A 144,179-nucleotide genomic window follows, 5' to 3' on the forward strand; every position below is an offset into this window, starting at 1 on the left:
ACAAAGTTGTGCCTTAATAAAATGCCAAAATTTTTTGTTTGAATAATTTTTTTGCAAAATGAATAGTTTATATAAATTCAATTTCTGTCTAAAAAGATCTACGCTTTTGTGATTTTTTTAATACACTTCTTGGAAAAAAGTGAAAGATAATTTTAGGTAGGATTTTGCAGTCAGTTTCTGTCTTAAAGATGCAGTTTTCGAAGAAATTATTCCAACATAAAATGTGTTACCTTTTAAATAAGGAATAATTTTCTAAATTTAAGTTTTCTTCTATCTCTTATCGGTAATAAAGTTGGATTTATCAATACTCCGTGAGGTTGGTAAAACGAATTATAGAATTTCCGTTTCATTGGCTACATTTTTGAAAATACCGACCAGGCTACGTTGACTAATCATGTTCAGTAAGATATAAATCGATGAGGACCTACTCAATAGTGCTGACTGATCAAAAAACGCAGCCAATATAAGCTCACGGTCTATAACATAAAAACTTTTATCTATAAGTTCTTATAGTATAGATAATAATCCTGGCCGATAGTGGAAAAATTGGGAACAGCACCGATTTTAATAATACTTTTTGTAACGAGATTATAGGATCCTAAGGGAAATTCAGCCAACTTAACCTAGTTAAATGGGGGCATCCGTAGCCCAAAATTTTTGTCAAAATTGTTTATTTTGGCTAAAAATTGTCATTTAGTAAGTATGTTTGGTCGTTTGGTTATAAATCCGATGTCAGATTACACGGATTCTGTCCCGTATCCCGAAAATCGTGCCATTTTTGCCCGGAAATTTGGCACAAAAACGACTAACTAAGTATTTACAGTCCAAACTATGCTCTAAAAGAGATTTTTTGTCGCTGGCTACGAATCCCATGTCAGATAAGACGGATTCAGTCACGTTTTCCGAAAATTGTGCCATTTTTAGCCAAGAATTTAACTTTTTTGGCACAAAAACGGCAAACTAAGTATTTATCGTTCATACTGTGCTCTAAGGGGCATTTTTGGTGACTGTCTATAAGCATTTAAAAAAAATTTGGGCTACATATGCCCTACGCTGGAGCTCGATGCCCTCCTACGACTAGGTTAAGTTGATTGAATATTCCTTGGGGTCCTATTAACACGTTACTAAAAATTTCATTAAAATCGGTATTTCTGTATTATTAATAATTCTAATATAATAATATCATACGTCGAGGATGGCGTGAAATCCAAGTCCAGAGAAATTTTAATGCTTGGTAAAGATGTTTACTGAACACTTCACTCAAAGTACGCGGTCTCCATCTTGAAATTTAAAGTCAATAATCTCGGTAAATGTTGTTTAAACGTCAAAAATAATCGTGATAAAAGTTGATAAGAACAATATTTTTAACAACTTTAGCTTGAAACGTTTCTCTAAATTTTGCATAATTCTAAAAGTACACACTTTCCGAAATTCTAGGCAAGCGTGGAATGTGTTTTTTAGTTTTATGACTAGAATTCTTTTTACGAGTCTGATGAGCGATTATGACGTAAAATCGAAAATTTTATCATATAAAGCTGTCAATTTTCAAACTTTTTATATATTCAAAATTTAAAAAAAAGGTTAAACAGAGATAATTGACTTCAGTTCTATTCATTCAAGGATTCAATTCAAGGATACCGAAGACTATTTTTGGAAACTTGTTCTGATTTCGATTTAACGCAAATCAAGCCATTTTTATACCATGCATATATGAAATATACATAGTATATTAAGTTTAGTCCCAAGTTTGTAACGCTTAAAAATAATGATGCTAGGAAAAAAATTTTGTCATAGGTGTTCATAAAATCACCTAATTAGTCCATTTCCGGTTGTCCGTCCGTCCGTCCGTCCGGCCGTCCGTCTGTGGTCACGATAACTCAAAAACGAAAAAAGATATCGAGCTGAAATTTTTACAGCGTACTCAGGACGTAAAAAGTGAGGTCAAGTTCGTAAATGAGCATTATAGGTCAATTCGGTCTTGGGTCCGTAGGACCCATCTTGTAAACCGTTAGAGATAGATCAAAAGTTTAAATGTAAAAAATGTTCCTTATAAAAAAATAAAAAACTTTTGTTTGAAACATTTTTTTGTAAACATCACTGTTTACCCACGAGAGCGTTAATTAGGTGCAAATTTTATAGTATGTATTAATATAGGAATTGTGTGTTGCCTATTTAAAAGTGAATATCTTTTGTTATTTACGTGACGTCAAAAAACAAACAATTGCGCATCAACACTGTCTATATATTTTTGTATGTGTTATGTGATAAAGAAATCAACACTGACTATGCATGGTATTTCAACAATTAACTCAGTCAATATTATCCTTATGCTACAGTCAAATTTTACTAGGGCAACTATAAATCTTCTGTGTGCGAAAGTGAAAATTATCAGTATTATTTACTAGCAATTCATGCAATTTGATATCCATTCACTTTTTCATCAATTTAGAATAGCCTCAACTATCTATCTCCTCTCATGTTAGCTAGAATATTCGGGTTTTTGTTCGAAAAAATGAAACAAAGAGCACAAATTACAAAACAAACAAATGAACCAAAAGTATTTAAAGATAAAAGAATGCAAATTAGACCAATAAAAACTTGCAAAAACAAAAAATTATCTTAACAATTTTGGAAGAATAAATTGTCATTCTAGACCAAGAACCCAACCGACGTGACACTGAGCGGAAAAATGGTACTGGTCTCAAGTATCTTAAAGGAAAAAAATGATGATCAATTAATTATTATTTTTAGCTGATAATTTCTAATCAGTTTTAGTTATAGAGTACTTCCCGCATCGACAGTTTTCGTTTAATAGATGTCACAGTCAATTAGCTTAAAGTAGTCCGGCTGGTCCTATTTTTTTTATTTTTTTTTTTTTTGCGGTAAATGATAGTTCAAAGTCCCTTGATCACAATAAACACAGTTTTGGGGCCTCTTGCGGGACAAAATTTTGAATTATTTCATTTTAAAATTGTATTTTTTAACACAGTATCTTATGGAGGAACTCACAATAATGTTAATTGTACAAAATCATTACTTCAGAGCTTCAAAAAGTTTTCATCATGAAGAAAATTTATCATAGATTCTGTTTATGCAAAAAAGAACTTTACCTTCCGGCGCTTTCCAAAAAGAAAACATAAAAAACTTTGGTTTTTGACGCTTTTACGATATTTTTAGAGCATTTTATTACACTTACGTCATGCAAATAGTTGGCTAATCATGTGACGGCCGTTACTTTACTTTAATTAGCCGTTCAGTTAACAGTCTAGCCTTTTTACTAAACAACGCCGTTCAAGCAGTGATTGGAACGATATTCAATTGTAGCGTTTAATACAACATTTAGTAAACTGGCTGGCTGATGTGACTGGCAGTTTTTAATAGTAGCAACTTAGTTTCAACTTTTTGTCACTGTACTCTTCCATTGTACTTTTACGCAATCAAACTGTGAGAAACAGTAATAATTATATTGCTGCTTGTCTTTGCCATATTGACAGTGTGTGAGCTTCAGCGCCAGGTAACAGGCAGTGGAACTTTTAAATGACTAGGCGAGACAAGTAGTTAAACGTTATCGATCCAAGCCGTTTGCCCAGCTGTTTGATTGAATGGCGGCGTTTAGCACAAGGCTAAGCTGTTAATTTAACGGTTATTTAAGGAAGCTGCGAAACAGTTATTGAAACGTGTTACGGTTCTGAATGGCAATTTTAAAAATGAGGGAATTAATTTTGTTAATTTACAACAAAAAAATATTTTGTTCCAAATTGTACTGATAATTTATTGTTTTTGCAAGTTTTTTTCGCGACTCCAAAATACTGAGCTGACCTCTATTGATTTAAATATGAAAAGGAGAGGAGGGTGTAAACATTATCTCAGAACATATATTTAAATGATGTACGAACTAGAGTTGTAAATGATATAAAATATATTAAATGTTCGATGGTTTTTTGTTTGTTTCTACCATGGAGATAGATCTTTATATCCTCTTCAACCGCCATTAAAGTGCCACTTATAGTTTTTTGGAGTCGCAAATTGGTCTAAATGTTTTTGACTGATTTTTCTTACATTATTTTTTTAGAAATCAAAATGAATATTTTTGATTAAGTACATACATTTTTGTATTCATTAAAATAATATACAAAACAAAATGAACATGTTTAGCTTTAGATATTCAACGTATTTTATGTACATTCAACTTTTCTATGAATTTTTAAAATATTTTTTGTTTTAGTTTTTTTAATTTTTTAATATCTGTATTAATATTATATAATATAATATACATCAACTATTTAAATAATAAATTTTTAAAAAAAATAATGTTTTGCCTTTATTTTAAAATAATTACTATATCTACAGTGTATACGTAAAAAACTCGTGATCAGATCAACTCCAATAAATATAGTAGGAGAGTCCAAGAGGGAATTTGGGGAGTAACTCGAGCGCGTCAACTTAACATATGGATGGATCCTTGGACCTGTGTAAAAAAAAAAAAAAAAAAACGATAGGCAAATCCGGGAAAAATGTTTACGGCGGTCCAATGTTAAATTTGACAAAACTGCTATCAGAAAAAAAAAAACGTTGTTATAGAAGGAAACAAGCTAAAAAAACAGCGTTTTTGTTTTCCGCTAATCAATGGCTAAGTTAACCGAAAAAATTCGCACAAGTCAAAAAAAAAACCGCAACGTCCAATGCAAAAAAATTAAATTGGAAAGTTCTAGATCTCAAAAAGGCCATCGATTGGCGTCTGGTAAGTCCGATTTGGATGTCAGATTAAGATATGGTGGGTTAATTACATGCTAATAAGTGTACATTTCAATAATCTGACGACTTAATCGTTTGACGCAAGAAAACAAGAGGCTTACAAAGTTGCATAAAAAAATAATATGTTATCTGTAATAACTCGATCGCGTTCAAATTGTTTTTTATTTAAGGGAATTCTAAAACACAGACTTTCTTTAGGTTATGGTTAAGATCTTTTAATTCATTCTAATTTGTAATAACAGGATCACAGCCTTCAGATGCGTATGGAGGTGCTGGTAATCTTAAGAGTTCAAGTTTATATTTTGAACTCTTTTTAAACTTAAATATTTTATTACCATCATCACACGGGGGTGATTTTTCTATAGCATGCATTCTTCGTTTATGTACAACTAAATTTTGTTGGACATTAAATGTTTTCTCATAAACATCACAAAATGGGTTTTTCGTGGCCTACAAGTGTTTATAATAAAACATACAGTCGTTAAATTGACATATTTAAGTCGTAGGTCTGAGAAAACGGCTCATGAAATTTGTAGGTCAGTATGAGCATTCAATTTTACTAATACCTACTAAAAATTTCTGTAAAAATTGGTTAGTTGTTGACAAATTTTCATACCCTCGCTTTTCCGATATGTTGGGGGGTGGAAGTCACGCCAAACGGCCCAATATTTTTGGAAGCAACTATTCTATTCTCCCTTATTATATTCATTTATCTTGCATTCAAGAGAAAAGCAAATGGTTGTTCATAGTTTTTAAATAGGTCGTTTAATTGACATGTTTTCCGTTTTCCACATTGAAAACGCCCTAATTTCCAAAGTTTCCGTAAATGTAAACGTTGTAGGTTACGCTAAAATGAAGCCACTCACGAATTTTCGTAAGAGTGTTAGTCACGAAACCATACCACCCCTCTGTTCTGTGGACTATAAGAAATTTCTTCTAATGGACTTACGAACTTAATCGCAGAAACTATGCAGTGAAGTTCGAAAAATTTGAGCTGTAAGTCGTCATACTAATTACCAATGCTAATTGCATATTTTTAGTTTCTTATAAATCAAATTAGGGCACAAAGTTTCTTGACGCTCTAACGAATCGATTGTCGAAAACTGCATACAAATCCTACTTACTGCTGAAATTTTTCGAACTTTGACCATTTTTAGTGTTTTGTTTCTGCGACTAACTAGAGTTGTGAATGATATAAAATACTAAAATAGGTTTTTAGTTATGTTCTATAATTTTTTTGTTTGTTTATACCATGGAGATGGATGTTTATACCCTCTTCAACCGCCATTACAGTGCTATCTATGGTTTCTTGAATATGGATGGAGATAATCATACAGGTTGTTCAAAAACGATGAAGCGTTTATTAATGAATTTTAAAATGAATATTATCAAGTTATGAATATATTTCTTATATGTACAATATATAAACACAAATAAAAAAAATTAGTGAACAATTTATTGCTTGTTTAATTATGAAGGCAAAATTCCTAATTGTTGTAAACATACTGTTGCAGCATCAGCTTTGGCTTGTTTTTTGTTTGGACTAGCAACACTGGGTTGGTATTCTACACCATTGATTTTCACCTAAAACAAAATTATTTATTTCAGTTTTTAACCATTAGAATAAATTATATTAGCGATAAGTCGTCTGTCTCTAGGGCTAAAATGATCCTAAAGAATCGAAAGGAAATCGTCATAGGTTGCATCTTGGTTTTCTATAAATTACATATTCTAAAAGATGCAATAAGTGATGAAGTTAGATCATTCAGTCGTATTATCTTTTAAGATCCAGCTTATCGAGAAAAATAAGTTCAATTCCAACCTGCAGCCATTTCGATGGTCAAAATTTATTGGTATCAGCATTCATTTCATACAAGGTGGATCATTTTCTGTGGCAACAAAGCCAAGGCAGTCATTTATCAGATGATTCTTATTTGATTCATAACGTCACGATGTGTAATTAATTATTCAATAAATTTTTCACGCTTATGCCACAAATATACAGGGTGATTTTTTAAGTTGACGAAGTTGATCGAATCGCAGACTTTCCACTTTTACTTGTCAGATTAATTTGTCGGGATTTATCAATAGTATAAAAATAACTAAGCATGGTTATACAGTGTGTGACAGATATTTTGACCAAGTTTTGAACTGTTACATCAAAATATTTCGAAAGTAGAACAAATCGAAACACCAAGATATTTCGAAAGTAGAACTCAAAACGAATAAATTATAAAAAAAAAGTAATTCCGCGATAAGGGTAAAATTTTATTGGCTTTATATATTAAAAATCGGTGTGATAAACTTTTCTGAGACGATAAGAGTTGCCATACCAAATTTTCCTGAAAATAGATAAAATTTGCAATAAAATGGTCCTTTACAAATTAATTTCCATAAAAGTGAAAAATACTTGTAATTATTAAAATATTTATGTCAGGATAAACCCTGGCACATCTAGTCCATTTCGTTTAATAGCATTGATTTATATGCGAACTTTCGAAATTCGAGTAAGTGCGGCTTTTACCGTCACGGGCTCCCCGCTTATAATAAACAACTGTTTTAAATTTCAAAGATGCAACACTTTTTTCTTGATTACCATGATTTTTGATTTAATTTTGTTGTGCTAAAGATAGACATATTTACCTTAAATAGGAAGTTTTTCTTATGTGAAGGTCCACATTCAAAACATAATTCATATTGTGGAACACCTAATTTACGTTTACACGCATATTCGCCCAATAATGAAACTGGATGTTTTCCTTCCAATGATTTAATTGGAATAATTTTCTTTTCTTTTTGTGGTGGTCGTTTACCTTTAATTTCTTCATCAGCCACCAAACCTTTTTTATCTAATTTCACTTCAAGCATTAATGGTTGTAATGCACCATTTTTTTCTTTGCCAAGACCTTCACCAGGTCGCCAACCCATTTTTTGTAATAAATGCATTCCCATTCCACCTGACACTGGTGTTGCTGTTACTAATTGATCCTATATTATAGTTATTCAGTTAATGTTCATAATCGGAATAATTAATTTTATCGATATCAAATACAAATATGAATTATTCAAATCATAGAATAGTACAGTAAAAGATGTAATAAAAATCGGCTAATTATGGAAACCATGAGTTAGTTGCGTAAGTATTTCTACTCTTTATAATCGAGGATATAAAATAAAAAAAGGAGTTTAAAAAGGATCGACTCCTCGTCAGTAGATTTTTACGGGAGCCGGTGGAAAATGTGTGTTTGAGAGTACTCAACAAAATCATATACATGCGATCTTATGCTTTTTCAATTTACGCCCATACGGTTGGATAGAAGTACTATACTCCCGCACATCTCATTCTTTTTATTTAAAATAAAAAAAAAAAACTATTGTATTATTAGTCGCATCAATGAATGTTTTTATCCAGGAGTCCTCAATAACAGCTCCGATTTTGATGATTCTTTTTGTTTATTATTTAAAATCAGAAACATTTTAGAGGCGGGAGACAATCTGGAGACGGAATAGGTAATGTCGCGGCTGATATATCAACGCCTACCCTAAATCGCTAATGATAGAAGTTTGAACTTTCGGGAGGATATTGATTGTATATTGTAAGTATTGTATTTAAGAAAGGATTTTTCGAAATTCATTCTCTAAAATCGAAAGTTTGTATGAAAATATATATATAAACCGTGATTTTTGAGTTCACTACTTATCCGATTTTAAAAGTTCTTTCACCTATAGAATGCTATATTATCAGTAAATAAAATGGTCTGTATTTTATTTTCAAAAAATTAACGTTCCGCACCAAAATTAAAAAACCATTAAATATTGAAACCGACATTTTTTGGTTCACTACTTAACCCATTTAAAAAATTTTTTAATATATAAAATGCTACATTATCAGCAAGTGACATTGCCGTATTTTCTTTTCAAAATTATTAGGGATTCACACTTAAAGTTACAATCCATTATATAGTGAACAAAAGGGAAGTTAAGATAATTTAAGGCTAAAACGTGTATAACTGCTAGTTATTTATATTGTTTAAACAATATTTGTGCAATTTATATAAAAAGTTCACTCTTGCGTGATTTTTTCCCACAAAAAAATGTATTTTAACTTAATAACAATATAAATGGATTTTAACGTTTTTTAAAATAAAATACAACTCATATTAATTGGTGATAATGCAGCATTCTATAGGTGAAAGAATTTTTAAAATCGGTTAGGTAAATTAATAAAAATCGGTTTTTTCAAAAAATCCTTTCTTACGTAACACCTACTGTATAAAAAAAAAATTCTATTATTAGCGATTTGGGCTGAGCGTCGATATATCAGTCGTGACATTGCCTTTTCCCCCTCCAGATTATTTCCCCCCTCTAAAATGATTCTGATTTTAAATAATCAAAAAATCATAAAAATCGGAGCTATTATTGAGGATTTCCTAAAAATGGCTATTTTATGTAATCCTTTATCCGATTATATTTATTATGAACAATTCCATTTTTTGATCCCAGATATCTTTTAACAAACCTTAAACGGTTTTTTCAAACGGTTATGTATCGTGAACGATAAGTTAATCAAATTTTTGACCAGAATCAAAAAAATAATATTTATTTTACGTTCAGTAACAAAATTTCGGCAAAAACTCGTTTTTTTTCAAATTCTTATATATTGTAAACGATGAGATGAGGTAAACAATGTTAAGAGTCAAAAAGTGTTTAGAATTGTCTAAAATTTTTGATCAGAACTACAAAATAATCTTTATTTTCGTCAATAACGAATTTTCGACAAAAATTTGTACTTTTTTTTAAACGCTTATATATCGAAAACGTTGAGGTTTGTTAAAAATGGCCAGGAACCAAAAATTACTTGGATATTATACTTCGTCCAAAATATAACATCTAATAGCTTTCAAATTCAATTTTTGACCGGTACCACAAAATCATCTTTATTTTCGTCAATTACGATTTTTACGAAAATCCGCATTTTTTTAAATGCGGTGTTTTAAATTATAAATCTCGAAAACGGTGAGATTAAAAAATGTCAGGGATCAAAAAATGCTGCGAACTATCCATAATATAAAACACAATAGTTTTTTTTAAATGTTAAATCAAAAGAATGTGGTGCTCGGAAGTAGGGTACTTCTGTTCCACTCTATGGGGCGTAAATCGATAAAGCATTAGTTCGCATGAATATGATTAGGAGTCGATTCCTGGGTCAAATGCTTCATTTCCTACAATATTAATAAACAATAAATTGTTAATTTAATGAAACAGTCCACGTAAAAAGTTAACTTAAAAAATTAATAATTAGGCAACTTGTATTACGTATTAGTTATACATGTATACGAATAAACTAATTAGTTTTTCGACTATTTGACAGTCAGCCATAAAAAACATGATTTTATACATATATAACATACATATAATACAAGTTGTCTATTTATTAATTTCAACTTCAAGTCAAATTTTACATGGACCGTTTCATTTAATTAACAATTTATTGTTTATTAACAAATAGAAACATTTGCGCAACTAATTCACGGTTTACGAATAATATTTGACATCTAAGAAACACATTCAATAAGATTTTAGCAAAAAGTGAGCGATTTATTTTTCTTTTTACTTAATTTGTTACATCTTTGACTGTACTATAAATTAAAGCCTTGTTACCATGACATGTAACTCGACGATTCTAGTCCAAAGTATCATCTTATTATTCAAACTCAAACAGGCTGTTTCGCAAAAGGGCGTAAAATTTTAATGTGAAGTTCCTTGCATAAAAATAAGAAAAAAAAGGTTTTTAACTTTTTTTAAAGGTATAAACTTTAAACCGAAATTAAACACATAAAAATAATATCAATGGCCATGATATTGAGTTCAAAATTATTATCAAGATTTCATTTGATTCGGAGTTAAGTTTAGAAATTTTCGGGCACAAATGAAAGAGTTGTAAGGTTGTAGAAAAAATTACAAAAATTATAGACTGGTCAATCTACATTTTTCGATCCAAAGCCAAGATACAGTCAACCAATACATGTAAAAAGTCGGAAAATTTCACTAGAATTCAATGCACTAATTTTTTATACTTTTAAAGTGCGGGATCATATTGAAAATGGCTGCCAAAGCTGGTTAAAAACATTTTTTTTAGGTTATTTTTTTTTTTTTTTTTTAAATACGCTTTGTATCAAAAAAAGGTTTGAACAAGAAATGCGTAACTTTTAATTTCGGATCGATCTCAGTTAGATGTCAAAAAATTATTAAATAAAAAAAATTAATTGAAAAAAAACTGTTATAAATTGCATTTTTTTGAAACAACCGTATCTCTTTCAAAAAAATATATTTTTAAACGACCCTTAGTGAAAAGTTAGTCCTTAATATGCTCAAGAAGAACGTTTTTGCAAATTTGAAAAATATTGAAAAGTTTGGACAAAAATCGCTTTTATCGACAAAAGCCGTTTTTCTTTAAATTCCAATAGCTCATATACGCGTGCTTTTTTAAAAACGTTTCATGCGAAATATCGGTCGAAAAATCGGTTATGAAACATTTTGAAATACTACATTAATTATTTGTTTAATTTTTTTATCTAGTATATTTGCTTCTAGTTGATATTTTATATTATTAGTGAGGTCTTAGTTATTGATGGAGGTTTTTTTCTTCACAAATATGTTTGGGCATCTAGTAAAACTGAGCTAGAAATAAAATTGTTTCCAAACTACGCGAAAAATCGTTTATTTTTTACGGTCATCCGGATGTTGCTTGAGTACTAAGTCAGTAGAACGTACACGTAGACAATTCAACAATAGTGCATTGAATTCTATCCAAATTCTACTTGGGTTTGCTGTATCTCGGTTACGAAAATTTAACATTGTGCTGAAAATAGATAGACTAGAGTATTATAAACACTTTAATAACAAAAAAGAGGGAGTTTGGTTTTTTGCAAAAAATCTCGGAAACTATTAAAAATATCTGAAATTTAAAAAAAATCCTTAAAGCACAGGTTTACTAAAGAAAGTCCTTTCTTCCGGAACTTTACCACCAATACTATAATTTTTATTTGGAGGTGAAAATAGCGCTAAAAGCATACATAGTATATGCTTCTAAACTTCATATAAAATTTGTAGATAACATTTCTCACCCATTTAGCCCTCCGTACAAAGCGGCAAGGGTTGATAAAAAAAGCGAGGATAAAAGTTTGTGTGGAATAATTTACAGTGTTTTTTAATTACAAAGATCCAAACAGGTCTATGTGTGAGTTTCCGGACAAGAGATATCCGTAACTAAAAAACTTATTATGACTCGAGATGCTACTTTTAACAAATGACGGGACATTTCTCAACGATCCTCGAATTACATTTCTTAGTAACAAGGCTTAACAGTAATCTTATATAATATATACTTCGAATAAAGACAGATTAAATACAGTAAATATTTGCCCAGTTAAATTAAACAATAAGACGGCGTTGTTAAGGGGGGGTCACAGATTTTAAAAAAATAGAAATAATTGTTCGATGGAACCTACTGTTGCTATTTAAGGTGATTTTCTTGTTTGCATCTGCGTACATATCAACTATAAGACAAAACAAGAAGAAAAAAATTTTTCGAACAAAAAGCTGAAAGGTACTCATATTTCTCGTAGGAGTAATAGTTTCGAAGTTACAAGCTTGGCAAGTTTTATTGTAGTTTTATATAAAAACAAGTTAAAACAAACAATTGACTGAGTTAATTGATGAAATATCATGTATAGAAAGTGTTTAATATTAGTGCTTGCATTATTTTTTATACAGGATGTCCCGTAAGTACCGCACGCTTTTGTTGCATCAGATAGAAAATAAAATTCTAAGACGAAAGGTCCTCTTTCATTTTTTGATCTAATGCACGGATAGTGGATAGCCAATCGGAAGCAATATAACTAGAAAAGAAAACCACTCGACTCTGACTAAGATTGACTAATTAATGATTTTTGATAGATTAAAAATAAATTATTAAATAATTATTTTTGATTCAATCCTCTACCCCTATTGAGAATCTCTCTACATAAATTTGATCTAACAATATAGTCCTATAAATGTGACTAGTTAGCTGTTCAAGCTGTTTCGACATTTGTTGACTATTATTGATTTTTGATCCTGAGACTGTTGACAATGGCCATGGATATTCGTTTTATGTAAAAAAAAACCACGTATTAAAAAAAAAACTATTCAAACCGTGATATCAGGATTGAAATGTGCGCAGAGATCATCCGCAAGGGAAAAGGGGCTTCAAACTTTTGTACATCATGTTAGAAGTCCATAAAAACAAGAAATTTTTCTTTCGAGTACATTTTGTTATGTTAAAATATGATATTCAGTCACTATTTTTCAATCAGTTATTTCTGTGAACTACAGAAAAAAACTTTTCTAAAACTCTGTGCGCATCGACCTCAATATCGCGATATATATTAAACGAGACTAAACAGTTTTGTCGATCTTCAGAGATTGTCAATTTAAGGTATCTTTGAGACGATGCAAAGTTGAAAAGGAGCGTTCAATCATCGATGTTGTCACAGGCAAAACTGGCAGACGCCAAGCATTTAGCAGATATCGAGTGTATCGAGTGGATTTTGGACGTGCTGCCGATCCAAATGTCACGGAAATCATCATGAAAAATTAGGGAGTATGGTTCAAAAAGTTGAACGCAAGAGTCTTCGTTAATAATCGATCCTGTAAATGTATCAGAAACAAATCGATGTGTAGATTGTAATCCGGGAATAATCTTCAACTGAATCAGTCTGTATATTCGAGTCTGTAACGGCTTGTAAACTCTTCTCCAGCTTTTTCTTCTTTTTTTTTCAATCAAAATCTGTTTCGCAGCATTGGCCAGTTTGATAACCTCGCTAAGATCTTGGTTTTCTATTAGAAGTACTCGACTCAAAGACAAAGTGAAATAATGTGCCGAGCTCAAAATATGCATTTAAATCATGAACAGCTGATTAGTCAGTAGAAATGCGTTTCATAAATGAGTACATAAACACTTATAATAATGAGTACATAAACACTTATGAAATCAGGGCTTTGATCTTCTTTAATTTTGTACGCTTGTTTTTAATTCATACTAAAATTTACAGAAATTCATGTGAAAATGATATTAGATGAAATTTTGAATTCGAGTTTGAATAACATACGGTATGTACGAAATTATGTAAATTAAGTCCCAAGTAAATATGACGAAGCTGTCACTTCTACTAGAAAATGCTTAGCAGACTTTTTGTGAACAATTTTTGCTTTTTCTATTTTGTAAATAAACTCCTTTATCGTAAATAATGAGATAAAATCGTTTTAAAAAGCTCTCTTATTCTCGCTCATTGACTACGTTTCCGGAACTTTCAGTATGTGAAATTATAAGTTCCAACGAACAATCTTTCAACAATTTTTGGATTTTTTCTTATCACGGATAGAGTAGACAAGTTGACACCAACTTGTTTACTCTACCCGTAAACCCACTGTATTCTACGCAATTTACAGACTGTTGGACTAAGGTCCTAAAAATCCTTGGAATAAATTTCAAAATTTAACAATTCCATATTTAAATCTATATAAAGCTAGCTTTACATGTAGTCACTATGTTTTTTAGACAGGAAATCACTGTTTGTGATTGTATAATACCTAACAACTTACAGTGATTCCGGTTTTCTCTTGAACTATAATATCTGAAAATTTTAGCCATTATAAAACTGTATTGTTAACAGTGATTTTCAACTTGTAAAGCTAACTTACAAGACAATGGAAAATAAAAATTTTTAATCCAATTAATTTACGGAGACCCAAAGTTTAATTAGACAAAATTACTATCAGAAAACAAAAAATACGTTGTTAAAGAAGAAAGCAAGCCAAGAACCATAGCGTATTTTGTTTACGGCTAATCAATGGCTAAGTTAACTTAAAAAATTCGCAAGTAAAAAAAAACTGTTTTCTTGGATCGATAGATCTCAAAACAAACTATCCATTAACGTCGGGTAAGTCTGATTTGGATGCGTAGTTACCGAGAAAATTTGAAAAAAATGAGCGAAAATAATCGTTTTTACATTTATTTATAATTTTTTGAAATTTAAGTGGATATTTGGTGATGTTTTTTCTTAAAAAAATACTTGAGGTTTGTGAATCTATTAGTTATAACTTCAACAAATATCAACTTTCAACTCGAAAAAAAGTTAAAAACAAATTTATAAACGACTATTTTCGCTCATTTTTTCAAGTTTTCTCGGCATCTACAAATTTAAATTGGACTTACTAGACGTCAATCGATAGGTTTTTTGAGATCTATAACTTCCCAATTTAATTTTTTTTGCATTGCATTTGGGTTAACTTAGAATAATTAGTCATTGATGAATCGTAAACAAAAAAATGTTATGATTCTCGGCTTGCTTTCTTCTATTACAACGTATTTTTTATTTTCTGCTACTAATTTTGTCATCCGTTTTGTAGATTAATTGGATTATTCAATAAAAAATTAGCCTGTGCTAATGAAATTAAAAATTTCGTTTTAACAGACAGACAACATATTAGTAGTTTTTTTAAATAATTGAATATTTAACTATAGCGTCTGGAAATAATTATGCGAACAATTTCGGCTTCCTCTGTGCAGTTCAAAACACTGCTCTACTGTTATCACACAGGTAATGAAGTTCGTTGACGTTCGAGAGGCTAATTAATTATTTATTTGGATTACGACTTTTAAAACATAGAAAAAATGACAAGTTTATAGTATTTTTTCCATTTGGTAACGGAACTCTAAAACAGCTTATAACTTAATTTATATGTTTGAGGCCAATCAAATGAAGCAAATCTAACAAAGTAAATCCTAGTAGATTGAAAGTACTTTTATAAGGTCGATTATAGGTTAAATATTAATATCTGTGGTAGTGCAAAATAGCGAATCCTCTTTCGGCCAAGAAAAGTCGCTTTGTGCTATATTATATATGATATTCTAGATATCAGAACGTTCGAACCTAGTCAAATATTCAATTATTAATCAAATTTAACATTTTACACCAAATAGTACTGGCGAAAATAGCTTCACAATAACCAAATTTATTTTGATGAATCTCCCCCAAGTTGATTTTTTAATTCCTTGAACACAAACTATTTGGATGGAAGTTCGTTCGAATAACTTTTTTTTTTTTGGGGATAGTTAGGGGTTTTAATCAGTTTTTTACAAAATACAAAAAAACTACGCATCAACTAAAAAAGAAGTTAACTTAAAAGTTCTAGCTGAGATACTTGTGCACATTTTCGTTTTTTTTTTTCGAATTCTAAATTGACCGAAAAATGCCAATTTTTAAATGGAATGGAAAAGTATCCACCTTGTAAGCCGTTAGAGATATAACTTTCGTAAACATCACTCTTTACCCGCGAGGGCGCAACCTAGGAAAAAACTTTGTCCATAAACAATTGTAGGGACTATAAACAATTAAAAAGTGAACACCAATTTTGTTTCAAAAACTAAGCGTTAGACAAATAAATCACAAGAGTATTATTTTGTAAAAATCGATTTTAAGTTTTTCCAAGTTTTAGCAAATTTTAATTGCTTTGCAGTTTATAAACCTTGTCCTAATCTACTTGGCTGAATCGGTCAAAATAATGTTAGCGATTATGAAGGTATTTTCGCCAGTACTAAGATTGCCAACCTATAAAATAAACAAAATCACCATGAATTATAAATAATTAATATTAAATATGTTATTTAAAAAAATACTAAATGAACTATAAATATAAACATTTAATTAAAATGAATAAAAAGTATTTGAATAAAAAATACCGTCGCAAGATGTGCTTAATTTTACTCACCACCATTGAATAAAATTTTATTTATATTTTTTGCTTAAATGCATGCCAGCAACATAGTCATAGTCATTTCAATAACATAATAACCACTTCATATTGGTTGATATTGATACTTGATATTGATACATCGTCTGATGATTCGATTCAGTCACTGCTCTAGTATTAGCCTGTAACAAATTCTCAGGTGGTGGAATTTCCACTCGTTATGTTTCAACATTTTATTCAAAACACACATTCATTCATGTGGCTTCTATGCAAACACAAAGTCATTTTATGTATGTTGAAACATAACGATTATTTGGAAAATTGCCACTGAAAATGTTAATATTCTATTTTTCAATTGTTTGAAAACCCCGCGCTAATCAAATAATACAAAATTTGTTTCACATTGCAAAAGATACTAGTTAGGGAGCTGACCATATGATTTACTGATGGTCATGGTTATGGTCTGCTGAACCTTAAATATGATAGTAGGTCATGCCCCAAGTCACCCAGTAAGGGTCCGCGAATTTCTACGGAGAATATTCCTCCCAAGGGGAGTTTAAACCACATAGTGACATGAGGTGGTGCTGGAAATTGTTTGCTTGTTTGATAATTAACTAGATGTGATTCTTATCAGTCATTCTGCAAAGTTTGAGTCCAACAAGTGGTCCCAATCAGGATCTATGCCGAAAAAACAAAAAATGTCGATTTTTCCGTTTTTCGTCATAATGCCGGATTGGAACCACTTGCGGGGATCAAACTTTGCAAGATGACTATTCAGAATCACATCGAATGAATTATCAAACAAGCAGACCGTTTCCAGAACCATGACGGTTTCGGTTTTTTCGGCATAGCTCCGGATTGGGACCACTTGTTGTGCTCAAACTTTACAGGGCGACTTGGATCATTACCAACTATCATATTTAAGTTTCAGCTGACCGTAACCAAGACCATCAGTAAATCATATGGCCAGCTCTCTAACTATACAGGCTAATTTACACTTAACAAGATTATTCAATTTTAATGTAAGAAATGAAGCTGGATAAAGCCCCGTGAAAATAGCACTCCCAAATGCGAATTTTGATAAAATGCTGATTGGGTTCGTTTGTCCATCATTTGTCTACAGTTGTCTACCCTCTAATTGAAAGTTATAGCACAATTAAAAATTTTACATCAGTACCCCCAGATGCAAATTTTCATAAAATGCAGATGTAATTTGCTTGAAAATTAATTGTCCACGTTTGTTCACCGAAAATTGTTATTTATCCACTCTTCAATTTTAAGTTATGAGGTAATTAAAATTAAGTTCGGCACCCCCAAATACGAATTTTCACAAAGTGCAAATGCCATTCGTACAGATGGATTCTGCATTCTGTAAAAATTCGCATTTGGAGGTGCTGATGTCAAATTTGAAGTTCCTCAAAATTTTAAATTTAAAGATTAACGAACAAAAATCTTGGGTGGACAAACTTAAACGAACAGTTGCCTAACGAATGGCGTTTGCACTTTGTGTAAATTCGCATTTGGGAGTGCTATTTTCACAGATACTTTTCAAATTATTGGCAATTGAAAACTCGGAATATTTTGCGTTTTACATCGGTTTTTTGCAAATATCTCCAAAAATATGCATTTTAACGAATGTTTTATGAAGAACATGTAGCAGGTAAAAAACTAAACAAATCGGTTTTTTATAAAGTGTTCTAAGTGCAATATTAAGCTAGATATTAAAGATCAGAGCATAGTAAAAGTAGTAGTATAGTAAACACTTTCAAATCAATATGAATTTACTCTGAGCACTCATACAAACATGAGCCGGATCCCATAAAAAATCATATTTTACTTTAGAATTGAAACGCAGGCCGCTCAAAATAACTGAAAAAAATCAATTTCATGAACATATTCAAAGACAAAAAAAAAAAAAAAACTAAAAAAAGGAAGGTTTCGGCATCAAGTTTTAGACCCTACTAATGCGCAGTCTCAGAAATACTGGGGTTGCGATAATTAACGCTATATATACAAGAAAAAAAAATTATTTTTGGTCAATGTCTCGGAAACAATCAACTTTATGAAAAAAGTTTCACACAAAAATTGTCGGACATTTTTTTCCCTAAAAAAAAATGTAGAATTAAAAAATTGTGATATCTTCAACCATTTTTCCGAAAATCGGGAAAAACGGTCAAATATATATTTTCTTATGCTAATTAACAATATCAACTACTTAATTTGATAAAAAAAAAAGTCAAACAAAAGTTGTTGGGAATTTTTTTTTCCGTATCTTTAGTCGTTTTCAAAACGATCAATTTTATAAAGATTTTTTGTTAATTATCCAATCATTATCTTTGAATTATGTGTAAAAAGTTCTGATTTGTTACTCGGGTGATTTTGGGGTCGCTGATTGCGAATATGACGATGTCTATAGGAATTACTACCCGATCTTTGGCCGGTGTAAAATTTAGGCACGTATGTTCTGATAATACTTTTAAATATCAAGTTTATTGATTAAAAAAAATTTGTTTTAACACAAAAACTGTATTTATATACAAATTTAAGACCCTTTAAGATAACTACAAAAAATACATTTCATTTCAATCTAAAATTAGCGAGATTTCATACATTTCAAAAATCATATTCGCAATCAGCGATTTCAAAAACCTTCGAGTAACCAAATTCAGGACTTTTTACGCATAATTCGCTAGGATAATGATTGGAAAAATTAAAAAAAAAACATATACATATATATAAAACTGATCGTTTTGAAAACGGCTAAAGATATCAAAATTGTTCACTATACATTTTTTTTTAGGAAAAAAATCGTTACTAGGGTCTTCAACTACATGCCGAAACCTTCCTTTTTCTTAGTTTGTTTGTTTGTTTGTTTGTTTTTTTTTTTTTGTTTTTTTTTTTGCTTTTGTATACACGCAAAAACATCATTTTGTGCGGACCAAACAATAAATGCTTCATTTCTTATTACAGTATTTACCATTAACGAGCTACTTCTTTGTTAATTATCATTTGTAATTTTGAGAATATTTTGATTAAAATTAGTCTAATTGAAATTTTCATAAACAGAGTTGTAGTAAATAGGATTTTTTGTTGGAACAGTTCGCTAGTTGAACGGCGTTGTTTAGTAAAAAGGCTTAGTTAATTGAACGGCTAATTAAGCTAGTTGGCTGCGACACCATAAGAAGAATCATTTTAAGTATAAAAAATGGTCTAGTCAACAAGTTCAAATTGGTGAAATATAGAAATAATGATCTTAAAAATACGTGTGATTCTTCTTGTAGGATTCGGAATATTGTCCTCGAACAAATAAGGGTGATAGCTCGTTGGATTCGGAATGATGTCACGAAAAATGTACCAGAAGCATTTTCTGGCACATAAAAAGTTTCAAAAGTGATAAGCAATTATAATAATAATAATAGCCTAGTATTATCCCAAATATTGGACAAAGGCCTCCTCTAATGACAACCATTCTTGCCTGTTGAACGCTTTTCTCATTCAGAGACCAAATGCAAACTTTACTAGTTCATCCCTCCACCTTCGTAGAGGGGGACCTCTTGATCTTGACTTTTACTTAAAAAAATTTTTTTTATTAAATTTTTTGCGACAAAGCTGTTTTTCAATTGAATTTATTTATTTCTGCTCTATCTTGTAGCTGAAGCCTGAACGAAAAAATTAACCTTTGGAATATTTCATTCGGACTAATAGTTTTGCATAATTCTATTTTACACTAAAAGTGTGAAAAAAGTTGTTGATTGGATAGGCCAAAGATGACTTTGAGCAGGCAAGGATTTCTCCCACGCTTGATTTCAAATTTTCATCTGACTACCAGTCTGCGGTGTATGCCATTATTTTTTCATTACAGTACATGTTGTAACAAAAAAATCACACTTTAGTTTATCCGGTTACTAGCTGTGAACTACCCGCTTTGCTGGGCAACATCCCCACTTGCACCCCTCCCTCCACATTTCCTTGCGTGGGATAACATTTTTGTAATGTACACGGCATGCTCTTTTATTTGATACCCCACTTAGGTATATTTGTAAATATTCGATAATTCCTTCCCTCTTTCTCGCTCCACCTTTCTACCCTCCGAAGGTTAAAAGTAGATAAAAACAATAGATCTTTGAAGCTGGTTGTATATCGTGTCAATATTTGAGCTTAATCGATGCACAACTTTTTTAGTTTTTGAAGCATATCCCTTTCAACCCCTTACTCTACTATAATATGGATGTATTATACATAAAAACCTTCCTCTTGAATCACTCTATCTATTAAAAAAAACCGCATCAAAATCCGTTGCGTAGTTTCAAAGATTTAAGCGTACATAGGGACATAGGGACAGAAAAAGCGACTTTGTTTTATAATATGTAGTGATAGTGATGATAGTGATGATTCATATTTTTCCGGTTTACTTCAACCGCACCTATTTCAGACGGTTAGTTTCCACTTTTTTTCCTAGATTTCTACACCCCCCTCTATCTCGTAAATGACCGTTCTGCCACATATACGTTCTATGAGAGAAAATGCTCCACACCGTCTAAGAAGCTTATTTACTACGCGGTAGAAAGTTAGGGTTCAAAACGTTCAAAAGTTAATTTTTTTGTTGCGATTTCACCTACAACAAAAGGCAGTCAATTATATTATAAACAATTATTTGCAATTAAATTAATTCAATTGAAAAATCCCGTTTTTTAGGCATTAATGGGCAAAAAAATTGCAATGTAAACAAATTTTTTTTTAAAGTTATATAGTTGGGTAAATCTACCGAATTTTGATAATAAATTCGGTAAATTTTGGGAAATGGCTAACTTTTTACATGGTTACATTGTTTTCTTTGGTGACTTTTTCTTGAATATCTCTACTTCTATTGATAGGTTTGAGACGAATAAAAAAAGAATTGTTAAGAATTTTCTCATCCACCTTGCTTGCTATCGAATCCTGAACATAGCAAAATGACCTCAAAATCTCAACTGTCAACTATTCAAATTATCAACTTTCTCTGATAACTTTTCGAAAATGAAGGAACTGAGTTGCAATTCTGGTAAAAGATGTAATTTATGATCATAAAAAAGTGGGGTAAAAGTAGCCCGATGCATAACCTCAATTTTGAGAAAAACAAATTTTTCTGAAAAACAATAACAGCTCGTAACAGTTCAGACAAATCATCGGATGTTAACTTTTTTTTAAATTGTAGATTTTTTTTATATTCTTTTGGATAGTGCTAACGGTGTATTTTTCAAAATCTGATTATGAGCCGAAACATTACCAACAAAAATGCATAAAACTCGAAAAAATTCAGATTTGCATCATTAAAAGACACAACAATCGAAAATTTTCATTTGTAATGAAGGTAACTGGATTTTTTCGAGTTTTTTGCAATTTTGTTTTATAATTTTGCAGCTCATAATTAGGTTTTGAAAAATAAATCATTCGCACTATTCAAAAGTAGATAAAAAACCTGCAATTTAAAAAAAAAAAAGTTAAAATCCGATGATTTGCCTGAATTGTACGAGCTGTTGAAATTTTTCAGAAAAATTAGTTTTTCTCAAAATTGAGGTTATGTACCGGGCTAAAATTTACCACTCTTTTTAAGATCATAAGTTGCATCTTATTTTAAAATTGCAACTCAATTATTTCATTTTTCGAAAAGTTATCAGAAAAAATTGAAAATATGAGGTTAGTGCGGTTTTCTTGAGATTTTGAGGTTATTTTGCTATGTTCAGATTTCGATAGCAAGCAAGGTGGGTGCGTAAATTCTTAACATATATTTTTTTTTTTTTATTCGTCTCAATTCGATCCATTGAAACAGAAAAAACGTCACCAAAGAAAACAATGAAGAGATAAAAACCGCGTGCGAAAGATCGTGCGGAACGTTTCGGGAACCGTAAAACTCCTTTTCAGTATTTTTTACAACTTAAAAAAACACATTTTTAATTAAACCGAAAATTTACCGAATTTATTATCGAAATCCGTTTGATTTATCCAACTATACAGAAAAACATTACATCCTAAATTGCATCATTTACGAGTTATTTCGCTTACAAGGAAGCAAAAAAAAAATTTCTAGCTCAATTTTGTTTAATAACTTCAATTCCCAGGTTTTGAGCGAGTGGACTCCGCAGGTCCATTATATGCCCATTAAACTTATCGTGTTATTTTTTTATGTGATCCTTGGCCCGAAAAAAACAACCTTATAGACGCTCCTTTCCAACAATACCCGTCATCTTAGCATATGCAGTAAAATATGAATGTTTCATCATCAAATTTATCGTGATTCAAATAAGCGTATTCGCTACTTAGTACAATTAAAGTAAATATATAAAAGGGAAAAATTAATGCATCTTTGAAATTTTCCACAGTTTATTAGGGTGTAAGCACTTCTTAAAAAAAAAGTAGTAGTAGAGTAGTTAAGGGTTTTACTCAGTTTTTTACAAACTACAAATAAACTATGCATCAAATAAAAAAAGTTTAATTAAAAATTCTAGCTGTCTATCCGTGAGGGTGCAAAACTTTGGTGTCTATTTTCTCTTAAACTATGTGTTGAAAAGGTACATTCTAGAAAAACAAAATTCCAGAAAATACTTGCAAAAATTTTGAAATTTTTGAAAGTTTTTTTTTTGACAGATAAAAACGGATGTTCAGAAAAAAATATTCCAAACAAAATTTGTTCATTTTTTTATAAGAAATAACTTTTACATTTAAACTTTTGTTTTATCTCTAACGGTTTACAAGATGGTTTTTTTTTTCATTTGATCAAATGAGCAAAAAAATTCTAGAAAATACTTTTCGAAAATTTCGAAATTTTTGCAAGTATTTTCTGGAATTTTTGTTTTTCTAGAAAGTTTCACAAAACCACTAGTTGAAGTTAACCTGAGAAAAATCAACACATTTTTTTTAAATTATGGAGAAAATGGATATCAAAATTTTTTCCTAAGTTGGGGGCCTCATGGGTTAACAGTGATGTTTACGAAATAATTATTCAAATAAAAGTTGTTTATTTTTTTATAAGGAATAACTTTTACATTTAAACTTTTGTTTGATCTCTCACGGTTTAAAAAATGGATACTTTGTAATTTGAACTTTGTCAGTTTTAAAGCTAGAAAGTCGAAAAAAAAAACGAAAATGTGCAGAAATAATTATTTGAACTTTTTTTTCTGATGCATAGCTTTTTTTGTAAATTGTAAAAAACTGAATAAAACCCCCAACTATCCCCTAAAGGGAGTTAAGTACGCCTGGAGAGGTCGACTTTTTCTTACAAAGTGTTTTTTTCTTTATTACCATGATATTCTATTTTATTTGATTAGACTAACTACTGACATAGCTGAATAATTATTAAATGTCAAACGAATAATTTACGTAAAAAATAATTTTAATGATTGTGATATTTAACGACTATATAAATAAAATATTAACATTTATCATAAACAAGAACAAATTTGTGTTAACATTTGTTAACACCAAATATGTTCTTGCAAAATAAATCAAAATCCAGTGATGATTTCGAAATTTATGTACTTGATGTCACTAAATTTTGATTTAACCCGAAAATTTGTCACAAGTAAAATTTATAAGTTTTCAAACAAAAGAATCACACAAATTTGGATCCTTGATGTTTGAAAATTATCATATATTTTACATGGAATTCCAGGAATTTTGGCATATTGATTGTAAATATGATAAAGGAAGGAACTTTCAAGAAAATATGTGGAGTAAGGAAGAATATGAAAAGATTGTATTTGTTTTAATTACCTTACGAGCCCATGCCTGATATCCTGAGGATAATTCAGCTGCAGACAGTATCTGCGCACCAGTACTACCTGTAAATTGTCCAGGCATTTGTTTACTTGTTGCCCAATTTTGCATCTGAAATTTAAAACAGAAATCATTTGTTATTTTTAATATATAGACACTTTCAAAAAAAAATTTTTTTTCATGGTTTGTCTTAAAAGTTAGTTTAAGTCCAAAAAATGCCATCTTAGCTATCGAAACCGTTTTTTAATCGTTCATTTAATTAAAAATTTAATGTTAAAGTTCAAATTTTAGCAACGTAATATAAACATCTTTTATGAATGGTTTTGAATCCAAAGAGTTTGTATACATAGAGAACGCGAGAGGGATCTGCTAGCCTGTAAGAGGATGCGATATGATGAATGAGAGAAAAGACTGTTAGTGCGTTCCCCTGTGTCCTTGTCATAGTCATTTGTCATAATCATATGATGCATAGAGATTTTGTGTCTGCTATTATATTTGTTTTGTACAAAGAGGTTATATACAGTTTTGTATGATTTTTTCTCAAAAATGAAAAAGTGTTTAGTATGCAGATTTGCATATTCTCCAATACGTGGCCGCAGTTTATACTAAGTATACAATTTGTTTTTTCAGAAATATTGTAATTGAAATATTGGTAGATGAAAGTGCACTTAAATTTAAATAATAATTAAACTCAATAAAACTTTTAGTAAATTTTATTAAAAATTAAACTGTTTATATTATGTTTGTTATGTAAATAAAGTTTCTACTTTTTGAATAACTTTTTTAATGTATTAAATAATATTCCATAAATCGTTTTTTAACTATTTAATTAATAGCAATAATGTAAACAATATGTAGTCAATGACATATAAATTAAAAAAAAGCACAAGGAAACTCACTGACAATCTTCTCTCTCATTCATCATATCGCAAGTTTTAAGCCTTGACGTTTTCTAGTTGTATAAACTCATAAAGTGTTTTCATTTTTTTAAGAGAGTATATTTATTGCAAAACAATTTTAAATGTAAATATTTTATTATCGGAATTATTTTTTGGGTCCCTACAATCGATTTGACGTATTTTTGATACATCGAAAAATTTACTGGAAGTGTCTATTAAGACAGCTTGGTACTTAATGAAGTAAAATTTCACTCTAAAAAAAAACTAAAAATATCAAAATGTCGTTTTTTTTTTTACTAAAGAACGTTCTTCAAAATCACTTATCCTTAGGATCATCTTTAAATCGTGTATATTCATTCTCATTAATGCCCTTTATAACCACGTAAATTTTTTAATACCCTTACGGTGCTAAATTTATGTATTTAAACTGTTTAAGTTTGCATTTTTATACCATGTATATTATATGTAATATACAAGGTATACTAAGTTCAGTCCCAACTTTGTAACGCTTAAAAATATTGATGCTACCAACAAAATTTTGTTATAGGTGTTCATAAAGTCACCTAATTAGTCTATTTTCGGCTGTCCGTTCGTCCGTCTGTCAACACGATAACTCAAAAAGGAAAAATGATATCAAGCTGAAATTTTTACAGCGTGCTCAGGACATAAAAAGTGAGATCGAGCTCGTAAATGATCAGTTGGGTCTTGTAAACCGTTAGAGATAGAACAAAATTTTAAATATAAACAAGTGAAAACAAATAATTGACTGAGTTAATTGTTGAAATACCATGTATAGACAGTGTTGATTACTCTATCATATTACACATATACATGTCACACATACATAACTGATAAACCCATGTTAATACATACTATAAAATTTGCATCTAATGTGTGCCCTCGTGAGTAAACAGTAATGTTTACAAAAAAATGTTCCAAACAAAAGTTTTTATTTTTTAATAAGGAACATTAATTACATTTAAACTTTTGTTCTATCACCAACGGTTTACAAGATGGATCCTACGGAGCCTAGACCCAATAGTCCTATGTTGCTCATTTACGATCTCACTTTTTACGTCCTGATTGCGCTGTAAAAATTTCAGCTTGATATCTTTTTTCGTTTTTGAGTTATAGATTATTATGATTCTAGATTAGATGATTCTATGAACACCTATAATAAATTTTTTCCCGTAGCATCAATATTTTTAAGCGTTGCAAACTCGGGACTAAACTTAATATACCTTGTATATTTCATATATACATGGTATAAAAATGTTCCTTATAAAAAAATAAACAACTTTTGTTTGAAACAATTTTTTCGTAAACATCAGTGTTTACCCGTGAGAGCGCAAATTATATGTATGTATGTGTAATGTGACAGTGTATTGTGACAGTGTAATAACAGTCTATACATGGTATTTCAACAATTAACTCAAACAATTGTTTGTTTTCACTTGTTATTAACATATAAATCCTATACTGGAGTGTTTTTAAAGGGATGTTTTATTATGTCACAAGGGTAACTTTCTTAAGATTAATTTGGAAAATTAATATTCATTAGTTAAAAGCTTGATAAATATTTGTCAATAAAGAAAATTATATCAAGCGGAACTTGTTTTTCCATAAAATACATTTCGAATATTATGGTATATATCGAAAAATTTTACTCTTAATTTTCGTCTAAGTTTCCTAAGTTCTAACAGAATTCACCGTGAAACTTTGAAGTTTCAAATTATTTCATCACTTACCGAAAAACGTTCTTCAACGTATCGATCGTTTCATTACATCTTAAAAATATTCTAAATAATTCAATCTCTCTAAATACTTTACTTTTATCTCTTGTTTATTATTGAAAATTTGTTTATTATTTAAAGGTCGAGGCCATAGGGACTATTATTCAATAAATAACCTAATTTCACCATTTAGAAAAGATTTGACGTCCCAACTCTCATCTATTAATTCCTCACTAATCATCAAATGCTATCAAAATTCTTAGTTTCAGAAAGTTTGATTGCAATTCGTTTCTCATAAGAAAAATATGATGTTCTTTGAAATGAATGTTTAATTTTACATTACCTCTTGTTGAGCTCTATACATTTCCGCAACAGCTTGGCTGTCATTTGGATTCTCTTGTAATTTACGCATTGCGGTTAATCGCTGCGATACTATCGATCCAATATCTAGATTCTGAAACGAATTAAATTAAAATAAATTAAAATTTACTTCAATTAAAATAGCAAAATAAACTGACCTCAGCTGGAGTAGGAAACACAGGTTGTATCATTGCCTGTGCTTGTGAGTACGTTTGATTTGTGATCTTCGGCGGTTGTAGCACCGTTGTACTCTCCACTGGAGGTACAATTAATGGAGGTTGTACAACTGGTGGAACTGGTGTTGGTGGAACAAAATTAGTTGGTACTGGTATTTTTTGAACTGATTCCACAACTGGTTTTGGTACTGGTTTAGGTATTTTTGGCAAAGGAGGAGGCGTTGGTTCAACTTTTTTCGGTTCAACAGGTATCCATTCATTTTCAGTTTTACGATGAAGTTGGCCACTTGATACAGGAAATTGCATTAATAAAGTACTTTTATCCATTGCTTTTTCTTGTGGCGTTTTTATTGGGATTACTGTTGAATTCTAAAAGAAAAATTTGTTTGTGTTTTAGACATTTATAATGTTGGTTACAATGATAGACCGGCAAATACTATCAGAAATTTTGTTCAGTCAAAGTATATGTTAGTCTAAGATCCCACTTCAAAATCAGTACATTCATAACGTGGATAATCTATATATATATAAAAAGAGAGTGTTTGTTTGTATGTCCCCGATTTTCCCTAAAACTAACCATTGATCTTCGGTAGGGGATTATGTCATTGGGTAGCCCTTAGGCTCCCATTGTGAATAAGGGAGTTTGGTGGGGGTGGAATTAAAAATGATCTAGGAATTCATAGAAAATAGATTAAAAAATAGTTCTAATAATTTTCAATAGATGGCGCCACTGTCAATAGTACAATTTTCACTAGATGGCGCTACTGGCGCAAATGTCTTTCGATTTTTCTCGAAAATTCTGGAATGTTCCATGGATTTCTATCGAATTTTCTAGAATTTTCTCGAACATTCTGGAATGTTCTATGAATTTCTATCGAATTTTCTAGAACTTTCTCGAATATTCTCGAATGTTGTATGGATTTTTATTGAATTTTATCAAACTTTCTCGAACAATCTGGAATGTTCCATGGGTTTCTGTCGAATTTTCTAGAATTTTCTCGAACATTCTGGAATGTTCTATGGATTTCTATCGAATTTTCTCGAACATTCTGGAATGTTCTATGGATTTCTATCGAATTTTCTAGAACTTTCTCGAATATTCTGGAATATTCCATGGGTTTCTATCGATCTTTCCCTTACTTTTCCGTACACACAGGGTATACTTTTTTGTCCCATTTTGTGTAATATATGGATAATGTTGCTGTTTTGGATCGGCGGGAGGCGTATTACCTACAACGTTTACATTTACAAAAACTTTGGAAATTGGGGCGTTTTCAATGGGGAAGACGGGAAACATGTCAAGAAAACGACCCATTGAAAAATATGAACCGTTTGCTTTTTTCTTGAATGCAAGATAAATGAATATAATAAGGGAGAATAGAATAGTGGCCTACAAAAATATTGGGCCGTTCGGCGTGACCTCCACCCTTAACAGGCGGAAAAACGGGGGTATGAAAGTTTATGAACAACCGGCTAATTTTTAAACAATTGTTAAATAAATATAAGTAAAATTAAATGTACATACTGGCCTACATATTTCAGGAGCCGTTTTTTCAAACCTACGCCTTAAATATGTCAATTTAACGACTATGTGTTTTATTATGAACACTTGCAGGCCACGAAAAGCACATGAAATTTGAGCCATTTAATGATTAAAAAAATGTATTGGCCTACAATCTAAATGGGGCGTATATAAGAAAATTATTTAATTTTAATTTTACTGAATAGCATTTCAAATAAATCGTGAAGTCGAACATCCTAGTTTTATTCTTCAAATGGCTCCCACATACATGTAGTGCGGTTGATAATCTAGCACTATCCATCGATAGTACCGAATAAAACAATAGTAAAAGAAAAGAAATTATTTTTTTGTAGGTTACGATATACGGCTCAATATATTTGTGGGCCAATACATTTTTTGCTCATAAAATACCTCAACTTTCATGTGTTTTTCGTGGCCTACATGTGTTTGTAATAAAACACACAGCCGTTAAAGGTTACGCCAAACGGCCCAATATTTTTGTAGGCCACTATTATTTTCTCTTATAATATTCAATTATCTTGCATTCAAGAAAAAAGCAAACGGTTGTTAATATTTTTTTAATGGGTAGTTTTATTGACATGTTTTCCGTTTTCCACATTGAAAACGCCTCAATTTCCAAAATTTTCGCAAATAAAAATGTTGTATGTTACACTGAAATGAAGCCACTCGCGAAGTTTCGTAAGAGTGTTAGTCACGAAATCATAACCCTGTCTGTACTGTAGACTTTTATCTGAACATTACCTAAACTTTTAAAAAAAAATTAACCCGATAGGTCGAGGTACAAATACATTCTTTTTGAAATGTTAAAATGACAGGACTACTTTTTATTAAACAAGACTTACTGGAATATTCATAATAATGCTGGAAGGGCGTTCCTTTATCTGGAAGGGATGATTAAACGGTTTTTCATTATCACTAGTACGTAATGCCTCATCACCAGACGACACACTTGATAATTCACCCATTTCTTCTTGCCTAGATAAATTCTTACAAAAATCAGTTAATTCATCAATTGACTTGCCACCAGCTTTTATAGCAGCTAATACTTTTTCTTGTGCTTGTGGTCCTAAACCAACGTAGCCAGGTAATGAACCATTTTTTAACATTGATATAGCATTTTTTCGTGCTATTTCCAATAATTTCTTTTTATCAAATCGCCTGGATTCAGACCCAGATCGTGAACGCGATCTACTTCTCGATCTATGTCTGTATCGTCGATCATATGAATCTGATTTGTGGTATTTTTTAGTGGATGTACGTCGATCGTAGCTATGATCACGTTTTGTTCCATACCCTAACCGATCTTTAACACTTCGGTGTGATTTATTATGAGATTGTTCGTCGTACCAACTTTTGGAAGAGACATGTTTATCACGATTATGGTGGCCATGATTATGGTTATTGCTATGACTGTGATGTTTCTCTTTCAACTTTTCTTCTGATTTTTGGTGTTTTTCTTCCGATTCTTTTCTTGACTGAAATAAAATTTAATTTTTATTTAAAGACATGGTACAACTAAACTAAATATTTAAAAGGAAAAAATTAATGAATCTTTGAAATTTTCCACAGTTGTTTATTAGATTGTAAACACTTTGTAAAAAAAAGTCGACCTTTCAAGGGCGTACCTAACTCCTTTTTTCGGGGGATAGTTGGGGTTTTGCAACATTTCCTTTTTTTATCGACTTTCTAGCTTTAGGCTGACCGAAATATGAAAATTTTAAAATAGAATTTTTTTGCTCATTCAATCAAATGAAAAAGTATCCAACTTGTAAACCGTTATAGATAGAACAAAAGTTTAAATATAAAAGTTATTCCTCATACAAAAATTAACAACTTTTATTTGAATAATACGAAAGAATTTCCTCAAAATGTGTTGATTTTCCTCAGGTTAACTTCAACTAGTGGTTTTGTGAAACATTCTAGAAAAACAAAAAAAAATTCCAGAAAATACAAAAATTTCGAAATTTTTGAAAGTATTTTGGAGACGCCCTAACGGGTAAAAAGAGATGTTTAGAAGGAAATATTTCAAATAAAAGTTGTTTATTTTTTTATAAGGAATAACTTGTTTTTTTTGGTTTTTTCGTATTAAAATTGTTATTTCGTATAATTGTTTCTGCGAAATTTAGGCAATCTTCGAAAAAAAAATTCCCAATAAGTCCTATTAAAGTGATTTTTTTTCTATAAAGACCATTTTTGTTCAAATGGAATGAACAAACACATAAAAAGTTAGCTTTTGCTATCAATTACTGTCTATATTAGAAGGGCTCCACTAGGCCAAAAAAGTTTCCGCCAATTATTTAAAAATTTCTTTAGAAAAACTCTAGCAAATTGTTCTAGAATCTAACGAGCTATCTCACGTATTTTTACGACCATTATTTCTATATTTCACCAATTTAAACTTGATGATTAGACTATCATACGTAAGAGTATACATAAAATGAAGAAATTCATTTTCCCCATCGCTTGGACGAAAGAAAAGGTACCATGATCAGAGGAATTTCCTGAATACAATTTTTCTTGAAATAAAAGCAGCATAAATGCAAATAAATAATATTAAAGGCTTACTTTTTCACGGCTTCGATGTTTTCGATGGTGTTTTTCATCACTATGAGTTTTAGAATGTTTTCTCTTCTTTCGTTTATGTATTTTTCCAGTTTCTTCCTCAGTAGATTCAGTTAAATTTAAATCATCTACGCTGTATTTGCGTTTACCATTTTTAGATGTGTCCGAAATTAAACCTTCTTCACTTTCCAAATTATTTTCTTGGCTATCATTTTTATCACCGGTACTTTGAATTTCTAATTTATCATTTTTATACCCCGTTTCTTCTTCTTGACTTACACTATCTTTTATCGGTGGTGTTGATTCTTTTTCATGTTTCACCTTAACATTATCTAAAAAAACCTCATCTTCAGTTTTATCTTGCTCTTTTTTTAAATCCTCCGATAATGCTAAATACATCGTTTTAAAATCTAACACAGTATTTCGAATTAAATTCAATTTCTGACGTCGCATTTCCTCTTCATCAGAATCTGTATCAGAACTGGAACTTTTTTTCTTTTTCTTTTTAGATTTCTTACGTTTTTTTTCTTCTGAAGAATTTTCACTGGATTCACCATCATGTTTACGTTTTTTCTTATGCTTTTTCTTGTGTTTCTTTTTACTTTTCTTATGCTTTTTTATAGTTCCAATCAATAGATTATCATCAATTTTCGGTGGTTCTGCATTAAAAGAGCTAAATAATTCAGTTAAAATTTCTTCCGATGATTTTATTAAAGGTTTCTCTTCTTTTTCGTTTGTTTTGTCTTCTAAAGATGATTCGGTTTTTATATTGGTTTTCTCCATATTACAGTTTTATTTCGTTTTAAATAATATTAATTAATTAACACACAAATATAATAATTTAAAGTTAATTTTCATTTATCACTTTCATTTTTTAACAATTTTTTTATTTTACTTGTCAAACAAGAACCACATCAGTGTTTATTTACTTCGGTACATTTCACACCATTCACATTCAAAGATTAAAAAAAGCCAAAAAAGTTGTTTATTCGTTTGACGCATGACGACATTATGGTTGGTAAGCATGAAGCATTAAACAATGGTCTTTGTTACTCGACCCTCGCTAACATATAATCCGGATAACTAATTAAAACTAAATTATTTATTTATGAACTATTAGCAGATAACAAAATACCTGCATTCACATAATTTGATTTTTTTATCGAAAAATTTTGAATTGTATGTTTCCGTAAAAATTACAGTTAGAGAAGATATGCTTATAATAATAATAATACTAATCAGAAGGGTACAGTAAATAGGTCCCTAGCACCTAGGCCAAGAGGTCCTCCGTGTCTTTAGAATAATCTGCAACTCGGAGGGGAAACGTCTCCGGATAAGACTACTATATTTTAAGCCGATACAGTTATAAGATTCTGCCCAGGCCAGAAGCCAAGCAAAAAGCCTACAGATTTTCCATCTGGACTGCTCCCAGGATTGTTGAGTCCAATATTCTACGCCTGGCTCCCTGCAAGTGAAAATAACATTTATTGAGGTATCATCGTACTCCATACAAGCCTTACAAGTGGGGACATTTGAGATTCTCAAGCTATGAAGGTGTTAGTTTAATCAACAGTGTCCTGTCTAGAGCCACATCACTTATCTCAACTGTATGCTAACCAGTTTCTACCGTACTCAAAAAATTAATTTTCTTCAAAATAACAATGTCCATCGACTTTTGTGCGGATGCATAAATTATCTATCTCTTAATAACTACTCAGAGAAATGTACACTTTCTTTACGCTTTGAAAATATACGCATTTGTTATTTTGAACAAGATCATTTTTACGTAAAAAATATTAATTTTGGAAGAATTTTTCTTAACTCTTTCTAATAGCGAAGTTGCATGTTTTTTTTTCAAAAATTTATTAAAAATTACTAAGAAATTAAAAAAAATGTTTTGAATTAATTTTTCATGTAAATTTACAATTAAAAATTGTTTTTTTAAACTATAAATTCAAACGGCAAAGACGTCAATACTTCGCTCTCGTAACGCTACCGCACGAAGAAATAATAAAATAATATGAAGAATGATAATTGCTTTATATTTATAACTGGTTTTCACTATATTATAATATAACGCAAATTTCCATAGAAACCGATTTACTCACAGGTTCAACGGTTTTAAATACGTCACTACCGTTTTTTTATTCCAAAATGGAACTATTTTTTATTAATAATTAATTAAAAAATGGAATTATTAATTTAAAAAAAAAAGTTATTTAAATATATTTTAGATGAATTATCCTTTCATTTATATATAAATTTGTGGCAAAAATAAGCTGAAAAATTTTGAGAAATGAAGTGGAATGGGTAAACTAGAGAAATAAGTTTTTTAATTTTAGTTTTTTTTTTTAACTTTTATTTGAAGTATTTTTTGTATTAATTTGAAACAAGAATCAATTAGGTTACGTTAATTTTCATGTAGCGATGATATTATTAATAAAAAGGAAACATGCCTTAAAAATAATATTTGAGAACACTTTCTGTTTGACATTAGCATAAAGATGGCGAACGATTTTACTCACATACATTTTGCCTTAAGCTATTCTAATGGAGAACGAAGGTATAGATTCTCTATAATGCGGCTGTCATAAAGTTTGTATTAAGTTCAACGACACAAAAATGAACCGCTAAGCATGCCTTTATCAATAACGTAGACGTGAAATGTTAAATGTATGTCGTTATTCTTCATATGCAGATTGATTACAGCTGTGAAATGAAATGTCTAAAAGTAAATTTTGATGTAAAACATGCTGATAGTAACTTCAGGGTCGAATTATCGCAAACGTGTAAGTTTTGTGTGTAATTAGTGCTTCAAGTAATATAATAACAAAATGTAAATGAAGATTAGTTAATTATTTAAATCGTGGGAGGTAATCAATGAATTTTTAAATAAAACTATTGAGCTTAAAAAATAAAAATGGACCAATCAAGTTCATATCAGTGCAATAGTTACGAGTACGACAATTCAGGTTACTTAACCGAAGTGCATTCACCGTTTTATGGTTTTCCTAGTGAAACAACATCCAGCAATATTACAAATTATGAAGTTTCGTTTAATAATAAAGAAAATGTTCCTGTAAATAATCAAATGGACTTAACATATAGAAATGAAATTACAACCTTAGAAAATTCTCAAAAAAACAATTATGATAATCAATTATTAGATTCACAGGGTCAGGTGCTTTCCCCTTTTTTAGGATTTGAAAATACATGCAATCAGTTTTCTCAACCTCCCGTACTTTCTCCTTACCTGGGTCATCAAAACAATCAAATATTTCATTCTCAACCACCAGTACTATCACCATGTCTTGGATCCTCCCAAACATTTGCAAACACCCAAACTGCACCTTTTATTGGATACGAAGCTATGAACTCAGGTATTGAGTATTTTAATCAAGAAAATGCTGCTGAAGGTTTAAGTGAATATCAAAATACGATGTCAAAATTGGAACTTGTGTCTGAAAATAAAACTGAATTTGTAAATATTCCTCCAAATACTCCTTTTGTGCCAGTAAATCAAAGTTCAGAAAGTGAATTAGTGTCAAATATTTGTGATAATTCTGAAAGAAATTCTAATATAAATATTTTGGACTCAAGCGATAATCATATTTTATTACAAACATCTGAAAATCTTTCAGTTTTGAAATATTTAAACGATTCGGAAATAACAAATATATCTTTTGTGCCTAAAACTTTGGAAAGTGAAACAAGAAAAACGCCTTTTGTGTCTGAAAATCAAATTTCAGAAAGTGAACTAGTGCCATATATTTGTGATAATTCTGAAAGTAATTCGAATAAAAATGTTTTAGATACAAGTGACAATCGTATTGTGTTACAAACACCTATTAAACAAGTGCCTGAAAATTTAAATTATGATCTAATCTTGCCTTTAAATCCTCAACGAAAAGATGATAATCTTTCAGTTTTGAAATATTTAAACGATTCATCTGAATCGTTAAATAATTTAAAAACACCTGCCACAAATGAATTCATCAGCCCTGCTAAATCGGTTCTAAAATCAAGTGCTATGAAGAAATCAATTTCATTTCATCCCTCAACATCCGTGATTAGTAACACTGGTGAAGAGACTCCTTCGAAATATAATGAAAGTTTTTCTAAAAATACATCAAGTGATTTTTCACCTGAAATGTTCTCGGATGATGAAAATGATAGTTGCTTACAAAATTATGTACCGTCAGAAGTGGAAAGTGATATTTCGAGAATATCTACAATGAATACTCGAAACAAACAAGATAGACTTTTATTGAAACGATTACAAGAATCGTTTATTGGAATTTTACCACCACCATCTGTTACGATTTGTCAATTGAATGCTGATGATATTCTAAATAAATATAATCAAAATAAAGAAATGTTTAGTGTTCAAAAAACGTGTTCAAATAAAGACTCAGAATCAGAATGTTTGAAATCGAATAAAAAATCTACGATGTTAATTAATTGTGATTTAAGTGCAGCTAAGGATTTCAAATTTCCTGAAATTATGACACGCCGTTATCATGGATTACAGTAAGTTTAATTCAATCCGTTTTTATATACTCTGTTTATAAGATACTCAGGCGCGGATCCAGCCTGCAAAAAAAGGCGGTGGGCACGCCACAGACACCCGAAAATCGGCCGAATCCGAGGCGGAGTATGAACTCGCTCATGATCGATATAGTGCATTCCTACAAAAGAGATGTTTACAAAATATATGACGCCCTGACCAATATTTTGGACAGTGTATTTGCCCACGTAAGCAAAGCTGTGGGGCGAACACTAGTAATTTAATAAACCTGCAAGATATTAGTTTGTTCGCTCTAAAAAAAATTTAAAAAAAAATGTGTGTTTGTTTGCACATCACAGTGTCGTCACATTTAGACTCTATACTACTGAACAAATTTTGATGAAACTTCAAATTAAAATAAACGCTATAACCCGATCATCTTAGTCAAAATAAGTGATCAACCTTTGGAATCTAACGGAATAAGCTGAATTTTTGTACAAACCTTTATTTTGATAGTACAAATGTTGTCTCAAGTCACATATGGCGACGCGTGGACGTCGTTAGATATCAAGATCAATGGTCTCGTTTTTTTTGCCTTCAATCGTATTAACTTTTATTATTAAAGATAAAATTTTCTACAAATTTCGTCGGAAACTTTTTTTTGTATGTTGGACCGTTGTTGAAATAGAGGGCGCAGAAGGTGGAACGCTCAGCTTAACGTAACCCAGCACTGAATTACGTTAAGCTGAACGCAACACCTGCGCCCTCTATTTCAAAAACGATCCAACATATAAATAAAAGTTTCAGGCGAAATTTTTAGAAAATTTTATCGTCTACAATTGACCTTAAATATCTAACGACGTGTACGCGTAACAATATGTTACTTTTGAAACAACATTTGTACTATCAAAATAAAGGTTTGTACAAAAATTCAGCTTATTCCGTTAGATTCCTAGATGAAACCCTAAGATTATTGGAGTACTAGTATACATTTTACAATAAATAATTTTATTTAAATGCTCACTTAAATAACAAATTCAAGCTTTCGTTTTTTTTTTCTCGCGAAAGCGTTAATAATGTTCTCAATATCCTGATGTGAAGTCATTTGCAGTTGAGTGTTAAACATATTTTAAGTGGCTGTGCTATCACAAATTAAAAATTTAATCATAATAGTGAAACAAATTTGAATCTGAATCATCTAGAAGATAATCTAAAGATAATAGCGTAAATTCAAGTTTGCAGATTCGAAAGACTTGTGTTAACTTCCAAAACTAGATTGCCAATCCAAATCGGTTCGAAAATTTTGGCAACGCCCTTACATACTATGAATAAATTTAGCGATTCTACTATTAGCGATATGATCGTCATTACAAATAGATTAACGGAAAATAGTAATAAAGGTCAATAGAATAACGGAAAAAGATATGGCGTACCTGTTATTTTCGGTTACATGTCAGTCACAATGGACCTGCCGAGTTCACTCGTTCGGAACCTGGGGATTGAAGTTAACAAATTCGGCTGGAAATTTTGTTTTGCTTCCTTGTAAGCGATATAACTCGTAAATGGTGCACTTTACTATACTGATGGAACTTTTTGTTGATTAGTTTTTTGTCTAGAACTTCGAAAAAAAAAAAAAAAATTATTTGTGGCAAATTTTTACAAAAAAATTTCCAATGAACGCTATTATTCAATTGACTTTATTTATTTGCAAATTATTGTACATAATATGAAACCTCAACGAACAAAATTAGCTTTGAAACGTTTCATTCAGCCTACTAGTTTTCGCACAATTTCATTTTGCACTAAATATCTGAAAAAAAAGTTGTTAACTTTAGGCAGGCCACAAGGTCCCAGTTTTTCTCCGATCGCAATCTGCTTGACGGGAATCGAAAGGATGAAATATTAACCTTAATTAGGAATTTTGTTGTCTATACCCATATTTAATGTTAATAACAATTACAGCAGTTTAAAAAAACGAAAATTCCTTAATTGCAAAATTAAATTTTTCAACGATTTATCAACTTAACGAGATACGGTTTTCAAATTTACAAAGTGATTAGAAAACAATACATTAAAAAAAAAAAAAAAAAATAGATCCGAGTTCAGACTAATAGATCGGACCAATTTCGCGATTGTGACCTTGCATTTTTTGTACGAAAAACAAAAGGTAGAAAATCGAAGATTTAAGAAAAATAGACCCGAGATGAATTCGTCAGGTACTTTGTGTAAATACCCCCCTCCAGAGATTAAAACAACTTCTGGCCTGTTATCGACAATAACACGACAATCCGTAATTCCATTAGCCTATAGTAGATATTAAGAATGATTATTTCAGTGCCTAAGTAAAATTTCAATGTATGATTGCGAAAAAAAGTTATCAATTTTATATGCCTGAGTTAGCGATGGCGTTAGATACTCTTTTATGTAAATCGTTACCTGCCGATCTTGCACTGCCTCCAACTACACAGCTTCTGTGTATAAAAAAGGTAAAGTAAAGCCTTTTCAACTATTGAAAAATATGATTCAAGAATATACTTCTAAAATATATACGGAGTAAATAATTGTAAAAGCGTCGACCTGGCTCGAGTAATATTGATTCAAAATTGTTTTATTTCTAACTCGGTCTACGAAGATTTTTTAAAGTATCAAACTTTGACTCATGTACAATCCCGCCGTGCATTAAATCACCGAACCAGAAAGTCTTACGCACATTAATGTATCAATATTATGTGTAATTCTACGCTATAAAATGTTATCTGTGTCTGTATTATTGTATGGTGTAATAGCTTATTATCCACTTGTAAAATTGTAGCGCATGTCATAATAAATTTAAGCTGCAAACTTGTATATACGCTACTGATAGTGATTACAATATGTTAAAAAATCAGAACTAGCCGTTTTGTTGCGATTTTAATGTTCGATATAATTGAATTAGTCCATTTATGGTTGTTTGTCTGTCGACTCAAAAACTAAAAGAGATATTATCAGGGTGAAATTTTTTATGAAGACGCCAATTTAATAAAACGCGCGCAATTTTTTTGATCTTCAAAGCTGAGAGTGCTAAAATCTATCGCCCACATTTTGATTTTTTCCCTAGACCCAAAATAGGGCCTAGGATAGCACCAAACGCATTTTGATCAATATTTCCGGTTCTAAATGAGATAAAATAAATTGACCACCGACAAAAGTTGACCGCGGCCTAGTCTAACAATGTGTAATATTGATATTGACCAAACTAACAATGGATGATATTTTTAGATTATATTGACCCAAATCTACCAGATCTATTTTGTTTTGTTTTTTTTTTTTTGTTTTTTTTTTTTTTTTTTTTTTTTTTTAAAAATGAAACAGCATAAAAACCACTATTTTTTGTTCCGACATAAATTTTTTTTAGAATCAATTTTCTACTCGAAAAAAATCATAAAAAAAACGATATAAATGGGCATATGGGGGCCATATCTGGGCCCCATGATCTTCAATTAGCAAAAAATTATGCGTATGTACTCTAGCTACAACTTTTGTCTGAAAACTTTTTTTATCTGATCTCTCTGTTCAAAGTTAGACTCAAGAAAACAAAAATTTCTATTTTTTATCTAAATTTCGCGCTTAAAAATTGTCATATCTTTTTTTTCTCAGCTCGGGCAGTAAAATGACTCCAAAATTCGTGATCTGCGCTCAAAATTACCCTTTAGAAAAGTATTTTCAGCCATTCGCAAAAAAATATCAATAAAATCTACCAGTCGACTGGGCTACGAAGAGCTATAACTTTTCAAGCGTGTACAAAAGTGTTGTCACTTTTATATACCATATATATATGAAATATATCAAGGTATACTAAGTTTAGTCCCAAGTTTGTAATGCTTAAAAATATTGATGAAACAAAATTTTGGTATTCGTTGTGTGCGTAGTCATGGTAGGGATAATAAAATCGATGCCAGCGCTTTAAGTGAAAAATTTTGGAGATAAAGTGGGCTGTTATGACTAATTTGCAATTATTTACATGTTAATGATATAGAAACTGTCAAATTAAAATGATTGAAAAACACTAATTAATTAAACTTAATGCATTAAAAATTGTGAAAATAAGAAATCAAATTGTACAAATATTATTTTTCAAATGTTAATTATCGTAATTATTTATTTAAATTTGTGAAACAAGAATATTAAATTTTAAATGTAAGTTTTCAATGCAATCCACACAATTATATATGCATCCATTAATTCTATAATTAAAGTAGTGTATCGTTGTCATGGAAACGAAATTCACGCTCGGAGCGAATAGGTGTTCATGAAATCAGGTGGACGGCGGAAGTCATTAAGGGTCAGTTATGTATATGTAAAAAATTTTCAAAGTGCCCTGAGAGGGTGTTGGGCCCTTTGAATTCAAAAATGACCTAATACTTTTTTATTCAGTACATTAAAAAGAATCATTTTTTGAAAAAATCGGTGGACGGCGGAAGTCATTAAGGGTCAGTTATGTATATGTAAAAAATTTTCAAAGTGCCCTGAGAGGGTGTTGGGCCCTTTGAATTCAAAAATGACCTAATACTTTTTTATTCAGTACATTATAAAGAATCATTTTTTGTTAAAATCGGTGGACGGCGGCGACCATTATTCAGTTATGTATATGTAAAAAATTTTCAAAGTGCCCTGGGGGGGTGTTGGGCCCTTTGAAAATTTTTTACATATACATAACTGACCCTTAATGACTTCCGCCGTCCTTAATGACCTTATAATTTTTTATTCAGTACATTATAAAGAATCATTTTTTAGCCAAAAAAGTGGACGGCAGCCTAAATTTTTTTAAAATAATTTTCAGTTAATAACTAGTTGAAACTTCAGTTACATAGTTAATTAGCCCATTTTCGGTTGCCTGTTCGTCTGTATGTCGACACGATAACTCTAAAATGAAACAAGTGAAAACAAACAATTGACTGAGTTAATTGTTGAAATACCATTCATAGTCAGTGTTGATTTCTTTATCACATAACACATACAAACATGTGACACATACATAACTAATAAAGTATAGTACATATTTAAATGACTTTATAGGTTTCTGCATTACCGACCGACATTTAGTGTATAGTTTGTACACATATTATATTTCCGCCTAATTGGCACCCTCACGGATAAACAGTGATGTTTACGAAAAAATGTTTCAAACAAAAGTTGTTTAATTTTTGATAAGGAACATTTTTTACATTTAAACTTTTGTTCTATCTCTAACGGTTTATAAGATGGGTCCTACAGACCCAAGACCCAATTGACCTATGATGCTCATTTACGAACTTGACCTCACTTTTTACGTCCTGAGTACGCTGTAAAAATTTCAGCTCGATATCTTTTTTCGTTTTCGAGTTATCGTGTCCACAGACGGACGGACGGACGGACAACCGGAAATGGACTAATTAGGTGATTCTATGAACACCTATGACAAAATTTTTTTCTAGCATCATTATTTTTAAGCGTTACAAACTTGGGACTAAACTTAATATACTATGTATATTTCATATATGCATGGTATAAAAAGATATCAAGCTAAAATTTTTATAGCGTTCTTAGTACGTTAAAAGTAAGATTGCATTCGTAAATGAGCAACATAGGTCAACAGGGTCTCGGGTCCATAGGACTCATCTTGTAAACCGTCAGAGATATAAAAAAAGTTTAAATGTAAAAAATGTTCCTTATAAACAAATAAACAACTTTTGTTCAAAAATTTTTTCGTAAACATGTATTACAAAACAAATCATGTAGTATGTAATTATATGGGGATATCAATTGTGTGTGGCTACCTAAGAGTGGCTATCTTTCTGTACGTACGTGACGTAAAAAAACAAACGATTCCGTAATCAACACTGTTTGTACATGGTATTTCAACAATTAATTCGGGCAATTATTTTTTTTCACTTGTTTTAAAATCGCCCGATCTATTGTGAAGGAAAAATGTTGTAATAATTTTTAACTTTGTTTTTTCCAGTTATAATCGTTCAAAACTTTCGGAAGATATTGAACATTTATGTCAAAAATATTCAGAGAGATTTATTGGAAATGAAACATCATCATCGTGTACAATATGGCAACAAAATGTGTCAAGTAGTGCAAGTAAACGACGTATGATACGCAAACAGCAACAACTATGTAAATCACCAGGTCGAAGATTAAGTCACTTGGCACGACGACGAATCACATTCTCAAAAGAAAATTTAAATGCAAAAAATTCTGTTCTACCATCAATTACAATGAGCAATAATCAACGAATGATTGGAGTCAAGTAAGTAAACACAAAAATTCTTATTGTACTTTCTGTTTTAATTAGTACGAATTTGTATCGCCAGTTGCGGGATTTATCTGATTTGAATTTGAATATTTTGATTGGCCTTTAAAAATTGTAAGTATTGTATTGCCATCTGGTAGTCTAAATTGGAATTATTGAAGGCGGACCACTTCTTGTGCCAACTAGTACGAATTATTATTGCCAGTTGGCGGGTTGCAAATCCCAGTTATCAATAGTAAGAATTCATTGTATTGTAAGCAGGAAAAAAGTGTCGAAAATGAAAAGTGCGGAAACAGCACCGATTTTAATGAAACTTTTTGTAACGTGTTTATAGGACCCCAAGAAACATTCAGGCAATTTAACCTAATCATAAGGAGCCATAGGGACCCTTCGGGGGGGGGGGGCATATGTAATCCAAATTTTTTTGAAATTGTATTTTTAGTCGTTGATTACGAATCCGATGATAACACGGATTCTATGGTTCGTAAACAGCGGCCAAAAATACCTCCTAGAGGAAAGTTTGGACGATAAATACTTAGTTTGCCGTTTTTGTGTTCAAGGAGTGGAAAAATATATGTTTAAAATAACATCGGGAATCGATAGAATGATGAATTCCAAGCAAAAATTGTCATTTAAGTATATTTTGAAAAATACTTTCCGCTTTATTGACAATTGAAATTCGGAGTATTTAACGCCAAATTTGAAAAAAATGACCTTTTTTTTTTTGAAAAAAGTATTTCATACAGTTTTTATATAGTACTATAAAAACCTTGAAAATGAAAAAAGTTTCAAATCATCATAATGAAAAGAAAGTTAATCGTGTCTTTTTATACCATATCTATTATATACAGAATGTCTAGCTAAGTTGGCAACATATGGAAAACTTTTTTATTATAAGCTTTACGAAAAAAAAAGTTTATTCTTTATAAAAAGCTTTGCTTTCAAAAATATTAACATTCAACAAATTGAGTAAATGCGATAGGAATATAGGTCTTTTAGAAATGCAGACCATTTTAAACAGATAATAAGAGAAACGGTTCAAAAAATCACTCCCGAAATATGTAGGAGGAATGTATTTAAACAATTTTGTAACAGTATAATTACATGTATGGAACGCGAAGCTGGATACGTTGAGGCAAAAACGAACTGAAGATAACTGTTTAGGAATGTATTGTTAACAATGGGAATGTTTTGCCCACTTCAATTTTCAGTTAAATTTTGCAAATCCTATTTATAAAACATGTTATCTGTTATCTAAATTAATCAGTCATCGTAATTAAAATGTTTATTTGCGAATTTGAATAATTTATAACAAATAATTGATACAGAACATTTATTTTTCATTCATTTCATTACGTTAAAATTTATATTGTTGACGTAAGTAAAAACAGTTATTTTCGGTTCGTTTTTTCCTCAACGTGTCCAGCTTCGCGTTTCATCTATGTTATTGTTCTTTTACAAAATTGTTTAAATACACTTCTACATATCTCGGGAGTGATTTCTTGAACCATTTCCCTTATTATCTGTTCAAAATGGTCTACATTTCTAAACGACCATTAACAATCCTATCGAACTTAATCATTTTGTGGCACCTTATACATTCTATGCCAACGGTGAATAGTTGAATGTTAATATTTTTGAAAGTGGAGCTTTATATAACGAATTAATTTTTTTCGTAAACCTTATAATAAAAAAGTTTTCCATATGTTGCCAACTTAGCTAGACACCCACATTTCTTGTGTGTAGATATTAGTCACTGAACTCCTCCTAAACGGATGGACCGATTTTGATGAAATTTATTGTGTGTGTTAAATTATCCAAGTGGATCCGATAATGGTTTAGATTTACAATTAGGTCCTCTGCAACTGCTTTTGATTGTTCCGCATCAAAAAATTAAATTTCACTAAATGGTGGGAGCGCATATAAATAATATATTTCATTATTATTACAACTTACTATGTACTATGCATTTTTAATAGTATTAAGGTATTATTTATTATTCAGATATTGCGAGTAGGTATTTATTAGAGCTATATGAGAGCGTAGCGAGCTCCACTGTCTAGTAGATAGGAGTAAAATTTGTGTTTAGCGGGCGGGATGTGGTGGTGTTTAGCAAGCCTGAGAGGATGAGTTTAACGGGCAAGCTAATAATAGTATAGGTATTCATGAATTAAAGTTACGTCTCCACAGGACAACGCTAGTATGTAATATATATCAAGGTTTGATATATATGTATTACATACTAGCGCTGTTAACTAAGCGGCTAATAGTGATGAGAGACGCGAAAACTATATATTGAAGCTAGTTACAATTTTTAACACCATGAAGTTAGTCGATAAAGAAATGTTTATTGTCACTCACAATAAACAAAGATAGATAGATAACAGATAAAGTGTCAACACAATAGATAAGCTTATATAACCGAAATTATAGTTTCCTATAATGAGTGTATCATATTACTTACCTATTATTTCTTTACATTATTAATAAATTATTATATTTGTAATTACCAAAGAAGTGAACCATCTCATGCGCGTACATAAGAACGCACACCTTTTTTTTCTAATAAAAATATTTTTTTTGTTTTCTTTTTCAGAAAAAATGACATTTTGATAAAGAAACGCTTAAGTCCAAATAAAAAGATTCTCAGTCCACGTAAAAGATTGATGATAAGTCCACGTAAACGAAAAACTCCTAATAAAAGCCCACGAAAATATATAACACGAACGCCAACTAGTTCTACGAAAAAACGTCGACGTACAACACCGTCCAACGAGAATACTACGTCAACATCATTTACGCTTAATAATCGTACTCTAAGTTCAAAACGTGCTTTATTTCAAAGTCCTGACTCAAAATCAGCGGCATCTACCTCAACATCAAATATTAAACGAAAATTATTTGCAAAGAGTGATAATACTTCAGAAGATATTGCATGTAATCGTAAACGGAAAAGAGATTTAGACGACGATGATGTCACCCCACAACGTGACAAATTTTTACGAAGTTTTTCATCGAATGATATTGCCATGGATAAAAATAGATCGAATTTTAGTCGACGAAATAGTGAAACAGTAACCTCGAGTTCTGCTGATTTTTCCGAACATCACACAAAGGTATTGTATAATTTTTATATTTTTGTGTTTATGTAGAAAATTTTTGTGAAAATATTTTTTAATCGATACATGATGCATAATTAATTTTGCGGGTAAAAAGTCTTGACATGAGTGAATCGATCATGTCAAGATTTTTAAGGATGTACGAGCGTCAGGGCAATTTTGCATAAAAGGTTTGGATTTATGTGAAGTTGAACTAAGTCTAAATCAATTTTGAAAATTTTAGGGGAGGTTACCCATTTACTTAAATAAATAAATGATTTCAAAAGTAGGCATATTTAACGTTAGCCTTATGAGAAAACGGTCGATGAATGATATGTTTTCATACCCTTTTCATACCACAAAAAAAAACTATTTAAATTAAAATTAAAACTTTAAATAAATTATTGAAAACAAAATCCCGTTGTGCCTGACTAATTAAGGATGTATGAGCACGGTAGTGTAGACACAATATAAAAAATATATATTGTCAATTTTGATGGTAAATTATGTTATAACTTGACAATATAAGACGAAAAGTAAGAATAAAATTTTTCGATATCTGAAGTCATTTTCAAAAAATCGAAAATTAAAAAATTTTGTTTAATTATTTAACTTTCTATATTTCGAAATAAGGTAAAAAGGTTGAAGCTCTATACATTTAGCATTGGATGCCTTCCCTCGCCCTACCTTCCTTAATTGTATAACCTTACTCTCTTAAGAAACAATTCTAAGCAAAAAAGTCTCATAAAATATTTAAAAAAATTAAAATTCTTAGTTTTTGAAATATTAGGAATTGAAGTTAAAATTTTTAATAAATTAATTTTTTTTTTTTAATGTAAAGTTGTGAAATGAGCTACCTCTGTCGCTAGTTTCGTTCTGCACGCAAAGGCCACAAGCTATCGGATCAGATATATTTATTTCATTCAGATACAATCATTTTTCGCCGAGGATATATCTGTTTGCAATTTCAATAAAATTAAAAATTTTGTTAAATGTGCCACTTTTTTTGCGGGGTAGTATATTAATTTATTATTGAAAATTTATTAATTTTACTATCAAAATTTAAAAAAGATTTTATTCTCAAATAATTATTCACAACAATTTATACTCCAGTAAACGAGGAGAAAAAAAACAAAATCTCAAAATTTTAACCTATAGCACTGATTTCGATGAAAATATGGGATTAAGCTTTGTACATTGTCTAGATCAAAAGTTATATGGTGCCGAGTGGTGCTTTTGCTGTCATTTGGCGAATAACTGGAAAATTTGATGTTTTTAGAAAAAAAGTATATCGTACACTTTCTAAAGTACTCTTTCCAAAATCTTCAAAATGAAGTTTCAAGCCATTTGTGCGAAAATTAACGGAGTTGTAATGAAAATAATATTGTTCAGTTTTTTTTTTTTTTTTTTATTCAGCACAAAAACTGATGAATTTAGCACGGGAACTAAAATTAATGGTTGTCGCTTTCAAATTTACTATATTTAGGTTTTCACAACATACTGAAAAAGTTCTAGCAGTTTCAAAAAAAAATTTCTTTGCCGTTAAATAACTCGAAAAATAATAAAGTTGCAACAAAAAGTTTTGGAGTTAAACAATGCTGCGGTAAAAGAGCTAAATTTTTACCCCCTTAATTTTTTTTGTAACTTTACTATTTTTTGATTGATTTAACGTTAAAAATATTTTTTTTTTCGAATTTAAAAAAAATGTAAATTGTAATATATTTCAACAAAACTGCTAGAACTTTTTAAGCATGTTGTCAGTACCTAAATAAAGTAAATTGGAAAGCGGCAAGCATTAATTTTAGTTATCGTAGTAAATTAATCAATTTTTGTGTTGAATAAATCATAAAAAAAGGTACGAGCAACTATCTTTTCATTATAACTCGGTTAATTTTCGTGCAAATGACTTGAAACTTTTTTTGTGTTTTTTATAGTACTTTAAAAAGTGTGAAATATACTTTTTTCAAAAAACGTCAAATTTTTCAGTTATTTGATGTTAAATACTCCGGATTTCAACCCCCAATAATTAGGAAATTATTAACTTTTCGAAATATACTTAAATGACACTTTTTGCTTTTAACTCATTTCTCTATCGATTCCCGTTGTCATTTTCAACATATATTTTTCCACCCCCTAGACAAAAGCACTGCTATCATGTAACTTCTTTGTGTCTGATCTACTTGCTGTCAAAATTTCAAATCAATCGGAGCTATAAGTAACAATTTAGAGATTTAATCCCCGTTTACTGGAGTATTTAAAAATATCCTAATAAATTTTATTGAAAATTCATGAACTTTGAGAAATGAAATTGCTAATCACCCTGATCCCAAACTACAGACTTTATGAAATACTACAGAAAACATTTTTTCTTTACAGAAAATGTTATGGGCTATTTCAACAGCATTACGTACCCAAAATATTGGTATGAGTCATCCAAATTTCAAAACATACGCTTCTGTATTATCACAAATATGTAAACGTCTGCTAAGTGATCTATTGCCGGGACAAACACGTTTGCCGGGCAGTGTTAATGAGCGTATGTCTAAAATAGCACATCAACATGTGTATGCAGTCGTCAAAGGAAAAACAGTTGATGAAATTGTTGATGAAGTGAAAACAAAATCAATTTTATTATCACAAAAACCTAAGGGATACATTGCACCAGATAATTTTAATTTGGATGGCAATAATAGAAGGAATACATCAATATTAACAACAGCGGCTGTTGAGACGACAGAAAATATGAATCATCTAGTCATTAATGATCATCAAAAATTGGATAAATCAAGAATTCGGCGCCAAATTATGTTTGATAAATAAATTTAATTGTGACCATTGCAGCAGAGCTGATTTTTAATATAATAATTATGATTTACCATCATTCCAGAACAGGCCCTTGCGCAAGAATCATCCAAAGAAGGGTGGGGGGGTTAAACTATGTTCATCATATTTGGCCATAAAGTCAATAAAAATGAGAAACTTTTTTTCGAGTAAGATAACATTTTATGATGTCAAAATGTGATATTCAGTCATAAGATAATCAAATAAAAATCATTTTGAGGAATTAATTTTCAACAAGGCTGAAATCGTTTTAATAGCTTCATTTTGTCCTAAATGCGTATAATTCGAGTTTGCGCAATTACAGGAAGTGTACATAACTTTTGACATCCAAATAAATGCGAAATTTGAAGAAGTTGTGTAGTTTTTTACAAATTACAAAAAAACTATGCTCATTTTTGTTTTTTTTTTCGACTTTTATGCTTCAAAATTGACATTCAATTAAATGAAAAAGGATCTATCTTGTAAACCATTAGGGAAAGAACATAAGTTTAAATGTAAAAGTTATTCCTTATAAAAAAATAAACAACTTTTGTTGGAAAGATTTTTTCGTAAACACGACCGTTTACCCGTGATCGCGCAAATTAGGACAAAACTTGGGGTACATTTTCTTCAAAACTATCAAAGATAGGAAGTTGAAAATTTGCAGGTAAATTCAACTAGTGGTTTAGTGAAACATTTTCAAATAACGAAAAAAAAATTTTAGAAGTTACATTCGAAAATTTCGAAATTTTGGAAAGTTTTCAAATTGTTGAATTTTTTGATTATTCAATCAAATTAAAAAGGACCCATCTTGTAAACCGTTATAAATAGAACAAAAGTTTAAATGTAAATGTTATTTTCTATAAAAAATAATTAACTTTTGTTTGAAACATTTTTTCATAAACATCACTGTTTACTCCTGATAGCGTTTAGACAATACTTTTGAACAGTATACATCGTGCAAATTTTCAACTCCCTATCTTTGATAGTTTTCTAGAAAATGGACACCAAAGTCTTGTCCTAATTTGCGCTCTCACGGGTAAACAGTGATGTTTACGAAAAAATGTTTTACATTTAAACTTTTGTTTAATCTCTTAACGGTTTACAAGATGGATCCTTTTTCATTTTATTGAATGAGCAAGAAATGCACCATTTTAAAATTGCCATATCTTGGTCAATTTTAAAGCTAGAAAGTCGAAAAAAAATTTGTGCACATATACTTTAGCTAGAATTTGAACTTTTTTTATTTGGTACATAGTTTTTTTGTAATTTGTAAAAAACTACAAACCCCCTTTAAATTTCGCATTTATTTGGCTCCCAAAAGTTATCCTTCTGTCATTGAGCAAACCTGGATTACTCGCATTTAGGACCAAATGAAGCTATTAAAACGATTGCGGGAAATTAATTCTTCGAAAAATTTTAATTTGGTGAGTTCGCTATTTATCAATAATTTAATTCTAATATGTACAGAACAAACTTTTCAAAAAACTCTGTGTGCATCGAGCTCTACACCGCGATGTATACTGTGCAAAGCTAAACCGTTTAGCCGATTTTCAGACATTGTCAATCCAAGGTATGTTTTGAGATGGCGCAAAGTTGAAAAGGAGCGCCTTTTCGTCGCTGTGTCACAGACAAAACTGCCAGAACGCGGGGCATTTGGTAGACGTTTTGAAACGAATCTTCATTGCAAATATCGAGTGTTTCGAGTGAATTTTTGACGTCCTGTCCGGCAATGCGTTTTCCTGAAATCCTCGTGCAAAATTAAAAAGTTGGCTTCAATAAGTTGTGCGCAAGAGTCTTCATCAAAATTTGTTATTTTGTTCGGGAAAGGACAAGCAAAATTTGGTAAAATATTGCAATGTTTAAAAATCGATCCTGTAAATGTGTCAGAAACAAATCGATGTACGGTATGTAGATTGTGATCCGGAAATAATCTTCTACTGAAACAGTCTGTACATTAGAACGTTGGGTCTGTTTTGACGCGAGCTTTGGCTTCCATAATTCCATATCGTATTCATCACGAGGGGGAGGGGTTACCCTCCTCCAATACGTGTGCAAGGGCCTGTTCCAGAATTTTACCATGTGTTTTACTTTGTAATGTAACTGTATATTACTTTATTTATTTTAATTCGAAATAGAAGTTTTAATTAATAATACGCAAGTCTTTGTTATTTTAATCTTTAACTTAATCTGGTAAAATGTGTTGTACTTTGTGGGTAGGATTATCAGCCCTTCTCTAGATTTGGTTGGGAGACTCCCTACTCCCAATATTAACATAAATACTTTTGAGTTTAGTAAAAATTTTTTAAATCAAAATTAATTGATTTTTCTGCCTGTTTCTGTCTGTTTCTATAGCTCTATAAGAAGCTTCTGGGCGTGTATCGTCAGTAGCGGATGATTTAACGAACGGAATCAATCGAAATTTATGACTCAAAACTTTATCTCCAACTTTAAGTCGTTTCATTTGAGGAGCGTTCTATTTTCGCACTTCATCTTTGGTTTGCAATGTTTTTTTTCTACTCGAATAACGAGGATAACGAGGAGAAAAAAAACGAAATCTTTAAATTTTGACCTATAGCATCGATTTCGATTAAAATTTGGAATTAAGCTCTGTTCATCCTCTAGAACATAGTGCCGAGTGGTGATTTTTCCGTTTTAAAACGAAGAAAGGTTAGCGAAAAATGTTATACAAGTATATTTCGAAAAGTCGATATTTTCCGAGTTATTGGCGATTGAAATTCAGAGTATTTAACGTGTATATCGTACCCTTTGATAGTACTATAAAAAAACATTGGGAATGAAAAAAGTTTCAAATCATTTGCACGAAAATTAACGGAGTTATAATGAAAAGCAAGTTTCTCGTACCTTTTTATACCATGCATATATGAAATATACATAGTATATTAAGTTAAGTCCCAAGTTTGTAACGCTTAAAAATAATGATGCTAGAAAAAAAATTTTGTCATAGGTGTTCATAAAATCACCTAATTAGTCCATTTCCGGTTGTCCGTCCGTCCGTCTGTGGCACGATAACTCAAAAACGAAAAAAGATATCGAGCTGAAATTTTTACAGCGTACTCAGGACGTAAAAAGTGAGGTCAGGTTCGTAAATGAGCATCATAGGTCAATTGGGTCTTGAGTCCATAGGACCCATCTTGTAAACCGTTAGAGATATAACAAAATTTTAAATGTAAAAAATGTTCTTTATCAAAAATTAAACAACTTTTGTTTGAAACATTTTTTCGTAAACATCACTGTTTACCCGTGAGGGTGCCAATTAGGCGGAAATTTTATAATATATTATGTACTATATTTGATTATCAGTTATGTTTGTGTCACATGTTTGTATGTGTTATGTGATAAAGAAATCAACACTGACAATGCATGGTATTTTAACAATTAACTCAGTCAATTGTTTGTTTTCACTTGTTTTATATTTTATTTACTACGGGAACTAAAATTAATGCTTGCCACTTTCCAATTTACTTTAAGAGTTTTGACAACATGCTCAAATAGTTCAAGCAGTTTCGGATATAGTTTAAAAAAAAGTATGGAGATAAAATATTCTACGGGAAAAGAACTAAATTTTTTCCCTTTAAACTTAAGTTGTAACTTTATTACTTTTCGAGTTATTTAACAATAAAGACATTTTTTTTTGCTTTTAAATTGTAATATTTCGAAAACTATATATCGGAAACGGCTTGAACTTTTTGAGCATGTTGTCAGTGTCAAAATAAAGTAAATTGGAAGCATTAATCAGTTTTTGTGCTGAATAAAATATAAAAAAGTACGAGAAACTTTCTTTTCATTAATTTTTTCATTTTCAATGTTTTTTGCACTACTTATTAAAGTGTACAATATACTTTTTTCAAAAAAACGTCAAATTTTTCAGTTATTTAACGTTAAATACTCCGAATTTCAATCGCCAGTAACTCGGAAAGTAATTTTTTAGTGGTGTAGGCCTACTGGGGAACTCGCCACAATAAATAACGCATCCCAATACACATTACCTCATGGGTTATGTGTAAATCTGTGTATTAACTAACTGGCACTATATTTTCCTATTTAAAATTTGAAAAATTTACATTACATATCAAATCGAAATTAAACAGTTCATTAATAAAAGAAGTATAGATTCACATCCAAATGGTTAGTGTGCCCAGCGAAGCGGGTGGGAATAAGCTAGTTTCACATATACAAATTAAAAAACATGTGCACTTAGTTGTTTTCATTAAGTCAATGAAAACTAAAACCCAATTTGTGTACGGGTGGGATTGCCTCTTTGCCTGTGATAGTTTATACTCATACCCACGAAATATGAAACATTACGAGAAAATATAAAAATAATAGTCTAACGAAGAAGAGTTTTGTAAATATTTCAATTAAAAAATAAACATTTATGAGAAACACTTTCGTCGGCCATTCTTTAAAAGAAAATAAAACAAGAATATTAATTATTTTTAGTAATTACTAGATGACCCGATGAACTTCGTTTCACCTAAAATTTATTTAATTGTAACTGCTAAGTATGTTTGAAAAATGCTTCAAAATGTTGAGTTTCCTAATAAAAAGCCATAAAAAAGTATATTTAGGCAAAATAAACACGCTTTCTTGCCATAAAATTAAATTAAATTTCATACCTTCTTTGTTCTCGCAAAAACGCTGTCAGCCATTTTGGTTACATAATATTGGTAAAAACAGTAGTAACATTAATTAATGCTTATTATTTTTACCTGTTTGATGTCACATCATGGCGACTCGTATTTTAGGTCACGTGATATATATATTAAAAAAAACTACTTTTAATTTTAATAAAATAAAACAATAATGTGCTTTTATGACTCAAAATTTTATTTAAGTATATTTCTACGTAAATTTTATTTTTTCAAATTTCATAATTTATTTTTCACTACCGAAAGTACTTACTCTATTCCAAAATCAGAATACTTATATTTTTGTCGTGAAAGTTTGAAACTTTATTGTATCAAAGGAGAGATTTCTAAAAGGAGAATAGAAAGTTTTATATTAATTTTCCTCTGAAGTGAATAGTTCGTGAGACTAACGCGTCTAAAGTGTTAAGAATTATTTTACCAATCCTTCCCCAGTAGTGTCAGTAAACAGCTTCATAACTCAGAATGAGCGTAGGGGAGACCGGATACAAAAGTAACGGCCGGCGGGTCGAAAGTAACAAATGCTTTGTAGGTTTATCTAACAGTCGAAAAACTGCTTCACTGCCGTCAAATGATAGCCAGTGGCGCCCTCTTTATTTGCAATCCGTCGCCGTGTGAGGACAATACGTGATTTTACAAATCAGAAGTAGGATTTTTTAAATTTACTTATTTGATATAATAGCCTGATATTAATCAGAGTGTTTGCATATTATGATTTCTTTGTTTACATTGATTGTACAGTGTTTTAATTCGTTTTTGCCTACCACCATCCGTTTTAAGGTTATCTTTATTGTTTTACCAAAAATGTGATATTGTACAAAAGTAACATAGCTCTGTGGGTATACAAGTAACATGTTATTTAAGTGGGTACACAAATACACCAATAAAATGTTACTTAAGACTGATATTGAATAATCTGATTAGAATATATGATTATCATATAATAATAGACCGCATTACTTAAACTAAGAAAAATTTTTTCGAGGAGTTAATAATATCGATTTGTTTTCCAAAAATATATTATTTTTATTTTTCTTGTTCATATAAACTTTTCTAATAAGTCATTTGTGGATTTATTATATCATAGCATATTTACTTCAAACGCCTTACTTTGTCCTTTAACTTTCGTGTTACTTTCGGCCCGCTAGCGTGGTCGAAAGTAACAACTTACGAATTTTTTATTAAGTCTATGTGATTCATACAAAATATACAATTACAAGGAAAATGAAGATTACTAATGTAAAGAGCATGCACAGAATTTATATATGAATATATTAATTACATTAAAATACTAACACCTAACCAGCAACCAAGGTGAAAGTACAAAATGTTACTTTTGTACCCGGTCTCCCCTACTTTTGAAATATGTTTTACGGATATTCGTACATTATTTAAAATTTGAGAATTTGATACCTCGTGAAATATTTCCCCATGGGAAAAAGTAATTTGGAAACGTTTATTCCATTTTTGTAAAGCTTGTCTAAGATATTAAACGCAGTTTAAGAGATTGAAAGCTACCTTCTGTAGGAAATGAAGCGTTTGACTCAGGAATTATCTCCTCGTCAGTAGATTTTTATGGGAGCCGGTGGAAAAAGTTTGTCTGAGTGTACTCAAAAATGTCATATACATGAGTGCTTGTGCTTTCTCGATTTACGCCTATGCGGCGAGGCAGAAGTTCCCCCCTGATAAAAAAGTTGAATTCAATTCGAATTAAAATTTTCGAGTTCATTTCGCTTTGATTTCGAGTTCAAAGGGAATAGAAATTCAAAGCGAAATGAACTCGAAAATTCACATAAAATTTTTTTTTGTTTTTAAAATTACAATTTAGGGGATTGAATTCACATTGGCCCAGTTTATACATATTGAGTAATTTAGTTCATTTTAAAATTTGTTTATGCAACACCAATTACATGTTTGGTGTAATATTTTATAACTTTCTGCATTACCATCTGAGATTGCAAATTTCTAGTACTCTGATGTCACGTTCAGATGGCACAATTTTTTAATTTTGATAATTTTAGACCATGGTTAATTTTAGGCATTTTTAATTGGCGAACGAAATTACCTAGAGATGGCTCTGGTGTGAATGCAATATGGCCGATATAGAGGATTTTCGTTCAAGTTGTCCAAATAAATTTTTGCATTTTTTTTTGTTTATTTGTTTTTTTAACATGGAGAAAGCCCTGGATATTAATATTGGTGATATATTTTATCTACTTGGTGGATCAGTAAGGCCGTTGATGGAAGGAGAGGCGCTTTCTCGTTAGAAAAACTTGTTTTTCTGTGGTATCCAATCGAAGCAAAATAATTGTTTATTAATCAAATCTTCATGTTTGCAAACGTCGAACATCACCGAGAAACCTCATGAGATCTAAATCAAAGTGTTTGTAGCCAATGACAACAAAAAAATCGAATGCTATTGTTCTTGCAAAGCGGGCGCTGGAAGCAAGTGCAAGCATGTTTTTGCGACATTGTGCGACAACTGACGCCTGTAGATCTTGTTTTCCCACACTGGGGAACACCACAACGTTTTTCATTTTTGATAATTTCCATCTCAACAAAAAAAAACATTCAGCACTTGTATAGCTGTCAAAACTCAAAATCCTCTATAATAGTTTCACTAATCTTCGCTGCGCGGCGCCACCGTATCTTGCGATCGCGAATTGCAACACAGAAAAACTATGTTAGTGATAATATATGTACAGTTTTTATAAAATAGAAAATTCTTCGATTCATAGAAAATAGGGTTTTAATTTTGGTAATATTTTCGAATTGAAACTCATTTCGTTTGACGATTTTTACATTCAGATGTTTAATGTTTCTTCAATAAATGAACTAAATAGTATTATTTCTATCAAGCGTCTGTTATCTTTTAATTTTGTAGTCACACATTAAATTACAAATCTGATCAATCCGAAAAGAAAAAAAATCTGCAAAATTAGGGTACATCGACAGTATATTCCCAAAAAATCATATAATCAATTTTTTAAATTGTAAATTTAGCTCTTTCTATAAATTTTAAATCGTCATATATTATCTATCTTTTACTAACTACAAAAACAATATATACCGATTGTAAGCGTCTCGTTAGCCATATAAAATATATCAAGTAAGAAAAGTTTTATGGACGTTCTTACGTATAACACAAAGAAGAAATGCGCGCTGTATAATGGTGTATTATTGTTATGCGTTACTGACCGGCTGGGATCATGTATACGCATATACAATCTTTCTTATGTATACGCATATACAATCTTTCTTTTTATACATAAGATCATCCGTAAGAATCATTGAAATAATAACATAGAGACCAAAAAAAAAGTACGCGTATAGCTGTCTTCGTCTCTAACCAGTATATAAAAACATGTGTTGTCAATTATGTGTCGATTTATTTGCGCTTTGGTATATTTTAGGTTAGGTATATTAATTAATATTTTGAAATTTTCTTGTTTGGAAGAACAAAAACATTAAAAAATCATTTTTCTAATTAGTTGTATAGGATTTCAATGAAAATCATATGCAGTAAATTGAGTTTAGGAGATTTTTAGATTTTTTTATGTACGTGTACAAAATGGAAAGAAGGTCCCTTTTTAGGTTTCTTTTTTAGAAGTCAATAATTATCTTATTGCGTATCCTATGCTTTTACGCCTCTATTTTATATATTACCTCTATGGTAAGAACTCTTACTTCATATAAAAATAAATGGCTAACGATATGGTTTATAAATAGTTTAACATGATCAGATTATAGGCTGAATTATGGACGGTAGAAGTGAGATTAATCGCTTTAGTTAAGAGTCAAAAAAAAGTGTACATCGACAGTAGCTTGTGTACCGAAAGGTATTTGATTTGAACTTCTCTATCCTTCTATAACAACTTGTTTAGATCTCTATCTTACTCTTATTACCTACTTTGTGTTTGATGTGAACTACTCTATCCTTCTGTAGCAACTTGTTTAGTTCTTTATTTAATAAAATAATATTTAACATAAAATTACTTAACATCATTACTCTTAGTCAATGATATTTAAATAAGAGTGTTACAGTTCACAAATTAGTATGCCGTTTTAATTAAATGAAACAACATATATACAACTCTTATTACTTTGAGCATTTTTTTGAAAACTTACACTTTTGCTACAGCTACGCCATCCTTATTTAATGCTTTTCTGTGTACACTTTTTGGTATACTCAATTGGACAAAAAATGCATCAGATTACATATAATATTATATGTAAAAAGAGCATTTTTTGTGACATTAAGATACATTAAGATGGCCCGCCCTTCTTTACCTCCACATTTATGTAGTTATATGGATTAAAAGTTCGAGCAGTGAAACTTTGGGGTTTTTCTTTTCTTTTTTACTTTCCCGGAGTGGTGCAACATGTTTAAAAAACAAAATGGCGTCAAAAATGAAATTTTTTTCAGAAATTTTATCATTTTTATTTTATATTCGCAAAAAGAGACATCGGTGCATATCCAAATTTGGTAGGTTTGTAGTCAATGTTAAGAACTACTCCTCATATTTTTTTGGTGGGGTTTCGTCCCTTCCCCTCCCAGTTATATATATATGTATACATACACATGGTAAAACAGTTCATTTGACTATAACTTGAAAAATATTCGATTGATTTTAATGAAACTAATATCAATAGTAGGTTTTATTACTTACAACTTTCGGTTAAAATATTAGAGAAATTCGTTAAATAGTTCGGTCAAAATTTTCAATTTAGGGAATTGTTTAAAATGACTGCCATTTTATGCCATTTTGTCCTACGAGCTTAAATCAAAAACAATTGTAATAATCTATTGCAAAATTCGAGATCAGCGACCCCCAAAACCCCTTTATACGTCATAAAAATTTTGAATTTGCAAAAAATATGAAAGCGGGAGGGGAAGGGGTGGATGTTGTAAAAAGTGCTATATTAATAAAAGCATCTAAAATTTTGGGTTACTTTAGCATTTTAAACTATTTTGACCTCTTTTTAAAATCTTTTAAGATACATTTATTTCATACACCCCTTCCCCCTTACAGCGCGCGGATTAAAACTTAAAAATTTTGCTTTAAACCATATAGGCCTCTTTTAAAAATAGTTTTCTCATGCCAAAGCAAAACACACCCCCCAAAGCCAGTCCATACACCCCCCAAACAATTATTTCCAGAAAGTGTTAAATTTTCCGTTTTTCGCAAAAATATGGATCAAGGAGTCATTTTACGGGTAAGCCACTTATTATAAAATCGAAAGATAATAAAAAATGCTACAATTTAAAAAAAATTTAACCTCGTAGGACAAAATGGCATAAAATGGCAGCCATTTAAAACAATTCCCTAAATTGGAAATTTTGGCCGAACTATTTAACGGATTTCGCTAAAATTTTAACCGAAAGTTGTAAGTAATAAAACCTACTATTGATATTAGTTTCATTAAAATCAATCCAATATTTTTCAAGTTATAGTCAAATGAACTGTTTTACCATATGTATGTATACAAATATATATAACTCGGAGGGGAAGGGACGAAACCCCACCAAAAAATTATGAGGAGTAGTTCTTAACATGGACTACAAACCTACCAAATTTGGATATGCACCGATGTCTCCTCTTGCGAATATAAAATAAAAATGATAAAATTTCTGAAAAAAATTTCATTTTTGAAGCCATTTTGTTTTTTAAACATGTTGCACCACTCCGGGAAAGTAAAAAATTTCAAAAAATACTTATTTTGATGTGAAAAGAAAAACCCCAAAGTTTCACTGCTCGAACTTTTAATCCATACACAAGGCGTAATTTCACTCTACTAGTCCGAGAAGCTTTTTTACTCACTTGAAACTCCCGTTAATTTTTATATAAATACTTTTTTAACTTACATTCTTTTTTTATAGTATTTCTAAAAGTCTACGATATACTTGTTTTAAAAAAAAACGCCAAATTTTTCAATTATTTGACGTTAAATACTCATTAAATACTGAATTTCATTAGACAAAAACTCGGAAAGTATTGACTTTTCGAAATATGTTTCAATGGCTTTTTTTTTGCTTAGAATTTTTTCCTATATCGAATCCCGTCATCATTTTTAAATAAACTTTTCCACCCCCTGGACAAAATCGCACAAATTGTTGTTTTTAATTTATTTAAGTAAACTTTAAGGAATGCAGTCTAACAGTTTTTATAAAGATTCATTGATTGTTCCTGGAATCCGAGATATAAATCTAACGGCTCTCCATTACATTTCTACAAAAAATGTACAAAAATTCATTTTTTAATGCACAAACTAGGAAAATTATCTTCCCATAATTTGCAAAATTCTCAAAGTTTATAAATGCCTTTTAGAACCTAATGCAAAAAACCGCATCTCGATCCATCTTACTTTAGAAATTTTCATGCTTAAATGTTAAATTTCCTCGCCTACAATGAAAGTTCCAATGATATTTATTCCAAGAAATCTCCCAAGAAATTTTCTTCAGCTTTAATATTTACGGAGATGATACCGTTTTAAGTTATAAAATACAAAATTTGAAATTGTATTCGAAATGTAAATGTCAAAAATAGGTGTCATTCGATTCGTAATTTTATGTAGAAAGTTTACTGGAAAAAATGAAATGGCGCTAAAAAAAATTGCAAAAGTTATAAACAATTAAGTGACAAATTAAATAGGGGGCTCAGTTTTTTTTTAATAACTCAAAAAATATTGAAAATTTTCGAAGTCTGAAATTTGAAAAAATTATTTTTATGTAGCTTTTAACTATAAAAATTAAAACAATTAAAAAATTTTAAAAAAATAATAATATTTCTTAATATTAATAATTAGTAGCTAAAAAGATTGTTAATTAACAAACGCATTTTTAAGCAACAAATAAATTTTTTTAAGAAAAAATTTTTTTATTTTAAATCATAATTTGTGTTAATGAACATATTGCAAAAAAAAATTTTCGATTTACTCATAAACAATGTATTTGTTTATAACAATTTTTTAAACAACAATTGCAAAAAATTTGAAAAAATTATTTTTATGTAGCTTTTAATTATAAAAAATTAAAACAATAAAAAAATTTAAAAAAATATATTTTTTCATTACTTTTTTCATTTGTTAATATTCAATTGTTAATATTCATTTGTTAATAACAAATTGAAAAATCAAAATTTTAAAATTTTAAAAACGGTAATTTATTTGTAAGCTTAATAAGAATAACTTCACGGAGGGAAAAAAATTCTGGGGTTTTAATTTAATAATTATCGGAGATTTTATGTTAACATTCTATATAGAAACAAGTGAAAACAAACAATTGACTGAGTTAATTGTTGAAATACCATGCATAGTCAGTGTTGACTTCTTTATCACATTACACATACAAACATGTGACACATATACTCAATGTCACAAAAAATGCTCGTTTTAAAACATTCTATTATAACATAACATATGATGAGTACGCTTAGAATGTTTTAACTGTGGCACTTTTTTTGACAGTGAGTGTACATAACTGATAATCAAGTATAGTACATATTATAAAATTTCCGCCTAATTGGCGCCCTCAAGGGTAAACAGTGATGTTTACGAAAAAATGTTTCAAACAAAAGTTGTTTAATTTTTGATAAGGAACATTTTTTACATTTAAACTTTTGTTCTATCTCTAACGGTTTACAAGATGGGTCCTACGGACCCAAGACCCAATTGACCTATGACGCTCATTTACGAACTTGACCTCATTTTTTACGTCCTGAGTACGCTGTAAAAAATTTCAGCTCGATATCTTTTTTCATTTTTGAGTTATCGTGTCCACAGACGGACGGACAACCGGAAATGGACTAATTAGGTGATTTCATGAACACCTATGACAAAATTTTTTTCCTAACATCATTATTTTTCAGCGTTACATCTTGGTATGCATTAATATTCCCATATTAATGCATACTATAAAATTTGCACCTAATAAGCGCCCTCGTGGGTAAACAGTGAAGTTTACAAAAAAATTTTTCAAACAAAAGTTGTTTATTTTTTTATAAAGAACATTTTTTACATTTAAACTTTTGTTCTATCTCTAACGGTTTACAAGATGGGTCCTACGGACCCAAGACCCAATTGACTCATATTGCTCATTTACGAACTTGACCTCAGTTTTTAGGTCCTGAGTACGCTATAAAATTTTCATCTTGATATCTCTTTTCGTTTTTGTGTTATCGTGTCCACAGACGGACGGACGGACGGACGGGCGGACAACCGGAAATGGACTAATTAGGTGATTCTATGAACACCTATACCAAAATTTTTTTCGTAGCATGAATATTTTTAGGCGTTACAAACTTTGGACTAAACTTAATATACTATGTATATTTCATATATACATGGTATAAAAATTGTTAGTTAACAATTACATAACTAATGCAAAAATTAGGAAAAAAAATTTTTCAACCACGGATTATTGTTTATTCATGTATCTCAAAACTACATTAATTTTTTATTTATTAATATTCATATTTCATATGCGCGCGAGAGCCAAACTTGCCATATTTTGCGCTATTTTCAAGGCTCTGTAAAAATTTTAAATATTGGAGATACAATTTCGGCAGTAGAAACTTTATTTTAGGAAATTTCTTCATCTTTTTGGATCTTTTTTCAGATTTCGAAAATTTTCAATATTTTTAGAGTTATTAAAAAAAAACTGAGCCCCCTATTTAATTTGTCACTTAATTGTTTATAACTTTTGCAATTTTTTTTAGCGCCATTTCATTTTTTCCAGTAAACTTTCTACATAAAATTACGAATCGAATGACACCTATTTCGTAATATTCGGAGAATATACAAAAAAGTTAGAAAAAATCGTAGATGTTAACTAGACTAATATACTCATGTTTTCTGCAAATTTGTATATTATAAAAATTTCATTTAGCTAGTACAGATAAAATAAATAAAAATCTTAATAACAACGAAAAAAACTGTACGAACGATATAATTTAAAAAATCTTATTTCCTTTAGTAATGTAGGTGTTTACTTATTATATTCTCTCCTCTGTCACATGTTTTAACATAGTCTATAATCTATATCTATTCTCTCTATTATAACAACGCTATATTTGTGGCGACATTATCAAAGGGATAAATAAAAATGTTTTGCAAATTTGAAAATAATATTTACATTTTAAAATCTCGTCTATAATATAGACATATTATAATATAATTAAATGTTCATTTATTAGGGTCTTCAGGTATGAAATTTATATTATTTATGTTTTATGACTCTTATTATAGGTACGTAATAAAAATAAACACACAAAATGTAGAGATGTAGAACATGCATGGGCAAACGTGGCTTAGAGAAGCCACTCAGACTTCTGTAACTAACATACCAGTAAGACAGTGATACCCTAATCAGTGTCAGCCAATAATACGAGTAAGACAGGGAGACAACATTTTTTTCTACCTATCTCATTACTATTAGAGAAACTGAGATAGGTAAAAACGGCGTATACCCGTCTCGCTTCCTATGAGCAATATAGACTTATATAAAGAGACACACAATAAACTTTAAGACACGCAAAAAACTTATAAAAATGGTGACTTTGACTTAAAATAACTCGCCCATGCCTGATGTAGAATATTATGTAGATGAAAAATACGAAAAAATTTAAAGGTTTATCCAACTTGTGCGTTTGTACCTATTTATAAAAATTACCTCACACAATGAGATTATCTTATAACAAATTCCGGTGTTACCTATTTTATATTTGAAGTAAATACAAAAAAATACACTATCATCCGTTTTAATCCGACGCTAATATTATATTTTTTTTATCAGATGCCGCACTTTTTTTAGTAATTCGATTCCCACCTTTGACAAAAAATCTACAAGCCGAAATGCATGGCTATCGAGTTAGAGCAATTTAAAAAATTTTCCGTATATTCTTCATTTTGTTAAAGTAGCGTGAATGGCTAGCTGTACAAAAAACTATTGGACTTGGTAGTAAACGTAGGATGAACAAATCGAATGAGTTAAAAAATTTTTGTTACGTGTTATTTATCTCGAAGAAAATAAATCAAAAAAAGTTTTTATACACTTGATGCAATTAAGGAAAATTCTCAATCTTTAAATTTTTCAAACATGTATAAATATGGTCGGTTCATTTATAGTGCTTGATAAATTAATTATTTTTAAATAAAAACTGTTGATTTTTTGTATATAGATAATTACAAGAAAATCAATCAATTTTTGTTTGTTTTATATTTATTTAAAAGACAAAAATTATAGATTTCAAATAGAACTCTCCGTTTATTCCGTATGTTTGAATGCAAATGAGAAGACGGTAACCAGGTAAGCGGTCGCTAAAATAATTCAGTGTGGTTTCAATTAATAATAATATATTAATATCTGTAATTTTTTTACGTTTAAATGAATAAAATAGCGAATAATAATTTATTTAGTCTCTTATCATTTATTTATGCTAAAAAAATGAAAGAAGTGTATTTTTCTCGAATTTTGGGTCGTTCCAGGAACAAGCCGTCCACTATTTAGAAAATTTATTAGTTGAGGAATTTTTTTCTTACATGTGCCTGTCAAATATTTCCGTGGTTTGTTTCCCTTAGATCTGATAAAATCCATCATTGAGTATGAATAATTTTCGTTTAGAAAATTATTGCAGGATTTCGTTTGAAAAATGGTCCTGAACAGAAAAGTACAGGTTGCCGGAATAAAAAATTCGTAAAATTGGAAAAAACGCGTTTTTTCGTTTTTCATCCCTCAAAAAGTGAATGAAAAATCAGAATTTGAATAATTGATTGATGAGAGCTTTAGTTTGTGGAAATCCATATTAAAACTTGTAAATAATTAGAAACTAATTAATATTTATTTTGCAAAGTCCACTTTAATTAAAAATAATTGTGACAATTGTTTCGATTTTTATGAATACATATGATACATTTGTATGAATATGATGTAAAAATCGAAACAATTGTCACAATTATTTTTAATTAAAGTGGACTTTGCAAAATAAATATTAATTAGTTTCTAATTATTTACAAGTTAGAATTTGAATATGTATATAATTTTTATTTGCCGAGTAATGCTTGCCCAACAACATCGCGCAAAAATTTTTGATCTAATTGTATTTTATGTGCTTGATTGTTAATTGTTATAAGACAACGCGAAAAATCACCCAAAAATAACGATTTTCTGTTCTATACATGCTAGCGAAATGGGATTTTCAACAATCGACTAGAAGTAATGTCAATTAAGCAGGAAAGTTAAAAAAATTTCATTATACACAATGCAACCCCAAAAATTGGGGAAATCTACAAATATATTTTGTATACATATTAAAAATCTGATTTTTTCATACTATTTTTGACGGATGAAAATCATAAAAGTTGCGTTTCTTAAAATTTCACGAATTTTTTAATAGAAAACTGAAGGGCTTGAATTTCGAAGAACATTTTTTGTTAATTTTGAGCACAATTACCTATATGGCTTTCTCCATGTTAAAAAAACAAATAAACAAAAAAAAATGCAAAAATTTATTTTGACAACTTGAACGAAAATCCTCTATATCGGCCATATTGCATTCACACAAGAGCCATCTCTAGGTAATTTCGTTCGCCAATCCGATTAACAGAAAACACGATCCGAAGATTTTGTAGCAATTTACGTTGAATAATAGTCGAAGTAAACTGTGTTCCATTTTCAAATTTAATAAAAGATGGATAATATGTAAACTTTTTTGGATAATCATATCAAAATGAAAAAACTTAAGTATACCTAATCATACAAATTGCTTATAATATTCCCTAAAACCCAAATATCTGGGTGGGTAAATATTAGATTTGAAAAAAAGGATATAATGTTAGTTATGGAAAAATTGATTAACGTTTTCGAAAATAATTAAAGGGACGGTTAAATTTTACAATAGGTGCAGAAAGTTTTAATCTATTTTAATTACAGCTAGTTTCTAACTAGGGTATATAGTTTTAATGCTAAAATAAAAATAAAATATGTGCATCATTTATGGTAGTACGAGCACCAAGGCAATTTTAGATGTATGGTTGAAATTATTTGTACCTTATTTTTAACTTTGATAATGAAATTTGTTATAACTTCATGAATGTAGACGAAACATAAGAATACAATTTTCGATATCTGCCTTGGTTTTCGAAATATCAAAAGCTAAATAATTAAACAAAATTTTCGATTTTTTGAAAATTACTGCAGATATCGAAAAATTTTATTATTACCTTTCGCTTTATATTGATCTTTTATAACATGATTCACCTTCAAATTTGGAAATACAAACTTTTTTAAATTTGTGTTTTCACTACCATGCTCACACATCCTTAATAAGTCGGGTACAATGGGTTTTTTTTGTTTTAAATAATTTATCAGTTTTAACTCTAATTTAAATAACTTTTTTTTTAATTTCCACCAACTAGTTTTGTAGAAATCTATAAAATCATATCATCCATCTACCATTTTACCATAAAGCCAATGTTAAATATTCCTACTTTTTAAGTTATTATTTAAATAATCGAGCAAAGCCCCCTAAAATTTTCAAAATTGATTTAGACTTAGTTCAACTTAATATAAAAAAATCAACTTTTTTATTTAAATTGCGTTGATGCTCGTACATCGTTCAAACACTTTTCGAAACTAAAGTTTAAGTACATGAACTAATATAATTTTATTTTTCTAACTTTGTGCAAGCAAATCTTCTACAAATTACAATACAACTTTTTTTTAATTATAACGTTAATTAACGTTAGTCGATAAGACGAGAAAAAAACTACTTCAAATTACATATTTAATTAAATGAAAATGAACTTGTACATTGATTAATTTTCTCTGTGTAATTTTCCCAAAAAATACGAATATTTTTTTCGATTATATCGTTAAATAACGCTACTAAAAAACATTACTTCAAATGAGCATCTTCATAAATATTTTATTGAGGACGTAATTTTTTTTCAAAATAGATTTAAAAAAACGTATTTTTTCAAAACGAAGTATCTTTCTCGAATATCCATAATTTTTAAATTCCGTGTAAGTGGATATTGTTGTAAGCAATAGGTAATAGTACGGCAAATTAATACGGTTATATAAAAAAAAGCAGGTATACTTATAAAATGTTTGGTGTTGCGCCCATAGGATACCACTGTCCATAGTAAATTGTCATAATTAACACTTCAATTAAGTATCGAATTTTTCTGCTTTAGCATTGAAGATTCTACTGATAACTTCTTGAGTTATTCATGCAGGTGGATAATTATGATGTTTCTGATAATACAATATACATAGCTTTATACAGTGTAATATTTTGTTTAGCATCAAAAATGGTTAGAAATATCGAAAAAAAATGTATTGGGAAAAGTTGACCCATTTACCGATTTTCATGACGAAATTCGCATTTATTCCATTATTTTGATCTTCATTCAGAATGAATTTTTAATTTGATAATTAGTATGTTATGGAATGTTACAATAGGGTAAATTATCTAATAATTTATTTTTAATTGTTATGTATTCAAATATTTCAATAAATTTGTAATAATTACTCCTTAGAAAAAGTTCTTTCAGCCATTTGAAATTTTTTTTAAACGGGCTCGATTTTCACTACCGGGAGACTGTCTTAGAAACCCAGTTTATAATATTAAGTATTGACGAATTTAGAATGTTTAGTAAACCAAAAGAGTACAGTAAAATAATTTCTACAACTTAAATAATTTACTATTATAGAAAATTATTTATTATGTAAATGGGTTAAAAAAATTCATAAAGTGTCTATAGGAAATTTTTTATTTAACAAAAGTCGCTTAATAATAATGACTTTAAAATAGTTTAAATTATTTAAAATAGATATTATAAATTTGTGATCCTGGTACCTGGTTCAGAAACTTATTAGCTTGGTAGGCTGTACGAAATATGTAAAAGGTAAAGGGTTAGAAAAAGTGACCATTATATGCACAAATATTTCTTTGAATAAATGTTACCTGTTTTTTTGCACCAACCAATGAATAAACGCTAAAAAGTAACTGGTCAATTAATGAAAGTTTCTTCGGTACGAAATATTTATTCGTAGGTCAATCTATAAGCAAAAGTATTAGCATATTGTTGATATATTTGTGAGATAAACTATTTTCAGAATTTAAATATTGAATTTCTTGAAGTATATTTTGCTTTATTCATTCTATGTACGAAAGTTTTCTGTGTAACATATTCGTAATTTTTGTTTCGTTTTGTGATTTAAATTCGGTATTTTTTCCAAAAAGTACAGTATTTAATTTACTGGAACAGTGAATTGAGTGAATTATTCAACACAAAGGTAAGTCTCTATATTGTTTATTCTTATTATTTGATATTTTTTTTACAATTTGTGCAGCATTCCCCAAAAATGTAAAAACCTTCTTTTATTGAAAAATTGTTTAGAAAAGCAATTTTTTAAAATTGTTGTTTTTGATAACATTTTGAACCCATCCTCCATGATCCCGAAGTGTGTACCTCAATTGTTTTATTCATGTAATTGTTCTTTTATAAACAAAATTATTTAAATACACTCCTACATATCTCGGGTTTCCCTTAATATCTGCTGTAAATGGTCTACATTGACAAAAGACCATTAACATTCCTGTCGGACACCCCGTACATGCTATGTTTAAAGTGAATAGCTGACTGTTTTCCAAAGCAGTGTAGAAAATAATTTTTTTACCTAAACCTTATAACAAAATTTCTTTTTCAAATTTAGCCTACGTAAACGTCCTATATATGACAATTTGTGCTATATGATACCATTACTATCATATAACAAAAATTGTATTTAATGTGATACATGGAAGGAAAATCGAGTTTTCTTTATTTCGCCAAAAAGTCATTTACAGAATAACCGTTCAAACAGAAGAGCTTTTTAATTATTTTGATTTTAGTTTTTGTATTGACCTTCTGTTTAAGTAGTAGATAAGCTATATTTTGTATCGTTTCACATATAATATACTATTTTCTATATGTTTAAGAATATTGTAACAGAAGTTAAAATTCCAAAAAAAAAATACAGTGTGATCATTTTAATCTATAATGGCTAATAGTTAGTTTTGTAGTTAACCAATCAAAAATTAACTAACATAAAAATTGCTGGGTTTAATGGGAAACATCATGTTCAGACATCGAATTTGTACAATTCTTCGGGTTTCTTTAATAGCCAATTAAGATTCTAAACGGTTAGAGATAGAATAATACTTTAGAATTTAAAGTTGATCCTCATAAAAAACTAACACTTTTGTTTAAAACATTTTTTCGAAAAACGTTTAACTTCAGAGAAAATGCGGCTTAAAATTGTCAATTGCAATAAATTGAAAAAAGTACGCTTTCAGTTTATCGATAAAGTCATGGACAGAGAGAGCGAATGCCTTCTATTGACCTTGGCAACTTTTGGAAAAATTTTTTCCCGTAGTTAGCCTATTTTTTTTTTTTTGGTAAATGTAATATTAATATATTTTTAACGAAAGCTGACGATTTTGGAAAAAATGGTTTTGATGAAAAATGAGGATCGACCTTCTAATTTAAAGTGTTAGATCTCTTACCGTTTACGAGCTAAATTGGGTATTAAAGAGGCTCCAAGAACTTAGTCAAATGTGATGTCAAATCATGACGACCGTCATCAAACTACAACTTTTATTAGAGTTTTTTATTATTTGATTATTACCTACAAAACGAGCTATTAACCATTATAAAATAAATTAACCCACCCTGTATATCTCAACCAATTTGTATGTTAAAAATCGCCCAAGAAAACTTTTTAAAAAAATTTGAAAACAATAATAGTTTTTTGTAAATGTCATTGTGTTAGAAAATAAAAGGATCAATCGACGTACCTTCACCACATAGTTTCCCACTGACTTTTGATCGATTTTATTATTATAGCAGAACTTCAATAACTTAAACTGCGGTAACGTAAAAGAATTAATAAATTTTATCGTTTCTTCTTTCTCAGAGCCTTAAATATCTCTTATTTAAAATACAACCTCTGTAACTTAAACGAATAATTTTCGATTTGGATCTCGGTAACTTCAAGTAATTGATATTGCTCAATAACTAACATCATTCATATTTTTATTGATTATTTAAACCAACCCGCATGCACAATAAAAAAATAATATACCTATATACAGTGTGTCGCTTAAGATGGACCCTCATATTTTCGTTATTTATAGGAATATCGATTTGAAATTTTGCACACAGTCATACATGGTGATGGGTCACAATTTTTAAGATACTTAACCGAAATCAGAATTTTAAACTCCTACAAATTAACTAATAGTGTCATTTCTTAATATTTTGCCTAGCGTCAGAGATGGTTAGAGATATCGAAAAAAAATTATAAGAAAAAGTTGCTTGGAATATTTTTTTTATACCTATTTACCGATTTTCATGACAAAATTCGTATTTTTTTAATTTTTCCACTATCCTTCCTCTTCTCAAAATTATTACAAACAACATTTTTTCAGTTTTTACATTCCATAGCTCAGCAGTATAACAATTTGTTCTTTACTTTTATGTTGAGTGTGCTATAGAGTGTAAAAACTGGACAAATGGATGAGAGAGGATGTCTTTCTTTACTTACATGGCGTCATAAAACAAACGATTACGTTATCAAGACTGCCCATACATGATATTTCAGCAATTAACTGAGTCAATTATTTGTTTTTTTTTTTTTTTTTTTTTTTTAATTTAAATTTCCCTGAATAGGTATGCAATTAGCATTAGATTATACTTTCAATAAAAAAATGAGTAACATTCCAAAAGTAATGTAAACTTTTATTTTTATTTCCAGACTTCGGTATCTAGTTGAAAAATCGTATAATATATTTCACCAATCTCTGCCATTATACGTCACTAGAAGTTTTTTTTTTTAAATTTATTGCATTTTACTTTTGTAACTTTCACTCCGTAACCGTAAGGTATATTTTTTGGAAATTGTTTAAGTAAGATTTTCGCAGTTTTTGAATTAAAAAATTTTCTAGTGACGACATTATGTCTGAATTTAATGAATTCAATTATGATGATGAATCCGATTTTGATGATGAAGATTTTGGCTACGAAGATGAATTTTTCGACTGCAATAGTACCTTTGTATGGGATTGTCCACCTAATGAAACATCCTATGATAAAGAAACATATGCTAAATGGACTATGTTTGAACCTTCAAAGATTACTGTTTGGGAGGTTTTAAATATGATACTAGCATTGACCATCAGGTTCAATTTATCGTATGAAGCTCAACAGGCTATTTTAGAATTAATAAAGATTCTTGCTGGACCATCGTTTACTAATTTGGATGTTTCAAAATACTTAAATCGTAAATTATTAAATCCTGCCGAAGACCTAATAAAATATGTATTTTATTGTACTTTATGCAATAAACCATTAGCAGATCCGGTATCGAAATATAAATTAAAAAATAAAGAAGTTGCATGCTTAAATTGTGAGAAAGAATACAAATTAACAACCAAAACAGACAACTTTTTTATGATTCTCAATTTGGAACATCAATTACGGCAGATTTTAAATGACCCAGAGTTACGAGACTCTATTAACAATAATATTTTAAATCAAAAAAATAATCGCGGTGTCACTGATGTATGTGATGGTTCTAGATATAAAGAAGACAACTTCATTAAATCAAAACAAAACAAGAACGAATTTGTTTTAACTTTAAATGTCAATATCGGTGGAACATCCAAATTTAATAGTAGTAAGCATAGCATTTGGCCAATCCAATGTATTGTCAATGAAATACCAAAATTACAACGGAATAAGTTTGTACTTCTTGCAGCACTATGGTACACAATTAGCGAACCAAAACCTCAATTTATGAATCTTTATTTGAAATATTTCCTTGATCAAGTTTCAAAACTCACGAACACGGGTATTAAAGTCACAACGGGCGAAGGTACTGTTATAACATACTTTTGCAAAATTTTTTCTTTTCCTCTAGATTCAGTTGCTCGACCCATTTTACAAAATCGTTTGCAAGTCAATGGATATTTCGGCTGCAGTTGGTGCTACCATCGAGGAGTTTACGTAGCTAATAGCATGAGGTACCCACTCTTGCCCAATAATCCCGAAGAACGGAATCATGAAAAATATTTGCAAGATGTACTTAGAGTAAAAGAGTCTTCAAATGAGAATCCAAGTTCTAATAAAAGGCCAAAACTACGGTCAGATAAGGGGATTAAAGGGTCTAGCATATTGTCACAAATTAATGATTTCGATTGTGTCTGGGGCTTTTCTCACGATTACACGCACGCTGTTCTCTTGGGTGTAACTCGACAATTGTGGGAACAATGGAGCAAAACTCTTTTAACCGTTGCAGATAAAAAATTGATTGATGAACGATTAATTTCCATAAAACCTCCTAACGAAATTCATCGAGTTCCCCGTATTATGGAAAATAGAAAAAACTGGAAAGCTACAGAGTGGAGGTCGTGGCTTTTGTTTTATAGCGTACCAGTTTTAACTGGAATTTTAGAACAACGGTTTTTAGACTCTTATAAATTGTTTGTTAGAAGTATATTTGTTCTTCTAAAAACCAATATCAGTGCCAATAATTTAGTGCAGAGTAAACGAGACCTTCTCAGATTCGTATATGACTGTCAGATATTCTATAAAGAACCGTTTATGACTTTTAATGTTCATAGCTTACTACACACAGTTGACAGTGTAAAAAAAAATGGTCCGTTGTCCGTTACGTCTACGTATCCTTTTGAGGGCAATATGTTTCCTCTAAAAAAAACAGTGACCAGCCCAAAGGGTGTTCTATGCCAAATGGCTGACAGAACATTGCGAAATGCAAATTTCCAAAATCAAATGTGTCTTGCTTTGACCGATAATGAATCATGGAGTTTTTGTAGGACTTTGCTGAACAAACGAAAGTACGTTACAAAAAATTATAAAAAAACACAAGATGGGGCATTTTTAATTAAAGATAGGGATGACAATTCACAGGAGTTTAACCGGTGTATATTTAAAGGAACTATGTACCATAGTGAATTATATACGAGAACCAATAAAACGGACAATAGTGTAGTTTTTTTAAATGACATGCGTTATGCAAAAATTGAATCCTTTTTACCTCGTAACGATATCACTTTAGTTAAAATAAAGTTTTTACAAGTTTCAACTTGTAATAATTTGACGCATTTATCGAAGGTAGTAAGTTATGACAACCAATCGTTATTTATAAAAATTACGGATATTGCTGGCAAATTAGTTTCTATGTGTATTCCAACAACAACGGATAAATTAGAGTATAATACTTATGTATCTCAACAACCGAATAATTTTGAAGTACAATAAATTATTTACATAACCGATGTATGATTTATAGAGAATAATACGCACATACTCTATATGTGCGTATTATCATTATCCATTTTTAGCCTTACTTTTAGTCATAGAAAAATTGACGAATGTGATGAATCGTATAATAGTCTAGTTAACATGTACAAATTAGCAAATTAAATTCTGTAAAATTGTCTGTGGATAACTTGAACAAAAAAATTTTTCTTTCTCGCTGACATCTCCACCTTGACGAAGATATTTTTTATCGGGTGAGGAAGCTTGTGTGCCTTAATGAATCTGAGAGCTATATCGACGGTAGCATAGCTACTGGTAGGGTCACCCTAGTCGAACAGGTCTAAGATGAAAGGCCAGACAAAGAGAGATGGCTTAGTCTTCTAACTTAAAAAAAATTATATAAATTAATACTCAAATCACTGAACGAGAGTTGGTAAATTCGTAACGTAAATGTATTAATAAATGTATTAAGGTATTCAGTTTCACGTTTACTGGTAAATACAGATTTGTTCAAAAAGTTTTTACCACGTATTTTTTTGTATTTACAATAACAACAACTTGTATTCAATTAATTTCATTTCTATGGTAACATCTTTTTGTGCAATTTTTTTCTACCATTTATGTGGTAATTTTTTTTCGGAAACAAACGAATGCAAATATTTTAATATTATTATTATTCGAGAAATAACCCGTGGGTGATACATACATTCAACTAAAAAAATTGGAGAGTCTATGTAAATTCATGTATAAAAATTCGATTTTAAGTGGTCCTTGAGCCATAGTTGGAAAATTTATAAAACTCCTACAGTATTTTTTGATAGATATCCTAAAATGAACATTTTGACAAAATGAGTAGAAATCGTTATTTAGCATCATGAAATTGTTAGAATTGTTACTGTTAGTCAAATAATTTCCAATAATATATAATTAGTTCATTCTTTATAGCATAAATATATTATACATAAAAGTATCGCTACATAGTATAAAACATAGTCGCTTCTCGTTGTCTTAATAGATAGAGTTATTCTAGAGGATGGTCTATAACACCAATAATTATCGCGGTTTCTAATGTGATGTTGTTTAAATTAACACGTTTTTTGTATACATATAAAATTTGGTTTATATAAAACATAGACATGATTTATATAAACCAAATTTTATATAAATCATATCTATGATATATGACATATAGATAGGGGATCCCATATATTGAAATTGGTTATTTTGAAGTTGAATTTGTGATGAAATTAAAAAATAAATTTTATTTTACACCATATATAGATTCTCTATGTATATGTTATGTCTTATGTATCTATCATTTAAAGAAGACATTCTGTAAGTAATGTAAAAAATATTTATTATATAGTATCAGCATTGCATCCATGTGGAGCCGGTTCGAGCCGCTAGTGTATTCATAATTTTAAAAGTGTACAAAACAACCTTTTTAAGTAGGTAAAAAAAATGTGAATCATAGCTATTACACAGTACAGATAGCTCCGTATAGTTAGCAGGTAAAATTGTTATTTTCCACTCAAACTATTTCCATTCATTTGGGAATCGTTTGGGAGGATTTGGGAATATAATTTTAGAATTTGGGAATTATTAGTTTTCCTGTAATTAATGATTCTTTTTTCAGCGTATAGTTAGCAGGTAGGAAATTAAATCCACTTAATTTTTATGTTATTCGAAAGGAAATCGTTTGGGAATTACGATAAACACGGTTTCAGAGTTTGGGAATGTATAATTAATTAATTACACCTATTTTTTAGTTGATTGATAGGTTATGTTAATTAACCGTACATTAATTGTTATATAGCAGTATGGCGCCAATATTCAAATATTACTGAATAATTTATTTTATAATTTATGTAAATGTTAGGTTTTATTTTGCCTTAAAACTGTTCTTATTCAATTGGAAATCGTTTGGGAAGATTTCGGAATATAATTTTATTATTTAGGACTGATTAGTTTTCATTTAATTAATTAGTTCTTCAAAGCGTATACTTAGAAGGTAAAAAATTAAATTTTCTCCATTTTTACGTTATTTGATAATAATTTAGATGGACACTAATCTAATTAATTTGGGAATCACATTAATCACGGTTTCATCATTTGGGAAAGTATAATTAATTTATTAATTACATTTATTTTTTAGTTGATTTTTTTGTGGTTATATTAATAGCGGCAATATTCAAATGTTACTTCTTTGACAATAATTTTGTTTTTTTAATTTATATAAATTATTATCAAATAACGTAAAAATGGTGAAAATTTAATTTTTTACCTTCTGAGTATACGCTTTGAAGAACTAATTAATTAAATGAAAACTAATCAGTCCTAAATAATAAAATTATATTCCTAAATCTTCCCAAGCGATTCCCAATTGAATAAGAATAGTTTTAATGAAAAATAAAGCTTAACATTTACATAAATTAAAAAAACAAAATTATTGTCAAAGAAGTAACATTTGAATATTGCCGCTATTAATATAACCACAAAAAAATCAACTAAAAAATAAATGTAATTAATAAATTTATTATACTTTCCCAAATGATGAAACCGTGATTAATATGATTCCCAAATTAATTAGATTAGTGTCCATGTAAATTATTATCAAATAACGTAAAAATGGTGAAAATTTAATTTTTTACCTTCTAAGTATACGCTTTGAAAAACTAATTAATTACATGAAAACTAATCAGTCCTAAATAATAAAATTATATTCCTAAATCTTCCCAAACGATTCCCAATTGAATAAGAATAGTTTTAATGAAAAATAAAGCTTAACATTTACATAAATTAAAAAAACAAAATTATTGTCAATGAAGTAGCATTTGAATATTGCCGCCATTCATATAACCATAAAAAATCAACTAAAAAATAAATGTAATTAATAAATTAATTATACTTTCCCAAATGATGAAACCGTGATTAATATGATTCCCAAATTAATTAGATCAGTCTCCATGTAAATTATTATCAAATAACGTAAAAATGGTGAAAATTTAATTTTTTATTTTCTAAGTATACGCTTTGAAAAACTAATTAATTACATGAAAACTAATCAGTCCTAAATAATAAAATTATATTTCTAAATCTTCCCAAACGATTTCCAATTGAATAAGAACAGTTTTAAGGCAAAATAAAACTTAACATTTACATAAATTATAAAATAAATTATTCAGTAATATTTGAATATTGGCGCCATACTGCTATATAACAATTAATGTACGGTTAATTAACATAACCTATCAATCAACTAAAAAATAGGTGTAATTAATTAATTATACATTCCCAAACTCTGAAACCGTGTTTATCGTAATTCCCAAATGATTTCCTTTCGAATAACATAAAAATTAAGTGGATTTAATTTCCTACCTGCTAACTATACGCTGAAAAAAGAATCATTAATTACAGGAAAACTAATAATTCCCAAATTATAAAATTATATTCCCAAATCCTCCCAAACGATTCCCAAATGAATGGAAATAGTTTGAGTGAAAAATAACAATTTTATCTGCTAACTATACGGAGCTAGTACAGCTCCTTCCAAAATTCTTTCAAGAACACATGTTTCACATTATTATTGTAATACTTTATTTAAATACTTGTAGTTGGTGTGTTTCATAGATAAAATATGTCAGTGTGTTTTAATTCAGTTCAACAATTGGCTATTTTAAACAATGTAAGTGTGAATTCGTTTATTTTATATTGTAATACAATTTTAAATTTTGATTTTTTTCCAGATACAGAGAACGAATGAAAAATGGAATTATGGAAAATTTAAACTGATATTTATTTAATATTTGGTGTAATGTTTCGATAAATTATATAGATACTTTCACGGTCGTATATACAGGTCTAACAACTCGTTGCCCAAACACCACAATATAGTTAGCGTGGAATATTAACAAAATTTATTAAATCATATATCAAAAAATTGCTCTCTAAATGCTCCATCAGATTCCAAAATTGCTCCAGTTATTAAATTATCAATTAATTAAATATTTGCAATTAAAAATACAAAATTTTATTTTCCAATATCTCAGTAAATTGATAGTTTTTCCTAACGTTTTTGCTATCAATAAATTGCTCCCGTTTATTTCTTTCGGGATATAACAATAACGATTTATAAATATCAATTATTTTTGCATAATTAATTAAAATTAATAATTGCAATTCAAACAGGTATGTGATGACGTCATTCACAAGGGGAATGTCATAAACTAAGGGGAGCGGGAAGAAAAACAAAAAAGAAATAATAATAGAAAGTAAATAATTAGATGTATCAGTGAAAAATATCAAAAAATTGCTCCGTAAATACTCTTTCAGATTCCAAAGTTGCTCCAGTTATATAATTAATATGTAATTAAATATTTTCAATTAAAAATACAAAATTTTATATACACAAAGGGGTTGGGGGGGGGGGAGCATGAACATATATAACAATAGATTGTAGTTATTATCTATGGTTATGATATTTGTTTTATTTAATTAAATATTAAAAGAAAATAAACAATCATATGTATCAGCGGAAAGTATCAAAAAATTGCTCCGTAAATACTGTTTCAGATTCCAAAGTTGCTCCAGTTATATAATTAATATGTAATTAAATATTTTCAATTAAAAATACAAAAATTTACATACACAAAGGGGATGGGGGGGAAACATGAAAATATATAACAATAGATTGTAGTTATTATCTATGGTTATGATATTTGTTTTATTTAATTAAATATTAAAAGAAAATAAACAATCATATGTATCAGCGGAAAGTATCAAAAAATTGCTCCGTAAATACTGTTTCAGATTCCAAAGTTGCTCCAGTTATATAATTAATATGTAATTAAATATTTTCAATTAAAAATACAAAAATTTACATACACAAAGGGGATGGGGGGGAAACATGAAAATATATAACAATAGATTGTAGTTATTATCTATGGTTATGATATTTGTTTTATTTAATTAAATATTAAAAGAAAATAAACAATCATATGTATCAGCGGAAAGTATCAAAAAATTGCTCCGTAAATACTCTTTCAGATTCCAAAGTTGCTCCAGTTATATGATTAATATGTAATTAAATATTTTTCATTAAAAATACAAAATTTTACATACACAAGGGGAATGGGGGGAAACATGAAAATATATTACGATAGATTGTAGTTATTATCTATGGTTATGGTATTTGTTTTATTTAATTAAATATTAAAAGAAAATAAACAATCATATGTATCAGCGGAAAGTATCAAAAAATTGCTCCGTAAATACTGTTTCAGATTCCAAAGTTGCTCCAGTTATATAATTAATATGTAATTAAATATTTTCAATTAAAAATACAAAATTTTACATAAACAAGGGGAATGGGGGGAAGCATGAAAATATATAACGATGGATTGTAGTTATTATCTATGGCTGTGATATTTGTTTATTTAATTCTTTTTGAGGTTAATTATATCATTTTTATTCGCCGTTGTATTTTCATTAAAACATTTTTAATTTAAATAATGTTTCAATAAGTTACTTGAAGAATAATTATTTATTGTAATTATATTTTTATGGTTGTAAAAGGTGAGTCGACAAACCTTTATTTGTTTACATAAATTATCGATGTCTTAGGTTATTTGTTTATAAACTTTTATTTTGTTTATATATAATAATATTGTTGAATTTTCAGTTTTCAGATAAAAATATTGGCAAGCAGTTGGACTAAAATTATATTTCTAAAAAGAGATCAATCATCGAGATGATATTGAATCCGAACAATTCCCATAACTCGCCGATGTACCTATTAACCCGAATGTTGAATGGAAACCTATGAAAATATCTGACCAAGGCATTGTAATTACTAATTTCTCATGTTTTCTATCATTAGTATGTTTTATTGCGTTGAATTAGTTTTAATTTTTATTATTATTACTTTTTTCAGTTATGAAAATACTGATTCGTCAAAACACTTACGGAATAGCTGACCGAGCACGCGATACTAAAATCGACAAAGTTGTTGCCTTGAAAAAGTAAAAATGGAACATAATAAAAATTATAACCGATGAGCAAAGAAATTCCAGTCGTTCTACTTCATAAAGACAAAATTGATAATATATAATTTTAATTGTACACATACGTATTTTTATGGATTTTCAATGTTTTATTAAATAAATTAAAGGTGGAAATGATATTATATAAATCTATTGAAAATAAATTATTTTTATTTTAGTAAATTATTTATATACATATTAAGTGCAAACAAATAAACATATTATTAATAAACAAACATATTGCACATATTATTTACATTTTACATTTTTTTTACATTTCACTTTACATTAAATCTTACATTTTGGTCCGCTCAAAATAGTAATAATGCTTTTGCGTGAACTTATTCAAAGTCTCGGAAGTGCCAGGCTTGAGATAATTAACGCAATATATACATAAAAAACGATTTTTGGCCAATAATAGGTTGGCTGATAAGTCCCCGGTCTGACACATAGATGGCGTCGCTAGTATTAAATGCATATTATTTTTATATAGTACCAACCTTCAAATGATTCGTGTCAAAATTTGACGTCTGTAAGTCAATTAGTTTGTGAGATAGAGCGTCTTTTGTGAAGCAACTTGTGTTATTGTGAAAAAAATGGAAAAAATGGAATTTCGTGTTTTGATAAAATACTGTTTTCTGAAGGGAAAAAATACAGTGGAAGCAAAAACTTGGCTTGATAATGAGTTTCCGGACTCTGTATTTTTTCCCTTCAGAAAACAGTATTTTATCAAAACACGAAATTCCATTTTTTCCATTTTTTTCACAATAACACAAGTTGCTTCACAAAAGACGCTCTATCTCACAAACTAATTGACTTACAGACGTCAAATTTTGACACGAATCATTTGAAGGTTGGTACTATATAAAAATAATATGCATTTAATACTAGCGACGCCATCTATGTGTCAGACCGGGGACTTATCAGCCAACCTGTTATTTCAATAACCAACTGGATGAAAAAAAGGTTCAAACAAATATTGTCGAAAAGTTTTTTTCCTAAGAAAAATGTAGAATAAAAAATTGTGATATCTCAAGTCATTTTCCCGAAAATAGAGAAAAACGGCCAAATATATATATATTTATATGCTACTTAACAATATCTTGAAACTGATTGATATTCACTAAATTTAATTTTTCAGGGATATCACTCAAATTACTTTTCAGTAACGGCTGATTGTTATTTTGAGAAAAAAAAATAGATTAGATCCTTATAATAGTCCAAAATATAAGATCCAATGGCTTTTTCTCAAATTGAATGATTTTTCAGCAAAATTAGATTGGCGCAACTTCTAGGGTTAAGCGCGCGTGTATGGTAAAGTCAGCATATCCTTTACTTACTATCCTATACGCAGCAAAAGACTACTTAATTTTCATCAACGATAAAATAAATATGTGATATTTGTATATTTCTCAGTTTTAAAAAATCTTCACTAATAAATTATAACTTTTGTATTGATTGGGTAATATTGTAATGAAGAAGAGAATGTGATCTCGAAACAAATGTTATAAATAAATATTTTATGCGAAAAATTCTAAAATTGTTTTTTTTTTTTCATAAAAAATTACCCTTCATAATTTTTCATAAAAATTATCTTGCCCTATTGATTAATTGTCATCATTTAATTGTTAACTTTTTCCAAGAATTTCAAAATCAAACGGTCACTAAAATAGCGGCTTACACTTTAGTCTAAAAGTGTAAATTTTTGTGATCGTCATTTTAAAATTCTTGGAAAAGTTAACAATTATTTATTGATTGATGTATGTTTGCAATCTGATTCTTATTTAATTTGGATAAATAAATTTCTTAAAGAAGTTAATTATTTGTTTTATTTACGCTTTTGACTCCAATCGAGGTGCGATATAATTAGTGAAACTTTTGTTTTAATTATTATCTATATAATTATAATGTAAGTATGGAATTAAATATGTTATTATTTTCTAATTCATGAATTCAATAAACTTAATTGATTATAGCAAAAATGACGAATTGGGCCGCTGTTTCCATTACTGAAGTTTTAAATCGAATTGTTCAATTCGATATTTTTCTTGAAAAAGGAAAATTAAAACCAAAATCAAATCCTATTTGGAAGGAAATTTGTCAAATTTGGAAACAGAAATCTGGGGAATATCTTAAGACACCTGTTGCTTTGTATTTTGATATTTTTCAAAATAGACATAGCATCAAAACATCTTGCCTTGAAGCACGGAATCTACATTTTTCAGATAAAATTGAAAAAAATGATACTAATTCATCTGAAAATGAAGATCTGTTAGTGATGGATGAATTTATGGAAAATAGTGACATCAACGATTGTGATTTTACGATTCATCCGCAAAATAATCCTAAATTTGATAAAAAAAAACTAATTAATTTTAATGTGTTATTTAACGATGAACAGTGGTTAAAAATAAAACCAATATTGAAATATGATAAGAAACAACAGAAACAATATTATGCTCTGCGTAAAGGGTGGACACACATTCTCTCCGAATTAATTTATGTGCAGCAGAAGTTACCATGTGCGTTTAACTTTAAAAATCGCAATATTTATAAATTAGACAGTGCTGATAAAGATATTTTTATTATTAAAATTAATGGTGCTTGTGCTGACAAATTATGTAAAGCCGCTATTTATGGCGAGTGTACATTTTCTTTTGCTGATAGCAATGTATCAATGAAAATATACACATTAGATACTAAACAAGTTTACCATACAAAGAAAAGGCATGTGTCTGGTGAGCTGAGAGATCAATATGGGAAGGCTATGGAGTTCATGAAAAGTGAAGTATTCAATAGGAGGCTGATAGAAAAATTTAATGAATACGGTCAACAAATAGCTCCTATTATTCCATCGGTAAGTACTCTAAACCAAATCCGCCATGAAGGAAAAAAAAAACGACTTGGTATAGAGGGAGACTTATGGTATTCCCTTAGAAATTTAAAAAGAAATAATGTTGAGCTCAGTCCAGTCATTAAACAAATTGGTTTTGACAAATTTTTTGTTATGTATTGGACACCTGAACAAACGGATGTATATAATGATATTTTAAATTTAAATCCTATTGTATCAATAGATGCAACAGGGAGCATCGTTCGAAAGATTACGTCTGAGGGAAATTATTATTGTGGCCCAATATTTTTGTATCAGATCGTAACATATATTGGCTCTCTAATAGTCCCGGTTTGCCAAATGTTGTCCGAACGACACGATACAAAAATATTTGAGTTTTGGTTAACCGAATGGCTTTCTTCTAAGGCGAAGATACCTTTAGAAGTTGTAACTGATATGTCAAAAGCCTTACAAAATGCTATTTGTTTGGCTACTAATCATATCAGTTACAAAGAATATTTATCGCGATGTTACCAGGCTTTAAGCGGTAAATCCGTAAATTTAAATCCACCATATTTACGTATCGACATTGCCCATCTTATTCATTGGGTATCCAGGCTCAAATGCTTTATCAATAAAAATTTCCCCATAAAAGATTTTTATCTTAGAGCCATTGGTTTTATGAGCAATTTAGAAGCTTTAAAAGATGTCGAAAAAACAATGAAAGCTCTAATAAATATAAGTCAAAATGAAATAGGTTGTAAGGATGACATCAAGTGGGTGTTAAAAAAAATAGAAACATTTGAATTTGACGATACTACAATAAATTATAATGAAGTGAAAATTATGAATACATGCAATCATAACAATAATTGTGAAAAACATTTATCATGTCATGACAACGAGATAAATGTTGATGTATCTGATGAAAAACATTTATCACGTTGCCATGACATGATAAATGTTGATGAGCTAAATAATGAAGATTTATCTAGGTATATTCGCTCCGAGCGTGAATTTCGTTTCCATGACAACGATACACTACTTTAATTATAGAATTAATGGATGCATATATAATTGTGTGGATTGCATTGAAAACTTACATTTAAAATTTAATATTCTTGTTTCACAAATTTAAATAAATAATTACGATAATTAACATTTGAAAAATAATATTTGTACAATTTGATTTCTTATTTTCACAATTTTTAATGCATTAAGTTTAATTAATTAGTGTTTTTCAATCATTTTAATTTGACAGTTTCTATATCATTAACATGTAAATAATTGCAAATTAGTCATAACAGCCCACTTTATCTCCAAAATTTTTCACTTAAAGCGCTGGCATCGATTTTATTATCCCCACCATGACTACGCACACAACGAATAGAAGATCTTTTCCATCAAGCGCGAAGTGAAAACTCAAATGTTTCCATTAATTTTAACGATACAAATCCTTACTATTTGCCTGAGATTAAAAAAAATCTGGAATTGTTATTTAAAAAATTTCCGGCATGGACAAATGTAATGAGGAGGAATTATAACTCCGAACATCTGGTAGCAACTTCTTCACGGTCAGAAAATTATTTTAAATATATTAAAGATATTGTTTTAACAGATCGTCAACCATTACGAGCTGATTCATTTATAGTTGAGCACACTAAAACTCTAAAATCGAGAATGATAGAAGCCAGAAGTGCTTATAACAATACAAAAATAATTATAAAAAATTCTATCATTGATAAGAATAAAGACCAGAGTGTGCTTAATTATATTGAAAATTGGAAGAATAAGGTAATTGCTGACGAATCTGTTAAAATGAATTTTACTGCCGAAGAAGATTCTATAGATGTAAGTAAGAATTGTTTTGAAAGACCTAAATTCTTTTCCACGCCAAAAGATACCCATGCTGGCAATAAGCCCAATCAAGACCCAGGCAAAAAACAAACTACAACAAATCTTAATTTAATTCAAGATTCAAAAGAATATGATTTTAGAGAAATTTCCCTACATAAAAACTCTGAAAATAATTTTTCAATAATATTAAATAAAAAACCTGGGCACAAAGAAGACCTTGGTCTAGGTTCTACGGACCTATTAGCGATACCCCTCTCATGTAATAAAAAAAATGTAAATAATTCTTCATCGCCAACTATGGGTCCGCCAATAAAAAGAGGAAAGTATGTTACTGCATGTCCAGATGTGCAGATTTTACATGGAAACGCTGATAATCAAAATGCACAAGTTTACAAAAAAAAGAAGAAACAGCACAACATAATAAAAAACGGCAGCACTTTTCCTCCGTGCAAAATAAATAAACTTAAACTATTTCTTATAAACACGTGTCCATTTGACAGCTTGACAGAAGTCATGGCATTCACATATCTAAATTTTAAAAACTTTAGAGATTTCGTAAAACTTAAAATTAGCGAATCAGAATATTTTTCAACAGTATGTTTGTATGCAGAAAATGGCGCGAATTTTAAGTTTTACGAAAAAAGACTCAAAATTTTACGCAATATGTACCCGGAAGTAAATAATCGCATTGACTGCCGAGAAGATATTTCAAGGCTGTTTGAGGGGCTTATGCTTGGCCATGAGTCAATAAACGAAAAAAGCCATTGCTCAGATTGCGGATTATTTGAACAAAGGAGACTGTCTATTTTAAATGTGAATGCCACATTAATTTGGAATTATGGCTTCGATACTTTAGAAAGAAGTATCCTAAATGAGATCGAAAAAACAAGTTTTTATTGTAAAAACTGTCAAAATCGATTTTTTTTTCTCTAAATAACAAAGAGCCGTTATTGAAAAGCAATTTAAACGAAATCCCTAAAAAATTAAGTTTAGGGAATAAAACATATATTTTATCTGGCGTAATTGAGTTCAGTCCGTCCATAGTACCTAACGGTTTGGGGCATTATATTGCATAAACCCATACCATAAATGATAGATGGGTACAAATCAATGATTTGGAACCATCGCCAAGGATTTTACGAACTCAATTACCCAGTGTAAGAATAGCTACTCTCTTATATGTTTTAGTTTAAATAGAATTCCTTAAAAAAATTTTTAGATACTTTCAAAACATTTAATTTTATTATTATTATTTAATTTTAGATTCACATTTTTAGACTTTACATACCCCACAAATAAAAGTTAAAAAGTATGATTTAGATAAATTTTTGCGAGTTTTTAAGAGCCCAACGACTGAAATTATGACGCTTTGAAAGATCGGCCGGCTTCAATTCTTGAACTAGCTGTATTTTAACACTTTCAAACACAGATCTTTGCGTAAAATCGCCCTAGTAGTGCCATAAGATAGGCCAAGTTGTTGAGATCGTCGCCGAATCGATTCTTCTGGGTCTTCGGCAAAACTCTCATTTACAGCAGCAATATTCTCTATAGTTCGGTAGGACGATAATGTACACCATAAATTGGCCTGAACGCTCGATAAACACTTTTCAATATAATTGCACGATTTGTAAACGTTGTTGAGGCGTAAGTCTTTCCATGATGAAATGTCAATGAAAACTGAATAATAGTTATTTAGTTAGTATTTATATATAATAGTTAATAGTAAGTATTTAGTTTGACATTAGTCACGCGTAACATGTCAATATCACTCCACTGGAAAAAATACCTCCAATTTGATCACACTGTATAATTGATCGTTTTGAAAACGGTTAAAGATATCAAAAATGTTCACTCAACATTTTTATTTGTTATAAAATCAATCAGTTTCAAGATATTGTTAAGTAGCATATAAATATATATATATTTGGCCGTTTTTCTCTATTTTCGGGAAAATGACTTGAGATATCACAATTTTTTATTCTACATTTTTCTTAGGAAAAAAACTTTTCGACAATATTTGTTTGAACCTTTTTTTCATCCAGTTGGTTATTGAAATATTGGCCAAAAATCGTTTTTTATGTATATATTGCGTTAATTATCTCAAGCCTGGCACTTCCGAGACTTTGAATAAGTTCACGCAAAAGCATTATTACTATTTTGAGCGGACCAAAATGTAAGATTTAATGTAAAGTGAAATGTAAAAAAAATGTAAAATGTAAATAATATGTGCAATATGTTTGTTTATTAATAATATGTTTATTTGTTTGCACTTAATATGTATATAAATAATTTACTAAAATAAAAATAATTTATTTTCAATAGATTTATATAATATCATTTCCACCTTTAATTTATTTAATAAAACATTGAAAATCCATAAAAATACGTATGTGTACAATTAAAATTATATATTATCAATTTTGTCTTTATGAAGTAGAACGACTGGAATTTCTTTGCTCATCGGTTATAATTTTTATTATGTTCCATTTTTACTTTTTCAAGGCAACAACTTTGTCGATTTTAGTATCGCGTGCTCGGTCAGCTATTCCGTAAGTGTTTTGACGAATCAGTATTTTCATAACTGAAAAAAGTAATAATAATAAAAATTAAAACTAATTCAACGCAATAAAACATACTAATGATAGAAAACATGAGAAATTAGTAATTACAATGCCTTGGTCAGATATTTTCATAGGTTTCCATTCAACATTCGGGTTAATAGGTACATCGGCGAGTTATGGGAATTGTTCGGATTCAATATCATCTCGATGATTGATCTCTTTTTAGAAATATAATTTTAGTCCAACTGCTTGCCAATATTTTTATCTGAAAACTGAAAATTCAACAATATTATTATATATAAACAAAATAAAAGTTTATAAACAAATAACCTAAGACATCGATAATTTATGTAAACAAATAAAGGTTTGTCGACTCACCTTTTACAACCATAAAAATATAATTACAATAAATAATTATTCTTCAAGTAACTTATTGAAACATTATTTAAATTAAAAATGTTTTAATGAAAATACAACGGCGAATAAAAATGATATAATTAACCTCAAAAATAATTAAATAAACAAATATCACAGCCATAGATAATAACTACAATCCATCGTTATATATTTTCATGCTTCCCCCCATTCCCCTTGTTTATGTAAAATTTTGTATTTTTAATTGAAAATATTTAATTACATATTAATTATATAACTGGAGCAACTTTGGAATCTGAAACAGTATTTACGGAGCAATTTTTTGATACTTTCCGCTGATACATATGATTGTTTATTTTCTTTTAATATTTAATTAAATAAAACAAATACCATAACCATAGATAATAACTACAATCTATCGTAATATATTTTCATGTTTCCCCCCATTCCCCTTGTGTATGTAAAATTTTGTATTTTTAATGTAAAATATTTAATTACATATTAATCATATAACTGGAGCAACTTTGGAATCTGAAAGAGTATTTACGGAGCAATTTTTTGATACTTTCCGCTGATACATATGATTGTTTATTTTCTTTTAATATTTAATTAAATAAAACAAATATCATAACCATAGATAATAACTACAATCTATTGTTATATATTTTCATGTTTCCCCCCCATCCCCTTTGTGTATGTAAATTTTTGTATTTTTAATTGAAAATATTTAATTACATATTAATTATATAACTGGAGCAACTTTGGAATCTGAAACAGTATTTACGGAGCAATTTTTTGATACTTTCCGCTGATACATATGATTGTTTATTTTCTTTTAATATTTAATTAAATAAAACAAATACCATAACCATAGATAATAACTACAATCTATCGTAATATATTTTCATGTTTCCCCCCATTCCCCTTGTGTATGTAAAATTTTGTATTTTTAATGTAAAATATTTAATTACATATTAATCATATAACTGGAGCAACTTTGGAATCTGAAAGAGTATTTACGGAGCAATTTTTTGATACTTTCCGCTGATACATATGATTGTTTATTTTCTTTTAATATTTAATTAAATAAAACAAATATCATAACCATAGATAATAACTACAATCTATTGTTATATATGTTCATGCTTCCCCCCCCCCCACCCCTTTGTGTATATAAAATTTTGTATTTTTAATTGAAAATATTTAATTACATATTAATTATATAACTGGAGCAACTTTGGAATCTGAAAGAGTATTTACGGAGCAATTTTTTGATATTTTTCACTGATACATCTAATTATTTACTTTCTATTATTATTTCTTTTTTGTTTTTCTTCCCGCTCCCCTTAGTTTATGACATTCCCCTTGTGAATGACGTCATCACATACCTGTTTGAATTGCAATTATTAATTTTAATTAATTATGCAAAAATAATTGATATTTATAAATCGTTATTGTTATATCCCGAAAGAAATAAACGGGAGCAATTTATTGATAGCAAAAACGTTAGGAAAAACTATCAATTTACTGAGATATTGGAAAATAAAATTTTGTATTTTTAATTGCAAATATTTAATTAATTGATAATTTAATAACTGGAGCAATTTTGGAATCTGATGGAGCATTTAGAGAGCAATTTTTTGATATATGATTTAATAAATTTTGTTAATATTCCACGCTAACTATATTGTGGTTGCCCAAACCTGTGACCGATACGTGTATCGCTACTGGAGCTTCTTGATCTAGACTGCAGATGGCGTGCTTGTCGAAGTTCGTGTTATCAAAACGAAATAAAGTGATATCAAGCAAACGACTACTCATGCGCCACCAGTGTTCCACGCGGGAACTACTTTACGGTTCAACTATATCGATCACGCTTCACTCTATGTGATGGTATATGAAGTTAACAGACCTGTATATATGACCGTGGATACTACCAACTTCAGTAAAACTTTCGACCAGAAAAGGTAATATTTTTATTAGCGTAAACAAATTAAGTTTTTTTTTTTTTTTTTAGAAAAATTTTACAGTTTTAAAAAATAATTAGTTATTTGTCTAAAATTATCATTATCATGCAAATGCTTATTGAAAGAGTAGTTTTTGTTTTGCATTTTATAACAAAATAATAATTTTAAAAAATTTGCTCATAATTTTTCTTTTTATTTCTCCCCAAAACTTTTACACAAGCAGGAACAATTTAGAATAACTAACGCAAATCGAAAAAAATACTTTAAATATACTTAACCATCTGCATTGTAATTTCATATAAATTTTCTAATTACTTTCTTATTTTTCATAACTACGTGTAAATTTAGGCATAGGTTAACTATGGATAATCCAAGAAATAGTTCAAATAAGCATCTGTATTTTGATAAGCATCTGTAATGAATGAAAATGAACTAACACTATATATTATTATGAATGATTCAATATAAACTTCCCAAAAACTTTACTATTATATTGTTATGTTACTCTTTTGGTATGGTCCAGGGAAGATGCTGCCACCACCTGATTGTTTATTGTGAAGGATTAATCAGGAAAATCCTTGTAGAAAAATAACCAACACTTTTGATTTCTTTTAAAACTAATCTTTAATTACACTAATAATACTGTTTATATTTGATTATTAATATTTTGTTGATTTCAATTCAGCTTGATCATCAAGGTTAAATAATTACTGCATTCTTTTACGATGTTACTTCAAGTTGTATAATCACTGCATACTTTTAATAATTTTACATTGTCTTTTTATATAGTTAATTGTGGGCCAAAATATTGGCTATCGTGACGTATTATTTTAAAATATTTGGCTCGTCAGCAAAATTATTAAATTTATGTCAGTTTAAATAAATATAAAAAATAATAATAATATTAAACAAAACTTTGTTTATAATTAAGTAATAGTTTTTACTTAAAAATATGATTGATTTAGTGTATTAGAACCACTATTTTAAGGATAACGCTGTCTAGGGCCTAACAATATATGACGATAACAAAAGCTTATAGAAAAATAATTTCGATTAAATTTAACTTTTTTTTTAAATGAAGATTCAGGGACTGTAATAAAAAAATAGGAGTTGCCATTTAAAACCTTAAAGTTGGCCCCGGTTTTAGCTGAGAATATTTGGGGATTTGGGAGGGGGGAATGAGACACATGTTTAATCGTCTTACTAATTAAAATTAATCGTGTTTTCGACTGTGCCTATACTTATTAAATTTTAAGTAGATACATCAAATTTTTTTGTTTTATTCACAATTTTATCTGATTACGAGGTAAAAAACAAAGTGTATAGATGATAGCAAAATTTGTAATTAAGTTCAAAAAACAGTATATTAACTCATATTGACACATTTGAATTTAATATTGAACGTAGTCTGTCAATTTTTTGAATTTAAAGCATTAAAGCAATTTCATAAAATTAAATTAACGTGTAATACATTTATTTAGATTAAAGAATATACATTTCCCAAAAAGAAAGATTTTTATATGAAGCATATACACTTAAAGTTATTTTAGCGATTGGTAGCCAAATTTATAAAATTTATTTAAAAATAAGTATTTTCATAAGTACTTCGAATTTCTTAGAAATTACTTTTCGAGATAATAAAACTGAACAAGTGAAAACAAACAATTGACTGAGTTAATTGTTGAAATACCATGTATAGGCAGTGTTGATAACTCTGTCACATTGCACATACATACATATCTGACATATTTAACTGATATTCTCATATAATGCGCAAGTGTTGATGCGCACTCGTTTGTTTTTTTGACGTCACGTAAATAACAAAAGATACTCACTTTGATATTAATACATACTATAAAATTTGTATCTAATTAACGCCCTCGTGGGTAAACAGTGATGTTTACAAAAAAATGTTTCAAACAAAAGTTGTTTATTTTTTTGTAAGGAACATTTTTTACATTTAAACTTTTATTCTATCTCTAACGGTTTACAAGATGGGTACTACGGACCCATGACCCAATTGACCCATTTTGCTCATTTACGAACTTGACCTCACTTTTTACGTCCTAAACACGCTGTAAAAGCTTGATATCTCTTTTCGTTTTTGAGTAATCGTGACCACAGACGGACGGACGGCCGGACGGCCGGACGGACGGACAACCGGAAATGGATTAATTAGGTGATTTTATGAACACCTATACCAATTTTTTTTTTGTAGCATCAATATTTTTAGGCGTTACAAACTTGGGACTAAACTTATAATACTATGTATATTTCATATATACATGGTATAAAAATGACCAAAGGTCGGAATATACAAGACAGTCAAAGTAAAAAAAGTCAGGTAGATCTGAAAGTGTGATTTTTAAATTTACAAGTTCGTAATAACCAATCGTGCTCAAAATTCATTAAAATAGAATAAAATACTATTAATTTAACTTTTTTCTATACTTTTATAGATTCAAATTTTCAAAAAAAAAAAGTAATAAAAAAAATCGTTATTTTTTTTCGAAAATTTGATATTAAGAAAATTAACAATTATTGTGTGATTTTGATGAAATGTTTGATTATAAAAATAACTGATTTTATATTTTGCTTAATCTAAATACTTCTTGAATACATACAACTGAACTACCAAAAAGCTAAATAATACAGTTTTTTACATTACCATCATTTTTTTGCATTTAAATTGAAAAATTTCAAAAAATATATATCCGCACGTACTAGAATTGTTGGACATGTTGTCAGTACTTAAATAAAGTAAATTGGAAAGCGGCAAGAATTAATTTTAGTTCCCGTTCGTTTTAATTTTATGTAACGACGCTCGGCTGCTGTGTAATGAAAAAATTAATTAACCGATATTAGAGATAACGATAAATATTTGAAACAAATTGTTTTGAATGTAATAAACAGCGGTGGATTTACACTAGGGGCAGTCGGGACTAGTGCCCAGAGCGGCAAATTTTCTAAGGCGGAAAAATTTGGAAAGCGGAAAAAATTTTGTTATTGTCATCAAAATTTCACAATAGAAATTTTTTATTCTTTTAATTAATCATACATCATTTAAAAGATAAACTTAAGAAATTCGACTCGAGGCATTGCTGCATTTCACATTTCTTCATGCATTTAATTTGAGTGTCCAAATTAAGGTTAAGGTTAAGTCAAGGAAAATTTAGGTCACTAACACATCAGACTTTTCCGATACGCTTTTTTAATCTATTCATTCAAGTTGCAATAGTTTTTGAGAAACATTATATAAATTTAAAAATCACAAATTCGTAACTTCCAGAAATTTTTTAATATAATTGGATAAAAATGTGTACATAGCTTAGTCTAAATTCTAAAGTAAACATTTTTTATCTTAACAATTCGTTTATATCTTGATAACTCATATTCGTCACTCGAAACTTAAAAAAAGTTGATCAATAAAGATATCGTATTTATTATTTAATAAAAAAGTGTTTTATAAATTTCTCAATGTACTTCTTTTTTCAGATAATTTTGGAAACGAAAATGGATAACAAGAAATCGGAACTTAGAAATACAGATTAATCATTAAAACTATAATTTTTAAAATTTTTTCGCAAACATATCTGATGCAAAAGAAAACAAATGAATTAAAATTTTTGCTAAAGCCGCTAGGCGATAAATCAAACCTATCATTAGACTATTAGGTGCCAGTATATAAAACAATAGGGAATATTCATGATTTTTTTTGCTTTAAACAAAGTTCAATCATGTAACAAATGGAAGACAAAAATTATTTTTCGAATATCTATCAAATCAACAAAGACAAAAGCCATAAAAGATTTGTTTGTTTCTTTCTAGCAAAACAGAATTGAACATGGATTATTATGGTGAACTTAATATATGACATCAAATACCATGTCCGATCTCCCTGTCTAATTTGTAGTTTAAAATGTTTATTTCAACCGTATTATTTGGTTGATTATAATTTTACTTTCACTTTTATCATCTTTTTGGCCATGTTTTGAAATTAAGTTGAGATATGCGAGAAAATTTCATTAATATAAAAATCTGTGTGAACCTGTGTTATGTTATCGAACTATGGGGATCCGTTAGCAACAGTATCATCAAAATTCTGCAACGTTTGAATTAAAAGTGTTTTAAAAAATTAGTGAATCTCCGTGGTATGTGCGTAATGGACGATATACGCCGTAGTTTCAAAGTGTCAACAATTTTTGAAGAAATTTCGCCGCTAAGTGACAATAACTTCATTCCCCTTGAACAGCAACCATTCCACTAGACACTTAGTGAAGAAGTGTACTTAATTTAAGATTTATATTTACTTACGTAATTAGTTTACTATAATTTCAACTAGGTATCTCTAGTTTACATACTATAATTTCGATTAATTTACGATTCATAGTGAGTAGTAACTGTTCAAGACATTTATATATCAGAAAAAGTCTAAATTAAAATAGAATAGATATTAAGATGTAAAAAAAATTTGGTTAAAAATTTGGTGATTAATTTTGAATTGAATTGAGTTTAAACTATACAGAAATACTCATGACAGAATCCACAATCCATCTCTGGTCTCTTTAGTCCTTTGTCCAAAAACTGAAAATACATTTGTCAAATTATTGAAAATATTCGCAATGGTGCAATGATTTTTAAATGTTTCAGTAATATTTATAATTTTATTTCATATTAATTGACGAATCTTTAATGTTTGTATATATTTATTAATTTCGATTATGTAAATTGTTAATACTAAATCGTAAAATGCTCCTTTGATATGTGGCAAGTTCTTGCATTTGGGTTTGGACATTGACATTTTCCATAAAATAACTAATTATTAATAATAATACAAACGACATTAAGATTGTACAATGATAGAAATAAAAAGAATTTATATTAAAAAATATGTCATTGTAAATTTTCGTATGTGTTCGACGAAACTACAGTTTTAAATAATTTTTAATTATCACAACTTGTATTAGTTTTTTAATTATAGCAATTTTTTTTATAGTCATTTTGTAGTCATAATCAAAACTTTGTGATAGCTATCTAAACCCGTCTGTTGGTTGTCTGATCCAAAATTTGTCAAATTATTGAAAATATTCGCAATGGTGCAATGATTTTTAAATGTTTCAGTAATATTTATAATTTTATTTCATATTAATTGACGAATTTTTAATGATTGTATATATTTATTAATTTCGATTATGTAAATTGTTAATACTAAATCGTAAAATGCTCCTTAGATGTCGCAAGTTCTTGCATTTGGGTTTGGACATTGACATTTTCCATAAAATAACTAATTATTAATAATAATACAAACGACATTAAGATTGTACAATGATAGAAATAAAAAGTTTATTTACAAATGTGCCATTGCAATTAAATTTGCAGGACTAACCAAAAATTTATTATAACTTTGTCAACCCGTTTACGGTCTGTTTCATTAAAAATTTGTTAAAAACAACTGAAAATACATAGCGGTGCAATGATTTTGTTACTTTTGTAGTATTTATGATTTTCTTTCGTTTTTATTGATGAATCTTAAATGTTTATATATATTTACTAATTTTGATTTTCACAAATCAGCGCATTGCTGTCGTCAGGTCCGGGATCTTAAACTGATTTTAACAATTTTGCATAAAATCATTGACAATTAATAATAATATAAACGAAATTAAGATTGTACAATAATAGAAATAAAATACTAATTACAATAAATTTAACATCAATTTTTATTAGGTGTCCGAATCTACTGATTTATGCTTATACATTCTATTAAATTGTTTTCAAATAGCAAAAATTGTATTAGTGTTGTAAATATTTGTTTTTTGTTTTTTTTTGTTTTTTTTTTTTTTGTTAATAATATCCATTTTCTTAGAGTTACTTCGATTTAAGTCCTACGATTAAGAAATAGTCCAAGTTGGCTTTTGAAATAAACGGTATTAATTCATTTTGGGAAAAGAGGCGATTTATATTCATTTGAATAAAAGATTTTTTTTAAATATTATGTGTTTTTAATTATTTTAGCAAAAACAAGTCCAAATAAATTATTACTTTTAATTATTAAAATTAGTATTAAGCGGTCTATTCAATAAAACTTAATTTAAAATTTATATTATTTTTGAAAATTGATTTATAAAATTTATGTAATTTATTGTGTTAAGTATGTAAATTTATTATGAATGTATAAAAACAGTATTAATAAAATAATTGTAAAGAAAATTTAGCGTAATATTTTACCCAAGTCCTGTACGAAATTAGCTTAAGAATAATTAGTTACTTATTCCCGGAGTTTCTTTTATTCCAGCATATGAGGGAAGTTTTTAAATAAAATGCAACATTGTTATAAATTACTAAAATGAAAGAAATGAACGTGCTGTCATAAAGCATGATACAACTGTAGTAAAATATTTTATTTTCTTAAACACTAATTAACTGAAACAAAACCACCTAAAATGCTCATACGGTTAAAATTTTAGAACTATTTTTAAATTTATTTCTCCCACAACAGAATGTTTTATATAGCATAGAGTTCTAGAGAGGTGAATGGGAAGATTTTTTTGGTTTATCTCCTCACAAAGCTAAAAATTATTATATTTCTCTCGCAGACACAGAGTATTTTAATTTCTTCTACGTCTAGCCAACATTAACAACATATAGATATGTTCTTTTTGTATAAAAAAATTGTTTTACGTTTTGAATGGAAGTAGATCTTTATAAAAGGTTTGCATTATTGAATCGCTTTCAAAGTCATTTAATCGAAAATTTTTCATAGCTTGGTTCTTGACTCATCATCTACACAACAGAAACACCATATAAACATGTGCAAATTGCATAAAAATATTATTTTATGTCTTAAAAAAAGTCAAGATTTTGTACAAAGAATTGTATCATTTTTTTACATTTCCTCTTCCTCTATATCTAGGCAACAATAACAACATATAAACATGTGCAAATTGCATAAAAATATTATTTTATGTCTTAAAAGTAGGCAAAATTTTGTAAAAAAGATTGTATTAATTTTTTTAGTTTCCTTTACTCTATATCTAGGCAACAGTAACAACATATATACATGTACAAATTGCATATAAGTCTTATTTTAGATCAGATTTTTAAAAAAAGTTTGAATATTTTTTCGAATTACTTTCACATTGAAGTCTTAATTCGGTTTATTTTTAAGAACTCCAACTTTTTTTTAAGTTTTAGTTCATCTAAAATTTAAAAATTTGTAATTTTAATGAATCGAATTGAATCGCTTTCAAATCGAATTTATTAACTCGAATATTCGAATTGATTAATACCCTTTTTGTATCAGGTGGAACTCCCGGACACCATATTCTCTCTATTAAACATTTTAAAAAAAATATTGGAATGTTTATTTTAACTTTGACATTTTTTACTTAACATCATTCATTTTCGAGATATAAACTTAATTTGAAAGTCATAAGGTATTATAAATTGGACTATTCTAAGCATTTTTTCAAATTAAGGTCAGGTAAAAATTTAAAATAATAAAAAAACTCAAAAGCCTAAAATATAAACATTTCATAATTTAAATATCAAAATTCATAATTAATGTTAACAAATAAGCTTAAAAATATATATTTTTTATGTATAGCTGAAATTGAGGCCAAAATATACTTTTTTCTTTTCGAAGGCTTATATATCAATAACGAATTTTTGGAAAAATTACGTTACTTTTTTTTTTAAACGCTTATACAGTGTGTCCTCAGATAGAAGTAACTATACTTGTAAATTTTCTTATTTTGCATTTAAAAAAAAAAGTCATTCTTTATAAGAAGTTTTGCTTATTATGAAAAGTATGTAGGAATATTTATAACTTCTAAATAATGTACAGGGTAGCAAAAAATTTGGTATCACTTTTTTTTTTTTTTTGGGTACTACTCTTCCTTTTTATAAGCTGACAAAATGTTACTAAAAAAAGTTACTCGAAATTAACAATTATGATTCTATACAAAATTTCAAGAAGATCTTTCCAACTTTGACAATTCCATTTTTAGTTAATGTTTATCCGAGAAAATAAATTTTCTTTTTAATTTTCTAAACTAGTCCACAATAAAGTACACTCTCAAATAGTACATGTTAATTGATTTATTATTATTTTCTTTTACACGTTCTTTTGTGAATACAATTTTTGTTCAAATAAAAAATGATGCTATAATTAAAGTACACGGATCTTCTTGATATTTTGTATAGAGTCATAATTATTAATTGCGAGTAACTTTTCTGAGTAACATTTCGCCAATTTATAAAAAAGATGGGTAGTTTACCAAAAATAGAAATAGTGATACCAAATTTTTTTACGCATTCATGCACTCATGTATATGACATTTGTGAGTACTCTCAGACAAACATTTTCCACCAGCCCCCATAAAAATCTACCGATGAGGAGAGCATTCCTCAGTTATACGGTAATTTTGGTTTCATTCCTTCGATTAACCATTGAGCCTAAGATCCCCTGCTAATTCTGATGAAATGACATTGCCAACTTTTTTATTTTGCTTATTTGTGTATGAGAACTCCCGAACCCTAAGTTTATACGTCACACGCATTTTATATAACTTTTATTTTTTTATTGAATTGACAGACTTGAGTGATAAATATTGTGATTTATGTTTTTATAATCACAGGTAAAAATAATGAATAAATATATTATACTAGCAGATACGCGCCCGCTTTACTGGGCGCGTTTTTACCACTTAAAACAAAGACTACCATGTTATAGCCGTCATTTTCCTTGACCTTGATTATCCTCTCTTTAGTTCATAATTGTATGGATTTTAATTTTTTGGTGCACAACCCAAATTATTTTGAAAATAAAATGAAGCCCATGATACTCGCTGATAATGCAACTTTCTATAAAGTGAAAGTTTCTATCTTAGAGAAATAATTAAGCTGTCGTGGAATTATTGTAAGTAGCTGTTTAGTATTAAAAAGTACCAAAAAAAAGGTCAGCAATAATTGTCCACGGGAACATACTATCGAGATAATAAGTATGCTACATGTTAATCCAGGTTATAAACTATTTGTGTTTCAAATTTCATTCAAATCCGTTGTCTAATTTTTTTTTTCATCCATCTTTGATATACAGAGTGCCAGCCTAAGTTGGCTACATATGGAAAACTTCCGTTCATTTGTTTTAACAACGTTGGAGAAATGGAACCATTTTGATTTATCTCAGTAATATACAAAGGAGTACTTGGTCAATAATTTATTTGATTCCAGATTTCTTAGCTGCAAACTTTAAAACTTCGTTCACTGAACCAGAGCGTATCGTTAGGCTAAATTTCATAATGTGTGGCCAACTGTGGTCTAATGAAAATATATTGTATTTGCAATTTTGAATATATTTTGTTTGTCATAATTTCCTCCAACGTAAATAAACAAGTATTCTTTTTCCCGATTTCTATCTCTACATTTAGCTATAACATGAACATGTATTAGATTATTTGAATTATTATACCCAAGTTTGTAACGCTTAAAAATATTGAAGCTACGAAAAAAATTTTGGAATAGGTGTTCATAGAATCATCTAATTAGTCCATTTCCGGTTGTCCGTCCGTCCGTCCGTCTGTGGACACGATAACTCAAAAACGAAAAGATATCAAGCTGAAATTTTTACAGCGTACTCAGGACGTAAAAAGTGAGGACGAGTTCGTAAATGAGCTACATAGGTCAATTGGATCTTGACCTATGGGTCCGTAGGACCCATCTTGTAAACCGTTAGAGATAGAACAAAAGTTTAAATGTAAAAAATGTTCCTTATCAAAATATAAACAACTTTTGTTTGAAACATTTTTTTGTAAACATCATTGTTTACCCGTGAAGGCGCAAATTAGGCGTAAATTGTATAATATGTATTATATAAATTGTATATGTTTGTGCAATGTGATAGAGTAATCAACACTATTTATACTTGGTATTTCAACAATTAACTCAGTCAATTGTTTGTTTTCACTTGTTAAAATTATTAATTTATTTTTTCACAAATGATATTTACTAAATTTTAAAAAAACCCGACAAATGTTTCGGGTACGGAATCCTAATCTTGTACTTGAAACATAGCTAAGAACACTCCATTAAATTACCTTTTTTCCATAAAGCTCTCTCCAAACTGAACCGATTTTAATGATCATTGCCTCTTTTTTAGTTGTTTCAGGTACAGAACCCTAAACTTGCACTTGAAACATAACTAAGAACGCTCTCCGTTAAATTACATTACAAAAAAAAAAAACAAAATTAGTTAATCCGTTTAGGAGCTATGATGCCACAGACAGGTACAAATAGCGGCCAAACTTATAAAAAGCCTCTTCGGAGGTTAAGAAACGTGAGCACAATTTTTTAAGAGATAAACTTTTTTATATATATATTATTAGCTAAACATTCTATATATTTTTTATTTATTTTTCATCCACTATTTTGGATATCCGAGCTTTTTATGTTTTTAATACTCCAGGGGCTAAAGAATGATGTGGGTGGCCTCTGTGTATGACATAAAAACGGACCCCATTATTATTATATTACTCTAGGGGCTGCACTAAGAGTAATTTTTGATTTTATACTTTAACAATTCAATTGTGTGTATAGTTTCAGAGATCTCGTGATGAATCAATCAGGGGTACCTATTTCGCTTATATATTATATACAGAATTGTTCACGCTATACGACACGGAAGATTAAGCCGTTAATTTGAATAATGTCTTCTTTCAGGGATAGATGGAGGGTTATTGGCTGTACATTCTAAAATTATTTTTGTAATAACCAGACCATGACCTGTATGGATATGGGTGGGCATGGGTATGACAGGTTTTCATTCAAGTTTACCTCACCTAAGCTTTTTCATACACTGGTTTCGAAATATTCTGTATTTTCTGAAATTATAGTAGCAATTTTAACGTATAATTTCTCAAAGCTTATATCAGTTTTTCAAACCAAGTTTAACTTGAAGTTTTGAAATTGCTACTATAATTTTAGAAAATATAGAATATTTCGAAAACCGTGAAGTTAATTAAGTGAGGTAAACTGAATTGAAAACACCTTTATTTTGATCGTAGAACCTGAAAATGAAATAATAAACAGGGTGTTTCATTTTAAAAAATACAACTCTGATACATTCCGCGTTTCCGGCCTAACCTTTATACTACGAAAAAAATTTTAAAATGTACAGTCAATAGCCTCCATCTATTCCTGAAAGAAAACTTTGTTAAAATTAAGCCGTTTAGTCATAATATTCCGTGTCGTATAGCGTGAACAACCCTCTATATTAAGATAAACAAAAAAGTTGTCTACAGTTGAATTTGACATTCTAATTTTTCCTACCCGCATACTTGGCCCTATAGAAAATGTTTTTTTCCTTTTTCTATTTTCGATCGAAAATTTAAGGTAAATGAACATTATTATGGGGTAGTACGTTATTCCGGGAGTTTTTTTATTTTAATCAAGAAATAAGAAACACTAAACAAATTTTAATAATAATAGTTCCGACTCTCTTATGGAACTCGTGCGCGATCACGAGTTACAGGGTAAAGGAGCATTATTGTTCTCTGCAGCACAACATGCAGCGTCTAAATTGAGCCTTGCTTTTGATCCGTCTAATCGTGATCTTGATGATAACGTGGCCCTTCTCTCCAAGTCTCGACTTCGTTCAGCTGTGAAACGACCTGAAATACGCTCCCTCTTTGAAGATCATCAAGAATTGTGACCAGCAGGGAATGTTCTACCGTCATCTAGACACCTGTAGTCTTTCCGTTGATCTTACGTTCTCTTTCCTCCGATCAGCTGGACTCAAGTCCGAAACAGAAAGTTTTATCATCGCTGTCCAAGATGGTGTGATAGCCACGCTAACTTACCAAAAGTATGTATGTAAGGAAGCAGTCTCCGCCACTAGGTGTAGAGCGTGCAAATCTCATCAGGAGACGCTGATGCACCTCATCTCGGCATGTACTTCTTATGCCTCGAACACCTACATACATCGCCAAAACGATGCCTCCCGCGTGCTGTACTACTGTACAAGTATGAAGTGGACCCTACACCAGTCCTACCATATGCTCCAGGTGAGATCGAGTTCGTCGTCAAGAACGAGAAATGCATTACCTTCTGGAATTTCTCGTTCCCCACTACCAGGCAGCTCTACGCTACTAAGCCTGATATAGTGCTCCAGGATATCTCACCCAAGACTATGTACGTCATCGAGTTCTCTGCGCCTGCAGAAACGAACATAGTTTCGAAGGAGGAACAAAAACGGACTAAATATCTTGATGTCTTGGAAGAACTACGACAACTACACCCTGGATATTCAGTTAAAATAGTTGTTCTCATTATCGGTTGCCTTGGCGGAATTCATCCCACTCTCGAGACGAATCTTTCTCAAATTCCGGTCTGCAGGTCTATCTTCGTCACCTTATTTCTGCCATGCAGAAGGCTGTCATCATAGGCACAATCGTACATGGAGGTCGCATCAGACTGTCTTCAAGTAACGGTCCTTGAAGTTTCTTTTATTTTTACTTTAGTAGGTTCCACATCGCTCTAGTAGGTTCCAGGTCGCGTAAACTGACGGATGTACAGACTACACGGACACAAGTCAGTGAACTTTCTTCAAAAGACGTAGCTGCCTTGTGAAGATTTATGTCTCTCAAGGAGATGGGAAGCTCTGGGGTGTACTCCCTGTATCTTCTCTCCCAACTTGGCAGACATGAATTCGTTAATATATCAAATTTAAATTAAAAATAATAATAATAATAATAATAATGGAGTTCAACCTCCGTTTCTCTGACATATGCCTTAACAGAGGCTACCCACATCATTATTAGTTAATCTTTATTTATTTAACTACATTCGTATGTATACAATTACAATTTATGATTTTGATGGATTCGGTTACTTCGTTCTTATCCAAGCGACGACAATGTGATCAATTCTGCACCCCTATTAATTATAATTGTTCATAATGCCGCTGCCTGGACTCAAACCCGCAACCTCCCAGTCAGTAGCCAAACGATCAAAGACTAACGCCTTAAACTGCTCGACCATTGAGTCGGTTTTTAAATATGTAAAAATATTGATTGAAATGAATAAATTATTTTCTTTAAATAATGATTCCCGTAATTATGATCTTAAATCAGTGATAATGAACCATATTACGGGAGTCTATCGTAATTAGGGAAAATAAGAAGCAATTATTTTTTACTGTCATTTTAAATTGGTGTTAAAATTATTAAAATATTTTATACCAATAGAAGCAATAGATGCTGTAGATTTTTGTGAGGTAATTACGGGATTTTTTTTTTTTTAATTTGTCTAATTAATTCTAAAAGACTTACTTTTTATGGTAAGTATCAAATGTGTCTTCAACTCCCGGAATAATGAGCAGAGTTTTTACTTATGTATGCAATTCCGGAAGTATCACATTGTAAAGGAGAAAACTGAAACTGACTTATATTTTGTTATTTAAATTAGTTTTCAATGATTATTTATTCTAAAATAACTTTTACTATTATTAAAAGAATCAAAAAATATTAATTAGTTAATAGTTTCTATTAACTTAAGGGAGTACTATTAGTAATAGACTTTGCATTCAGAATTTAATGAAACTTGGCATAGTTGTCCATTATTAAATCATAATTAACCAGTTAAATTTTTAGGGACCTTCAGAGAACTGAAAATCTGAACGTCCAGTTTTGTGAAATAAAATAAAATCTGTGATTTCCCATAAGGATGAATGTTAAAATATATTTAAAATATCTTTTTTTCAGTTTTCTGAAGGCCCCTAAAAATTTAACTGGTTTATTATGATATAATAATGGACAACTATGTCAAGTTTCATTAAATTCTGATTGCAAAGTCTATTACCGATAGTAATATATAATACCTTAATTAATTTAATAACGATAATATTTATAATACCTGTGATTTATTACCGTTAGTATTAAGCAATATAATATGTAATCATTTTTTTTTTATTTATTAAAAATTTAAATTTTTTCTTTTTCAATCAAATTTTATGTAAAAATATTCAATCAAATCAATAATTATTGTTAATTTACCTATGTTATGTGTATCCCGGAATTATGTAGTTTCACTCCTAGAATCAGGTTCAAAGCCAAAGGGTCTAGCCGTATAAGCATAAATAGCCAAACACATAATCTCACACCCCTCTAGTAAGGGAATAATAGGGGTAACAACCCTGAACGTAAAATTTTTTTTTCGCGGTAGCTATTGAATATATCTTCATGAAATTGAAACTGTACATGACTATCGATAAACTAATTAAAATATATTTTTTTAGAACTTTTGCAATGTTAGAAACAGTAGAGGTGAAGGGTTGAATCCTAAAATTCTCTAGGTACAATTTTTTAAGTTCCCCCTCGATTTCTAAATCGACATGTTTTCACTCAAAACAATAATCACATCAAGTCAAGAGATATTAAGGATTGATACTTCCTTTTGTGACTTTAATATGTAATAGCTGTCTAATTAACAAACAAGATATATTTTTTTGGTAGGTGTCAATTTGGGGGTTGGTTTCAGTTTCTAATATTGCAAAAATTCTAAAAAAAATATATTTTAATTAGTTTATCGACAGTCATGTACAGTTTCAATTTAATGAAGATATCTTCAATAGTTACCGAGAAAAAAAAATTGTATGTTCAGGGTTGTTACCTCTATTATTCCCTTACTAGAGATGTTAGGGGTGTGAGATTAAGTGTATGGCTATTTTAGATGAAAAGCAATAAAAACAAGGTAAGAACCCTTCATCAGACGCGAGTGCAGTTTTCATATGCTCATACGGTTAGACCCTTTTATCACGGAATTAGAGACAAACTCCAAATCCAGAAAATTAACGTTTAATACTATAAATTAAAGACTTAGTCATGAAAAAAGGATAAAAACTAATTCTCAATAAATAATTTTGTACGACAAACCAATTTTTATAGCGGAAATACTTATATTTATTACAATAATCAGATTCAAAGTGCATTATGTCTAAACATTCCGTAATATGGTAAATTTACCTTAACTTGACTACTACGGAACCGTTGTGTTCATATACTACGGAACCTTTGTAGTTATTTACATACATTATCCACAATTTTTAAATAAATAATAACAAATTCTCGTGGGCTAACTATTTAGATCGGATACTTTCAATATAACATAATATTTTAAACATATAATTTCATTTCCTGCTTTATATTAATTAATATTTCACAATATATTTTGTATATTAGTAACCATTGTAATAATTCAAGGTTGATGAATTTGTTCTAACTTTGTGTAAAGAATTATTTCTTGTGTTTTTCCCCATCTTGATTACCTAACGGTCAATTTCATTTATAAAAATAAAAGTATAATAATATGTACATATTTAAAAATTTACATATGAATGAGTTTTGTGTAATTTAATCCGTCAGCACTCGCGTCAATCGTTCGATAATCTTTAGTGACGTGATGAGAGACTTGCTCACGCGTTTTGCACTTGTGTCAAATATTTCTCAAGCTAAATTTTTTTTAACTTAATGATGAATGATGTTTAAGATTGAAAATATTAGAGCAGAGAAATACTCTAAATAACTAAATTCATTTTAACTAATTTTTACAACTTATATCACTATTTTTTTTTTGGAGTGTGTCACAACAGTATGCTCTGCGCTGGCCCACACTATAATGACATGTATTTTAGCATTGCGTATGTTATATTACAGTCATAGAATAAAGTACGGATATTTCAGTGAATAGAGGCGTGATTATTTAATTTATTATTTTAGTGACTACTTAGTTCGAATCCAGCAGCAGCAATTTGTTTTATCATTTTCTTATTTTAAATTAATTATCATATGTTTTTTTGTAAATACGCTGGGCTGGTTGGGTTGAGTTTGTCGACGACATAGGAGTTGGTTGGGTTCTGAAGTTTTTATTACAGAACTATTACAGAAAACCGAGATATTATCGTAAACGATATTCACCCGATATATTCTTTGTGCAAAGATATTATATAAATATATCCACCTTGATATCCACCCGCTTCACCAGTGATGGATTACCGCCTAGGCCCGTGAGGCCCGGGCCTAAGGCGGCACAATTTGGGGGGCGGCAAATTTTTCAGAATGTCAAAATTTTAAATCTGATATAATGTAACGACAATACATTTTAAGGATTTATTCGAATTTTTTTTATATAAATTTACAAATAAATTTCTATGAAATAGAATGGAATTTATTTCCTTATTAGACATTGCTCTACGTATTTTTTTGAGTATTCCGGCTACGAACTGTTCAGGAGAAAGATCTTTTTCCACCTTGAAAAGAGTAAAAACGTATTTACGCGGAAGTATGGGCCAAGAGAGACTCAATGCTTTAGCACTACTGTCAATTGAAGCTCAACTTGTTCAAGAAATTGATTACAACGACATAGTTGATGATTTTGCTCAGACGAAAGCAAGAAAGAAGATATTTAAAAATTAAGTTATACATTATATTTTAAGAAAACTGACTGTTGTTTATGTTGTTAATATTTATTTGTATTGTTCAACAATTGTATTTTTATGAAATAAATATTATATCTAAATAATATAAACGGATTCAAAAAAATAAATTTCCATCTTTTAAAAAGGGCGGCTAATCAGACAGGGCCTAGGGCGGCAAAATACTTAATCCGCCACTGCGCTTCACTGAACTTAAAAGTAAAAACCACCGCTTTATAGCTTTCTCCTCTCTTGATCTCATTCATCCTCCTTCCATAACACTCGAAGGAATTTTGTTACATAGCTAAAATATATGCGCAGTTTTCAATTTTTTAAATGCAAAATAATCGTAATTCATTGTGTATATGACAAAAGATGGCCATGAATTATTTAATATTTACTATTTTAAATTTTTAAAAAATCTGAAATCTGATAACATTTGATTTTGTCACAGTTGGTATCGGCAGCCTAGATCATCCTGTCGAGACGGACGTGTTTTTTTAATTTACCTTCTGAGTACAATTAACATTAAACTTATGACAGTAACGAACAGGCCAAATGTGATTCTCAAAATTTCTGAAAGACTCGAAAAAAAAAAAAATTTAAAAAACTGTAGATTTCAAATAGATAAAATTATATGAGGAAGGAAAAGTTTCATCCACATATACCATTTGAAAAATAAAATAAAGTTCGAAAACTAAAACCCCGACAATTACAGAATCGCACTCTTAAAAGTATGAAAACAAGAAAATATTTTCGTCTTAAATTGTTACGATAAGTAAAATCGTCATTACAGGCGGAGGACCTCTTTTCGGTCCTGTGCAAAACTGTTTAATGTCACCCTATTAGCTCAGTTAAAGCGTAACCAACTCCGGCCGTGAATAGTGTAGCGAGTTCGATTCCCGTCGTCGCAACATAATTAATTTAATTAATAGTTGTGATGGGCTGGTGTAGTGCATGGTATATGCATATGAAGGAGGTGCACTCAGCCTTTGAAATAGAGGAGCTGATAAATGAAATTATCAGCGGAAAAAAACACATATATAGTATCACAATGGGCTCTATAGCCTAGGAGTGTCCTTCGTGGACAGAAAATACAATCTAACCTAACTTAGAGGCCCCCCGAATATAATGACGATCTTACTTATCATAAAAATTTCAGATGAAAATATTTTCTTGTTTTCATACTTTTAAGCGTGCGATTCTGTATATATATATATATATATATATATATATATATATATATATATATATATATATATATATATTTGAAAAGTGCTATCATAGTTTTATGTCCTCTATAGAGGGCACTATATTCAATTTTATGTGATGGTACATAGCCTATACTATAACCAGCGGACGATCAAGACGCTTCTAACGATACCTCATTAGTCAAATTATGATATGTAGTTTAAAAGCTCGGAGGGAACATACAAAAATACTTACATATCGGTCAAACACATAACCCTTGCCATTGTATAGTCGGAATAGTAAATATTTTTTATGTTTTAAATCCATCGTGAGCAAAGTGCTCATAACGCGAGTGCTGACGGGCTAATAATAATTAATTTACCTAATGAAATTGTTTTTATTTCATTCGCGCAAATGTATTTAAAAATATTTTCAGTGTGAGAGAGATAAGATTAAAAATGTGTTATTGTTAAAAATTATATTGAATTTATATGTATAGGTGATTTTTTTTTTGTATAGAAGTATATTTTATGTATTATCTTATCAAATTTAACAATAATTTTTATAAATAATGTTGTTAATTTTGGTTTAGTATAAATATTTGTATTTCAAAATATTTGATAAGTTATTGATTGCCAAAATAATATTAAAATTAAATAAAACATAAACATGGGCAGTGAAATTAGTAAATCAAGTTTAACTAACGATATTATTGACGATTATGTTGAATTAACGTATCTAACTAAAGTTGAAATTATTCAGTAAGTAAATGATTCATTTTTATTGTTGTACCGATTTTATTATTTAGATTAAGGGTCCTGTATCAAAAATCTAGTATACCTACGTAATAATCCAATTAATGTATGGAGCCCCAATGCTAAATTTGACAAAATTGAAATCAGAAAACAAAAAATGCGTTTTTAAAGAAGAAAAAAGCCAAGAAACATAGCGTTTTTTGTTTACGGCTATCAATGGCTAAGCTAATCGAAAACATTCGAAAAAGTAAAAAAAAAAAAAAAAACGGTTGAACTTTGCGATTGAAAAAAAGTTAACGTCCAATGCAAACAAATTAAATGGGAAACTTCTAGACTTAAAAAAAACTTATCGATTGACGTCTTATAAGTCCGATTTGGATGCGTAGGCGCCGACAAAACTTGAAAAAATGAGCAAAAATAGTCGTTTTTACATTTGATTATAACTTTTTTTCTTCTTCGATTTTAAAGTTGATACCTATATAGTGAAGTTATAGTATAATAGGTATATATAATAGGTTCACAAATCTTCAACTTTTTTGTTTGTTGCAAATTTAGAAAATTTTTTTGAAATATCCCATTATTTTGAATAAAAAATGATTATAAGGCGGTAAATTTCGCAATCTTGTCATTTCATTGAGGGAGTTAATATCATAGGGTTTATTAAGTAGCTTACGGTGATCTAAACTACTGATTATTATTAGTCCATCTAGATATCTAACCCGGCTCAACACTACATAGGCTTGACCTATCGCAAAAATACGTGAACTTAAATCAACTACACCTTGATCTAAAGAAAATCCTTGTAATTTATGTACAGTAACACCAAAACACAATAACAATGGCAAAATTTTTCGCTCTATTTTGCCCTGGCCACGAAGTGCATCAAATTCTGTCGTCGATGGTTCGATTCTGACTCCTACTCCAGGTACATTGTCTAAGTCAGTCTAAGGCAGTTTTGGAAGTTTAATTTCTTAAAATCGTAATTATGGAGTTCCATAAAGTGAAGCTCCCTACAATTCATTATATATTTATACATATTGGCTTATAAGCACATTCCCTATAATAAGTCGGGACCCATTGCTGGGAAGATTTGAGCTTGTCAAGATTTTAATCGCTCCCGATTGTTAAAGTCACTATAAAAACTACTGGATAGACGCTATTTATACTAAGTTCTTTTCCTTTCAGTTTTATTTTTTTAATGGGTATAACGTCAGTCGAATTGTCTATTTAACAGCTATTCAATGAAATTGCGCCACATAGGAACATACATAATTATTTTCACGTCAACGCGTCTGTTGGTCGTCATATTGAATTTTCATTACTGCCGTATCTTCAATAGCACTTACAAGGTTAAAAGAAATCGATTGACGTCAGAATCATCGAAATCGGCCCACGCGTTTGGTCTCTAGTGAACCAGATAGGAACACACATATATAGCTGATAAACACAATTACTACACCTTTCCGTTGCTCAGTCGGCTTTGCGTGATCTCGCGATGAGGTTCAGACAACCTCATATCGATTGGTATTGTGATTATTTTTTCCAGTGTAGTGTCACAAACTTTTGGGTCACGCTTCTTCGATTTTGGATTCAAATTTTTGCAACTTTAGTAATGTCATCATAATAAGTTCCCTCCACCAGATCCATCAAACTTCTGTTCTCCCATATCGTTGCAACGGGACGATACAAGGAGTCTCAAGCCAAGCCACATAATAATACACGATTTTAAAAAAAAAACACTAAAAACTGGAGAAAACAGTACGAAAACTGTTCATAAATGCATAGATACGACAGAAATCGTTACTAATATACAGGACGTCTAGCTAAGTTGGCAACATAGGGAAAACTTTTTTATTATAACGTTTACGAAAAAAATTTATTCTCTATAAAAAAAATTATATACGCTCTATTATAAAAATATTAACTTTCAGCTATTCATTCTTGACATCGAATATGAAGAGTGTCCACAAATTGAGATAGTTCGATAGGAATGTTAATGGTCGTTTAAAACTGTACACCATTTTGAACAGATAGTAAAGAAAACGATTTAACGAATCACATCCGAAATATGTAGGAGTATCTTTAAACAATTTTGTAAAAGAACAGTTACATGTATGGAACGCGAGTTGAGGCAAAAACGAACTCAAGATAACTGTTTAGAAATGAATTATTAACGAAGGGAATGTTTTGTCCACTTCTATTTTAAATCAAATTTTGCAAATCCTATTTACAAAACAAGTTATCTGTTATTCAAATTAACCAGTTATCGTACTTAAAATATTTATTTTAATCCAAAAACGGTTCACAAAAGGGGTCGAATTGGAAAGTTTTGGTGTAATTGTTTTGATTGGTTTATTCTATATTTTTTGGGGTGCTGAACACGAATCTGAAGTTGTCCATCAAAAATTTGCTCGGCCAATGTAATAAATCATCAAAAAGCACTAAAAATCATGTCTTTTAGGGGTTTTTAGCTTATAACTTGCAAAGCAAGCAATTAATGCAAAAAATGTGTTTATGCCGTAAAATAAAGAAAAGAAAATTTAATTTAATTTACGTCTCTTATTATTTTTTCGTACATCTTATGGTTTCCCTGTAAGAGAGTACCGAAATATGGGAGAAATCGGTAATTTTTGGAAAAAAGAAAAAAATAATGAATGAATCGATTCAATTTTCTCTTTAAGTGAAAGACTTCATCTGCAGCGCTTCGCCTTTCGACGTAAAGGCAAAGACCGTTCGGCTCGACTAGGCTGACTTTAGGGGGTATGTGTCAAGGACACATCTTCTGCTAATGCCGTAGTCGTGTCATTTGCCACTCTCTGCAACGGTGTGAAGTCCAATTATTTTCGTTTTCGAATGTTTTCGTTGAGATACAAAGCAACCCTGGCGGAAAAAAATCTGTCCTGGAACCCCTCACATTTTCGAAGAATTCATTACTGTAGGTTTTACTTTTATCATATTGATTACTTCTTTTAAAGAATATAAAAAATTTAAAAAAAATTATTTTGAGGTTTTCTGACTTATTTATTAAATCTGAAGAGAAACCAGAGTGATTCTAGGTATATTCAATATACACATGATTTCGATATTTCTATTGTAATTATAATGATAATATATTTAAAATAAAAATGAATTATTCAGTACATTTTCCAAACTATGGCCATAAATACTGAATTTTACTTAATCTATCAAATGTTCACCTACATAAAATACTAATGATGACTTCTGCTATATTTTTAAATGCTAATTTCTCCCATATTTCGACACTCTTTTGCGTGGAAACTATACGACATACGAAAAAATGTTACGAGACATAAATTGTAGGAAATTTTCTCTTCTTTATTTTACTGCGTAAATACTTTTTGCATAAATTGCTTTAAAAGTTATAAGCTGAAAATCCCTAAAAGACATGATTTTTAGTGCCTTTTTGATGATTTCTCATATTTGCCGCACCAAATTTTTTTGGGCAGATTCGTGTTCAGCACCCCAAAAAACATAGAATTAATCAATCAAAACAATTACACCAAAACTTTCCACTTCAAACTACCCTTTTTGGGCTATTTGCTAATTTGAAACATTTATAACAAGATACTTACAATTATTATTGTTGACGTAAGTAAAAACAGTTATTTTCAGTTCGTTTTCACCTCTACGTATCTACCTGCACGATCCATACATGTAATTATTCTTTTACAAAATTGTTTAAATTACTCCTACACATCTCAGGAGTGATTTCTTGAACTGTTTCTCTTATTATCTGTTCTAAATGGTTTACATTTCTGAACGACCATTAACATTCCTATCCAGCTTTTTCAATTTATGTACACCCTGTATATTCGATGTCAAAATTGTATAGCTTAATGTTAATATTTTTGAAAGTAAAGCTATTTAAAAAGAATAAACTTTTTTCGAAAACCTTATAATAAAAAAGTTTTCCATATGTTTTGGTGTTTTTATACCATGTATATATGTAATATATACCAAGGTATATTAAATTTAATGCAAAGTTTGTAACGTTTAAAAATATTGATGATATGAACATAATTTTGGTATAGGTGTTCATAAAATCACCTAATTAGTCATTTTCGGTTGTCCGTCCGTCCGTCTGTGACCACGATAAGTCAAAAACAAAAAAAAAGATATCAATCTGAAATTTATATAGCTTAGTTAGGGCGTAAAAAGTGAGGCGAGTTTGTAAATGAGCAACATCAGTCATTTGGGTCTTGGGATCGTAGGACCCATCTTGTAAACCATTAGAGATAGAATAAAAGTTTAAGAGTAAAAATTGTTCCTTATAAAAAAATAAACAAATTTTGTTTGAAACATTTTTTCGTAAACATATCTGTTTAACTGTGAGTGCGCAAATTGTATAGTATGTATTCTATGAGAATATCAGTTATGTATGTGTGACATATATGTGTGATTAACAGTATAATTAACACTGTCTATACATAGTATTTCAACAATAAACTCAGTCAATTGTTTCTTTTCACTTGTTTATTTTAAATCGTGTATTATTATGGTGGCTGAGCTCTTTTGGCTCACTCTCTCTAACCTTCCCTCTCTCTCTCTCTCTGTTATATGACGCAGATAAAGTTGCGCGGATCTAGTTGAATATAAAATTAAACGTTTATTTTACCATTCAATTTTTATAATGGTAAGAGGTAAAGGGAGACTTTAAATTAAAAAATTGATCTTAATAAGAAAACGTTTAACTAAACTAATGTTTTGTCTGTTTTTAACATTACTTTTAACATTAGGACAAAACATCAGCCCCGTAACTGCCCGTTGCAAAAAACTTTTATTTGTATGTTTGACTCTCCACTCAGATCTACGGTCCCCGGTTGCCTGGCTGATATTTTGGCAAACTATTTTTAACATCTCTGTTAACATTCTAGCAAAACATCAGCCACGTACCTGTTAGTTGCAAAAAAAAATTTTCTGCATGTTTGGCTCTCCACTCAGACTTACGGTCCCCGGTTACCTGGCTGATGTTTTGGCAAACTGTTTTTAACATCTCTATTAACATTTAGACTAAACAACAACCACGTACCTGTTCGTTGCAAATTTTTTTTTTCTTTTAATGTTTGGCTCTTTGTTGAGACCCACGGTCCCCGTTTTCCTGGCTGATGTTCCGACATTTGTTAAAGTAACCTTAAATATTTATTTTACGCAACAGAAAACACACATACCTGCTCGAGAGTAAAACTTACATGTCCCTCTTGCTCTATCATAAAGACAAGACAAAGGCTTAATTTAAACTAATATATTTTTTATATATTTTCAGAATATACAAAAAATTTCGTAGTATAAATGAAACTGAAGTTGATAATGATATACAATATCGAATTCGATTTTCAAGCGTACAAGAAGTTTTTCCTGAATTAAAAGTACAGTAAATAAAGATGGCGCACAGAAATTAACATGTTAATGTAATAATACATTTTTCTTTACAGCACAACCCGTTTTCTGATCGTTTATGTTCCGTATTCTCATCAAAAAAAGATAATCATTTTTCATTTGAGGACTTACTTGATTTATATTCAGTGTTTTCAAAAACTTGTCCGGACAAAGTAAAAGCCGCATGGGCTTTTCAAGTTTATGGTTAGTAAATAATATTTATAAGGATTTATTAAGGAGCGCCAGGGCAATTTTGTATAAAACGCTTGATTTTTTTTTAAATATGAAGTTTGACTAAGTCTAACTCAATAGAACAACTTTCGTTTGTGAAAAATAAATTATGAAATTTGATAAAAATTAAAATTTATGTAGAAATATATACGTAAATATTCTGATTGTTAGTCATAAAAGCACATAATTGTTTTATTATATTAAAACTAAAAATTGTAATTTTTAAACTGTATATCACGTGACCTAAAACATGAGCCTGATGTGTTGACATATAGGAAAAAATTGTCAGTTCAGTGTAAACAGCTCGGTACATATCTGTCAAAAACTGTGTTCTTTCGTCAGTGCATTTCATTTGTACCTATTTATTTATTAAAATGCAAATAATAACCTCTAAGGACATGATAAAAAAGAAGGTAAAAACTGATGAAGGCAAAAGTATGAATACAGTGACAAGTGTGGTAAAAATTTTTTTGACAGAATAAAAAAACAATTACTACATTACTTATTATTGTTGTTCACATTTTTAATTATGCACACAATATTTACATCATGGTCCGTTCGACTAATTTTGATATATAATATGTTACATTCAATCGTAAACTAATTATTGACAAATTCTTGTCTAGTAATCTTAATTAAAGAGAATTGAAAAAAATACACTCGAACCAGGACTCGAACCTGGACTTCTTGGATTCATGACAAGCGCCCTACCAATTAGGCTATTCGAGTTCTAGACACGAATGCAATTTTTTCAACTCAATGATTTTTTTTACTTTTAAATATAAACAAAATAAAAAAATCATTGAGTTGAAAAAATTGCATTCGTGTATTTAAATAAAGTTATAACCTTAATAAATTATTGAAAACAAAAAAACCCGCTGTGCCTGACTAATTAAGGATGTATGAGCACGGTAGTGGGAACACAAATTTAAAAAAATGTAATATTTTCAATTTTGATGTTGAATTATGTTATTACTTGACGATATAAGACAAAAATTAAGAATACAATTTTTCGATATATGGAGTAATTTTCAAAAGATGAAAAATTGAAAACTTTGTTTAGTTATTTAGTTTTCGATATTTCGAAAACCAAGACAGATGTCCAAAAATTTTATTTTTATTTTTCGTCTACATTCTTGAAGTTATAACAAAATTCATCCTCAAAGTTAAAAATAAGGAACAAATAATTCAACCAGTCAAAACTTGCCTTGGAGCTCGTACTACCTAAAGTAGCATAATACAGTACAAACTGCATGGAAATTATGTAGAATCATAACTTAACCTATTTTTGTATACAAAATAAAATAGAATGAACTTTTTTTAAAATTTTTATAGCTGTAGGTCTATTGATAAAAAAAAATTATTCATTATTATATTCTTAAAACTTACTGATTTAAGATCAGAAAATCAAAAAAAATTCATAGGGGGCAAATAATCTGGAGGGGGAAAAGGCAATGTCCCGACTGATATATCGACGCCCACGCTCATGACAGAAGTTTGATATTTCGAGAGGATATTGATTTTATACTGTAGGTGCTATTTTAGAAAGGCTTTTTCAAATGTTTCCACTAAGAGGTTGAAATAGGGGATGATGGTTTCTTTGAAAATATATACAAATCTTCATTTTTGAGTTCTCTACTTAACCGATTTTAAAAATTCCTTCACCTATAGAATGCTCTCTTATCAGTAATAGTCGTGCCATTTTAGCATTTCAAAGATAATTCTCAAAATCTACATCTTTTTGCCGCTAGAAATTTTGGTCATTGCTATAGGCCAAATAGGCCAATCATTAGAATCCATTAATGAAATGATGTTTGAAATTTTAAAACCTTGAAAATATGGGCATGAAACGTATACTCGGGGGTTTTTGGGTCGCTGATCACTATTCCGAAATCATAATTTCGATATATTCCCCCCTCTTGGGGAAATTCATCTCGCTGGTCCAAAATTTTGCAATATTCTGTAAGCATTCAACAAAATGGTGAAAAAAGTATACTCAAGGATTTTTGGAATCACTGATCTCGATTCCCAAGTTAGAATGAAGATATACTCCCCTCTCCTGGAGTTATTCGCCCCCGCTGGTCCAAAACAGCAGAAGTCTGTAAAATATTCGACAAAATGGACCAAACAAGTATACTCGGGGATTCTGAGGTCGCTATTGAATATTCTGAAATCAGAATTCCGATATAACCCTCCTGGGGCAGTGCCCCACCCCGGTTGTCCAAAACGGCAACATTATGTAAGTATTCGACAAAAAGGGCCAAAAAAGTATATTCGCTCTGCTGGTCTAAAATTGTAATATTCTATAAATATTCAACAAAATGAACCAAACTGTATTCTCAGTGTTTTTTGGGGTCACTGATCACGATTCCGAAGTTATAATGGGGCTATAATCTCCAATCTTGGGGCTAGTCGCTCTTCACTTGCCCAACACAGCAGGGAATTTTGGGGTCGTTGATGACGATTCTGAAATCAGAATTCCGATACTCCTCCCTGGGGAATTCGTCAAATTGGACCCAAAAAATATATTTGGGGTTTTTGGGGTCCCTGATCACGATTCCAAAGTTTGAATGGGGTTAACTCCCCCCTCTTTTTTTGATACAGACTTGGGTATATTTGAAAATACTCGATCGTTTATTCCCATTTCCACTTCTCTTCCCACATCCCCGTGCGCCCGAGGTAATAGTTTTGTAATGTACACGTCACGCTCTTTTATTTGATACCCCACTTGACTATATTTGAAAATATTCGATCCTTCGTCCCCACTTTCATACTCTCCTCGCATATGCCTTTGCGTCGCATTGAAGTTTTGTAATGTACACGTCATATTCTTTTATTTGATACCCCACTTGGGTAAAAATATTCGATTGTTCATCCCCATTGCTGTCTTGCGGGAAGCGAATTACCGCAGGAGCTGAGGGAGTATATCCACATTCTACATTCAGAACGGTGAATAGCAACCCCAAAAATCCACCGAGTATACTTTTTTGGTCTATTATGTTGAATATTTACAGAATATTTGTGTGTTGTGCCAGCGAGTGGCAAATAATCCCAGGATGGGGGAGTATATCCCCATTTTAAATTCGGAATCGTGATCAGCCACTCCGAAAACCCCCCAATCCTACGTTTCTTTTCCAATTTGTGCATATTCTCAAGGTTTTAAAATTTTCAAAAATCACCTCAAAAACGGATTATAATAATGGGTTTATTTGGCCAATAGCAATGGCCAAACTAGCAGCAACAAGTTAGATGTAGATTTTGATATATGGACCTTCCTGAACAAAAAAAACTGGCCCGATAGGTTGAGGTACATAAAAATTCTTCATTTTACACTTTTTTGATCTAAAATGATTCGTCTACAGAATAAGCTCATAAAGACGAAGGAAAAAGTCATTTACCAATTTTGGATTTGAGCCCTAGTTTGGGCGCTACAGGTATGGCAAAAATTGATAAATTTGTTCATTCACTGACTATGATCGATAACCAGCAGCCAATGATAATCAGTAGATATTAGTACATTTCATTCAAGAATATTAAACTAAAGAAGGGATATGAACTGATTTCAATTGGATTATATCATTTTGAAAAAACATTTTAAAAAAATATTTGATTGGTTTAGTCAAATCCTACTTTTTTTTTTTTATTATATTTTTCCAAGAAAACATTAGATTCTTAGTAAAAAAACAAATTAAGTCATAAAAGGCGTTGTTTTAATTTATCGTAAACAAACATTGCGCATCAACACTGTCTATACATTTTTGTATGTGTTATGTGATAAAGAAATCAACACTGACTATGCATGGTATTTCATCAATTAACTCAGTCAATTGTTTCTTTTCACTTGTTTATATTGATATTTATATTGTTTAAACAATATTTGTGCAACTTAAATAAAAAAATTACTCTTGCGTGATTTTTTTTACAAAGTATGTATTTTAACAATAAAAATGGATTTTACCTTTTGGTGCGGAACTACAACTTTTTTGAAAATAAAATAAAGCCCATGTTGATTAGTGATAATGTAGCATTCTATAGATGAAAGAATTTTTAAAATCGGTTAAGTAGTGATTCAATGGGAGCGTTTGGCAGAAAAAAGCGCTTGAGAGCGCTTACTAGCGCTGAAAAACAAACTGTACAGTTTTCGGCCAGGACATGTTTGCTAGCTTCAGTTGCGCTGACACAATCCGCCATTTTGCTTATTTATTTTGTTTTTTTTGAAGTAGAGTTCATAAGTTGTTTTGTGCAATTAGTTTCAATTTCAAGTAATATTAAAATAAACAATAATGTCAGTCTATTTACTATTTGACAGCGCTTACCGCTTAACAATCGCCATTTTGCTTACAAGCGCTTCCTAGCGCTTTTTTCTGCCAAACGCATCCAACAATGACTGTTTCACTTTTTAATGGATTTTTAATTTTGGCGCGGAATTATAATTTTTTTGAAAATAAAATATAGCTTACTTGCCATATCCTCTCGAAATTTCTAACTTCTATCATTAGCGATTTAGGCTGGGCTTCGATACATCAGTCAGGACATTGCATTTTTCCCTGCAATTTATTTCCCCTGTTTGAAAGGTTTCAAATTTAAAGTAATATATAAAAAGAAAAATTAAAAAAAAAAAATCAAAATCGGAGCTGTTATTGAGGACTTCTTAAGAATGACTATTTTATATATTCCTTTATCCGACTTTTTATCATCATTTTCTTGTAAAATGGATTATACGGATTTTCACTATTGATGTGAGCATTGTTGCCGAAATTCTCAGTTTAGTCAAACAAATTTCAGATGGCCACTACGGTTCTATGTTATTACTTCTATGCTATAAATAGTACTAAGTAGGAGCAATTTTTGTCAAAATTTTAAGTTGGTATTACTGGTAAATGTAAGCTAAATTGTCAAATGTGTGATTATTATTAATTAATATTTATTGACATAAATCAATTATATTACATTTTACAAAAAGGCAATACTAAGATACAATGTAAACAAAAAAAAAAAAAGGTTAATAAATAAATAAACAGACATAAACCACTCTGCATAAAAAATTAAATAGTTAAACTAAACTTAAAAAAAATATAAATAAATAGATTCTAAAGCCAAAATAATATGTTATAGAAAAAAGAGAAAAAAACAGAATATTCTATTTAGGAAACATGGGCGGATTTAATTCAAATATAATTTTCTTTTCTCATAAATAAATTTTAAATATTTTACGACCGGCGGTATTAAGGATGTATGAGCATGACAACAATGTTTGATTTAAAGGCTCAAAATTTGTTTGTAGGTAGTCTTTTACTCAAAGAATATGTGGTTAAAATTTCAGCTTAGGTATCCGTGCAAATTTTTAAGAAAAATGTCATTAAAAATCGATATAAAATACATTGGCTCTTATGGAGGAATCTCAAAAAACGACATATTTTGGAAGTTTTTGATAATTTTCATTTGGAATGAATGAAAACAAATTAAAAAAAAAACTTTTTAATAGAAAGTAAACATATTAGCAATGAATTAGAAAAGAAAAAAACTAAGTGTTTCCGTCCATATAAGGGATGTAAGAGCAGGGTAGATTAAGGGTTGAAATTATTTTTATTTTATTTTCAACTTTGATGATGAATTTTGTTATAACTTCATGAATGTAGACGAAAAATAAGAATAAAATTTTTCGATATGTGTCTTGGTTTTCGAAATATCGTAAGCTAAATAATTAAACAAAATTTTCAATTTTCGATATTTTGAAAATTAAGCCAGATATCGAAAAATTTTATTCTTACTTTTCGTCTTATATCGTCAAGTAATAATATAAATTTATCATCAAAATTGAAAATATCTATTTTTAAATTTGTGCCCCCACTACCATGCTCATACATCCTTAATACCTACCTATATATCTGATATACCTAAGATGTCCTGGGCACTTTTAAGCTGCAAACTGTTCACAGCATCTCTTTCAGCACCAGAGGTTCCCGGACAGTCTTCTATCAAATGCTTTATGCTTTCAGTTGGATCACACAATACACATATTCTCACACCATCAACTTTCATACTATCCCATTTGAAACCATACATGTGAAAATTTGCAAACAGATATCTCTCATTCCTATCACAATCATACAAATATCTAGCACCTTGTTTATAATAATTTAGTGTTGCATATTTGTGATAACGCTGTATTTCTAAATATTTTGAGTAAACAAACACACGCGTAAAATTTTAATTATTTTCAATAACAATACATCTAAAATATTCAACGAAATTTAAAATATTAATGGAGACCCGTAAGATTAATACCTCGGATTCGAAGAACATTCAATGAATCTTTATAAAAACTGTGCGAGTGCATTTTTTAAAACTAAAGAAGTTAAAAACAAAAGTTTGTACGATCTTGCCCACACCCTGGGCAAGTGTCATTGAAACATATTTCGAAAAGTCAATGCTTTCGAGTTATTGGCGATTGAAATTCGGAGTATTTAACGTCAAACAATAGAAAAATTTGTCGTTTTTTTAAAAAAGTATATAGTATACTTTTTAAAATAAGATAAAAAACATGAAATTGAAAAATTTTTCAAGTTATTTGTATGAAAATTGACGGAGTTATAATGAAAATAAAGTTTATCGGACCTTTCTTTTTATGGTTTATTCAGTACAAAAACTGGCGAATTTATCACGGAAACTAAAATTAATGCTTGCGTCTTTCCAATTAACTTTATTTAAGTACTGGGAATGGGTTCAAGAAGTTCTAGCAGTTTTGGATAAAAGTTTTTTTTTAAATATTGCCACTTAAATACTCCGAATTTCAATCACCAACATATCGGAAAGTATTGACTTTTCAAAATATGTTTCAATGACACTTTTTGCTTAGAATTCATTCCTATATCGATTCTCGTTGTCATTGTCAGCATTAATTTTTTTTTCTAACTTTTTTTAAGTGATCTTTAAGCAATGCAGTCACACCGGTTTTTAAAAATTCATTGACTTTGCCTGGATTCCGAAATTCTATGATATTTATACATTACGGCTCTCTGTTCCATACGTTTTTGATGGTAAAAAGGAATATTATTCAGCGCTGTCATTTTTCCCTAAATTTATTTTCCCTCTGCAAAAGTAGCTGTGGTTTTTTTTGCGTCGAATGGTAAGTCTGAGGTATAAATCAAGTAGAGAGATGGGCCCAGGATGCTACCTTGCGGTTCACTAGAACGAATAAGAAACAAGTCAGATAGCTCCTTGTCGAGTCATACCTAATCTAACACCTTGCTGACGTCACGATATTCAATCATTCAATATTTCATTACTTCTTCTAAAGGAGTTATCTGACTTGTTTCCTATTCAATCTAGTATACCGCAAGGTAGAATCCTGGGCCCAATTCCCCACTTGATTTATACCTCGGACTTACCATTCGATGCAAAAAAAAACACAGCTACTTTTGCAGATGATACTACCAATTTATCCATAGATGTGAACCCAAATGTAGCTGGTTCGAATCCAGGCAGCGGCAGTGTGAACAATTTATAATTAATGGGACTGCAGAATTGATCACATTGTCGTCGCTTGGATAAGAACGAAGCAACCGACTCCACCCACATCAATAATGTAATTGTAAGTATGTTTGTAATTAAATAAATAAAGATTAACAAATAATGATGTGGGTGGCCTCTGTTATAGGCGTATATGTCAGAGAAACGGAGGTTAAACCCCATTATTATTAGGTATAATTAAATCTTTGTGATACGTGCGTAATGACGACATTTACCGTAGTCTCGAAGTGTTCACAGTACGTATTACTCAGTAAGAAATGCATGGTTCTGACACAGTTACTTGACTTGAACAGCATCCAAACGATGAAGCACTCAATCTATTAGAATCTAATACAGTACTAAATAGACAGAGTGTAATATAGATTTAAGATTTAGATTTGCGTAAATAGTTTACTGTAATTTCAACTATAGTTTACATACTATAATTTTGATCAAGTAACTACCAGTGTCTAGGTCCTTTAGGAACTGATAATAGAATACTTAGAAACAAAAAAAAAAAAAAAAAAATTGGTTTACCTTATAATATAAATTTCTTTGGTTTCTAGCTCTTTTAGTTTGGGAGCAATTTGATTACATCCATACACACACATTTTTGGTACCTTAAAAGTAGTATTTTTAACTCGACTATACAATGGTGAGGGTTTTGTGTTTGACCGATATGTATGTATGTTCATCTGTTCGCTCTGAGCTTCTAAACTACTTATCATAATTTGATAAATGAAGTATCGTTAGAAGCGTCTTGAATTCCCGCTGATTATACGCCATGTACCGTCACATTAAATTAAATACGGCGCCCTCTAAAGGACATAAAGCTATGATAGCACTTCTCAAATATATATAGGTTGTTATACTTTCTCAAGAAATTATAATAAAATATAAAGGTTTAAATAAAATAAAGTTCGAAAACTAAAACCCCGACAATTACAGAATCGCGCTCTTAAAAGTATGAAAACAAGAAAATTTTTTTATCTGTAATTGTTATGATAAGTAAAATCGTCGGGAGACCTCTAAAATTAAACAGTTTTCCACAGGATCGAAAAGAGGTCCCCCGTTTTCGAACTTTATTTTATTGATATCAGAGAACATTAAAATATGAAGGCCCGTTTAAAACTCCTCTTCGAATTTTCGGGTGGAAATTATTACTATAGATAATTAATTAACTATAGATAATAAACTAATTACTACATATTAAAAACATTTTTTTTACCCAAAAATAAATAAAGCGAGGAGCCACAAGAAAATAAATAAATTTAGTCCCAAGTTTGTAACGCTTAAAAATATTAAAATATTGATGCTACGAAAAAAATTTTGGTTTAGATGTTCATAGAATCACCTAATTAGTCCATTTCCGTATGTCTGTCGTCTGTCCGTCTGTCATCACGATTATTCAAAAATGAAAAGAGATATCAAGCTGAATTTTTTATAGTGTGCTTAAGATGTAAAAAATGAGGTCGAGTTCGTAAATGAGCAACATAGGTCAATTGGGTCTTGGGTCCGTAGGACCCATCTTGTAAACCGTTGGAGATAGAACAAATGTTTAAATATAAAAAATGTTCCTCACAAATAAACAACTTTTGTTTGAAACATTTTCTTGTAAACATCACTGTTTACCCACGAGGGCGCTAATTAGGTGAAAATTTTATAGTATGTATTAATATGGGAATATCAGTTATGTGTGTGTGGCTATTTAAGAGTGGAAATCTTTCTTTATTTACGTGACGTCAAAAAACAAACGATTGCGTCATCAAAACGGTCTATACATGGTATTTCAACAGTTAACTCAGTCAATTGTTTGTTTTCACTTGTTTTATTCGTTACTTTGCCACCTGGAATACTTGAATAAAATTAAAAAGAAAATTTGCGAAATTGTTTTCTCAAAAAGTAGGTTAAGTCGTAAAAATCTTAACAAAAGTCAAGCTTAACCTAAAATGAAAATATAAATTCATATACGATGTATTTAATAAATTAATTTTATTGTATTTTAGACTTTAACGAAGATATGCAAATATGTAAAGAAGATATTAGTGAAGCAATTACAAGATTGGCAAAACATCGTGACCGTAGAAAAGTGTTAGATGATGATGAAATAGATCATATATCAAATGTTGTAAGTTTATTATTTTAACCGCATAACAGCTTTCATTATTTTCGAAGATTTTGAAGTTGTTAACACCAAGGCTGGTTATATTTATTATTAAATCGTTACTAAAGCGATATAATTCCGCGTATAATGTGACCTCGATCAATTATAAAATACTGAAGAGTTTACGTAAACAAGTCGTTCGAAATCCATAATTTGTATTGCAATTCTTTGGTTTGAAGCATCTTCAGCTTCGTGCAACGTGAATTATTTTTTCACATATATTTCTGGAATTATTTTTTCACATATATTTCTGCTACTTCCTCTAGATTTAACATTAAAAAAACTAGGTATATATTATGAGCCAGGTTTTCCTTTCTAACGCTGGTCAACTGGTCTACAATTTCCTTTTCCCTCCCGTTTCACTCTCTAAGGTATTCATCGTCTGTGATATTACACTTTTTGAGGATCCCCCCGGCTGCATAATTTCCTGTAATTATTCCGATGGTAAAGTACACCATCCTATCTGAGTTAGTACAAGATCCTATATGAGTATCAATAATTGTAAAGGTTTATCTGTATATATCGCGAGCCACAGTGTCCGTGCCGTGCTTCAATCCTCGTGGTCCTGACATAATTCATTTCGCTTTACCGAGATCATCTAAAGCCTTGTTTATCATGCTGATCAGAGAATGTGAAAAGCATATAGCCTCGGCACTGCCTTTTACTAGCTTTACTTGTTATTATCATTGTGTTCAAGTGCCTAGTAGAAATTGACGTCATATCCTTTACTTCATGACAGTGCCTCCCTAAAATTCGTAACCACCATCGACTAATAGACCAATCAAATTTAACATTGAACCTTGCATTAAATCAAGTATTTTTGTTCTCAAACGGCATCTTTAAACATACTACAATTTTTGATGAAAAGCCAGTCAGTCTTTCAGGGTCAAAATCGACAGTAACTGAAATAAGGTCAAAATTTTTGAGGTTTTTCTTATTTTTCGACATGATCCGGTCGTTTGCCGAGCTCGAAAACTTGGATTTAATATTTGCTTTACCCTTTACATTGCAAACAATATATCAAAAAAAAAAAAATAAAAATACCCGATTTGATGCAAGGTTCATCCCCTTTTCATGTATAATTTGATTGAATCATAAGTTGTTTCAAATAGTTAATACTTTTATGCTGTCGGGCTATTTGGGTGAACTGTGGTGTTTCAAATAGCTTGTAAATATCGTTTATTAGTATAGTGCCAAACTTGGCTATATTAGTGTATAACCAAACTGCCAATCTTCTCTCGAAGGCCTGAAATCACTCATCTGTTTTTCTAAATTATAATTTTTTGTCCCCTTAGATTCCTTATTACTAAAACGATCCTTGCATATCAATAGTTGGTTTGTTTCCAAAGGCTCGTGTTCCAGAGGCTTAAGGCTCTTTTGAGAGCAGGCTTAAGTCTCTTTTGAGAGCTAGTTCCAGTGGTGTAATAAAAGGTACTTGGGTATACATTGTGATTTTTGTTTGGCAAATAAAGTATACTGTACCTGGTTATTTTGAAACAGTAAATTGTTTTATTGCATATTTATTTACCTATTCAATAGATCCAGTCTTCAGAACTATTTTAGATCTATTATAACCTCACGACTGCTTTACCAATTGTTTCAACTTTCCATTCTCATTTTTAATAGAATTCTTTCCAAAACAATACAAAGTAAACGAATGCAAAAAAGTATAAAGTTCTGATTGAAGTAATCCTAATTTTAAACCCCCGTCCCTCATTGGATTCGGGCTTATACTACGAATTCAAAAATAATTCCCTTTTAAAATGTTATAACGGGAAAAAATATGATTAAGTCGTTATCATTCCTCAGTATTATCCAAATATTCATTTACCCAGCTCTTCCAAAAAGATGGTACGTACCACTTAAATAGGGGAGACGTGTATTTTAAGAATCATATAAGAGTAATATTTAATTGTAATAGTTGTGATGGGCTGGTGTATTGCATGGTATATGTATGAAGTAGGTGCACTCAGCCTCTGAAATTGAGGAGCTGATAAATGAAATTATCAGCGGAAAGGTGGTAAAACATATTAAATTTAGTCAGTAACTAAAGGCTGTTGTCTCCGTACGATATTGTAAAAATGTTGTATACTACTTCCACAACAGTTTAATATGTATGTACACACATCCTTGACACACATGCATATTCAAATATAGTTCCGATTTTTTGCAGACTTGTTTATGATGTGGTCAAATCAAAGTGCTAATACTGTAGGGAGAGAAACACTTTAAATCAACTTGAAAAAAATTTTCAAAATGAAATAAATTTACAATAACAGAAAGTTTTGTAAAAACAACTTTTAGATTGATTTCGATTCAAATGCAAAATTTCATTGCAACACAATAATTTTTTTTTTTTTTTTATTAATTTAAATTTTGTTTTTTGAAGACCGTTTTTCTTCGTATGAGAGTAAAGCAGACTAAATTCAACAAATCACGTCCACAAAATGACATTTTTCCTCAAAAAATTTTTTGTTGAGACACTCATGTTACTCTTATCTACAACATTCCTAAATGCATCCCTCCTAAAAAATTGACATCAAAACTTTCGAACGAGTTGATAGCACGGTTCGGTGTGATTTTTTAGCTTTTTTTGGAAGAGAAATTGCTATATGGTTAGTCCGATTATAATTTGACTGAATTTAAATGTGAAAAAAGCCTGCCTGAATTTTATATTTTTCAAACTAAAAATGGAATTTTATTTTAGTTACTTAATGAAATGGATTTACAACATACTGGAAGCATTGGACAATTGGAATTTCAACATGCTATTGGAAAAATGTCTGATTTCCCGTATTCCTTCACATTAAATGTATAAGAGGAATGCCATAATAAATAAAATTTTATTTGATGTGGTTTTTCATTTCACATGCCTATGGCTGACCTTTTATTTGTTCCTCTTATATAATTATACTAAAATTCTTCTCTAAATTTACCTCCAAAAAAAATCCTCGCTCTTCCATTCCTCCTTACAAGCTTCGAAATACAAGCTTTTCAAATTGTATGAGATAGCGAGAAATAGAAATAAATGAAGCTGTGGTGAAGAAGCTTATAACGTATTTCAGTTACTCCTTCTCGAAGCAGCATTTTACCGGAACCACCAGTTCGGAAGTCCAAAGAAGTTCGCCAGTACAGGATCCGCCTTTTAAGCGTGCATATCCATGTGGAAATAAATCTGTTCTGGTCTGAATATTTAGTTTGAAATTCAGAAAAAGAATATGTGAAGTAAAACTATCTCTGAAAAAGTCAGAGAGAGTCTGAAAATATCAAATAAATTATTATTCAATCATTTAATCACAGAAAATGGTAACAGATTGAGACGCCTGCGGAAGAAATATTCTGAATTCTTCTAGAAGATTTTTTAAGAATTAATCAGTAAAATTTAAAACATTTTCGAAAAACTAATTACTGTAGGTGTTACTTTAATCATATTGACTAAAAAGGAAAATAAAATTTTGCCAGGCATTGATTTATAGTTTTTTTAACTTATTTATTAGCTCTAAAGAATAACAATACTGAATGTTAAAAGTCTCGCTATTTAAAAATTTAAGAAAAGAATATCTTTTGTTTTTGTTTTATAATATAGTTACAGTTTATTGATTTATTGACATTTGATGTAATACTAAAAAATAAAGCTGATAATTGATTTCAAAAAAATAATAAGAAATATTTGTCTAAAAGTTTAATTAATTAAGAAATAACTAATTATTAATATCTTAATCAAATCATAACATTTGTGGCGACCGTGACAGGACTTATTTAAGTGTGATTAGGATTAAAAAAATTGATAAGTTGGTTATTATAAAAATGACGAACGTACTATTAGACAAATTAAAAAGGAGCAGGAAAGCAGCACGATCAGCGTTTTCAAAAGCTTTTTCGGTGTTTAACGAAGAAATAAATCAAGAGGAACCTATATATGAAGATGTTCAAGTCGCTTTTCAAATATTAGAGGTTAGATCTTTTGAGTTAGATGCTTCGAATACTAAAATTTGTGAAGCTATGGTAGAATTGACGGCTGAAAAAGAAGATCATGAGAAAATAATGGAGGATGAATATGAGGGAGCAGCGGAATATACAAGTAAATATTTACGTGCAAAAATTGAGGTTATTAAATTGAATAAACGACAAAATCAACCGGAACAACGACAACAAACTTTTCAACATGCTCCAACCACTGATAATGATTCTAAAAGGAGATTTAAGTTACCAAAAATTGAATTAAAAAAATTCGGTGGTGATTTAAAAGACTGGTTGCAATTTTGTAGTCAATTTAACAACATTCATGATGATAAGAGTATCACTAAAGAAGATAAGTTCCAGTATTTGACTCAAGCAATGATTCCGAATTCAAGAGCAGCTGATTTAGTAAACAGTTACCCACCAACAAATGATAATTATGATAAAGTTATTGATAGTTTAAAAAGTCGTTTCGGTAAAGATGAATTACTAGTTGAAGTTTATGTTCGAGAATTATTAACATTAGTGATAAATAATGCTATCAAATCAAATGAAGAAACGTCATTGTCAAAAATTTATGATAAATTGGAGGCACAATTACGTGCTCTTGAATCACTTGGTGTTACAAAAGACAAGTGTGCTGCAATGTTATATCATTTAGTTGAATCATCTTTACCAGAAGAGTTAAGAAGAACGTGGCAAAGGCAAGCAACTACGATCAAATGTAAAGACATTGGAGAAAGATTAACTAAATTGACAGAATTTTTACAAGATGAAGTTGAAAACGAAGAAAGACTTAAAATGGCTGTCAATGGATTTAATTTAAATGAAAATAAACATTCAAATAATGTGAGTAATGTTAAATTTAATAAGAAGAAAATAAAGACGACAAATGAAACTAGCATTCCAACAGCTACTGGGTTACTGACAAAGGAAGGTAAAAATGTCAAACAGAATTTTAAAACTTATACTTGTATATTTTGTGGAGAAGAACATCGGAGTTCAAGATGTGGAAAAGCGAAACAGATGACACTTGATGATAAGTGGAACATCGTTAAAGAAAAGAATTGTTGTTTTAATTGTTTGATACCAGGTCACAATACACAAGAAACATGCGGGAAGAAACATTCAATACTATTGTGCCGAGGAATATTGAATCCAGAGAGCTCATCAAGAAAAACAGCCAAAGAAGATTCAAGTAAATATAATAAAGAAGCCAACTTAGCTAATTTGTCGTTAATACCAGAAGTTTGTCTTCAAACTGTACGGGTAATATTAAAAAATGGAGATGAAAAACGCATAGTACGAGCAATATTGGATAGTGGGTCTCAACGATCATATATTTCAAAACGAGTAGCGGAAGAAATGAATTATCAATCACATTGTAAGAATCAAGTTGTCCATTTGCTGTTTGGTGGAACTAAAACAAAACCACAGGACCATAAAGGTTATTTAATTCATCTTGAAAGCTTAAATAATCAGTATGCTTGCAATTTTATGGCGTTTGATCAAGATAAAATTTGTCATGGGATTCCTAGTATTAATAATGGACCATGGATTCAAGAATTATTAAACAATAATATTATATTAACTGATGTGAGTCAAACTTTTGATCCTATTGATATTTTAATTGGTGCCGATGTACTTGGAAAATAAATGACTGGAAGATTACATAACTTAGAATGTGGAATGACAGCAATTGAAACAAGGTTAGGTTGGACTTTGATGGGTAAGAAACCTACTTTAAATTATTCTGAAAATGATGCAGCATTAATTGTAACATCGATGTATGTACAAGAAGCTGATATTTCAAATTTATGGAGTTTAGATGTTATAGGAATTACTGACCCAATTGAAACAAAATCAAAGAAATTAGCTGAACAAGAAATTTGTGAAAGATTTCGTGAAACTGTAGTTATTAATAACGATAAAAGATATGAAGTATGTCTTCCATGGAAAGAAAATCATCCTCAACTTGAATCAAATAAAGAAATTGCTCAAAGAAGATTACAAATTACGACAGATAAATTGAAGAAACAAGGACTTTATGAAGAATATGATCAAATACTAATGAAATGGCTAGATGAAGGAATTATTGAAAGAGTTCCAGTTGATGAAGAAAACTCTTGGGACCAGTATCTTCCTCATCGACATGTGTTGAAAATTAATAGTACAACTAGATTGAGACCAGTATTTGATGCATCAGCGAAATCTAAGAATGGAGTATCTTTAAATCAATGTTTAGAAACAGGTCCTAATTTAATAGAATTAATTCCTTCTATGCTTTTACGTTTCAGAGAGAAAGAAATAGGAGTAATTTCCGATATTGAAAAAGCATTCTTGCAGATCAGCGTTACTCCAAAAGATCGGAATGTCCTACGTTTTTTGTGGTGGAAGAATGATGTTATTGAAGTTTTACGACATTCGCGAGTAGTATTTGGAGTAACTAGTAGTCCGTTTATACTGGCTGCTATTATTAAATTACATTTGGAGTTATTATCAAAAGAGGACAAGTTTAAAGACATGTTGACATCTATAATCAAATTAATTTCATCCTTTTATGTTGATAATTGTGTTACTAGTGTAGATTCTCTTGAAGAATTACATCAATTTAAAGAAGAATCAACTTTATTAATGGCAGAAGGTGGTTTCAATTTACGAGGGTGGGAGTACACTCATAACGAAGAGCCGCATCGTTTAACATCAGTTCTAGGTCTTACTTGGGACAAGAGAGACGATGTTTTAATACTAAAAATTTCAAATTTATCTGAGACAATTCAAGAAAAAATAAAAAAGAGAGTTATTTTGTCTATCAGTCATAAAATATTTGATCCAATCGGTTTTGCTTGTCCAGTATTATTGTTACCCAAGTTATTGTTGCAGAAAATTAATACTTTAAAATGGGATATTGAAGTTCCTCAAGAAATTAAAGAAGATTTTGAAAAATGGTATCATCAGTTAAAATTATTAGAAGAAGTGAAAGTTCCACGTTGGATTTCTAGTACTCATAAAACAGAGAGACAAACTTCATTTCATGTTTTCATTGATGCTAGTCAAGTAGCTTATGCGGCAGTGATTTATATGAGAACGCAGACTGATACAGATACGAAAATACAACTGATTGCTGCTAAATCAAGAGTATCTCCAAATAAAAAGATGACTATTCCACGTTTAAAACTTCTTGCAGCAACTATTGGTGCAAGACTGATGAAATCTGTCCTTGAAACTATGGTTTATGACCAACAAGAGATTTATTTATGGAGTGATTCAACGACAGTATTAACATGGATACAACAAGAAAGACAGTGGGCTACTTTTGTTTGGAATCGTGTTCAAGAAATTCGTAAAATAACAAATATTGAATGTTGGAGATATGTACCAGGAGTCTTGAATCCAGCTGATCTTCCTTCCAGAGGGTGTACAACAAGTCATTTGATTGAGTCAAAATGGTGGGAGGGACCAGATTGGCTTTATAACTCTGAAGAATGGCCTGTAAGCAAATATTATATTAATAATGAAGAAATAAATAGTGAATTGAAGAAATCAGCAACTAAAAACGAATCTGTAGATGATGTTAATTTAAATAATGTTTCTGCCACAATGTAAGAAAACGAGATAAATAAGATAAATAATGATGAATGGCATTTTAATTGTTTTACACAATACAGTAAAATCGTAAGAATGTTTGGTTGGATAAAAAGATTCATTTATAACGCTCAAGTCACTATTGAATCAAGAAATCAAGGAGAACTTTCTGCTGAAGAATTTTTTAATGCTGAAAAGATCGTGCTAAGACTTGTTCAAAAGGAATGTTTTTCTGGAAATCAAGATCCTCGAATCAAAGATTTTAGACCATATATAGATGAATATGGGTTATAAAGAACAAAGACTTTAATATCTAATCGAGATGATAGCCCTGATTTTCTTGAACCAATAATATTAAATCCAAATCATTCTGTTGTTTTGAGTCTAATAAAACATTATCATGAGAAACTACAACATGCAGGTGTACAAACAGTCTTAAATAATATCAGAGAAAAGTTTTGGATTCTTCAAGGAAGAAAATTTATTAGATCAGTAATGAATAAATGTATTATTTGTAAAAGATACAAAACTTCTCATGTTGATACAGAACCTACAGCTTTACCAAGAAACAGAGTAAAAGATGCAGTGCCTTTTGAAATATCAGGTGTTGATTTTGCTGGTCCAGTTTATTTGAAAGAAAATCAGAAGAGTTGGATATGTTTATTCACTTGTGCTGTTTATCGGGCTGTACATTTGGAACTAGTAACCTCACTATCTACAGATGCTTTTCTAAAGGGGTTAAGACGTTTTATTGCACGCAGAGGTAGGCCTGCTATAATTTATAGTGATAATGGTACAAATTTTACAGGTACAAAAAATTGTTTACTCAAAATTAATTGGGATAAAATAAAGAAGTATAGTTCAGTTGAAAAGATAGAATGGTACTTTAATCCTCCATCAACAGCATGGTGGGGTGGTTGGTGGGAAAGATTGGTACGTGTAATGAAAGAATTACTTCGTAAAGTACTCAAGCGATCAAGTTTGACTTATGAAGAGATGTGTACTACTCTATGTGACTGTGAAGCGATAATTAATTCGAGACCAATAACCTACCATTCAGATGACATTAATGAACCAAGACCGTTATCCCCAGCGATGTTCTTAATGGAAGCAAAAGGTACAGAAGTGCCTGATTTGGATTGTATTGAAACAATGGATTTTAAAAAGAGGTTTAGATATCGGCAAGAGTTACGAAATAATTTACGAGAACGTTTTCGAGTTGAATATCTAGGTCAATTATCACGAAGACAACCACAAGCAAATCATAAATCTAAGGTACAAGTAGGTGAAATTGTTCTCGTTGGTAACGATAATCAAAACGTTTAGATTGGCCTCTAGCTAAAGTTATTGGAATAATACCTGGAAAAGATGGTGAAATAAGAGTTGTTAGACTGAAGACTGCGAATGGAGAACTTATTCGACCAGTGCAACGAATTCATCAATTGGAGGTACAGTCACCTAATGAACAGATAGTCCTTCAGAGAAATGTTGAAAAAGAAATTAAATTAACTAAAGCAAAGAAAATAACATTGCCAGAGAAAGATCAAGAAAAAGAAAATGATTCATTTAAGGAAACGGTAATAACGACTAGATACGGAAGACAAATAAAAGCACCAAAAAGATTTGGAGTAAATGATTAATTTTGTTATTGATGAAATTATTTTCTTTGTGTTCATTTGTATTAAAATATTAATTTTTTTTTTTTTTTTTTTTTTTTTTTTTTTTTTTTTTTTGTTAAAAGAAAAATTAACTCAAAGGTGGGAGGATGTTAAAAGTCTCGCTATTTAAAAATTTAAGAAAAGAATATCTTTTGTGTTTGTTTTATAATATAGTTACAGTTTATTGATTTATTGACATTTGATGTAATACTAAAAAATAAAGCTGATAATTGATTTCAAAAAATAATAAGAAATATTTGTCTAAAAGTTTAATTAATTAAGAAATAACTAATTATTAATATCTTAATCAAATCATAACACTGAATGTTTTCAATATATACATGATGTCGACATTTTTCTTGTTCTAATGACCATATATTTAATATAAAAATAAATTATTAAGTACATTAAAGGAACATAATTTCGAAAATGTAAGCAAGGTAAACTTTTTCGCTAAACTTTGAGCATAGTTTAGCTTGCGTACATTTTTGAAATTATGGTCCTTAATGTACTTAATAATTCATTTTTATATTAAAAATATAATCATTCGCACAAGATAAATGTCTACATCATGTATATACATTGAATATACAGTCCCTCTTGATACTCTTCAGTGCCAATAAATACGTCAGAAAAACTCTAAATAATTTCCTGGCAAATTTTTATTTTCCTTAAGAGAAGTATTCAATATGATAAAGGTAAAACGTACAGTAATTAATTTTTCGAAAATGTAAAATTACCCACTGATGAATCCTGAAAAACTCTTACTTTTACTTTATTTTGATAATTAAATTTTCATAAAATCTCTTAATTCTGAAAGTCTTCTCAGAGAATATTTCTTCCGATAGAGTCTCAATCTATGACTATTTTCTGTCATTAAATGATTGATTAATAATTTATTTTATATTTTCAGACTTTTTCAGAGATAGTTTTACTTCAAATAATTTTTTTCTGAATTTCAATTTTTTTCTGAAGTATTATGAGTTCCAGAACAGACTTATTTCCACAAGGGTATACCGATCTTTTCGTTGTCTCTGCACTACAGGTAACTGGCAGACATCTAGGGATCTTTTCTTTTTCGAGATCGAGAGTAAAATGTACCATTATACTGGAGGGGTCGTGAGAATCCATAGAGCTCCAGGAGACACCTTCTGGAGTTCAGTAGAACACATATGAAAATACTACACATGAAAATAATGTTAACAAATCCAAATATGGTTATCCGATTTAAATTTTTTTATGTAAGAAAACCTTAAAGATTTATATGTAAGAAACCATAAAAAAATTATATTTAAAATAGATTCAGGCGCGCAAAAGAATGTAATACCGTTGCACTACTAGGTAAAAGTGTCCAAATTAATAAAACTAGGGTCAAACTAAGCCATTTACATAGCCGTAAATGAATCGAAGGCTTGCCCGACTTTAGGTTTAGATGCTTCAATAGGATTGAAAATAATTGCACGTATAGACACAATAAATAACGACATGATAAATTAAATAAACATACACACTTGTTCAGGGGTATTGGTGAAATTAAAGATATTAGATATAAAATTAAACTAAAGAAAGATTATGAACGAGCTATCGCGACATATAGAAAGGTTCCTTTCCATTGAATGCCTGAATTAAAAGTAGAATTAGAAAAACTCAAAAAGCTGGAAATCGTAGAAGCGGTCAACGAACCAACAGAATTTGTGAACCCTATTGTCTTTGTCAAAAAACCAAATAACGAAATATGAATCTGTTTAGATCCAGAAAAATTAAATGATGCTTGTGTCTAAGATAAAAATCACATTTCCACATTTGATGAACTAACAAACGATATCGCGGGGAGGGGGGGGCTCACTTCAGCACACTAGATGCAAATCGGGGGTTTTTGGTAAATAAAATTAGATAAAGAAAGTTCCTTACTAACGACGTTTATAACCCCTTTGGGTAAATTCAAATTTAATCATATATGTTTCGGATTAGCAATAGCAGCAGAAGTTTTTCAAAACATATTCAATATTATATTCGGTGATATACTTAATTTTAAAGTCTACATCGATGATATTCTTATACACGCCAAGAGTCAAACTGAACATGACAAAATTTTAATCAAAGTACTAGAAAGAGCCGAGCGTTACGGGGTGCGGTTCAACAACGGAAAATGTAAAATTAACACTAAAGAAATAAGATACGTAGGTCACATCATATCAGCAGGCGGAATTCGAATTGATCCATTGCGAATGAAAGCAATTAATGAGATAAATCCACCAAAAAAGTGGAGAAGAACTAAGCAGATTCTTGTGTATGATCAATTTTGTCAATAAATACATTTCGAATATGGCTAGCCAAACCGCCAAGCTAAGACAACTGTTAAAAAAAGCCACACATTTCGTTTGGTCGGAACAACACCAAACAGAATTTAATAATTGAAAGTCATTACTCGTAAATTCACCGGTACTAAAACATTTTTACGAAAAAGAGACGCTCACACTTTCGGTCGACAGCTCCAAGGACGGGTTAGGAGACAGAGACGGGGAAACAGACCAATAGCGTACGGATCTAAAACGCTTACACAACCCAAGCAGAGTTCGCCGGACTAAGACACGTGGCCAAGCATTGGCCCATTAAGGGTTAATGGTACTTGGCAATTTTTATTGGGCCATTGCTAGAACCAAGAAAAGGCCGATGTACGGTTCATAGAGATAGCCAGTATATATTTTTTTTATATAGCCAATGTATGGCATATCAACGGCAATTTTATGGCATATCATCATCTACTATTACTTATGCAACTTAGGCAATCTTTTAAGCCATGTATGTATAAAAGGTTGCTTGCCAAACATAATGTTAATGAAATAAAAATTAGTGATTATAAAAGGATTAAGATTTAAAAAAGTTTCATAATTCTTGATACAATAAAAGGTAATAATTGAAAGGAATGTTAGGAAATTTAGGTAGTCAATAAATTTAAAATGGATAATACATTTGAAATTTTAATGCATTAGCCATGGCTATTCAATAACAATCCGTGTCTCTGTTTGAGTGTTGACGAATAAATATCAGTTATTTATATAATTTTTTTAATGATAACTATCGATGAAAAAACGATTCTAGTTAAGTTTTGACAGTCGAAGGCTTCCCTTGAAATAAATTTCATCTTTTATTTTTGAAAAATAACCATAACAGATGACGTAACATAATTAAAATATTTGTTTACATGTAAGAGCAACGTGTGGTTCGTATATACACTCACTATTAGATAACTATTTTGTTATTGTTTGGCAGTGACTTACATGTGCAGTCCAAAGACTATAAGATAGACAAGAAGCAGCCGTATAATTGTAAACGACATCTGGTTTTTCAGGATATACACTAACGAGCTTGTTGGCTTTTGCGGGGGCGACGATGAAGGAGGATTTTTGAAATATGACAGATAGTCTTTGTGACAGATATCTACGCTTGGGTTTTTGATGATTTTGGTTTCTTAAGACGTAATACTTAATAAATTAATAATTTTAAAGTAAAAATTAAAAAAAAATGGTTCGTTGTAATGTGAAAGGTTGTACAAGAACACAAAAACAAGATAAAAATCATTCATTCTTTTCTGAGCCGAAAAATTTAATGATGTAAGTACATAACAGTCAAGTAAATGTAAAATTTATTTGGTGATCTATTGAATTTGGAAAATATTAATTATAAAATAAAAGTATAGTGAAAAATGAATATTTTAACAAGAATAAATAGTAAAGATAATGTAATTAATTATTAACTGATTTATTGCAGACGAAAGCAATGGAGAAAATTTGCTGGTATTACGAATAATCCAAAAGATTTTCGCATTTGTTCGGATCATTTTGAATTGTCCTGTTATCGAAAGAGAACACCACCACGTTGGTTGTTATATCGAGAAGCAGTCCCAACGATTCGTATGGGAGGTAGATTTCTTTTTTTTTTTGTTTTTTTTTATTGCATTGAATTATCACCAAACTTACGATTATCCCGATTTTCTTAATTTCAAATGACCACTATTTCTAAACCAATTGATCGATTTCACTCATTTTCAAATATATCTAAAGTATTCATATTTATCCAAAATATTTACTGAGAAGTCTCTTGATATATTGAGAATTTTAAGTGATATTCTTATCGAATTTCGATAAGAATAGGTAATGAATTGTACATATTTTATAAAAAAAAATTTTATTTAAAGCAATCAAATATTTTACTGATTGGAATTTGTAAATTAGTATAATAATCGTCACCGTCAAAGTAGTATATTTGAATTAATTCAGTCACAATTCGTTAAATGTATGAAAATATCAGAGTATAATAGAAAAATATGACTGTTATTTTTACAACCACAAATATTAAGCCGTTTTTTAAAGTAGTTAATTAATCCGATATTATTTATTTTTATTTAATAAGAAATTTCTCCATTAACATTTAATGACTTGTTTCTTTTTTTCAATAACGTTGATTCTTATGAAACTTTGCTTCACCTAATTAATTGGTTTTTTTTTTTTTTACTGAAGAGGATCATTCTTATGCATCATCTGCAGGGACTCATTCATCATCAAATGCTTCAGCAACAATTTCTTCACCGACACCATATCAACCATCGCCTACATCTACTATTAGAACATCAGATCAACCTAGTATTTCCGCATCTATAGATTATTCGCATAACTCTGTTACGTTGAATACAGCAGACAAAGCGACGATGTATGTTCAAGAAAACGTTTCTTCTTCCAGTACACCAGTGTTTAGCGAAAGCATACCAAAAAATTTCAATAACTTTAACACAATCGGTATATGTTCTTCACCCGTTAGTAGTAAGCTAAGTTCATTAAATGCAAAAGTGTCTCCAAACTCACGTTCTCAACAATCATCAAGATTATTAATGACTTCATCGAAAAAAGTGAGTCGAGTACCAAGAACATTAGTTTTCAAAAATTCTACTGTTCCACCAAAAGAAGCAGTAACTTCGCCTTCTAAGTTACATCATATGAAGAGTAGTACATCATATAATCAATTAAGAATAAGAAATAAAGTTGATCGTCAAGTGCAATTAACACCAAAGTCTTCACGTATTAAAATAAAGATCGTTTGTTAGCTGTTTATCGAAGCCGAATTCTAAGACTAACTAAACAAAAACGTAACAATCCGTTAGTCACTAACGAAGTAGAAATAAAATCTATTATTAATGCATCCTCCAAATTTCTGGATCCGGAAGCTCTAGCTTTTTTTTCTTCACATTTACGTTTGTGCAATGTTTCAAAAAATCGTCGACGTTTTACGAATGAAGTGAAAGATATAGCGTTATCTATAAAATATCATTCACCTAAAGCATACCGTTATCTTAGCAAAGTTTTTCACTTACCAACTGAAAGAACTCTAAGTAATTACCAAAAACAATTTCCAATTCATCCTGGATTAAATAATACTGTATTAGAGCAATTGAAGACCTCTATGGAGAAGTCAAATGCCAAAGATAAGCTGGTGAGTGTGCTATTCGATGAAATTAATTTAAGTGAAGAGATACATTATGACAATAATTTAGACGAATTCAAAGGTATTGCTGATAACGGTAAAACGCGTACTTCTGAAAATGCTAAAAGTGCGTTAGTAGCAATGATCAGATGGATTAATAGGCCCTGGAAGCAAGTTATTGGTTACTGGTTATTAAGTAAAAATGACAATTCAAGTTTAACTCACGAAATAATGGAAGAAACTGTGGTGAAATTATTTGAAGTAAATCTAATAGTGAAAGCTCTGATCTGCGATCAAGGGCCCAGAAATCAAGGCATGTTCAAAAAACATAAAATGACTCCAACAAAACCATTCTTTAAAGTTCCAGGATATGATCATAAAATTTATTTCATTTATGACCCACCACATTTGTTGAAGTCTATTCGTAATAATTTATTTAAAAAACATTTCAAGTATGATGGCGGTTACGCACGTTGGTCAGTTTTAGAAAAAATATTTTCTCTTAGCAAAGAAAGTCCTTTGCATTTAATTCCTAAAATAACTGAAAGACATCTATACAATATTTCAAATGGTGATAAAATGTCAGTATCGTTAGCTGCACAAGTATTCTCAAAGTCGATGTATACAGCTCATTTAGTTTATACTACTATAGATGCAAGTAATTTCCCAGAAGATGATACAACTGGAAAAATGATTTGGGATTTAGACAGATTATTTGATTCTTTGAATTCTAGACTTGAACGGCCAATACTAGAGAGTTTGGAAAAACTAAACTATGCAATTTCAAAAGATTCAAAGCATCACGAATTTTTGAGAAACATGATTGATAAATTGGATAAGAGTTCTTTTGTTCAGAATAAAGATAGTGATAAAGCAAGGCCGCCGTGTTTGAACGGATTTAAAATTACAATTAATAGCGTTTTGCAACTGTCTGAAGAACTTCGCGTGGAATATGACATCCCGATTCTTAAAACTCGTCAATTAAACCAAGATCCATTGGAAAATTTATTCGCAACTATTCGACAGCAACATGGTTGCTCTGTTAATCCCTCACCAAAACAATTTGAATCTGGTTTGAGGCATATTTTTATAACTCAGCTGAGTAAATTATCAAACGCTACTAATTGTGAAGAAGATCAAAATAAAATTTTTGCCAAACTGAGTAAAATTGAATCAGCAACAATTTTAATTCCTGTCAAAGAATTCTTAAATAATAAATTATCAGTACCAAGCATCATGAACAATTTTGAAAATGATATGAAGCGCACAAAAAAATCAGAATTCACAGAATCGAATGCAGTTTATTATATTTGTGGTTATTTAGCTAAAAAATTTATTAAATCTCATAATACTTGTAGACAATGTGTTGATTATTTAATTTTACCAAGAGAAAACAAATCTTTTGAAGATTATAAGTTATTCACTTTGCTAAAAGATTGTGCTGATGCTAATGGCCTTAAATATTCATCAAAAATATTGTTTGACTCAGTGTTAGAGTGGGAGAAAACATATCAAAGTGTTATTAAAAATTTCTTCCATTTAAAAAAAATTTCTTGCTATCTTAATCCAGTTTTAATTGATCGCACTCCAAAATTTAAATTATGTACTGAAAAAGCAACAAATGCTTTTATTAATTCATTCATTAAAATTCGCTGCTTTTGGGAAGCTAGATTTAGACGACGTGCTGCGAAATCTGCCGATACCAACACCAAACAAAAAGTTAAGAAATCAAAAATGAAAAAGTTTACTAATAAAAACACAATTTGCCAAAAAGTAAAGAAAGTGATACCAAGTAATGAAGCCAAAAATATACAGCCTTCCGAAAAATAAAAGACTGAAGGTATATTTTTTAACATATTTTTTATTATGATTATTTTTTTATATCTGTCAAAAAATTATTTTTAGCATAAATCTCTTTAAGATTCTATTATTAGTAGTTTAAAAAATGAAGTATTTTTTATTTTATGTTTATAGTATATTTATTGTTACTAGAATAGCTTATATTTTATTTAATTTTATAACATAAAATGTTTTTTAATAAGTTTAAATTTATTAACCAAAAAATATTATTGAATATATCTATGTTATATTTTACTAAAATATTTATATAAAGTATGTAATATCTTTTTACGCTTTTGTTTTTGACAGCTAAGAATAAATAAAAAAAAAAAAATTAATCAACAAGTGCGTTATAATTTTATTCTTTTACTTTCATTAAATTATTTTTTAAATTTAAACCTGGCGACGAGGTTTTTCTTAGTGCCTGACTCGGTAGAGGCGCTGAAACTCGTATACTACTATTTTTCATTAGCTCTTATGGCCTGCTTCTCCTCTATCCTATACTCTTTGGTGCAGTCGTGAAAGAGTTCCCTGTGCTATTAGAACGATTGGTCTCTCGACAATACGTAAAATAATTAATAACAGCCGTTTATTGAATAGTATTTATTGTCTAGTGTTTTTTTATTATTTTTGATTTAAAATTTTACTAAAATGTCTAAAAATTATTATAGAGTTAAAAAACATCGTACGATGAAAAAAAAAGAAATTAGTGATAGCAATTGTAGTGAAGATCAGTGTCAAGACGATTGTGAAATAATTAATAGTGTAACTGATAATATCTTGCAAAGTACAAGTGCTAATACTAGTTTTTCATCAAATAATTTTTCAACAGAAATAGAGCCGTGTGAACATGGCGAACTGGATTCCATAGTTATAGATGATTCTACAGCAGATTTATCATCAGAAATTTTGTTAAGCCATCAAGAAGCAATAGTAAATAAACCTGGCATTCGAGAAAAAATTCATAAGTGGACGTTGGATAATTTAAACGTATTATCTTTAAATACGGTGACTGAACTATTATGTATTCTTCGTGAAGAAGGTCATACAACACTGCCAAAAACTGCACAAACATTATTGGGTACAACCCATCGTCTTACTTTATATCCAATGTTAAGCTTCAAAAATACTACAGGAGAATATATATATTTAGGAATAGAAGAAGGGTTGAAAAATATTGTTTGTCCTGAATACAATGGAACTGATTTACAAGTATTTGTACATATTGATGGGATGCAAGTATATAATAATTCCTCGATTACAGTGTGGCCACTATTAATTAGATTATATGATGAAAATTACGTTACAAGACCATTCATTGCTGGAATTTATTGTGGTGACTCCAAATCTGCTGAAGTATCCTTATTTTTGAAAGACTTTATTGACGAAGTGAATAACCTAACAGATAACGGTATTATTATTGATAAAAGAAAATATAATTTTAATTTTTTGGCATTAATTGCTGATTCACAGGCTAGAGCTTTTATAAAATGCATAAAAGCTCCGGGAGGCTATTACGCTTGTGAACGCTGTGAAACTAAAGGTTTAAGTATTGGAGAAAAACATAAACAAGTAAGGGTTTATCCAGAAATGAATGCAAAAAAAAGAAATAAAAAATCGTTTAAAAAGAAAAAACAAGAAGACCATCATAAAAAAGATTCTCCTCTACTGCGATTAAAAAACTTTGACCCTGTAAAATCGGTAGTGATTGACTCAATGCATTTATTATTTCTGGGAGTGATGAAATCCTTATTGTAAAAATGGGTGTTGATGTCGAGCATGATAAGATTAAAACGAACTCAAGTGCGACGTCTACGAGATCAAATGTTTTCGTTAAAAAAGAACATAACTTGTGATTTTCAACGGAAACATTACGATATAAGTCAAGTGTGTCGATGGAAGGCGACACAATTTCGTTTTTTTCTATTGTATTGCGGGCCAGTTGTTTTAGAGGGTATTTTAGATAAAAAGTATTATGAACACCTTTTGCTTCTTTGTGTTGCGTGTCGTATTCTTCATAACGACGAACTCGTCAAAACAAACAGCAGTGATGCACGGGTATATTTGAGAACATTTTTTAGCTTACTACCATCTAATAAAGTCCAGGTGCTAAATATGCACTATTTACTTCATATAGTAGATGATGCTGAAAATTTTCAAACATCTCTGAGCATATTATCAGCATTTTGGGGCGAGAGTTTTATTGGTAGCTTAAAAAAACTCGTCAAGTCACCTTATAAGCCTCTAGCTCAAATGGTTAACCGTTTGAGTGAATTGAAATATGGACAACCATCTAAAATGATTAAGAAACAGAATATTAGTCAAATAATAATGAAGAATCCACTTGATAATTATTACTATAGAGAAAAAAATTATTCAACAATTCGCTCGATCTTGATCAAACAATTCAAAATAACGTCTACATCTCCAGATAATATTATACAGCTGCGGGGAGGAGAAATAATGCAAATAAAAAAAATATTATTACTGAAAGAAAAAAATAATGCTAATGCCAGAACTGAGAAAACTAAATTGTTCTTTATTGGCTGTAAATTAATTACTGAAAATTTATTATTTAACTATCCTACACCTTCTACTGATGTTGGTGTATATGTTGGAACTCAATTTTCAAACATTGAAACAATGATGTCTGTAAAACTCATCGAACACAAGTGTTTATTATTTAACCATAACCAAAAAATCTGTGCTGTTACATTACATCATTAGAAAGAGAGGCAGTGATAGAAAACAGTTGACTATATATGTGTATAACGCAATGTTATTTTTATTAGTGTTTTAGTTACATTGGTCCTTGTGTTCACAGTATACATGTGAAGGAAATATAAACAAATGAGGCGAACTCAATAAGCTTCTCTTCAACAAGTTTATTGCAGTGTGCGTTAATACTGTGATATATTTATTTTCTATTGTATTAACCCTTTGACACATAGTGTAACTCAGGAGTAACATAATATTCTTTTGGCATTCTAACGCATTCTGTTGGGATTATTGAGAACTACATGTGGTTTAACTAAGATGTGAACTAGTTGCGTACAAAAGGGGTCGCGAGTGTGCTTTAAAAGATACTTACATATAAGCGTGTGTGACAAGAGAGTCAGTCAGTCTGAGTTTGGTTACAAGCGTTAAGGTACCTATTTAGTGAGTGCAAGTACTATTGTTGAAGGTTTTGAACAAGCAGGCTGCGGTGAGTTGTGAGTCAGTGTGTTGCCTGGTGTGGTGTTGTGTACGATTGCTTGGTTCGTTCGGGTGTGGTCATTGGAGCCTGATAGCAAGCAAGTGTTACTGTGGTTGTTGCATAGCAGGTGAAAGATAGAACTGAAAAGGCGGACTTAAGTGACCGTTAAAAAACACCGTGTTAAGCTACATGTACAGAAAGTGATGAGTGTATTTTGATTTTGTTGCGTATAGTAATCTATTGAGTTTATTGCGTATCTGAACTGTATTACATACATTAATTTAATTTGTGCAAGAATATTGACGAACTTTAATATGAACATTGATGTGATTTATTTGAGAATATAAACGAACATTTTTTTTATGTATATTAATTTTAATTAAATTTCCAAATTCTCTTGAACGTTATTTCGTCGTGTTTTATTTGTCTCTGCGCAACCCCTATTTCTTACAAGCTATTTCGGCCATGTCGACTGTTTCGATTAAATATTCTGACATTATTAAACAGTTTGATGGCGAGGGTGATTTTTCGGAGTGGTTGAAAAAGTTGGAGTTGGTTGCGCAGTTGCAAAAGGTGAAGGACTTAGTGTCGTTTTTGCCATTGTTTTTATCCGCGGGTGCGTTCGCTGTATACGATAGTTTGGACAATGATACTCGGGCGGATTATGGAAAGTTAACGGCCGCGTTAAGAGAAGCGTTTTCTGCGCATTCGTTATTAGCGTATGAGAAATTCGTTTCGCGAAGGTTACTTCCGGGAGAGTCGGTTGACGTGTTCGTGGCAGATCTGCGACGTTTGTTCACATTGGTTGACCCATTAGTGTCAGATGCTTGGATCAAGTGTGCGATGGTTGAGAGATTGATTGAGAGGGCTAGAGTATTAATTAGTACGTCGGATGTGGATACTGGAACATTTGATTGGAACTGGATTGAGAAACATTTTTTTTATGTATATTAATTTTAATTAAATTTCCAAATTCTCTTGAACGTTATTTCGTCGTGTTTTATTTGTCTCTGCGCAACCCCTATTTCTTACACTACATTTTGTAACCTAGTTGAGACATCATGCATTATGGTCTAAAGCCAATAGCAACAGTATTTGGTTGGGAGACAGCTGGGGAAAAAAAAGTTGTTCAGTGTGGAGTCCCTGACTTGGCCAACTTTGAGGTTACCTCATTTTTATATCAGTTTTGTCTTATTATTTAAGGAAACTACAGCTACTGACAAATATATTTTGATTCATGAACACCTCAGCTTTACAAATTCTATTCAGGTAAGTGTAGTTTTGACATATATTTATTCTTATGAATAATTTTCTCTATGTAACTCAAGTGTAACATCATGCACACAATGAAGTTGATCAATAATTTTTATGTAACTTGAGAGTTACATCATGAAGCTGTTAGTGTTTTCTTTTTCAGCCTAACTATAAGTTTTACACAAGATTTATGCTATTTCAATTATTTTTAGGTGCAATGGATAGAAGTATCAAAGATCCTGAAATAATAAACATCTTGACTCTTCCCTACGATAGTGAAGATGAATTGGGGGAGCTGCTTGATGAAGATGATATCAACGAAGAAATTGATGACCGAGAACTAATCAAACAATTAGACGAAGTACTTGCATCTGCATCTGCATCTATATCTGCATCGTTAGGCCTACATGACGAGGAAGATGTGCCAGCACCTACAAGCTGTGATCATGCCGAGATCCAGGTTGCAGAGGATGTGGTTTCTGATGTCGAAGGTGAGTCAGTGCCACAAATTGATGATTCTATAAAAATAATGAGTGAAGCAGCAAAAAAGCCCCAGAACAAAGGGGAAAAAAAGAAAAAGACGAAAGGGAAAAGAAAACGACCACTTGAGTCCGACAAACAAAAAGCCTCCGTAAGTAATGTAAATAAAAATAAAAGGACAAGTAAAAGTAAGAAACCGAAACAGATATGGACGCATGGTAATTTGGAATATAGGGAGGAACAAACCAGATTTAAAGGAGACTATAGCTTACCTGAAGTAAGTTGCGAAGAAAGTTTGCTATACTCAACACAAAAAAATCCGGCTAGGCCAAAACCTATATCCAAAACAGAAATTGAGAAATTTTTAGGAATACTAATATTTTCTTCCATTTCTAATTGTAGCAGTTTGAGAGACATGTGGCACCCTATTAGGGGACACAGCATTGTCAGTGACTGTATGGGAGTAAACACTTTTGATACCATACGTTCATTGTTGCATTTTAATGACAACTCGCAACAGCTAGCTCCTAATGATCCAAATCGAGATAGACTGCAAAAACTGCGACCAGTCATCGATAAGATAAATTCTAAGTCATTGTCTATTCCAATGAGATCTACCCTGTCAATAGATGAGCAAACATGTGCTACAAAAACAAAACACCACTTGAGGCTTTACAACCCTAACAAGCCACACAAATGGGGCTACAAGTTGTACGTTCTTTGTGATGATAGAGGTTTCGCACATAAATTTGAAATATTTTCAGGCAATGTAGAGGCTTCATTGTTAAATGAACCTGACCTTGGTACAACTGGTAATCTTGTAGTTAGATTGGCTAGAGAAATTCCCAGAAATATGAATTATACCATATACTGTGATAATTATTACTCGAGTCTGCCCTTATTTTCGTTCTTCCACACACAAGGCATCTTCATGCTTGGTACCTTTCGAAGAGATCGCCTTCCAGACTGCCCGTTTGAAGAAAAATCTGTTATGGCGAAGAAAGAAAGGGGCTATTCCGACGAATGGCTAACAGTTGTAGACGATACAACAATAACTGTTGTAACTGGCATGACAACCAAATTGTCACAATTGGTTCTACAAT

The 144,179-nt window shown here is 30.0% G+C and overlaps 6 protein-coding genes and 2 long non-coding RNA genes across 10 annotated transcripts; 6 read left to right on the top strand and 2 right to left on the bottom strand.

Annotated features, from left to right (window-relative positions):
* Positions 1–6,181: 6,181 nt before the first annotated feature.
* Positions 6,182–32,495, bottom strand: LOC123301447 (protein Son). 2 transcript variants are annotated; one of them, XM_044884184.1, is made up of 7 exons: positions 31,580–32,495; positions 29,857–30,489; positions 27,454–27,840; positions 27,279–27,389; positions 24,301–24,414; positions 7,399–7,743; positions 6,182–6,339 (listed from the first exon to the last, which is right to left on the bottom strand). In XM_044884184.1, the coding sequence occupies exons 1-7, from the start codon at positions 32,357–32,359 to the stop codon at positions 6,226–6,228; spliced, it is 2,484 nt and encodes an 827-aa protein (XP_044740119.1). In that variant the 5' UTR covers positions 32,360–32,495; the 3' UTR covers positions 6,182–6,225. The 2 variants fall into 2 exon arrangements, 1 of the variants encoding a protein (XP_044740119.1); XR_006535428.1 differs by lacking the exon at positions 6,182–6,339 and adding an exon at positions 16,570–16,733 and having other exon boundaries at positions 7,613–7,743.
* Positions 32,496–34,282: 1,787 nt separating this feature from the next.
* LOC123301446 lies at positions 34,283–48,692 on the top strand. Its single transcript, XM_044884183.1, has 4 exons — positions 34,283–36,106; positions 42,064–42,357; positions 44,957–45,476; positions 47,835–48,692. The coding sequence occupies exons 1-4, from the start codon at positions 34,497–34,499 to the stop codon at positions 48,276–48,278; spliced, it is 2,868 nt and encodes a 955-aa protein (XP_044740118.1). The 5' UTR covers positions 34,283–34,496; the 3' UTR covers positions 48,279–48,692.
* Positions 48,693–77,805: 29,113 nt separating this feature from the next.
* LOC123301467 lies at positions 77,806–78,417 on the top strand. The gene is made up of 3 exons (XR_006535430.1): positions 77,806–77,848; positions 77,955–78,118; positions 78,207–78,417. It is a non-coding gene; the product is annotated as an uncharacterized LOC123301467 (long non-coding RNA).
* Positions 78,418–85,375: 6,958 nt separating this feature from the next.
* LOC123301468 lies at positions 85,376–85,986 on the bottom strand. The gene is made up of 3 exons (XR_006535431.1): positions 85,945–85,986; positions 85,675–85,838; positions 85,376–85,586 (listed from the first exon to the last, which is right to left on the bottom strand). It is a non-coding gene; the product is annotated as an uncharacterized LOC123301468 (long non-coding RNA).
* Positions 85,987–106,209: 20,223 nt separating this feature from the next.
* LOC123301464 (calcium and integrin-binding protein 1-like) lies at positions 106,210–124,477 on the top strand. 2 transcript variants are annotated; one of them, XM_044884207.1, is made up of 5 exons: positions 106,210–106,328; positions 111,607–111,709; positions 111,776–111,923; positions 121,469–121,590; positions 124,334–124,477. In XM_044884207.1, exons 1-5 carry the CDS (start codon positions 106,237–106,239, stop codon positions 124,442–124,444), a joined length of 576 nt encoding a protein of 191 aa, XP_044740142.1. In that variant the 5' UTR covers positions 106,210–106,236; the 3' UTR covers positions 124,445–124,477. The 2 variants fall into 2 exon arrangements, with proteins under 2 accessions (XP_044740142.1, XP_044740143.1); XM_044884208.1 differs by lacking the exon at positions 124,334–124,477 and adding an exon at positions 124,016–124,149.
* A 956-nt stretch (positions 124,478–125,433) lies between these two features.
* Positions 125,434–127,242, top strand: LOC123301370. The gene is made up of 2 exons (XM_044884107.1): positions 125,434–126,393; positions 126,460–127,242. The coding sequence occupies exons 1-2, from the start codon at positions 125,434–125,436 to the stop codon at positions 127,240–127,242; spliced, it is 1,743 nt and encodes a 580-aa protein (XP_044740042.1).
* Positions 127,243–129,254: 2,012 nt separating this feature from the next.
* LOC123301371 (uncharacterized serine-rich protein C215.13-like) lies at positions 129,255–135,930 on the top strand. Its single transcript, XM_044884108.1, has 5 exons — positions 129,255–129,269; positions 132,729–132,731; positions 134,182–134,443; positions 134,601–134,752; positions 135,350–135,930. The coding sequence occupies exons 3-5, from the start codon at positions 134,355–134,357 to the stop codon at positions 135,928–135,930; spliced, it is 822 nt and encodes a 273-aa protein (XP_044740043.1). The 5' UTR covers positions 129,255–129,269; positions 132,729–132,731; positions 134,182–134,354.
* A 396-nt stretch (positions 135,931–136,326) lies between these two features.
* Positions 136,327–138,137, top strand: LOC123301372. Its single transcript, XM_044884109.1, has one exon. It carries the CDS (start codon positions 136,449–136,451, stop codon positions 138,135–138,137), a length of 1,689 nt encoding a protein of 562 aa, XP_044740044.1. The 5' UTR covers positions 136,327–136,448.
* Positions 138,138–144,179: the final 6,042 nt, after the last annotated feature.

Source organism: Chrysoperla carnea, chromosome 5, assembly GCF_905475395.1.
Source record: "Chrysoperla carnea chromosome 5, inChrCarn1.1, whole genome shotgun sequence".
In the NCBI taxonomy this organism is placed as follows: Eukaryota; Metazoa; Arthropoda; class Insecta; order Neuroptera; family Chrysopidae; genus Chrysoperla; species Chrysoperla carnea.

Excerpts from the sequence above, each read along its gene's own strand:
- LOC123301447 (XM_044884184.1), bottom strand. The coding sequence starts at position 32,359 with ATGGAGAAAACCAATATAAAAACCGAATCATCTTTAGAAGACAAAACA. Across the intron at positions 24,415-27,278 it reads TGTATAGAGCTCAACAAGAG|ATGCAAAATTGGGCAACAAG; the intron begins GTAATGTAAAAT and ends TTTAAATTTCAG. Across the intron at positions 7,744-24,300 it reads ATCAGGCATGGGCTCGTAAG|GATCAATTAGTAACAGCAAC; the intron begins GTAATTAAAACA and ends ACTATAATATAG.
- LOC123301446 (XM_044884183.1), top strand. The coding sequence starts at position 34,497 with ATGGACCAATCAAGTTCATATCAGTGCAATAGTTACGAGTACGACAAT. Across the intron at positions 36,107-42,063 it reads CGCCGTTATCATGGATTACA|TTATAATCGTTCAAAACTTT; the intron begins GTAAGTTTAATT and ends TGTTTTTTCCAG. Across the intron at positions 42,358-44,956 it reads CAACGAATGATTGGAGTCAA|AAAAAATGACATTTTGATAA; the intron begins GTAAGTAAACAC and ends TTTCTTTTTCAG.
- LOC123301464 (XM_044884207.1), top strand. The coding sequence starts at position 106,237 with ATGGGCAGTGAAATTAGTAAATCAAGTTTAACTAACGATATTATTGAC. Across the intron at positions 106,329-111,606 it reads ACTAAAGTTGAAATTATTCA|AATATACAAAAAATTTCGTA; the intron begins GTAAGTAAATGA and ends ATATATTTTCAG. Across the intron at positions 111,710-111,775 it reads AAGTTTTTCCTGAATTAAAA|CACAACCCGTTTTCTGATCG; the intron begins GTACAGTAAATA and ends TTTTCTTTACAG.
- LOC123301370 (XM_044884107.1), top strand. The coding sequence starts at position 125,434 with ATGACGAACGTACTATTAGACAAATTAAAAAGGAGCAGGAAAGCAGCA. Across the intron at positions 126,394-126,459 it reads AAGAAAGACTTAAAATGGCT|AAGAAAATAAAGACGACAAA; the intron begins GTCAATGGATTT and ends AAATTTAATAAG.
- LOC123301371 (XM_044884108.1), top strand. The coding sequence starts at position 134,355 with ATGGTTCGTTGTAATGTGAAAGGTTGTACAAGAACACAAAAACAAGAT. Across the intron at positions 134,444-134,600 it reads GAGCCGAAAAATTTAATGAT|ACGAAAGCAATGGAGAAAAT; the intron begins GTAAGTACATAA and ends GATTTATTGCAG. Across the intron at positions 134,753-135,349 it reads CCCAACGATTCGTATGGGAG|AGGATCATTCTTATGCATCA; the intron begins GTAGATTTCTTT and ends TTTTTACTGAAG.
- LOC123301372 (XM_044884109.1), top strand. The coding sequence starts at position 136,449 with ATGATCAGATGGATTAATAGGCCCTGGAAGCAAGTTATTGGTTACTGG.